The following is a 144,179-nucleotide window of genomic DNA, read 5'->3' as shown; positions in this document are numbered from 1 at the left end:
TATGCCCTTTACGAATGGAAAATAGGCTGAATTTTTCGTTCGCCTTACTTTAGTTTGCCTCAACCAAATGTTATGAAACTTTAACATTTGCTTACGACCTGACACTTCAGATATATTTTGATTTTGATAGAGTAACTTTTTCCGTTCTAAAGTAATAAATGGAAATTTCTGATTTTTTTTTTCACTTTTAGTTTGCCTAAACACAAATTTTAAGACACTTATGCACAATGCTTATTACCACAAAAAAAATCAAGTGTGATTTTAGTGGCGTCACTTTTACCAAATGGATAAATTGCAGAATTTTCGTTTCCGATCCTAACTTTAGGGAGCTACCATTTGATTTTTAGGGGGTGGGGGTTGGGGTGGGGCTAGGATGAAATTTGAAAAAAAAGCAGGACAGGAGATTTGGGCAAAAGAAAAAGGCAGGATGAGACACTTGCAAAAAAAAAGTCAGGACGACAATTTAGGTAAAAAATAGTCAGGATAAACTAAAAAAAAAAAAAAAAAAGGCAGGACAGAGATTAAAGCTAAAAAAAAAAAGGCAGGACAAAATTGTTCATCCTAGCCACCCCCCCCCCCCCCCCCCCCCATAAAAATCAAATGGTAGCTCCCTTAGTTCTTAGTTTTCCCCAACCAAATATTATAAAACTTATATGCGATGCTAATTACCACAAAACACATATCAAATTTGAATTTTAATGGAATCACTTTTGCCGTTCTGGAGTTATGCCCCTTTACAAATAAAAACAATGCTAATTTCAATATAGTCACTAATTTAAGTTTTCTGAACCAAATATTCTGAAACTGATACACAATGCTAATTACCACAACACTTAGATTTAGCACACTGTACGCCAAATGTGATGCTCTCTAAAATCTCTGTAGAGAATTCTGACACATTCCCAATTTATCTGAAAATTGAATCTTTTGTACTTATTCTTACAGCAATGCTTTAGGCATATTGAGCTAAAATTTCCGACTTGGAAATTTCATACAGAAAAATGCAGTCACACACAAAACATCCGTTAATTTCCGATGACGTTATAACTTATAGTCAGTATAAACACAAAACAATTCGAAACGAGTAAAGCGACTGCCTCATTTGTGTATGTTCCGGACCATATGAGTATTTGGACCATACGCGTATGGTCGACTCATGACCATATGCGTATACTCATATGGTCCGACCGTACGCGTATGGTCGGACCATATGCGTATATACTCGTATGGTTATTAACGGCCCGGACCATATGAGTATTTTTACCATATAGGTATTTTTTTTAAATACGCATTAACGTCACGCACGCTGTTCCTACAACCCCTATGTTTTAAAACAAAATCTTCGAAATTGCATCCGCAAAACAAAATAAACTGTTAACAAACACTAACCACTATACAAACTAATTCAGTATATGTTATCCTTTATGTTTTTATGGCTCTTGGTCATATGCTTAGTAATATCTAGTATATTTGAGGATTAAAACAACAAAGCTATGTGAAAAAAACGAATGTCCAACGTTACATTTTTGAATAACTGTCTTATCTCTTATGTATAGTGATCCTATTTCTTATACTCTGATCTTCCCGAAACTTGGCAGAAGCAAGGAAGTGGGTCAGATCTTGGTTAAATTAAAGCCGTTCTTTTGTCGAATTTCGTTTGACTCGGTGGCTGCATATTAACTTCGGCTGGAACAAGAAATATGTTCAATGACGTTTTTCGTTGACTTAACGGCTGAAAGGTAGTTTTAGAAGTAGACATAGCTAAAAATTTCTTAAAATTGTGAGATAATTATACCATCTACCGAAAGAACAAACATTTGCCTCTTTGTTCGTGAGTTCAAAAATTGTAGATTCTTTAAAACCATCACTACACAGTCGTTTTTCAAGCGGTAGCCATTTTGTCCAAGTTGATATTTCATTTGTCCAAGCAATTAATGTGGGTTTTTTACCTGATATTTCAATAAGTAATTTATAATTTACCAAAACAAAAGTTAGATACACGAAAAGAACATAAAGTCTAGATTATTTTTTTATTAACTGCATGTTTGGGTCTTACAGGAATAAAATACTGCGAAACATTACAAAACGGTAGCCATTTTGTCCAAACGTCGAAAAACGTTGAAATCCAAACAAACGGGTTTTTTTTTCGACGTTACATGTGCAAAATTTGTTCAATTGTATATTGAGAGAGGATAGGACCTCGGGAATTCGGGGTTTTTAAGCCCGAGATTTCGGGATCAGGACCCCTCCTACCCTCCCTCTATATTCCTAATACTTAAAACGAATCGCGTGGTGAAATTTAAAAAAAAAAAGCTGGTTGTCGAAACAAAAACCTCACGGTGCATGTTGTGCATAAAACGGAGGTAACCGAAAGACTTATCGGAAACAACGACAAAAACAGTTTCATAATAAATTTATTGAATTCATGCAACCCCGTATTATACGGACGATTCAGGAGAAGATTAGTACATTTTAAAAGCAAGCAACTTCAAATGACTTGGAAAATAATTTTCAAGATCGGGTTATAATAATTTTATTCAATGGTTGTATTTCGACAAGTTACGTGTCAAGCAAATTTTTAATACAATTCAATTCAAATTAATCAAGGGTAAATATGGTTTTATTTACTCGCAGAGTGTCGGATATATTTGTATTAGGGTTGAATCAAGATATGAAAAAGTTTACAAGGATAGATGATATGCACCATGCAATTTTAGCAGCCTGTGATTAAAGTTTTAATATAATTTATTTATTGAAAACCGTATACTTTTGTCCAATTTTTCCTTCCTTCAAGTTCATTTCTTACGACAATATAACATTTTAAGGTGAATTAAGGGTAACGTTTATTTAATCGATTTCCACAACTTGAGGTAAATAAATTCATGGTAAATAGACATCACAAAATTAATAGAGACAGATTTGGAATCAACCAACTACATAAAAAAAAAAAATGAAACTTGCAAATTGAATAAATGAACGTCAAAATTTCAGAAAACTCTATTTGACGTCGTGGTGTTGTATAGGAACATCGTGCACAACGTTATTACACCGTTTCAATAATACAATCATTGAAACTTTATCTAAAAAAACAATGATGGTAACATGACAATGTATTAATTCAAAGGCTACGTTAAAAATAAATATTGATGCCGAAGTTAATTGTCATCGCTAATTACATTCGTGCACGTAGGCTTATTGTGACATTTATTTCCACACGCGGTAACTTTTTTCGAATTTGAACGTCATGGCTGTGCATGATCCTTATCAGTTACACCTTTTGTTTAGTGTAAACAATATTTTTATTATGGTAAATACAAGTATAAATTATAAACACATTCACAATAAGGATCCAGAAACAAGCAACAATCTGTTTCCTTGATAAATAAGATACATTTTACACAAATAAATCAAAACTACATGCTCTGTTACATAATAAAAGTATTGATATTGTCAGTTGAGTTACATAATGAACTGAAAAGTAAAGAAAACTGCAACTGATAAGACGAAATGCTTGTACAGGTTTATTGTGTGAGTCATTAGTTTGTAAACCTTTTAGTTTTGATAATAATTGCATTTGATGTATGTTTCATTATAATACTTTATTTTGATTGGCTAACTGCACATCACGTGTTATTCCGTAAGCAATTGCATCACTCAATAAAACTTTTCATTCATGATAACACGTGGTCCCACACTAAAGTGCACTGGTGAATAAAATACAAAAAATATAAAATTCGTATTTTCACGATCATAGCAAAAAAATGTAATTATAAGTATTGCATGCTTCTTTTTGTAACTTTATAGGGTTGTAAAAGCGTTGACCGTGCGCACATTTTTAGTATTGCGCGCTTCATACAAAATGTACTTCGGTCAACGCTTTTACACCCCAATAAATTTACAAAAAAGCATTCAATTCTTAAATGAACCTTTGTATCATGAGACATAAACTAATGTTTTCTTCATTCGAAATTGTATCTGAGCCATTTAATAGAAGTTCGGTGTCCATTAGTGCCGTTAGTTTTAGGCTTACAAATGATATTATCAGTTCTTGTCTTATGTCCGAGTATAATGGGCAAAATAATAAAAAAAATGTGAGCTAGTTTCTAAGTCACCAAAGCGACATTCAGGGGAAGAAACTAAGTTTCTTGGAAACAAGTGACAGTTTAAAGAACTACTATTCATTCTAAGTCGCGCGTGAAGAATTTGGCCTTTCCGACATCCAGCATTAAAGTATAAAGAGACGCGATCGTTCTGATTACAAATTTGTTTCTTAAATAGAGAAATGGATTCACAATTTCTAATACTTAACGGTAAATGATTCCATAATTTGATGGATGACGGAAGATAATAATCAGAATAAAGTTTTGTACGTGATTTAACCTGTAATAGATTATTACTTTGTCTTGTACCGTGGTCGACACGACCACAGACCTATCCAGGCAATAGCTCTTGCAAATTATTTGGGGTTTTATTATTTACAATTTTATGAAGCAATATTAATTTGTGGTTACTTCTTCGATCTGAAAGTTTCTCCCATTGGGTTTCTTTATATAACATCGACGTACTTGTGAGCTCAGTTCCCCCTGTAACTATACGAGCGGCGTACAACTGGATGTTTTCAAGTTTATTCATTAAAAATTGATTTCCTGAATCCCAGATAACATCAGCATATTCAATGATAGGTCTTATAAACGATATATATATATATATTTTTCCAGGGTCATTCTATCTAAAGTGTGTTTTATTTTCCTTAATATATTAAGTCTTTTGTATGATTTCTATACAATATAATCAATATGGACATTCCATGAACCATTAATAGAAAAATAGACTCCTAAGTGCTTGTGCTTTTTTTGTTTGCAAGTTAAAATATAGCCTTCTTTGCAGCTGCATGCAGTGATGCCGAGGTTTTGGGTCATACCGATGTGTCTTGTTTATGAAGCTCTAGAATTCAAATATCGCAATATGACTACAGTACACCATATTCACAAAACAACTTAAATAAAATATGTTTTTAAAAGTGACTTCTTGTGTAACAGTTTATTGAGCAATTTTTGGAAGTTATCTTTTCAAGTCGACATATTGCTATTCACTCGTAATAACAAATCTGTAATGGACATCGGTATAAAATGTTTTATTATAGTTTTGACTAGGTATGTGAAACTTCTTATTTTTATTCAGTTAATCTCTTTATTATGATATGATAATACAATTACCTATATAATTATGATAGCGTATTTTTAAGGAACGATCATACCATATGAAAAGTTTAGAAGTATTCAAAGTAGCCTGATACAGAGTGTTAATTACCCGACCATACGCGTACGGTCGGACCATACGCGTATGGTCGGACCATATATTGTCATGACCATACGCGTATGGTCGGACCATATATTGTCATGACCATACGCGTATGGTCCAAATACTCATATGGTCCGGAACATATGAGTATTTGGACCATATGAAAAGTTTAGAAGTATTCAAAGTAGCCTGATACAGAGTGTTAATTACCATATGAGTATATATACCTATATGGTCATGACCATACGCGTATGGTCCAAATACTCATATGGTCCAGAACATGTACACAAATAAAAGACAAACAAATTTAATAGAAAGCGACCAAACATAACAACGGAACATCAAACATCTGACTTGGTACATGATCACATACAGATTGTGATGGTGAAATTCCTGGTTGTAACTTGGCCATATAGTGAATTGATTTTGCATGTCATATTGGGGCGCAGTTGGTCTCACTCTTTTGCACAAATGTCTTGGTTTACATTAAGTAGTAAATAAGGTGTTTACACCAAACAGTGAGCTGCAGTGTTAGTAAATTGTCCCTCTTTGTGAAGAAGTATTTAAAGTCTATGACTGAAGATGGAACTTGTACTAGTACTTGGTAGACATTTGCAAACATTTCACATATTTACAAACTTTTTTTTTATTAATGAAGAAAAATATGTTTATTTTTTATAACCGTTTTAACTAGAATAAAAAAACACACTTAAAACAATTAAACATATTGTTAAAGATGCACTTCCTACGAGATATATAAAAGAAATATATAATGTGAAGTTTTTTTTCATTCAATTATTTATAAAAGTGAAATAGTGAAATGATTTTTCGCTTTTTAAAAGCAGTCACTACGGTTCAATTTTGTCAAAATAAGCGAAGAAACATTGATAGACATGGCAAGTTGACTTCAAAGCATACATCAGTTTAAATGCCATATTGATATCTAAATGTTTCGAAGTGTATTTTTTTCATCTTCTTTTATTTTCATATTATTTGTCATCTAAATGTCTTAAAGCATCATATTGACAGACTTTGACCGGGCTTTTTATATTTTGGCGAATTTTAACTAAAAGTTGAAAATTTCGCTTCAATATTTGTGTACTACAAGGGGGCCTTCCGGTAATTTTTTTGCCCTTTTATAGTAATATATTTATTTTTGTCTTTATTTCATATTATTTGTCATTTAAATGTCTTTAAGAGTCAATTGACAGACTTTGACCGGGCTTTTTATATTTTTGTAAATATTAATTCAAAGTTGAAAATTTCATTTCAATATTTGTGTACAAGGGGGCCTTCCGGTCAACTTTTTGCCCTTTTATAGTAATATATCTATTTTCTTCATATCATATTATTTGTCATTCAAATATCTTTAAGAGTCAATTTACAGACTTTGACCGGGCGGGTTATATGCTTTTTTGTGAATTTAAGTTTTAATGTTCAAAAATGTGTTGCCAGAGTCACACTAAGAAAGTCTTCCGGTCAACTTTTAAATAAAAAAAAATATTCAAATATATATATTTTTTATTTTATCTTATAGACTATTATATTAGCTTTCAAAATCAGTTTTAGTTTTTTAACTTAGCTTTAGTGGTTCTAAAGATATCACTTATAATACACTAATTTTTCTCTTCCGCGTTTTCCATTTCCGCGTTTTAGACCTTCCCGAAAACGTTTTCCCGTCAATCGGAACAACTCGGCCTTTCTGGTCAAACTCCCCGGCAGTTCCAGTTCCGATCCGCATACGGGCCCGAATACTACTCTCTTGATGGAGTAAGGGAAAAAAGTTCCGGAACGGAAACGATCACTGTCCGGAGTTTGCTTTCTGGTTGCACGAAGAAATAACGCTATTGTACTGCGTAGCGAGAATGGCCGAGTAGTTACGATTGGTTTTCCCGTATGTTATTACGTCCCTTAAATCTTACTTCCGCTAAAAATAAAAACACGTGAAATTCGATAACAAAAATGAGTTTCAAGGAGTATAAAACAAACATTGATGAAAATGACACTGCCATATTGTATCTTGGGTTTGACAACATGCATGCAATTAAAGTTGTAAAAGGACAGACGTTTCAAACGAAATTTGGAGCTTTAAGATTGTCAAACTTGATAGGGAAACCTTATGGAAGTAGAATACAATGTCCAAAAGGATATTTGTATGTTCTATACCCTAACCCAGAATTGTGGACCCAAAATTTACCTCATAGAACGCAGATTCTATACTCAACTGATATCAGTTTAGTAACATTACAGTTAGATCTGAAACCAGGATCAGTGGTAGTAGAATCAGGTGATCATACATGTACAATATTTGAATTTTGATGAAAAACTGTACCTTAAGTTGAATTGTAAAATAAAATCCTTAACACTGAAATACATTTAGAATAATCCAAAATCGCCATAGATTAGCAACCAAAACATCAGATAAAAATTAAAAGAATTGGTAACAAAGTCTTTATCGTTTATGTGATTGTTTTTTGTCTTGCTTGCAACATTTGAGACACACCCCTTGTTTGTGATACATTGACAACAGCACTAGTGGTAACATTGTTAATGAAGGCAGTGTATTACGATATTAAGAAGTGGTTAAATCTAAAGAGATCCACGACTCATGGTAATTTGTTATAAATCAATAAAAGGTGTGAAGTTTTAGATATCTATGTGTACATGGTGTAATTAAGCTATAGAGGTATAATTGCATTTACATTTGTTAGATAGAATGTTATGCTGGTTTACCTCATATATTTTATTAAAAAAAAATATTTTAGTTTTTTCAAAACCAAAGGGACCATATATCAGAATCAGCAAAAAGTAACAGGTACATGTATACAGGTATCCTTACAAAAGTTAGAGATAAACTAGTGAACAGATATATGTTCCATAAGTAGGGGTAAGTGCATTTGCAACTCTTTGTTACTGCTCTATATGTCAATGGCAAACAAGGGCAGTAATAAAGTAAAGTGGGCATTTTTCAAAGTGATAATATTATATAACCAATTCTCAAGGCTGCTTTTGAAGTGGACAACCTCTCACAAATAGAGAAAATTCATGGTCTAAATACTAAATTTAAACAATAAGAACATTTAAACTTTAATATTCTTACAAACCTAAGAAAAGAACTCACTAAATTAAGAATAAGTGCACACTCATTAGCAATAGAAACTGGTAGGTATGCAAAACCAAAAATACCCTCTAATGAGAGATTTTGTAAACTTTGCACAGGAAAAATTGAAAATGAGATACATTTCTTGATTGCATGTCCGCAATATAACAAAATTAGATCTAATATTAATTCAAATATTTTGTATGAAAATTTTACCAAAATGTTAAATCCTGTGTCTAAAAAAGAATTACAATCTATTTGTATAATAATAATACAATAATAATTTTTTAGAAACAGTTTAAAAAGAATCATACTAGAACTACATGTAGCAAAGAATACCAACAGGAAGAAACAAAGCTAAAGTAATTGTCCATTAACCGGGAAACCCTTGTTTTCCCACCTTTTTTCCCCCTTGTTCATAAACAGATTGATTCATAACTCCACAACTCCAATCCTAACCATCCTTTTGTGGTGTGAAAACTTGTGATACAATTTCAGGCAATTCTATACCATGTACCACAAGTTATTTTCTGGACACTAGAAAAATGCTTATTTGGGCCCCTTTTAGACCATTTATTCCTAAACCAAAGGGACCATAACTGCCAAATCAATCCAAACCTTCCTTTTTGTGGTTTCAAACTTTGTGTTTTAATTTCTATTTACTTATACTTGAGTTGCAAATTTCCAATTATACATTTTTAGCTCACCTGACTTGAAGGGCCAAGTGAGCTTTTCTCATCACTTGGCTCCGTCGTCTGTCGTTGTTAACTTTTACAAAAATCTTCTCCTCTGAAACTACTGGGCCAAATAAAATCAAACTTGGCCACAATCATCATTGGGGTATCTAGTTTAAAAATTGTGTGCAGTGACCTGGCCAACCAACCAAGATGGCCACTGTGGCTAAAAATAGAACATGGGGGTAAAATGCAGTTTTTGGCTTATAACTCAAAAACAAAAGCGTTTAGAGCAAATCTGACATGGGTAATATTGTCAAACAGGTCAAGATCTGTCTGTCCTGAAATTTTCAGATGAATTGGACAACTAGTTGTTAGGTTGCTGCCCCTGAATTGGTAATTTTAAGGGAATTTTGCTGTTTTTGGGTATTATCTTGAAAATTATCATAGATAGAGATAAACTGTACACTCCAAAAATGTTCAGCAAAGTAAGATTTACAAATAAGTCAACAGGACCAAAATGGTCAGTTGACCCCTTTAGGAGTTATTGTCCTTTATAGTCAATTTTAAACCATTTTTCGTAAATCTTAGTTATCTTTTACAAAAATCTTCTCCTCTGAAACTACAAGGCCAAATAAAATCAAACTTGACCACAATCATTATTGGAGTATCTAGTTAAAAATTGTGTCCGGTGACCCGGCTAATCAACCAAAATGGCTGCCATGGCTAAAAATAGAACATAGGGTAAAATGCAGTTTTTGGCTTATAACTCAAAAACCAAAACATTTAGAGCAAATCTGGTTGGGGTTGATATTGTTTTTCAGGTCAAAATCTATCTGCACTGAACTTTTCAGATGCTCCTGAATTGGTAATTTTAAGGAAATTTTGCTGTTTTTTTGTGATTATCTTGAATATTATTAATTTATTATAGATACAATGTAGAGATAAACTGTAAACAGCAATAATTTACAGCAAAGTAAGACCTAAAAAGAAGTCAACATGACCAAAAATGAGCGACACAGGCTCTTTAGAGCCTCTTGTTTTTGTACTTAAGCTATTGTCAAATTTCCAAAGAAGTTTATTATACTGAAGTTATTTGGCAAATTTCCAATGAAGTTTATTATACTGAAGTTATTTGGCAAATTTCCAATGGAGTTTATTCATACTGAAGTTATATATTGGTAAATTTCAAATACACATATTCAAAATTAGTGTGAAGTAGTTCAAATATTACTTTTGGATTACTTCCCTTACACTGCTTTCAAATTGTCCTTTAACCAAATTAAAACCCCTTGTTTTCCCCCTTTTTTGCCCCTAATTCATAAACGGTTTGATCCCTAGGGTGCAATCAACAGTTTTTTTCTATGACGTCATATTTTGAGGGACCATCTATAAAAGGGACTTCCCTCCAAGTCTATTTTTAGTCGGGGAATAACCCCTAGTTTTTTATACGAAACTGTTTATAGCACCCTTAAGCAAAACCTTGTATGCGATATATAAAAACTTCTCAGCTTTTATGAATCTGTACACAAATACCGATTAAAATGATGTCTTACTTTAAGGATTGTGACCCCGAATGGTGAAACTACAGCTAATTTTATATGTCGCATAGTTGTGGTATTTTGGCCAGTGGCAAATAGTTTAACTGGCATATTCCAAACATTTCCTGTATCCTATTGTCATCAGTTTATTTAAAAAAATTAACCAAAAAATTGGGTTTCTTTTGAATAAATAGAATAAAAACTGTAAAATAAGCATAAATAAAGTTACTTTAAACATATTTTGTCCCTATTATTATATGAACTAAGTTGTAGCTGAGTTGAGAAAAATATCGAAATAGTGTATTTCTTATATATGATACTTGGAGCCTTTTGACTATAAAAAGTACAAAAAATATAATTTAATGAAAAAAAATCCATGTTACACTAATCAGTAGTACAGGCCAAAGAAGAAAAAATCAACTCTTTGCATGTGCAACTTTTGGTTCCATATATAGGAGAGAATTAATAAAAGTATCATGACGTCGCAATAAGCTGAAAAACTTCAAAATTTGAACAGAGTCTGGGTTTCTTATATCTGGTTGCTATGTACAAATCTGTAATATTTGCATTAAATATACCAAACTGATGCTTTAAAATTAATGTACACATGCCATACAATATTTTTCAGAATTGTTTTAGTCCATTCACCAACACATTTCTATGTGAAAACCTCACTATATTATATGTTTGTCCCTTTAAGGGTGCAATCAACAGTTTTTTTCTATGACGTCATATTTTGAGGGACCATCTATAATTGACCCTTAGTGGTGTTAATGTTAATGAAGATACTTGTATAAAACTTGATATCATTAGAATAATAATTTTCTCTAGTTTATAATGAAATAAAAATAAATTGTACTTTTAATAGAACCAAAAAGTTTTATCCAAAGAAAATGGTAAAAACATTGCCTAATCTATGCATAAAAAACATGAAATTAGGCCATGCGCACACCCATGCAGACATGATACATGCACATTTTTCATATTTAAAACTGTATGAATTTCATAGGTTTTTACCTGGTCTTTCTAAAAATTTATGCTTCAGGCTACGTTCGCCTGCTCCGAAAAGAGCTACAGTGGGTGCAAATAAGTTTTGCACTTTTCACTGCAAAAAAAACAGGATGTTTACAGTTTGTCTCCCCTTAAAACATGTGTATTTAATCTAATTTTAAAAAAATATTTTAATCATTCAACCTGTTTTAATTGAAGCTAATTAACTTATTTTTACAATCAAATATAAAAAACATGATACTTTTTTACCAATTATGATGATAAAAAGGGACTTCCCTCCAAGTCTATTTTTAGTCGGGGAATAACCCCTAGTTTTTTATACGAAACTGTTTATAGCACCCCTAACCCCCCTAAGTCAATCGTGTAACCATCCCTTAGTAGTATGGAATCTTGTGGTATAATTTCAGAAAGATTCATACACTTTTACACTTTTACACAAGTTACATGTATTGTCTTGAAACTACAAAAATGCTTGTTTTTGGCCCCTTTTAAACCTTTATTCTTTGACTGTTTGCCCCATAACCCTTAAAATAAATCCCAACCTTCTACTTAGAAATTAAACTCTGTTGTACAATTTCAGAGCAATTGAAATACTTATACACAACTTATTGTCCTGAAACTAGATAAATAGATATAGGAAGATTTGGTGTGAGTGCTTGTTTTGGGCCCCTTTGGACCCCTAATTCCTAAACCTTATGAACCATAACCCCCAGAATCAACCCCAACCTCCCTTTTGTGGTTATATACATTGTGTTAAAATTTTATTTATTTCTAAGGTTATTATCAAGGAAACCATCCGTCTTCAGACAACACTGACGACAACGCTGCCGTCGACAACGTGATACCAATATACAACCTCAAAAATTTTGTGGTCTTATAAAATAAAATGTTGTATGATTGCCAGTGAGACAACTATCCACTAGAGACTAAATTACTGGATGAATGCAATGATTGTTTATAATAATAATTACCATACAGCCTATCTTCATGTACAATGTATCATAAATGTATTAGAGTAATAGATAAAAATCTTTATTTTAGGAACTGGCAGTGGATCTTTGTCGCATGCCATCATCAGAACGGTGGCACCTGAAGGACATTTATATACATTTGAATTTCATGAACAGAGAGCACAGATAGCTAAAGAAGAGTTTGTGGAACATGGTGTTAGTGATTTTGTAACTGTTACCCATAAAGATGTTTGTCAGGATGGATTTGGATTAAATGGTATAGCAGATGCTGTTTTCCTTGACTTACCAAGACCATGGGATGCAATAACTAGTGCTAAGCAAGCTCTCAAAAAAGAAGGTATTTTTTTCATGACAAAAGTCACATTTACCGTTAAATGTAAAGTGAAAAATACTCCAAATTTATAACCTGGCCTGGCTTGATCATGTTGATGGACACATAATTGTATTGCTGATGACAGTGAAATTTATTTTAAAATATTCTTCCCTATATAAAAAAAAAGTCAACTGAACACTTTACTTAATGATACAAACTAAATTTTACTACTTTTTATCAGGAATGTCAACCAGAACTAGAATATTTGAGTATCTCTTAGTAATGAATACACTATAAATGGGTTTCCTGTTCAGACATTTACCCTTCTTTTCCCCTATTGATTTTCCTATGATTGCTATTGCCTTTTATAGAACTACATGTATAAAGAAATCACTATTCATGATTTAAGCTGTTTTGTTAGTTTGTGCTTAATTGTCTATAAAATATCTCTAAAATCTTCCTTTTGGAAATACTAAGAAAGTCCAAGATATAGTTTTAAGTGGTGGGCTACATGTGAGGCCAGCTTTCTTATATACATACATTTAAATACTTTTGAATAAACACTTCTCTTTGTCTCTGCCATTTCTGCCACAGATGTACCATGAATATTATAATCTGCGGAACTTGTATATATATAATTATAATTAATTAAAAAGTAGCAAAAAAAAACTCTGCCCTGAAAATATGAAAAGTTGACAAACATTACATTTAAAGAAAAAAAAAACATATAGCACCCTGTTTTGACCCTAATTTAATGATGAAACTAGCGACTTCTCATCCTGAATTTTTTGTAAATGTTTTTAATGCTTTCAACTGTTGTGTGATCTGGATAAACTTTAGCTTGTTTTATTTATATTGAATTATAGGTATATTTTTCAATTATTGATAAAATTATTGTTTTATTTTCTTAACTATAAACACTGAAGCTATAAATTATGGTATATAATTCTATGACTATTATAATGTAGAGGTTTTAACATTTTACTCACAAGCACTTGTCTTTGAAAAAAACCATCATAAATATGTTTATATAACACAAGGTACCTAACTCATTGAGAAATGACACCCATTTGGAAACATCTGTCTTATTTTGATTCTCTAATTGTTTATCCAACTGAAACTTGTTTTGTTGTTAATCTTAATCAAATTATCTACAAAATGCTTATTTGTGTCTTTTAATGTTAAAACAATGAGCAAATGAATTATAATTCTCAAGTGGTGAGTCACTGGTGACCTATATATATATATATATGTATTTATTTTTATAAGACTGCAAAACATTTTGCGGTTGTATATTAATTTGGTATCACATCGACACTAACACAATGTTAATAACCACAAAAGGAAGCTTGGGATTGATTCTGGGAATTAGAGTCCCAAAGGGACCCAAAAACAAGCATTTATCTTGTGTGAGGACAATGAATTGTGTATAAGCATTTCAATTGTTCTGAAATTGTACCACAATGATTAATACCATAAGTAGAAGGTTCGGATATATTTTAAGGGTTATGGGGCAAACAGTCTAGGAATAAAGGACCAAAAAGGGGCCAAAAACATTCGAGACAATAAATTAGAGTTTTCTTTCTTTGTCCAGAATAGTAGTTTAATCAACTTGAATCAATGCTTTATATATTGTACAATATACAATGCAATATTCACATTACTGCCAACTGATAAATTTAAGCCATCTTTCAGGGTTTAAGAAATTTTGTTATAGCTCACTAGCCGAGGGCTTATTCGTAGCAGGATTTTACTTGCCCTGTTGGAAGAACTACTAGCCCAACAAAACTGACCTGCTAGCCCTTTAGCTAATATGCTTTACTAATTCAGAATTTGCTGCAATAACAACGAAATCTATAAAATTAGTAGATTTTTGCAAATTGGATACCCAAAACATATGTCAGCAAAAAAATATTCCATTAGCAGATATAGTCACTGAAAATTCTGATATAATATTAATGAGTTGACCAAATCCGAGATGATACAAGTCTTGACCACTGCTATACATGGGTATATAAAAGGATTGGAGATACATCATCACGTTTGGGTAAAAGAATTATCAGCTGGTTAATTATGTAATGCTCATATATTTGTTTTCAGTTTTAAAATTTAGTTCTATTTATTAAAATAAATCAAATGACCTCAAATATTTATGTGTATAAATTATAAATCCATAGTTTGGGTCTTTTATAATTGTTTAATAAAAGAAGTACAGTAATGTCAATATTTAGATGTATCACAGATAAGCAAATAATGGGCTATAAATAGATTACAACCTGAGCACAGTCTCTAACCGACCATGTAAGTGCTGTATAGCCAGTCAAGGTCGTCAAAAACTTCCATTTGTACAGTCTCCAAACTGAAACTGTATTTGTTATGAATTTTCTTTTTTTTTTAAATCGAATTCATTTGAATATCAATGAAGATAATCATGATTGGTGAAATATTATTGCATCAAGTTTGAGTTTTTGAAGACTGTTAATGTTTAGGTCTTGGTTCTGGAGGCTTCTTCACAGTATGTAAACAAAAACCAAATGACGTCCATAACATGTGCACATGTTTCAAATTTATATCTGACAAAAGTCAGGTTTCTGCTGTCAAAAGGGATTCACATTTATATTACAATAAATTAATCAGAAGGAGGTACAACATGTACAATCAGGTTGCATAAGCAATGTACAATACCACCCCTTGTACTGACACATCAATATTGAAAGTACGGGATCCAACCAAAGTTATTTGTTCTATTTAAAAACTTGTACAAAATCACTTCAAATTCTGGGAATCCTGGATGACGTAGTCGAATCTGATTGGCTAGGATATAAAGAGATTAGGGGATTTTCCCCTTTCTATTTTAGAAACGCCAAGAATTTTTTGTTACTAGTCTGTCAAGCATATTGGATTACAAGTTTTGGTTGCCCAATGTCGAAATGTTTTAATACCGGGCATCAGACTAGTGGATTTCTTAACCCCTGATCTTTACCATTCAGTGATTACAAGCACTTTGATTGCATCATCTTTGTCCCATTTATTTTTTTAGAAGTAACTATTAATTATTATTAGTTTTAACCATGACTGTATGACTGTATGACATTTTATATTTTAATATTTTTTGATGTATTTAAATGAGCTGTTATTGTTGCAAACTCCATAAGAAATTAGAATTGATATAATTTTTTGAATAAGGGAACAGGGGAGGTGATTAAAAATAGTGGGGGGGGGGGGTGTAAATTTTTCTCATTTCAGAAATTAAAAAGAAAATTTCTTCAATTTTTATAAGACCGCAAAAAAAGGTTGTATATTGGTATGACGTCATCATTCTCCCAAGACACATTGGTTTTCACACTATCACTTTAGTTTAAGTAAATAGAAATCTATGAAATTTAAACACAAGGTTTATGACCACAAAAGGAAGGTTGGAATTTGAAACATCTAAGACTAGCTTCTTTAGATAGTAATTTTATAATGGCTGTCTCAAAACAATATACAAAATAATGCTGTAGCAACGTAACGTAATAATAAGAATTGCGGATGTGTATGATGTGAGTTCCCGGATTAATCTGGATACTACATTCCTCCTTAACTTATAAAAAAAATAGAAGTTTGAAATTAAATAAATAAAAAGTATTTCACTTTGTTTGTGTTGTCTTTGATTAGCAGTCTGTATACATTCACTTGTATTTTCATATCATTGTCAGTTTATCTCCGTGACATAATGTAGTCATTAAAATGTTCTGGTACCCTACGTTCGCGTTGGGGTCTCTGATTTGACAATTGATCTAAACTTTGTTCATTGTTAATATTATTCTTTTGTTCTGTATTCCTTAGCAGTTCCTCTCTCCAATCTGCCCCCTCCCGCGCCTGTCTTGCGGGGGGCCCATATTCTGTATCCTCTGCCCCCTCCCGCGCCTGTCTTGCGGGGGGCCCATATTCTTCTTCTTTTACCAGTTTGTTTGCTATTTTAAATTTACTAGCATCCCTACGAATCTCTCTTCCATCTGATACTCTTCTTGCACCTATGGTTGAGCCATTTACTACAAAAACTACATAGAATGCTGGCTCATATGCTGTTGTCCATTTGTCTCTCTTGTTTTGTTCCAATAACACATAATCGCCTATCTTTAAATATGTGTTTTCTGGTATTTCTGTTCTCAGCTTGATGTTTTATTTTGTCTTTGTAAGATTTGTCTTTTTCATTAATTTTTTTATCATTTGCAATTTCTTCATCTTTGTTTGTTCTTGGAATATATCCTAATTTAGTTCTGACTCGTCTTCTCATGAGTGCTTCATATGGTGGTGCATCTGTTGCTGGATGAGGTGTGGAACGATATCCTACAAGCATTTCCTGTACAGCTATTGCACTATCCCTGTTTTGTAAATTTGCTATTTTTTGGTCTTGTTTAATACTTTCATGAAGGCTTCGGCTTCTCCATTAGCTCTCGGGTGTAAGGGTGTAATTTTATGGTGTTCAAATCCTTGTTCTGCGGCAAAGTTGGCGAATTCAACAGAATTAAATGGTGGTCCATTATCACTTTCTAGCCTTCTAGGAATTCCATGTGTCGCAAAGATCCTCATAAGTTTATCTTTTGTTTGTTTGCAAGCTGTTGTATTTACTTTTTCTACTTCAGGATATCTTGTTCTTTTATCAATTACCACTAAATTATAGTGTCCATCTGGATATGGTCCTCCAAAATCTACAGATACAACTTCCCATGGATTTTCTGGTATTTCTGTCATCTTCAATGGTTCTTTTCCTTGTTGTTTTGTTGTTACTTGACATTCAAAACAGTGTTTAATGTTTTCTTCAACCATAGCATTCATTGTTGGAAACCAATATCTCTCTCTCAACATTTGTTTTGTTTTCGTCATTCCAAAATGTCCCATCTTGTGTGCAGCATTGATCACTTTTTCTTGCAGTGTCTTTGGAACTATAATTTGATTCAATCTGAACACGAGTCCTTCTGCTACGTATAATTCATTTCTCATATGGTAATATGGTATAATATCGATATGTGTTTCTTGTTTCTTTCCCAGGTAGTTTTCAATATACAGTCCTTTAATTTAAGTAAGTGTTCATCCTTGTTAGTTTCTTCTTGTAATCGTTCTAGTATTACAGCATGTTCATTGTGAATGACTGCTTTTATCACCCTCTCTGTTCCATCGTTATCCTTTTCAGGCAAAGGATGTCTTGATAAAAAGTCTAGCGGGTCAGCTTCATCTTTTCCTGGTTCATACATTAACTCAAAGTCTACATCCTGCATATCCATGACCCACTTTTCAATACGTGGTGGTAGCTTGATCGTCGTCTTATTAAACATTGGTATCAATGGTTTATGTGCTGTGATTATCTTGAATTTGGGTGCTCCCAGAAGATATATACTGAATCTATTCTTTGCCCATCGAATAGATAATGCATCTTTTTCAGTCTGGCTATACCTCTTTTCTGTATCTGACATAGATCGACTAATGAAATGTACTGGTTGTAATCCTTTCTCTGTTCGTTGAAATAATCCTGCTGATAGTCCTTCATTGAAACTTGCTTCACAACGTAACACTATCGGTCTCATTGGATTGAAAAATGCCATTGTACTTTCATTTGTAATACTGTCCTTTAGCTTCTCAAATGCTGAATTCTCTTCGTGTCCCCATCTGAACTGTGTATCTTTATGCGTTAGTATTCTAAGTGGTGCTGTTAGTAGTGTGTATCTCGGTATAAACTTTGATAAATATCCAATCATTCCTAAGAAACTTCTTACTGCTTCTTTTGACTCTGGTGCTTTTGCTTCTTTTACAGCTCTAACTTTCTCATGTGTTGGCTTCAATCCATCCTTTGTAAATTTATATCCATAAAATTCTAACTCATTAACTCCAAATTCACATTTTTCTCTATTTAGTGTTATTCCAAAATCTTTTGCTCTTTTTAATACTTCTCTCAGTGTTTTGTGATGTTCCTCTGTGTTGACACCCCCTATAAGTATATCATCTCTTTGATTCAAACAATTTGGTATGTCTCCAAATATTCTGTACATTTGTTCGTCAAATAAATCTTGTGAGCACTTTGCTCCAAATATTAGTCTTTTTGGTCTCATGTTTCCCCAAGGTGTACTGAAAGTTGCAATTTCTCTGGATTCTGGATCCAACATAAGTTGATGATATCCTTGTCTTAAATCCATCTTCGAAAATACTTTACATTTATGGAATTTGTATATGAAATCTTCTACAACTGGGCTCTGGATTATCCTGTTCCTTTCCATGAATTTGTTTGGTATCCTCATGTCGACACATGCTCTTATCATATGCGGTTCTAATTTGTCCTTATCAACTTCACTGAACTTGGGTTTTGGTAATACAACTAATGGAGAACACCACTGCACAGGTGTTCCTGATGGCACTTCTTCGAATATATCTGATTTAACTCCCTCTTCCAACCATTGTTTAAGTGGTTCTTGCAAGTAATATGGAACTTGTCTTGGTTTTTGAGCAATTGGTGCTATTCCTGGTTTCATGCTGAACTTAACGTATAATTCACTGTCATTTCTATAGTCTCTTATTTTACCAATCCCTTCAAAAATACTTTCAAATTCGTTCAATATTTGAGTCATTTCTATTTTCCCATTTTCAGTTACAAGCATCACATCAGCACCTTTGTTAGTGTTCTCGTTTGTTACTTTAAGATCATTCGGTTCTGCAAATGACCCATCTGGTCTTATTTCCATCATTCCTAATTCCTTAAGTGTTGCTCTACTAAGCAATGGTGGTGAATTTATTCTTCCTTGAATAACGATAAACTTTGTTTCCATTCCACATGTCTCGTTCCGTACGATAGTTTTAAATTCTCCTTTTACGGGAAGTGAATTTTGAAGTGTACTAAGTACTGTTTTACTTTTCTCCAATTTTAGTTTATTTTTAGATAACTTCCTTAAATTTGAAAAATGATGTTCATCCATAACATTCACATCTGCACCGCTATCTGGTTCAACCTTCATCTCTACATCTCCTAAATGAATCTTCACAGTTTTCTCATTGTGACCTTTTCTACAAATTGACTTCACTTTTCCTATCCTTGCAACATATTTTATAGGTGCAGATTCATCAAAATAATCATCTTCCTCATACTGATCGGAATCCTCACTGGAATTGTCTTCAACAGTTTTTTTCACATTTTTTCTGTTTATATTCTGCATCATTCCTCCTTTACTTTGATTATATTTACTATCCTGTTTGTTCCTAAATCTACACATTGATTCAAAATGGTTCTTTTTTCCACAAGACCTGCAATCTTTTCCATATGCCGGACATCTTCTGCTTTCATGACGAAATCCACAATAGTTACACAAATCTTGTGAACGTTGATTATCTGTTCCCATTGTTCTTCTCTTGGTCTGTTACTGTCTTGTCTCCTTTCGAATCTCCTTTCAAATGTGTTCTGCACTTTATATACAACATTAGGTTCTTCTTTCCTCATTTCTTTCAGATGAAGATTTGTGTCTTCTACATGTGCTGCTTCCTCAATAAATTTATCCAAGTCCCAACCTTTACTAATGGCTTTTCTAATCAATTCTTTATTTTCAATATTTTGTATACAGTGTTCAAGTATTCTTTCTTCTGTTGTGTTTCCAAATTCACAATCATTTGCTTTTTCTCTAAGTCTAGATACATAACAACCTATCATTTCTCCTCTTTCTGGCTTAATTTTTGAAAATATATATCTTGAATGATGTTTATTCTTCTTTGGCAAAAAATATTTATTTATCTTATTTTTCAATACATCATACTCATCTGTCCCAGCTGTTATATCATTCTTTAAACTTTTTTCCAATCTCACTAATTCCTTTCCTCCATAAATCAAAAGTGCATCCTTTTTATCCTCAGGCTGTGTTATCTTGAAGTATCTAAATTCTCTTTCAATTCCTTCTAACCAGTCTTCCCATTGTTTTCCAGTAGATAATGGATCATCACTTTGAATAAATGGAATTGTTCTTTAATTTCTCGTCTCCGTTACAACTATGATCCGTTGCGGTTCTCCGCCGTCCATTTTCGTCTTTTGGTATTTAGGTAAATTCGTTCCTGATTTGATTTCGGCTTTTAACGTATTCTTCTTTATTTCCTTTCATCAAAATCGTCAGTTTTGTTCATCCTCGTCGCCAATGAAACATCTAAGACTAGCTTCTTTAGATAGTAATTTTATAATGGCTGTCTCAAAACAATATACAAAATAATGCTGTAGCAACGTAACGTAATAATAAGTAATCTGGATACTACATAATTGATTGTGGGGGTTATGGTCCCAACAGTTTAGGAGTTAGAGACCAGAAAAGGGTCGAAATAACCATTTTCTTGGTTTGTGCACCATAACTTTAGTATCAGTAAATAGAAATCTATGAATTTAAACACAAGGTTCATACTTGCTCCAACTGTCCAGGGTTCGAACTCTGCGGTCGTATAAAGCTGCGCCCTGTGGAGCATCTGTTTTTTTTTTTAGAGGATTAATATTCAACAGCATAGTGAATTGCTCAAAAGCAAAAACAATTTTTTATAATAAGTTCATTAGACCACATTCATTCTGTGTCAGAAACCTATGCTATGTCAACTATTTAATCACAATCCAAATTCAGAGCTGAATCCAGCTTGCATGTTGTGTTCATACTTGACCAAACCGTTCAGGGTTTGACCTCTGTGGTTGTATTAAGCTGCGCTATGTGGATCATCAGTTTAAAAATATAAAGGTTTTGTTATTCAAGCACACTGAAATAGAATGTCATGCATTGGTACAGGTAATATTTTATGCAATGATTAGAAAAATTATAATTTAAAGATTATTGGTCAATCTTTCTTTTTATTTTAGGCGGTAGACTTTGTTCTTTTTCTCCATGTATTGAACAAGTACAGAAAACATGTGAATTACTACAGCAACTGGGGTTTGAAGATATAACTTCTATGGAATGTTTAGTGAAAAATTATGATGTAAGAACTATTAATCTTCCTATTGCTGATTTGGGTAAAAATAATCCAACTTTATCAAATACAGCATTAGATGAAAAGAAAGCATGCACAGAGATTGAAGAAAAGACAGATTCAGTGAAAATACAGACTGAAACAGAGGACTTAGAGACTAAAGAGAAGTCAGAACCAATGGACACAGACTTGAAAGAAAAGTTAACATCAAAAGACAAAGACAAGTCTAACAAGGCAGTTGATAAAAACAAACTAAGAACTGATTTTGATTTGATAGGAAAGAAAGAACAATATAGCTTCTTTTTTAAGACTGGGGTATTTCCTCAGAATATGCCTGGGCATACAGGATATTTGACTTTCTGTACATTATATCCATCATGATGGGCGAAAATGATTGTTCTACAACATTGTGAAATAGAATCTTTCTTATACATTGTACTTTAAATCATTGTTGAAAGCATGTAATCATATTTGGTAAAGTGATTTTAGAAAAAGTTTTTTTTTGTTAATTCGAATTCCGAGATATTCAAAAAGCACACGTCCAGCACACACAGACAATATTATCAATAGAAAATAACAGATGAAAAGTCTCCAAAACACTTCACAAAAAGCTAAAGAATTTAATTTTGTTGATTAAGATGCTACAGGTGGTCTTTTCATTACATTTGTTAAACTTTGGTTGATACAGGTTACTAATAAGGTAATGTATTGTCGATGCTCACTGTTAAAGTTCCTATGGGTATTCATTTGATCTTGATGAATAATTTTCTCATTGGCAATATGGCTCCTCATTTATGTGTATATTTGGGGTTTTGTGGGAGTGTTGATTCTTGTGATCAGATGGATCTGTATTGTGGAAGATCTTATGTATTTTTAGTGCTTTATTTGCTATCTTGCTGACATGTACCCCATGCCTTTTCATATTTATCTACAAATGTTACATGAATACTTCAGATATGAAGAACAAAGTCAGGTCAGGTAAATGTGAAATAACCTGGATAATAAACAAACAAACCTAATGCTTATTCCAATACTGTAAAATGTGTAATACTAATGACACCTAACATCCACCAAAGTTCAAATGAAGTGGATGTAAGCAATTATAGGCAACTGTATGGCCTTCCACAATGAGTAAAAAACATACTGTAGTGTATGCATTGCATTCTCACTGAGGGACAAAAACTCCTCCAAAATCTAGGTGCACTTAGGTGCTCAAGAAGGGTCAAAAGTTTAACTGCAGGTTTAATCTGTTGATCAAACTTTTAAACTGAAAAGGTGTCACATAATAGGGGACTGGTTAATATCTTGTTTAACCATATGACATGACCTAATCTTAAAAAATCATTAAAACAGTTTATTTCTCTAACCCTACACAGTTTGTTTTTTAAATAAGACCATGAATTTACATTCTTATTACTAATCAAAGTACATCAATTGGTAAAATATATTTTTAAAAGAAAAAACATATAAACTTGACCAAGAAACAATAGAGACAATAAAAATAATATAAAACAAATATAGCACAGAAAAGCAACATACATGTAGCATATTCTAGATTTCAAGGTGATCATAGAGTTTGTTTTTGCCTTTTAGAATCCACATCAGATGCAAAGTTGATATTCAGCAAAATAATCCAAATTATTGACAATATATTAAGATTGAAGTGGTCCTGAGACTTCTTACATAAGCTAACCCCTCCTTATTTCTCAACTCTTGCAATTGTTAATGTTCTTGGAACTACTTTATAAAAACAGTTGTTAGAAACTGAAATTAATACAGTTCAGATTTAAGAAGATATATATTTATTCAGGTGAAAAACTATGCAAATACTTATATGCACAATCAATACACCTGTGGCAGAAGAGATGAACAAAACAATACAAAATCATAAGTAACAAAACAAACAAGTGTAACATAGCAAAGAAAAAAAAATTATGAAAGAAAAGACAATAAATTTTAAAAACACCGGAAACAAAACTTAGATTGAGCAACACAAATCTATGTCTGCCATAAAAGTAGTAGGTGATCTAGAATGCCCTAAAAGGGTAGGCATCTTCTATCCCATGTGTGGCACCTGCTGTATTGCTCATGGGCAAATCCAAATTCAGTTATAATATGAAAAAGAAGATGTGGTATTATTGCCAATGAGACAACTATCCACAAAAGACCAAAATGACACAAACATTAACAACTATAGGTAACGGTACGGCCTTCAACAATGAGCAAAGCCCATACCTCATAGTCAGCTATAAGAGGCCCTGATAAGACAATGTAAAACAATTCAAACGAGAAAACTAACGGCTTTATTTATGTAATAAAAACAAATATGTAACACATAAACAAACGACAACCATTGAATTGCAGACTCCTGACTTGGGATAGGCACATACATAAATAATGTGGCAGGGTTAAACATGTTAGCGGGATCCCAACCTTCCCCTAACCTGGGACAGTGGTATAACAGTACAACATAAGAACAAACTATTAAAATCAGTTGAAAAAGGCTTAACTCATCAGATCGACAAAAAATACAAGTGGACGTGGCTGGGTACTTATACATCCCGACACAAAAAGACGCAATGAATAAGTCTTTTTGGTAAAGTCATGAACTAGGAAAAGAGGGTGGCATTGTGAATACAACCATTGGAACATATACATGGTCATCTTTGACATAGATATACTATAGTAGTCCATGAATCATGACTGTTTAAAAGAGATGACTTCAGCTTTACCATTAGAAATTTTGGTTCATTAGCTTCCTTGTAAGCAGCAATGTTCTTATGGGAAATCATGAAAAGAAAAAGCAAGTTTTGGAATATCTTAACAACTGGTAGATACTGGTTAAAGTATTTTGTACACAGACACTGCTTGGAAGTTGCTACATAGAAATATAAAATTATACAAGTTGCAGTGAAAATAGTTATATGGAAGTATAATAAAAGTGCTTGTGAGCTTTGAAAGGGAAATTGCAATATGAATTGGAGTCATCTTCCTTTGTTCAAGGTTGTATTGTATATTTGTATGTTTTCTATCAAGTTATTTCCATAGTGTTAGGTTGCATTTCATGCATTCATGCAATCTTTATCAAAAAATATTTGAAACAGGCATTCTGACAGTATTGCATGGCAATACATAGTCCCCTACCAGATAAAAATTCATTAAACTCATTACTGGAACAAAATGCTAACTTGTTCTATAACTTATCATGGTGTAAACAAAAAGAAAATATCAATATAAAAAAGAAGATGTGGTATGATTGCCAATGAGACAACTATCCACAAAAAAACAAAATGACACAAACATTAACACCGTACGGCCTTCAATATTCAATATTTTCAAGCATGACTAAATAAAATCAGTGAAGAAAACTGATTATATGAGTGATTTTTTCAAGTCCAAGGACCAAAACGCTGCACAAAATTATCAGACAGAATCAAAATTCGAACTTTAACTGTAACTTGGCAAGATAAAACTATATACCAATTATCAATCAATATCTTAAAGCATGACTCCAACAAGTTTGGAAAACACTTAAAACGTTAGATATGATAAAAAGTTCTCTAAAATTAGAAATGATGTAATATAATGTATATCTTTTTTTCCTATTATAATCAAATATTTTTTGCTTTCATTTGTCAATAATCAGCTGCGCCATGAGCGCATGATATGCCCCTTGTCTTGTGTGTGAGGTTTAATGCAATAATCATAATAGTTTCTGAGATACACCGTGACATGTGAATTTTTTTTTAAAAATAAACAGATCTTTATATTAATATAACTAGGAAGTGTGTAAAGTTTTTAAGCAATAATCATAAACCTTTTTGAGATATGTCGCGACATGTAACCCCCCTTTTCCACATAATCTCAATAACTCTAAAATAAAATGTTAAATCATCACCAAAAAGTATACAGATGGTCCGAGACCACCATTGTCGTCCCTTGATTTTCGTTGTTCACAAATATAGTCCCTAGTGTTGACAGTGGGTTACTTGCCATTAATTTTTATACCCCTTCCAAATTTATTTCTCCATGTTCAATGCCTCAAATTGCAAGAAGGGGGATGAAATTACACTGTAAAAAAATTTGGGTCCAGAATTTTAAAGGAAAGTAGTGATTTGGTCCAGCTGAAAAAGGTTGAAAATGAGCACTTCGGAAGCTGTCAAAAGATTTCAAGACGCCCTAAACATAAAATTGTCCATATTTTGAGTTAGAGGTGATGAAGTTTTCTATAAATTTGATATAATTTGTCCCAAAAGTAGTACAACACACTGTAAAAGTTTCTTTGAGAAAGCCCAGGTGGGATTTTTTTTTATTTTCATTTATGTTCTAAAAGAAATGCACTACGAATTAATTGTGTTCTCGGACCTAAGAGGTGAAATCTGTAAATATAGAATTTGTACTCTGGCAACTTCCCTAAATGATTTGATGGTGTCAACTTGTCAAATAGCATGAAACTAAAGAATTTAAACTTTTATTTTATAGAATTTCTGCAAAAACGACCAATTTTGGCATTTTATGGTCAAAATAGGCATTTTATAACTTTTTCAATAATGATGCATAAATGGCATCCCGACTTTCTATCTGACAGGTTTTTATGTGTCAATATTTGTGTTTCTATGCCTTTATCTGCTTCTTTTACTTATTTATGAACTCTGAATCTACAGAAAAGAAGTTTATCTCAGATAAAATGTGCAAAATGTGTTGTATAAATGACCCTTGTCTAACGCCTTGTTTGGATGAAGTCAATAATGGGGAGCTTGGTATATAAAATTTGATGTCCATATTAGAGACCTCACTAAATTTGTATCAAATGCACTTTACAATGTCTATTGTACCTGTTCCATTTCACATAATATATTTCTTTTCTTCTGTAGGATAGCAAGTGGTTTAAATATAAGCCTGTTGAGAATAAATTGCATGCAAGTTTTTCCCTAAAAAGGCAAAAATCTTTGTTTCAGCCCATACTGCTTGGAAGAAAAGTTAATTGCAAGAGTCTTTTAGTGCTCAGATTTGTTGTATCATGTCACATGAGTATAGAAATGATAAAAAAGACACAAATTTTTATTTCTTATAGCCTCAATATGCATTTTTTAATGTAAATATGTGGCACGGCCTAAATTGACCCTAAATTTTTTCCAGTCTTACTTGGCCTAAGACCCTTTTAAACTAGTATGATATGTTATTTGTAACTTTTCTTTCCATTTAAAGTACTTTAAATACATATATAAGGATTATTTATAACCAAAAAGCTTCACAAATTTAAAATTGCTGGAAAATATTACATCTTCATGTAAGGCCCCCCTTCATTGAAAGACCTAAATTTTTAGTCGCAGGCTCATATAAATTAGACTTTTGAATAATTATGCCAAGTCTGATAATTCAAATGAGTACTCTATTGCTTTGAGTACATGATAAGTTATATATTAAGGCATTTAAAAAGTATTTTTTGGCAATATTTTAATTTTTAAAGCCCCAAATGTTGATAGTTGAAATTTTTCAATTTTAACGTCAAAATTTTACACGCAAAGATGAGTATAGAACTTAACTTAATGTCTATAACATACATCCTATTGTCATGAAACTTTGTAAGCAGTGTTATAATACATTAAGCTTTGTTCATACCAAGTTTTTTTAAGATTTGTCAACTCTTTCTACCCTATTAGGTCTGAGACCACCATTGTCGTCCCTTGATTTTCGTTGTTCACAAATATAGTCCCTAGTGTTGACAGTGGGTTACTTGCCATTAATTTTTATACCCCTTCCAAATTTATTTCTCCATGTTCAATGCCTCAAATTGCAAGAAGGGGGATGAAATTACACTGTAAAAAAAATTGGGTCCAGAATTTTAAAGGAAAGTAGTGATTTGGTCCAGCTGAAAAAGGTTGAAAATGAGCACTTCGGAAGCTGTCAAAAGATTTCAAGACGCCCTAAACATAAAATTGTCCATATTTTGAGTTAGAGGTGATGAAGTTTTCTATAAATTTGATATAATTTGTCCCAAAAGTAGTACAACACACTGTAAAAGTTTCTTTGAGAAAGCGCAGGTGGGATTTTTTTTATTTTCATTTATGTTCTAAAAGAAATGCACTACGAATTAATTGTGTTCTCGGACCTAAGAGGTGAAATCTGTAAATATAGAATTTGTACTCTGGCAACTTCCCTAAATGATTTGATGGTGTCAACTTGTCAAATAGCATGAAACTAAAGAATTTAAACTTTTATTTTATAGAATTTCTGCAAAAACGACCAATTTTGGCATTTTATGGTCAAAATAGGCATTTTATAACTTTTTCAATAATGATGCATAAATGGCATCCCGACTTTCTATCTGACAGGTTTTTATGTGTCAATATTTGTGTTTCTATGCCTTTATCTGCTTCTTTTACTTATTTATGAACTCTGAATCTACAGAAAAGAAGTTTATCTCAGATAAAATGTGCAAAATGTGTTGTATAAATGACCCTTGTCTAACGCCTTGTTTGGATGAAGTCAATAATGGGGAGCTTGGTATATAAAATTTGATGTCCATATTAGAGACCTCACTAAATTTGTATCAAATGCACTTTACAATGTCTATTGTACCTGTTCCATTTCACATAATATATTTCTTTTCTTCTGTAGGATAGCAAGTGGTTTAAATATAAGCCTGTTGAGAATAAATTGCATGCAAGTTTTTCCCTAAAAAGGCAAAAATCTTTGTTTCAGCCCATACTGCTTGGAAGAAAAGTTAATTGCAAGAGTCTTTTAGTGCTCAGATTTGTTGTATCATGTCACATGAGTATAGAAATGATAAAAAAGACACAAATTTTTATTTCTTATAGCCTCAATATGCATTTTTTAATGTAAATATGTGGCACGGCCTAAATTGACCCTAAATTTTTTCCAGTCTTACTTGGCCTAAGACCCTTTTAAACTAGTATGATATGTTATTTGTAACTTTTCTTTCCATTTAAAGTACTTTAAATACATATATAAGGATTATTTATAACCAAAAAGCTTCACAAATTTAAAATTGCTGGAAAATATTACATCTTCATGTAAGGCCCCCCTTCATTGAAAGACCTAAATTTTTAGTCGCAGGCTCATATAAATTAGACTTTTGAATAATTATGCCAAGTCTGATAATTCAAATGAGTACTCTATTGCTTTGAGTACATGATAAGTTATATATTAAGGCATTTAAAAAGTATTTTTTGGCAATATTTTAATTTTTAAAGCCCCAAATGTTGATAGTTGAAATTTTTCAATTTTAACGTCAAAATTTTACACGCAAAGATGAGTATAGAACTTAACTTAATGTCTATAACATACATCCTATTGTCATGAAACTTTGTAAGCAGTGTTATAATACATTAAGCTTTGTTCATACCAAGTTTTTTTAAGATTTGTCAACTCTTTCTACCCTATTAGGTCTGAGACCACCATTGTCGTCCCTTGATTTTCGTTGTTCACAAATATAGTCCCTAGTGTTGACAGTGGGTTACTTGCCATTAATTTTTATACCCCTTCCAAATTTATTTCTCCATGTTCAATGCCTCAAATTGCAAGAAGGGGGATGAAATTACACTGTAAAAAAAATTGGGTCCAGAATTTTAAAGGAAAGTAGTGATTTGGTCCAGCTGAAAAAGGTTGAAAATGAGCACTTCGGAAGCTGTCAAAAGATTTCAAGACGCCCTAAACATAAAATTGTCCATATTTTGAGTTAGAGGTGATGAAGTTTTCTATAAATTTGATATAATTTGTCCCAAAAGTAGTACAACACACTGTAAAAGTTTCTTTGAGAAAGCGCAGGTGGGATTTTTTTTATTTTCATTTATGTTCTAAAAGAAATGCACTACGAATTAATTGTGTTCTCGGACCTAAGAGGTGAAATCTGTAAATATAGAATTTGTACTCTGGCAACTTCCCTAAATGATTTGATGGTGTCAACTTGTCAAATAGCATGAAACTAAAGAATTTAAACTTTTATTTTATAGAATTTCTGCAAAAACGACCAATTTTGGCATTTTATGGTCAAAATAGGCATTTTATAACTTTTTCAATAATGATGCATAAATGGCATCCCGACTTTCTATCTGACAGGTTTTTATGTGTCAATATTTGTGTTTCTATGCCTTTATCTGCTTCTTTTACTTATTTATGAACTCTGAATCTACAGAAAAGAAGTTTATCTCAGATAAAATGTGCAAAATGTGTTGTATAAATGACCCTTGTCTAACGCCTTGTTTGGATGAAGTCAATAATGGGGAGCTTGGTATATAAAATTTGATGTCCATATTAGAGACCTCACTAAATTTGTATCAAATGCACTTTACAATGTCTATTGTACCTGTTCCATTTCACATAATATATTTCTTTTCTTCTGTAGGATAGCAAGTGGTTTAAATATAAGCCTGTTGAGAATAAATTGCATGCAAGTTTTTCCCTAAAAAGGCAAAAATCTTTGTTTCAGCCCATACTGCTTGGAAGAAAAGTTAATTGCAAGAGTCTTTTAGTGCTCAGATTTGTTGTATCATGTCACATGAGTATAGAAATGATAAAAAAGACACAAATTTTTATTTCTTATAGCCTCAATATGCATTTTTTAATGTAAATATGTGGCACGGCCTAAATTGACCCTAAATTTTTTCCAGTCTTACTTGGCCTAAGACCCTTTTAAACTAGTATGATATGTTATTTGTAACTTTTCTTTCCATTTAAAGTACTTTAAATACATATATAAGGATTATTTATAACCAAAAAGCTTCACAAATTTAAAATTGCTGGAAAATATTACATCTTCATGTAAGGCCCCCCTTCATTGAAAGACCTAAATTTTTAGTCGCAGGCTCATATAAATTAGACTTTTGAATAATTATGCCAAGTCTGATAATTCAAATGAGTACTCTATTGCTTTGAGTACATGATAAGTTATATATTAAGGCATTTAAAAAGTATTTTTTGGCAATATTTTAATTTTTAAAGCCCCAAATGTTGATAGTTGAAATTTTTCAATTTTAACGTCAAAATTTTACACGCAAAGATGAGTATAGAACTTAACTTAATGTCTATAACATACATCCTATTGTCATGAAACTTTGTAAGCAGTGTTATAATACATTAAGCTTTGTTCATACCAAGTTTTTTTAAGATTTGTCAACTCTTTCTACCCTATTAGGTCTGAGACCACCATTGTCGTCCCTTGATTTTCGTTGTTCACAAATATAGTCCCTAGTGTTGACAGTGGGTTACTTGCCATTAATTTTTATACCCCTTCCAAATTTATTTCTCCATGTTCAATGCCTCAAATTGCAAGAAGGGGGATGAAATTACACTGTAAAAAAAATTGGGTCCAGAATTTTAAAGGAAAGTAGTGATTTGGTCCAGCTGAAAAAGGTTGAAAATGAGCACTTCGGAAGCTGTCAAAAGATTTCAAGACGCCCTAAACATAAAATTGTCCATATTTTGAGTTAGAGGTGATGAAGTTTTCTATAAATTTGATATAATTTGTCCCAAAAGTAGTACAACACACTGTAAAAGTTTCTTTGAGAAAGCGCAGGTGGGATTTTTTTTATTTTCATTTATGTTCTAAAAGAAATGCACTACGAATTAATTGTGTTCTCGGACCTAAGAGGTGAAATCTGTAAATATAGAATTTGTACTCTGGCAACTTCCCTAAATGATTTGATGGTGTCAACTTGTCAAATAGCATGAAACTAAAGAATTTAAACTTTTATTTTATAGAATTTCTGCAAAAACGACCAATTTTGGCATTTTATGGTCAAAATAGGCATTTTATAACTTTTTCAATAATGATGCATAAATGGCATCCCGACTTTCTATCTGACAGGTTTTTATGTGTCAATATTTGTGTTTCTATGCCTTTATCTGCTTCTTTTACTTATTTATGAACTCTGAATCTACAGAAAAGAAGTTTATCTCAGATAAAATGTGCAAAATGTGTTGTATAAATGACCCTTGTCTAACGCCTTGTTTGGATGAAGTCAATAATGGGGAGCTTGGTATATAAAATTTGATGTCCATATTAGAGACCTCACTAAATTTGTATCAAATGCACTTTACAATGTCTATTGTACCTGTTCCATTTCACATAATATATTTCTTTTCTTCTGTAGGATAGCAAGTGGTTTAAATATAAGCCTGTTGAGAATAAATTGCATGCAAGTTTTTCCCTAAAAAGGCAAAAATCTTTGTTTCAGCCCATACTGCTTGGAAGAAAAGTTAATTGCAAGAGTCTTTTAGTGCTCAGATTTGTTGTATCATGTCACATGAGTATAGAAATGATAAAAAAGACACAAATTTTTATTTCTTATAGCCTCAATATGCATTTTTTAATGTAAATATGTGGCACGGCCTAAATTGACCCTAAATTTTTTCCAGTCTTACTTGGCCTAAGACCCTTTTAAACTAGTATGATATGTTATTTGTAACTTTTCTTTCCATTTAAAGTACTTTAAATACATATATAAGGATTATTTATAACCAAAAAGCTTCACAAATTTAAAATTGCTGGAAAATATTACATCTTCATGTAAGGCCCCCCTTCATTGAAAGACCTAAATTTTTAGTCGCAGGCTCATATAAATTAGACTTTTGAATAATTATGCCAAGTCTGATAATTCAAATGAGTACTCTATTGCTTTGAGTACATGATAAGTTATATATTAAGGCATTTAAAAAGTATTTTTTGGCAATATTTTAATTTTTAAAGCCCCAAATGTTGATAGTTGAAATTTTTCAATTTTAACGTCAAAATTTTACACGCAAAGATGAGTATAGAACTTAACTTAATGTCTATAACATACATCCTATTGTCATGAAACTTTGTAAGCAGTGTTATAATACATTAAGCTTTGTTCATACCAAGTTTTTTTAAGATTTGTCAACTCTTTCTACCCTATTAGGTCTGAGACCACCATTGTCGTCCCTTGATTTTCGTTGTTCACAAATATAGTCCCTAGTGTTGACAGTGGGTTACTTGCCATTAATTTTTATACCCCTTCCAAATTTATTTCTCCATGTTCAATGCCTCAAATTGCAAGAAGGGGGATGAAATTACACTGTAAAAAAAATTGGGTCCAGAATTTTAAAGGAAAGTAGTGATTTGGTCCAGCTGAAAAAGGTTGAAAATGAGCACTTCGGAAGCTGTCAAAAGATTTCAAGACGCCCTAAACATAAAATTGTCCATATTTTGAGTTAGAGGTGATGAAGTTTTCTATAAATTTGATATAATTTGTCCCAAAAGTAGTACAACACACTGTAAAAGTTTCTTTGAGAAAGCGCAGGTGGGATTTTTTTTATTTTCATTTATGTTCTAAAAGAAATGCACTACGAATTAATTGTGTTCTCGGACCTAAGAGGTGAAATCTGTAAATATAGAATTTGTACTCTGGCAACTTCCCTAAATGATTTGATGGTGTCAACTTGTCAAATAGCATGAAACTAAAGAATTTAAACTTTTATTTTATAGAATTTCTGCAAAAACGACCAATTTTGGCATTTTATGGTCAAAATAGGCATTTTATAACTTTTTCAATAATGATGCATAAATGGCATCCCGACTTTCTATCTGACAGGTTTTTATGTGTCAATATTTGTGTTTCTATGCCTTTATCTGCTTCTTTTACTTATTTATGAACTCTGAATCTACAGAAAAGAAGTTTATCTCAGATAAAATGTGCAAAATGTGTTGTATAAATGACCCTTGTCTAACGCCTTGTTTGGATGAAGTCAATAATGGGGAGCTTGGTATATAAAATTTGATGTCCATATTAGAGACCTCACTAAATTTGTATCAAATGCACTTTACAATGTCTATTGTACCTGTTCCATTTCACATAATATATTTCTTTTCTTCTGTAGGATAGCAAGTGGTTTAAATATAAGCCTGTTGAGAATAAATTGCATGCAAGTTTTTCCCTAAAAAGGCAAAAATCTTTGTTTCAGCCCATACTGCTTGGAAGAAAAGTTAATTGCAAGAGTCTTTTAGTGCTCAGATTTGTTGTATCATGTCACATGAGTATAGAAATGATAAAAAAGACACAAATTTTTATTTCTTATAGCCTCAATATGCATTTTTTAATGTAAATATGTGGCACGGCCTAAATTGACCCTAAATTTTTTCCAGTCTTACTTGGCCTAAGACCCTTTTAAACTAGTATGATATGTTATTTGTAACTTTTCTTTCCATTTAAAGTACTTTAAATACATATATAAGGATTATTTATAACCAAAAAGCTTCACAAATTTAAAATTGCTGGAAAATATTACATCTTCATGTAAGGCCCCCCTTCATTGAAAGACCTAAATTTTTAGTCGCAGGCTCATATAAATTAGACTTTTGAATAATTATGCCAAGTCTGATAATTCAAATGAGTACTCTATTGCTTTGAGTACATGATAAGTTATATATTAAGGCATTTAAAAAGTATTTTTTGGCAATATTTTAATTTTTAAAGCCCCAAATGTTGATAGTTGAAATTTTTCAATTTTAACGTCAAAATTTTACACGCAAAGATGAGTATAGAACTTAACTTAATGTCTATAACATACATCCTATTGTCATGAAACTTTGTAAGCAGTGTTATAATACATTAAGCTTTGTTCATACCAAGTTTTTTTAAGATTTGTCAACTCTTTCTACCCTATTAGGTCTGAGACCACCATTGTCGTCCCTTGATTTTCGTTGTTCACAAATATAGTCCCTAGTGTTGACAGTGGGTTACTTGCCATTAATTTTTATACCCCTTCCAAATTTATTTCTCCATGTTCAATGCCTCAAATTGCAAGAAGGGGGATGAAATTACACTGTAAAAAAAATTGGGTCCAGAATTTTAAAGGAAAGTAGTGATTTGGTCCAGCTGAAAAAGGTTGAAAATGAGCACTTCGGAAGCTGTCAAAAGATTTCAAGACGCCCTAAACATAAAATTGTCCATATTTTGAGTTAGAGGTGATGAAGTTTTCTATAAATTTGATATAATTTGTCCCAAAAGTAGTACAACACACTGTAAAAGTTTCTTTGAGAAAGCGCAGGTGGGATTTTTTTTATTTTCATTTATGTTCTAAAAGAAATGCACTACGAATTAATTGTGTTCTCGGACCTAAGAGGTGAAATCTGTAAATATAGAATTTGTACTCTGGCAACTTCCCTAAATGATTTGATGGTGTCAACTTGTCAAATAGCATGAAACTAAAGAATTTAAACTTTTATTTTATAGAATTTCTGCAAAAACGACCAATTTTGGCATTTTATGGTCAAAATAGGCATTTTATAACTTTTTCAATAATGATGCATAAATGGCATCCCGACTTTCTATCTGACAGGTTTTTATGTGTCAATATTTGTGTTTCTATGCCTTTATCTGCTTCTTTTACTTATTTATGAACTCTGAATCTACAGAAAAGAAGTTTATCTCAGATAAAATGTGCAAAATGTGTTGTATAAATGACCCTTGTCTAACGCCTTGTTTGGATGAAGTCAATAATGGGGAGCTTGGTATATAAAATTTGATGTCCATATTAGAGACCTCACTAAATTTGTATCAAATGCACTTTACAATGTCTATTGTACCTGTTCCATTTCACATAATATATTTCTTTTCTTCTGTAGGATAGCAAGTGGTTTAAATATAAGCCTGTTGAGAATAAATTGCATGCAAGTTTTTCCCTAAAAAGGCAAAAATCTTTGTTTCAGCCCATACTGCTTGGAAGAAAAGTTAATTGCAAGAGTCTTTTAGTGCTCAGATTTGTTGTATCATGTCACATGAGTATAGAAATGATAAAAAAGACACAAATTTTTATTTCTTATAGCCTCAATATGCATTTTTTAATGTAAATATGTGGCACGGCCTAAATTGACCCTAAATTTTTTCCAGTCTTACTTGGCCTAAGACCCTTTTAAACTAGTATGATATGTTATTTGTAACTTTTCTTTCCATTTAAAGTACTTTAAATACATATATAAGGATTATTTATAACCAAAAAGCTTCACAAATTTAAAATTGCTGGAAAATATTACATCTTCATGTAAGGCCCCCCTTCATTGAAAGACCTAAATTTTTAGTCGCAGGCTCATATAAATTAGACTTTTGAATAATTATGCCAAGTCTGATAATTCAAATGAGTACTCTATTGCTTTGAGTACATGATAAGTTATATATTAAGGCATTTAAAAAGTATTTTTTGGCAATATTTTAATTTTAAAAGCCCCAAATGTTGATAGTTGAAATTTTTCAATTTTAACGTCAAAATTTTACACGCAAAGATGAGTATAGAACTTAACTTAATGTCTATAACATACATCCTATTGTCATGAAACTTTGTAAGCAGTGTTATAATACATTAAGCTTTGTTCATACCAAGTTTTTTTTAAGATTTGTCAACTCTTTCTACCCTATTAGGTCTGAGACCACCATTGTCGTCCCTTGATTTTCGTTGTTCACAAATATAGTCCCTAGTGTTGACAGTGGGTTACTTGCCATTAATTTTTATACCCCTTCCAAATTTATTTCTCCATGTTCAATGCCTCAAATTGCAAGTAGGGGGATGAAATTACACTGTAAAAAAATTTGGGTCCAGAATTTTAAAGGAAAGTAGTGATTTGGTCCAGCTGAAAAAGGTTGAAAATGAGCACTTCGGAAGCTGTCAAAAGATTTCAAGACGCCCTAAACATAAAATTGTCCATATTTTGAGTTAGAGGCGATGAAGTTTTCTATAAATTTGATATAATTTGTCCCAAAAGTAGTACAACACACTGTAAAAGTTTCTTTGAGAAAGCGCAGGTGGGATTTTTTTTATTTTCATTTATGTTCTAAAAGAAATGCACTACGAATTAATTGTGTTCTCGGACCAGATGTTTGGATTAATATAACTAAGAAATGTTTAGTTTTAAGCAATAACCATAAATCCTTTCTGAGATACAGTGCAACATGTGAAAAAAACACAATCCTGGTTTAGTTATAAAGTCCCGTAACTTAAATACATGTAGTTTAAATCCTATTGTCACCAAAAAGAATACAGATTGTTTGACCATTATAAGAAACAACTATATTAAGTTTCATGAAATTTGGATAAGTAGTTCACAAGTAATGATGGACATGTGGACCCTGGACATTTGTATACCATACCGTATTATATAGCGGGTTATTTTCGGGGTTGAACCATTTCACGATTTCATTGAATAAGGTATAAGAAAAATTTTGGCGGTTATTATTTTGGCGGATTCAACATTTTTAACATTACCCTTGCATGTACACTTTTAAATTGGGGGAATTTATTTTGGCGATTTTGTTCTATCCGCAAAAATAAGCGACAATTTACACCCCGCGAAAATAACCTGCTATACGGTAATACGACCCGTCAAAAGTTTGTGAGGCGTATAAAACCTAATAAAGATTAGAACCTTATCTATAAAATGTCAACAACTTTTATCGACACAATGTAATGTAATGAAATATATACCTTTATAAAAATAGATTAATTAAAGGATTCCACTTAAAAATATATATATGTATATTTAGCATTCAGAAAATTAGTTTATACAAAATAACAAACAAACCTACCACAAAATTCTCCTAAAAAAACAACCTTTTGTACCGAAATATGGTTTAATTCTCAATTTTATATTTAACATACGTAGTACTCTAACATTAGATATGGACCATAACTTTTGGACTAAATCATCCAAGTGAAAAGAAATTCCAACTTGACCTATAACTTGGCATGATAAAACTATATACCAAATATCAAATCAATATCTTCAAGGATGAAGAAAAAAAGTGGAAAACTGATTTGCCCAACTGATGGACGGACAGACAAACAGACAGATGGAGTTGAAACCTAAAGTCCTCTTCCACTCTATCAGAAGGGGTACTTGCCATGGCTTTGTTTGGACTTGTTTGTTTGCCTTTTGACCTTGAATGTTTGTCTCAAGTCAGGAATCTGATGTACAGTAGTTGTCATTTGTTTATGTAATTTAAATGTGTTTCTCGTTTCTCATTTTTTTTCTCTTTATTTATATTAGACCGTTGGTTTTCCCGCTTGAATGGTTTTACACTAGTAATTTTGGGGCCCTTTATAGCTTGTTGTTTGGTGTGAGCCAAGGCTCCGTGTTGAAGGCCATACATTGACCTATTATGGTTTACTTTTTTTAAATTGTTATTTGGATGGAGAGTTGTCTCATTGGCACTCACACCAAATCTTCCTATATCTACTTTAAGCTATACAATTGTATAGCATATGACTTTAAAAGTGGAAATTTCGAGTCTTGTGATTTAATTAAGACCCATTGCCTGAGTTATTCACTGTACTGCACATGAACTGGAACTAAACTCGCAAAATTGTAAACAGTTATTGTTCTCTCTTATCACTGGCTGTAGTACTTAGGAACTGTACATTTTTGGAAATGATTGATTTTCCATAAAACATCTTATGAATTAAAGTGATCACAAGTTATACTGACCTTTATAGGACTTAGGGGACGACCATTTGATATTCTGAGGGGGGGGGGGGGGGGGGGGGCAGGAGGATTTGTTTTTGATCGGTTATTTATTTTTGTAAACTGAGAGGACAGATTATTCATTTTTTGCACTATTGAAGCAAGATTTTTCATTTTCATTAAAGCAAGGGACTGATTATTCATTTTCACAACTATATTTATGATATTGGAAAACATACAATTTTTAAAATATTTGTTAATTATGAATGAATAATACATGTATAGTCAAGTTATTGCCATCTTTGCTAGGCTAGCGAAGATGAGTTATTGTGTACCGTGCATTTAATCAAAATTAATCATTATCCCCTGCAGAAATTTAAAGATTCAAGATTTTAATCATAACCTCAGACACATACTTGTGTACAAAAGGAAAATATATACAAACATTTTAAGATAATACATAGCGAGACAGGACAACCGAAACATAAATGCATAGTATATTATAAAAGACAATTGGTATATAATTAGTAGTATTTTATACTTTTCTTTACGAAATGAATCATTTATATTCCCAATCAACATACATGTATTGCATTCATACATAGTATTTAAGTTTGTTTTTTCCTAGCCTCTTTCCAAAGTATTGTCAAACATATTTTGCCGAGTGGAGCGAGGCAAAATTTTTTTTGAAGGGTTTTGGAACTGCTGAAGGCCTAAGACGCTATAGACCTGCTGAGTTATTTATTTTCAATACATTGCAAGTCAGGTAATTTATTTTCAAACTACTACAGAACAAACCATTTATTTTTGTAATTATCAAGGCAGTTATTTATTTTCAAAATCCTCCTGCCCCCCCCCAGAATATCAAATGGTCATCCCCTTACAAGAATTTGTTCTTGAATTTTTTTGGGAAAAGTGATCCAGATTCAGATGCATATATTTAATAAAGAAGTGTGATAAAAAGAAAGCTATCATTTTGTTATTTGCAAATTTAAAGGTGATGACGTCCAACCTTTGATAGTGTGTGTTTTATTTATTCACTTAAAAGCTACAAAGAATATTTTGTAACCTCTAAATGTCTTGATGTTTTTATTTGTATTCATTGGTTGCTAAAACTTGCTGCCTCATGCATTGGTATATATCCTGCATCTTCAAGACCATAAACAAAAACAGTTCCATGTACAAATGATCACTCACAATATGCAGTACATGTATAATATTTTAGTAATGTGATGCTACAATTCACACTTTGGATATATATATTCAGTAGACGTTGCCTATAGCCAGTACCACCTTACATAGCCATCATAGGGGAGGGGGTGATAAGGAGGGACAAATAACACAAATAACAATGTGTAGATATTGCACCAGTTTATTTTGTGTCATGACAGGAATAACGTGTAAAAAGTTGCTATTTTAAAAATGTTCTGTAATTTGAAAGTTTTTTGTTTTAAATAATTCATAAAAAGACACATTCTAAGAACTTTGCATATAACCTAAGATAAAATGATACAAGACCACTTAACATAGCACATAAGATCAACATAGTTGGGCAGTGATTATAATTTTTACTGCATCTGAATATCAAGAAATGATATATGTAGCATGTTTTCTTCCAGTGAAATAACCAATTAACAGATTCAGCAGATTCATTATGTTTATATACTGGTAGAATTCATCTTTGTTTCACATAAAGATAAAACTTAGCATGAGTACAGTTTCATCCTGTCCAGTACTATAGAAATAGACAGCTGCGCATGAGCCCATGATACCCCCGTCGTCTTATGTGAAAGTTTTATGCAAAAATCATAAAAAGTTTTTGAGAATATTTTAAAATATTTAAATATGACAAATAAAATTTTGAATCAAAACCAAAAAGTATACAGATCTTTAGATTAATATAACAAAGAAGTGTGTAAAGTTTTAAGCATTAATCATAAATTGTTTTTGAGATACAGTATGACATGTAAAAAAAAACTCCCCCTTTTTAACAAAATACTCAATAACTGAAAAATAAAATTTTGAATCATCACCAAAAATTATACAGATCTTTGGATTAATATAACAAAGAAGTGTGTAAAGCTTTTAGCAATAATCATAAATCGTTTTTGAGATATGGCCAGACATGTAAAAAAAAACCTCCCCCTTTTTTCCAAAATACTTAATAACTCAAAAATGAAATTTTGAATCATCACCAAAAAGTATACAGATCTTAAGATTAATATAACTAAGAAGTGTTTAAAGTTTTAAGCACACAAAATAAAAAATCGTTTTTTGATAAAGGGAGCGACATGTGAAAAAAACACCCCCTGTTTTAGTTACAAAGTGCCGTAACTCAAAAAGTTTTAATCTTATTTTCACCAAAAAGTATACAGATCAATTGACCATCATATGAAACAACTATAATAAGTTTCAAGAAATTGGGATAAGTGGTTCTTAAGTTACGGTGCAACATGTTTATGCCGGACAGACAGACGGCCAGATAGATAGAAGGACGGACAGACACCGAAAACATTTGTATAACATAATACGTCCATCAAAATTTTGACAGGCATATAAAAATCTCACATAACCTTCGATTACATATAGAAAAACAACCATCCCTGGAATTTAACCAATCAAAGTTTCCCCCTTATTTAACCTGTGTACCAGCTTAAGTAAACATGTTACCTAAGTTTCAAATATATTCTATACAAACCCAAAATAAAAAAATAATGGTGCTTTGAAATACCAAAGTTAAATGTTTATGACCCAGAAATAATAAAATGTAGGATTATTACCTACATCTGTCAAATTCAAGGGAATATTTTTTCTACCTATTTTCGTATGCAACTGAATGTGACGTACTATGATTTAGTGGTATTACACCATGAGGCAGCACTTAAAACTTTATTTATGAAGACAGCAAAAAGGATGTTGATGAACCCCCAACATAATTTTTAAATCATTTTTGTTCACAGCAATAGCATCAATTTTTTACAAATATTCTGAGAACACTAATTTCTTGAAATCACAATTAAAAGTGACTAAAATCACTAAAATGCATTTTACAGAATTTTGTTTATGCTTTCTATATAAGTATACATCTATCTAAATTAATTAATTGAGTGTAACTCTGGATGTTAAAATGCTACATGTATCCATTTTTATCATTTTGATGCAATTCAACAAGTTCTAAATGCATAGAAAAATACCATGAAAAACTATAATATAATTCCTCAATTTCGTAAAATTAACATAAATCCAATACCACAATGTTAAATAGACAAACATTTTTCATACATCTCGTTCTAGATTACATATTTAGGCTCTTTTGAGTTCAAAACTTTCCAATATCTAATGTTTGCCTCTTTAAATATTGTTTTGGTTGAAGGTTATTTAAAAAATCATTATAGTATGAAATCTAGTAAGATACCTGCTTAATATGTACATCCATAAAACATGGATGCAATCAAATACTAATTTTAATGCAGAAACTGTAGATACTATATATTAGATATTTGTATATCAACTTAATTGACTATGCACTTAAATAAAAGTTGCCTGAGTAGAAACAACATTGAACACTTATTATAAGAAGCCTAGATTAAAAAAGGATGAAATCTTCCAGTCTTGTTGAAAATATCCAATTGCTATTCCAACTTCATTTTATGTAATTATCATATGTTGTCATGGATTAATGAGATGCTTTTTCTTAGAATAAGTGAATGAATACAACAATGTTTTAAAAGTCAATCATGAGGAACTGAATCTGATTATTTGTAAAAAGTTGGTACAATATGTCATTGAAAGGCAATAATTTCAATAAGGAGTTTACTGACCAATTTCAGTCATGTTGACTTATTTGAAAATCTTGTGTCTTGCCAATCATTTTTTATATTAAAAGTTTCTGTCTATTTCCTATAATTTTCATGATGATAGGCAAATATGACATAAAATGATAAGTTTTTCCATTTGGTTAAGCAGATGTCAAGATAATAGACATTGTAACTTTAAAAAAAAAGCTATCCTCTGAATATATCAGACCAATTCTAACCTAACTTAGCCAAAATCAGTGATGGGAATTCTAGTTTGAAAAATGTATCTGACCAACATGGCTGTCATGGCAAAAAAGTTAACATACAGTTTTGTCTGAGTCATCAGATACCTTTTTCAAACTAGAATCTCCATCACTGATTTTTTTAAATTATCTAAATTTTTATATATGAAAAGTGAAATGTTTCAAATGAAACTAGCCTAAATGACATAAATACAAATTGTATAATAAATAAAATGCCCAAATACATTAAGATATAGAAATTTAAAACTAATAACATAAAATAAACACTAAATAACTTGCCAATAGGCATATGTAGTGTTTTCTTGTATAAATAAAAGCAATACACAATATATCACAGATAATTGAAAATACATAAAATTAACAAATCAAACAAATTCAAACAACGTTCATATTATCAAACCTGTTTACATGTATATCCTTAATACATATACATATTTATGATGTACCCTAAAACAAAATATTGTAGATAACAACCAGGTGCTCTGCAGGGCGCAGCTTTATACGACTGCAGAGGTTGAACCCTAAGAAGTTGGGGCTAGTATGGACACAACATTCAAACTTAATACAGCTCTGAATTTTGATTGTGATCAAATTCTTGACATATTATGAGCTTCTGACACAAAACAAATGTCAAGGTCTTACAAATCTATTATGCAATATTTTTAAAAATTTGGAATTTGAGAAATTTGAGGAAAAAAAAAAAACTACTACCACCCCTTTTGTTTTTTGCAATAAGTCCAAAACCGGACATTTCTTTATACATAATTTACAAGTTGTGTATTGGAGGTAATTCCGAAACATACCCAACATCACATGTTTACTGTTTTTGAATTACCTCCCTTACACTGCTTTTAAATTGTCTTAATTGTCCATAGACAAGAAAAAAAATAGTTTTGACCCTTTTTTGTCCCTAGTTTCAAAACATTTTGAGCCAAAAAAAAACAAAGTCCTTACTAACCATCCATTCATGGTATGGAAACTTCTGCATAATTTCAGAGAGATTCATACACTTAAACACAAGTTATTGTTTAAAAACTACAGAAATGCTTAATTTGGACCCCCTTTTTGCCCCCTAATTCCTAAACCATTGGGACCATAACCCCCAAAATCAATCCAAACCTTCCTTTAGTGGTATTGAACCTCCTGGTAAAAATTTATAGAGATCCATTAAATCTAAAGTTATTTTCTGGAAAACCTTTTCCACCTTTTTTGCCCCTAATTGCCCTTTTCTAGCCCTAAATCCAAAACATTTTGATCCATAACCACCCAAAGACATTAATAACCATCCTTTCATGGTATGGATACTTGTTGTATAATTTCAGAGAGATTCATAACACAAGTTATTGTTTGAATACTACAACCAGATGCTCCGCAGGCCGCAGCTTTATACGACTGCAGAGGTTGAACCCTGAACGGTTGGGGCAAGTACGGACACAACATTCAAGCTGGATTCAGCTCTAAATTTGGATTGTGATTAAATAGTTGACACAGCATAGGTTTCTGACACAGAATGAATGTGGTCTTATAAACTTAAAATTTTTGTTTTGCCTTTGAGCAATTCACTATGCTGTTGAATATTAATCCTCTCAAAAAAATGTTTGAAGAAATTTTCTTTTTATTTATGAAATTTCAAATGAGAAAATTTTTTTGTTCACATCCCCTTTTCCTATATTTCAATTTAATTTGGACAAAGAAAGATAACTCCAATTGAAATTGTGCAATTAGATATTTCTTGCTATTGCGCAATACTGTGCAATTGAAAATACTTGCTATTGCACAATACAAATGTACTGTGCAATTGAAGATTTCTTGCTATTGTGCAATACTGTGCAATTGAAAATTTCTTGCTATTGCACAATACTGTGCAATTGAAGATTTCTTGTTATTGCTGAGTACTGTGCAATTGAAAATTTCTTGCTATTGCACAATACTTAATATATTATTTTGGATCCTGATTTGGACCAACTTAAAAACTGGGCCCATAATCAAAAATCTAAGTGCATGTTTGGATTCAGCATATCAAAGAACCCCAAGAATTCAATTTTTGTAAAAATCAAACTAAGTTTAATTTTTGACCCTTTGGACTTTAATGTATACCAATTTGAAAACAGGGCCAAAAATTAAGAATCTACATACACAGTTAGATTTGGCATATCAAAGAACCCCAATTATTCAATTTTTGATGAAATCAAACAAAGTTTAAATTTGGATCCCAATTTGGACCAACTTGAAAACTGGGCCAATAATCAAAAATCTAAGTACATTTTTAGATTCAACATATCAAAGAACACCAACGATTCAATTTTTGTCAAAATCAAACTAAGTTTAATTTTGGACCCTTTGGACCTTAAAGTAGACCAATTTGAAGACGGGACCAAAAATTAGGAAACTACATACACAGATAGATTCAGCATATCTAATTATTATATTTATTGACGAAATCAAACAAAAAAAAAGTTTAATTTTGGACCCTTTGGGCCCCTTATTCCTAAACTGTTGGGACCAAAACTCCCAAAATCAATACCAACCTTCCTTTTATGGTCATAAACCTTGTGTTTAAATTTCATAGATTTCCATTAACTTATACTAAAGTTATGGTGTGAAAACCAAGAAAATGCTTATTTGGGTCCCTTATTGGCCCCTTATTCCTAAACTGTTGGGACCTCAACTCCCAAAATCAATACCAACCTTCCTTTTGTGCTCATAAACCTTGTGTTTAAATTTTATTGATTTCTATTTACTTAAACTAAAGTTATTGTGCGAAAACCAAGAAAATGCTTATTTGGGCCCTTTTTGGCCCCTAATTCCTAAAATGTTGGGATCAAACTCCCAAAATCAATCTCAACCTTACTTTTGTGGTCATCAACCTTGTGTTAAAATTTCATAGATTTCTATTCACTTTTACTTAAGTTAGAGTGTGAAAACTAAAAGTATTCGGACAACGACGACGACCGACACAGACGACGACGCCAACGTGATAGCAATATACGACGAAATTTTTTTCAATTTTTGCGGTCGTATAAAAATGTGCATTTTGGGCCCCTTTATGGCTCCTAAGTCCTAAACTTTTGGGACATTAATCCCCCAAAATCAATCCCAACTCTCCTTTAGTGGTATAAAACCTTCTGGTAAAAATTTATAGAGATCCATTCACTAAATCTTTAAGTTATTGTCTGGAAACTAAATATGTCTTTGGACGATGCAGACGATGACGACATGAGACCATTATACGATGCAAAATTTTTTTTGCTGTTGTATTAAAATAAAGAGGTGTTCTGCCTCTTGATTTTCAAACCTACATTATAAGTAAGAAGTTAATGGAACTTTCTTGTTTCAGTTTTATCACTTACAAAATTTTTGAAGATATGCATACCTCCTTGGATTTAAATAGCTTTGTCACAACCAGACATATGTAAATTTCTATAAACATAAAGATTATATGTATACTGTTTCTAGTCTTATTTGTTATATAGTTTTCCACAATTTTCCCTTTCATGATTATGTTAAAAGCAACTTCTAATCTCAACTGTATAAATGGATGTGGACCATTAAGTTCCTTTGATAAATATTGAAAAACCACAATGAAACCATTTGAACATTATAGTAACAAAATACTGCATACTATATAACTAAAATTTTGAATTTTGTTGAAAATTAAATTCAAGACTGACCCTTTCTCACAAAATAAAGTACAAAATATATAATATTGAATCCAAATACAGGTAAATTAAGTCGAATAGTAGGTGAATTTGTAAGTGACAAATTATACACAACCTGTTAAAAGCTAATAATATATATTGGTAATTTGCAATAGATTTACATTGGAATGTTACGTTTGATTACACATTTGTGTATTATGTGGTGAGCATATCTGTGAGTAAAATGGAATGGTTCCCTGTGTTGTCTGTTGTAATTCTATAGAAGACTTATAATATGTAAAAAATATCTGACCACATCCTGTACATGTCTTTATTTCTGTCAAAATATCTAAAATGAAAATGAACAATAATTTATTAATTAGTTTAAAAGTAAATGAGATAAAATAAGCAAATAAATTTCACAAGTTTTAAACCCCCATGTCCCCAATTTGAATAAATATTGAAAAGTCCATATTTTGATGTGATAATTTCCAAGAAATCCACTCAGTTCTTCAGGATTATACAGAAAAAATATACCTACTACCCCTATTGCAAATATGACAAGATCCATGTTTTGCTCATGCTTATAAAACTGGGAGGCAGGTAAAATTCTTGTGTTTCTTGATTAATTAGAAAAAATGAAAACTAGTTATGAATTCTAGTCTGTCATAATTAATATTATTTAATTACCTTGTAATGTTTGTGGTAGGATATCAATTTTGTAGTTCCCATGGTTACATACGAATCTTAAAGCTTTCTCCAGTAACGATGGGAATAGATTATTTGGAGTATATACTTCAATCAAACTGTCTTCTAACAGGAATTGATTTCCTGAAACTGGAAAATAAGACCTGTCTTCAAAAAAGATCCTTAAAGATCTTTAAATTTTACCATAAGAAATAAAGTTATATATGAAAATTATCGCTTCAAACTAAGGAAGCATGTGCCGTTGTTAATGAAATGAACATGAAACTAACAACGTTGTCATAAGTAAAATAGGGATAAACAGATTATCATTAGTGGTTAGGGTTAGGGTTTGAGTTGATCAACGATAATCTATAAATATATTGCATTCTGAATTAACAGTCTGAGATTTGTTGAGTTACTTCTTATTGAAAAGTTGAGGCTTTAAGAGATCTTAGCCGGGTTTGGCTGTCAAAGTTTGGTCCTTTTGCCTTTTGTGTTAATGATGTTTTATAAACTCATTTATTTTTCCCAATTACTAGCTCAAGTGTTTCTAATGAAGGCTAATTTAGAGCAATGCTTTGCAGAAACAAAAATCCTCATTTATTACCTGAGATACTGTCATATTTATCCACTTTTAATGTAGTTGGTAGGTACTGCAGTTTGTTATTATTGAGTTGTAGGTTCTTTAGACTGGGAAGCCGTCCTATTTCAACAGGTAGCACAGACAATCTAAAACATCAATTTTAATGAAAATACTAATATTTCAACATTTGCATTATACTATCGAAATTGATACTTATTTGAAATATCTTGATATTTAGTACCTGACAGCCATTTATTAAGTAAATTGGTACACAGAGGTTCACAGCTCTATTTCATCTTGTAAACTATGTAAACATACTAAATCATTGAAACATATCTGAAGACATCAAAGGTCAAATTATTACCTCAGTAGAAATAAGAAATGCCATTGTTCAAACAATTGCATACCAAATAGCAGTGGCATCTCATAAGTGGTTCAGTCTCTTTAAACTTGTATAAAAACACAAAATTTCAAGAAAGAGATACATACTCACAACAGGGTGATCCTAATATTAAAAATCTCATCATAGCTTGCAATTAAATTTTGTTTTCCATTTATATTTTAAATGAGAACAAGTTACATATAGAACAAATGTTTAGATATTTTTAACAAGAAACAATGTAGAATTGGAACTATAAAATGTGTTGCATGTTTTAAATATTTGTACAGTTGTAATATAAAACAGCATAACCATTGCTATATTAAACTCACTGATTGTTTGACAAATTAAGTGTCTCCAAATTTGGACAATAACAAATAGCCTTTGGAATGTTGTGTAGATCACACGATGAGACATCTAATTCATGAAGATGAATCATATTTCTGATCTCATCAGGGAGAGTAGAAACAGGGTTATTATTTAATACCAAGATCTGTAATAAAGAGTTCATCTATGTTCAAACATATACAACATTGTGGTATTTAATTACTCTAGTTATGTCGTACAACTTTTTTTTTTAAACTATAAAGGAAAATAGAAGTGCCAGAGAACTGGAATCATTCACTTTAAACAGTGCCAAATTTACCAGAAATGTGCTACCATCGGAGCCAAAAAATTCCGTTACCAGTAAACTACTTTAAAAACCATGTTCAAGAGAAATTTAGGCAGACCTTCCAAAATTTAAGCCTTACCAAGCTAGTTTATGCCTTTTAAAAGACATTAAACCAGTACTTGAAAACAAATATACAATATTGTCTACATATTGTTAATGTATGTTTTTATTTTTCAGTACCTTTACAAATTTTTGATCTGTATATTTCATCATGTTCTTGAATTCACGATAAAACCAAGAAAAATAATTTTGATGTAAACTTCCATACAATGGGACGTAACTCTTATTGTACCTAATAGATAACATCTTGTACTAGATTTTCCCATTTTGTTACTTCATCCAGGTTTTTTGTTAATATGTGTTTTAAGCAAGAGAGCATGTTCCAGCCACATTTTATTACGTATTTGATATTAATTTTTGTTTTTTTTATTGTTCTCATTTTTTTAATTATTACCCAGATCTGTTCTGGTGCCTCATATTGACAATTTGTTCATTGTAGCTTATTGATACCTTGTTTTATATAAATATATATGGTTGTATTATTTTAACAAAGCACAATTCTCCTCCCACTATAAGTTGTAAATTAAAGTCAGGAAGATTTGGAGTATATATCTAGTACATTTTTTGTAACACATATACAGTGTATCACAAGAATACCAACTGAATCCTAAAGATATGAATTTTCATTAAATTCCAGACAAAGAAAGTCATTCAGGCATAAAATTTAGGTAATGCAGATCTACAAATGATATAAATAGAAGATGTGGTATGATTGCCAATGAGACAACTGTCCACAAGAGACCAAAATGACACAGACATTAACAACTATAGGTCAAACTAAATCACTATGATACATATGCATCTGTACCATTCTTTGAAGCATACAACCAATACAAAACATATCATGTATGCTGAATTTAAGAGACAGTTAAACTTTTTTTTTTTTTTTTTATATGATTAAATTAATGATAATAAACTTTACCTCAAGGTGTCCTAGTGAGGAACATATTATGTTGAAGTATTTGAGTTTATTGTATCTGAAAATAAACCATTCAATTGTATTTTAGATATATTGTAAATTCAGAAAGTATGGAGCTGTTTTTATTCATGCAAAAATGTGTCAGTCTCAAACTCACAATCATAAAAACTTGCATTTATAATTTTAGTAGCGATTTGTCATTATTAGCAATTAGAATTTCCCTTTTTGTCAAAGATTACACACTAACTGTTGCGTTTACAGTATTTGTCGTTATACAATATCTAATCATAAGTAAACATTCAATAGCTACTGGTCTTTATTTGCATTGCTGGATTGCTTAACATTGTATTTTGTGAAATGCTAGTCATGGAAATGCTTTTTCATTTTAGATTTCTTTTTAAAAAGAGAAAACAAATATTTATTTTTGGTATTCTATTGATTGGATTTTTTTAGGGTACATATTTTATGGTTTAACAATTTTTTTGAGTTACATGTTAGTGTTGCTCTCCATCTATTGCAACTTATACAAAATTCTGAACCAATAGACCACTTTCGAGTTCATCTGTCACCGCAAAAAACTCGTCAATTATACATGCCTTTATCACCGTCATTTGTGCGTTTAGGGGCGTCGTCACTTCCTTCCAATGTTGAGCGAGTGGTTGGAAAACTATAATTCTATATTGTACGAATTATTCGGCAAATTGAATTCTCAAAATTGACAATCAACACTGCTGTTATTAGGGAATTGTCAGTAAGTACCTACAGAGCAACCATTATTTCTAGTTTATCCTGCACAAAGACGATCACTAAGACGCTTGATGAACATAAATAGTGCAGGGATACAGGCGAGCCCCTCTATCTGGTAAATAACGTCATAAAGGCGTGCATAATTGACGAGTTTTTGCCGGTGACGGATGAACTCGAAAGTGGTCTATTGCAATTAGTTTTATAAAACCAAACTGTTCAACTGGTCAGTAATTTCAAGGATGTATATTAGTTATGCGTCCTTGGTAATTTGAACAAACTGCTGTAGAAAACAAGTCAAGTCGCCGTCGTGAAAATGGAAGGTAATAAAACAAAGCATACATAATTATAAAAAGGTTTTAATTCAATTTCAATGTTATTATGAAACATCAGTTTAATTAGTTATCAAAAGTACCAGGATTATAATTTTATACGCCAGACGCGCATGTACAGAAATTGTATTGTTATTGTCATGCTAAGGTGATATGTAGTTATTTTGAATTGCTATTAAAATGTCCAAACAAAGCTTTCATACAATTTTTCTTTCGAAAAGTCTTCTATAATGATATCTAATGATTTTGGGTGGCAGTTGTTCTCTATATAATTCAGATTTATAAAACATTTAGCCTATTTTTGACATTTTGCTGCCTCTACCATCATTCAATGGCTTTATAATCCATGAGAGTGGTACACTTTCAATCTGTAATGTTTTTGTATTAATCAAGGATTCAACATTGGATTCTGAAAATCAAGATAGTTTATATACAGGTATCTATTTTTTGGGCCAATATGAACCCATATTATACCATCTATTTCATAATAAAAGAAAACCTATATAGTAACTTACTCTAAATACAGTTTAACAAGATGATGTAGCTGACCAATACACATTGGTATATCTTCCATATTGTTATGGTCAGCTTTAAGCACTTTTAAGTTTTGCAAAGAACAGATTGTATCTGAAAAGAAAAAATTTCTGTATATATGCTGAAGGGTATAATACCTGAATGGTACAAGTGACGTCAACATAGTGAAAGTCTAAACTGACCTTTAATTGCTGTACTTTGACCTCTAATGGTTTACTTTTACAAGTTGTGACTTGAATGAAGAGTTGTCTCATTGGCACATACCACATCTTTTTATATCTACTTAGCCGTATCATATTAAATTATTTATAATACTTTTGTTAAACTAAAAGAAAACAAAGTTAGAGTATTGTGAAAGGACTTAACTTGAATAAATTATCTGCAAAAATAAATTGCCCTTGAAGTTCTCTATAAGGGGCTAAACATGAATAAGGTATCTGCAAAAATAAATTGTCCTTGAAGTTATCTAGAAAAGGCGAAAAGTATTAGAAAATAATTTGGTTTGCAGTAAATCAAATCAACGACCTTTTTGAGTATAACTATTACAATCTTGGTCATCTTACCTGGTAATGTATATATTTGATTAAATGATAGGTTGAGTGATTCTAGATTGACTAATGATCCAAGTGAATCCTGAAATATAAAGAGGAATACTGAGACATATTTATATAAAACTTTGTTCTTAACAGACAATGATAAAAATTACTTTCATCATTCAAATTCAAATTTATCAACACCATTATCATTTTCAACCAGATGCTCCGCAGGGCGTAGCTTTATACGACCGCAGAGGTTGAACCCTGAACGGTTGGGGCAAGTATGGACACAACATTCAAGCTGGATTCAGCTCTAAATTTGGATTGTGATTAAATAGTTGACACAGCATAGGTTTCTGACACAGAATGAATGTATTTAAATGAACTTAAATTTTTTGTTTTCTCTTAGAGCAATTCACTATGCTGTTGAATATTAATCCTCTCAAAAAAATGTTTGAAGAAATTTTCTTTTTATTTTTATTATCAAATGAGAAAAATTGAACCCAATTTTTTAATCACATCCCCCTTTCCCTTATTCCAAAACTAATTTCAATTAAAATATTCTAATGGAGTTTGCAACAATTACTACTCATTTAAATACATCATAAAATATTAAGATGTAAAAAAACTGCTTGTTATCACTGAATGGTAAAGATTATTTAAATTTATCAGTTGGTAGTAAAAAGTGAATATACATTGTATATTGTATATAACAAAGATTTAAGTTGATTCTGGACAAAGAAAGATAACTCCAATTAAAAAAAATTATTGCAGATATTTCTTGCTTACTATACTGGACAAAGAAAGATAACTCTTAATTAAAAAAAAATTTGCAATTTCACAATATTGTGAAATTTGATATTTCTTGCCATTGCACAATACTGTGCAATTGAAAAGACTTGCTATTGCACAATACTTAATATAATAATTTTAGATCCTGATTTGGACCAACTTGAAAACTGGGCCCATAATAAAAAAACTAAGTACATGTTTAGATTCAGCATATCAAAGAGGCCCAAGAATTTAATTTTTGTTAAAATCAAACTTAGTTTAATTTTGGACCCTTTGCACTTAATTTATACCAATTTTAAAACTGGACCAAAAATTAAGAATCTACATACACAGTTAGATTTGGCATATCAAAGAACCCCAATTATTCAATTTTTGATGAAATCAAACAATGTTTAATTTTGGACCTCGATTTGGGCCAATTTGAAAACTGGGCCAATATACAAAAATCTAAGTACATTTTTAGATTCAGCATATCAAAGAACCCCAAGGTTTCAATTTTTGTTAAAATCAAACTAAGTTTAATTTTGGACCCTTTGGACCTTAATGTAGACCAATTTGAAAACGGGACCAAAAATTAAGAACCTACATACACAGTTAGATTCGGCATATTAAAGAACCCCAATTATCCAATTTTGATGAAATCAAACAAAGTTTAATTTTGGACCCTTTTGGCCCCTTTTTCCTTAACTGTTGGGACCAAAACTCCCAAAATCAATACCAACCTTCCTTTTGTGGTCATAAACATTGTGTTTAAATTTCATTGATTTCTATTTACTTTAACTAAAGTTATCGTGCGAAAACCAAGAATAATGCTTATTTGGGCCCTTTTTTGGCCCCTAATTCCTAAACTGTTGAAACCAAAACTCCCAAAATCAATCCCAACCTTTCTTTTGTGGTCATAAACCTTGTGTCAAAATTTCATAGATTTCTATTAACTTAAACTAAAGTTATAGTGCGAAAACCAAGAAAATGCTTATTTGGGCCCTTTTTGGCCCCTAATTCCTAAAATGTTGGGACCAAAACTCCCAAAATCAATACCAGCCTTCCTTTTATGGTCATAAACCTTGTGTTAAAATTTCATAGATTTCTATTCACTTTTACTAAAGTTAGAGTGCGAAAACTAAAAGTATTCGGACGACGACGACGACGCCAACGTGATAGCAATATACGACGAAAATTTTTTCAAAATTTGCGGTCGTATAAAAAAAGTTTTTAGATAAAACATAAATATATGTAGATTGAATGAGAATTTGATTGGAAGGTACTTATAACATGATTACAGGGCCGTAATTAGGGTTCTAATTCAGGGGAGGCAGGGGTTTGGGGGTTTTGGGCGATTGAGGCCCCCAAGATAGGGGGATGGGGCACGCAGCCCCCCTCCGCCGATTTTTTGTTCTCTCAGTAAAATGGCTAAAAATGGCCCTTTTTCCTTGGATTTCCTTACTTTAGGAAACATCAGTATTGCTTGAAGCAATTTTTATGCTAAAACAAGCTGAGATTGCTGTTCGGGGTGATCGAATGGTCCCTCCTGAAGGCTGTACTTTGGCCTATAATTATTAACATTAAATACATCGTGACCACAGATTTCTTTTGGTTTTCTCTCAATAAAATCTGTGGCTAAATATGACCCGTTTTCCTTCGATTTACATCAGTATTGCTGGATCCTGGAAGTAATTTTTATGCAAACAATTACTATCTGTATTTAAATATATTTTTGTTAGAAATCAAACTGGTAAGGTAAAAAAACATATACATCAAGATTATAGAACACAAGGTATTCTTTTTATCGAGGACCTTGAATTTCAATATCGTTGAAAGCTGAACAGACAACCAGATAATATTCTGCTACAACGAATAGGAGTGTTAAACTAATAAGGTATTGCCCATTATGACATAATTGTTCTCGTACGATCAGGAAATGTTAAACAAATATTCCAACAGCTGATTAAGCTGGTAACAAATTTCTGATATCAGAAAAGATTCACAGTACAAAGGGAACTTACTTCCTATGCTTAATTGAGCTCCTTAATAAATGTGAACAGTTAAGTTTTATTCAAAATGTCAAAAGCAAAGTTTCATATGTGTTCTCATAAGAATAAAGAATAAAATGACGGACGGCCACACGAAAAAAATAATAATGCTGAAACGTTTCACTATCGATTAAAAATCCGGAAAATGACATATATCACATTTCATGATAACACTGTTGAAACTATGGTAAAAATATATCAATTCGAGTTCTTCGTGTACATATTGTCAATACTTCATTTTATTACTTCAAAAAAAAATGGTGTAGAAAATTCAGGGGAGGCAACTGCCTCCCCTGCCTCAAAGGAAGTTACGGCCTTGGATTAGTTGTGTTAGTTTTCTAACTCAGGCTGTAAAAGACTGAGATATAATACACATTTGTTTAAATTCAATGCATGGTAGAGTATATAGCTAGACACCCAACATTTGCTGCATAAATCCTTGTTTTTTATGTTTATGTTTTTTTCATAGCAGAAAAAGTCTCTTCTTAGTAAAAATGCTGATTTGTATATGCTTATAAAAGAATTAATATTTGCCAAAAATCTAAGAGAGGCTATAATTTGCCATTGATTAAAAAACAGTAAACAAGTTCTAATATTATTTAATAAATTCCAATTGTCTCAAAAGTAAAAGTACCTGAAAGTTCATAATATATTGTTGGTTGGCAGATCAGATCTTAGCAAAAAAAACCTCAGATAAATAAAGTAGAATTCATAGATTTTAAGGTAGTAGGACTTGATGAGAAAGAAACATATATATTTCAAAAATCACTGACAGGGGTGAAGAAAGGACATCTTTCACATATCACAGTGGTATAACCATTTCGCCAGTCATTGGAAGTATTGTAACAAAACACTGATATATTTTTCTTACAAATGTAGGGTTTTTAGCATTAAATTTATCACCACTAGTAAGGTAGCTTTGTCTCACTTATTCAAAACTTTTATTAACATACATAAAACCTTTTTTTCTAATTTTACCAAAACTACTGACTTACAGGTATGATAGTAATATTATTGTGGTCAATAAACAAATCTGTAAGGCCTCTCAAACATCCTATTTCTGAAGGTAAGCTAGTAAGTTTATTCTGAGCAAGATTAAGTAAAGTAAGCTGAGCACCAATAAATCCAAGTCTTTCTGGACACTGCTGTATTTGACACTGACTGAAAAACAAATATAACTGTCATCTAAATTTTATACTGTACAACACAAATTATTGTGATTATCTATTACAGTGATATGATCAACTCAAATTTTAGATTAATTATTGAAAATTCAGGAAGAGCTTGATAAAGATATTATACTCAACATATTAATTAACACTGTACCTTAGATCAATCTCTTGTAGCTGTTGTTGACCATCTGACCTATACTGACGACCTTTAATATCTTTATTGAGGTGATGGAAGTTACAAGCAGTAACAGAAAAACAGCACTGTTTACAGGTTACAAATCTACAATTGGCATCAGCATAGTACTTGCCACATCTAGAATAACATTAATAATATCATCATGAATTATAGAAATTGATACAAAACCATTATTCTATGAAATAAAAAATATATGTCCTCTCCCTTTTTATAGCCTTTCCCAGCAGAGATGGTGTAAAGTAATAAAAATACAGGTTGATTTTTTTTAAATGATTCACTGTTTAGTCGACTATTCATTATATATAGAATAAAGGACTTTTTGTTTTTGATACTGACTTTATCACAGTAAAATATCAGGTGAGCCCGAATCCTTTATTCTGTTTATCGGTAATTTAAAAACTAGAGGCTCTAAAAAGCCTGTGTCGCTCACCTTGGTCTATGACTATGTGAATTTTAAACAAAGGACGCAGATGGATTCATGACAACTTTGTGTTTTGGTGATGGTAATGTGTTTGTACATCTTACTTTACTGTACATTCTTGCTGCTAACAATTATCTTTATCTATAATGAACTTGGCCCAGTAGTTTTAGTGGAAAATGTTAGTAAAAATTTACAAATTTTATGAAAATTGTTAAAAGTTGACTGTAAAGGACCATTACTCCTTAGGGGGTCAATTGACCATTTTAGTCATGTTGACTTATTTGTAAATCTTACTTTGCTGAACATTATTGCTGTTTACAGTTTATCTCTATCTATTATAATATTCAAGATAATAACCAAAAACAGCAAAATTTCCTTAAAATTACAAAATCAGGGGCAGCAACCCAACAATGGGTTGTCTGATTCATCTGAAAATTTCAGGGCAGATAGATCTTAACCTAATAAATAATCTTACCCCACATCAGTTTAGCTGTAAATGCTTTGGTTTTTGAGTTATAAGCCAAAAACTGCATTTCACCACTATGTTCTATTTTTAGCCATGGCGGCCATCTTGGATAGTTGGCCGGGTCATGGGACACATTTTTAAAACTAGATATCCCAATGATGATTGTGGCCAAGTTTGGTTTAAATTGGCCCAGTAGTTTCAGAGGAGAAGATTTTTGTAATACTTATAACAAAGATTTACGAAAAATGGTTAAAAATCGACTATAAAGGGCAATAACTCCTAAAGGGGTCAACTAACCATTTAGGTCATGTTGACTTATTTGTAAATCTTACTTTGCTGAACATTATTGCTGTTTACAGTCTATCTCTATCTATAATAATATTCAAGATAATAACCAAAAACAGCAAAATTTCCTTAAAATTACCAAATCAGGGGCAGCAACCTAACAATGGGTTGTCCGACACATCTGAAAATTTCAGGGCAGATAGATCTTGACCTGATAAACATTTTTACCCCATGTAAGCCAAAAACTGCATTTTACCCCTATGTTCTATTTTTAGCCATGGCGGCCATCTTGGATAGTTGGCCAGGTCACTGGACACATTTTTTAAACTAGATACCCAAATGATGATTGTGGCCAAGTTTGGTTAAATTTGGCCCAGTAGTTTCAGAGAAGAAGATTTTTGTAAAAGCTAACGACGGACGACGCCGACGGACGACGCTGGACGCCGGACGCCAAGTGATGAGAAAAGCTCACTTGGCCCTTTGGGCCAGGTGAGCTAAAAAATTAAAATCACTACAATAATAAAGAAAATAACAAACGAACTTCTCTTTTCGCGTCGAATCATGCAAATCACACTTGTCGTCACAGGCTGCATTACGTCATTTGAAATTTTGTCACAGTGCAGTAAACATGGCGTTCTCTTGCACAAGGTATTGAAAAGGAATTATTGCATGCGTTTCATTAATATTCTGCTTTGGACATGACATTAACAATGGCAAATATAATGGTAGCAAACCGGTAAGTCAAGTTTCTTTATTTTTACAAAGCATCATCATAGTCATAGTCAGAAATAAGAATAATACGATATGAATCAGCAGATTTTTCATCGATCATCATTTTGAGTTCAACGAAAAGTTTTAATTATATTTTACTTATTTTAGAGAATAAAATTACATGATTTTGTCATTATTCGCTCATTGTTCATCATGAAAACGATCACGTTGATATCAAATAATTTTAAGAACGCACTGTGAGGAGACATTTATACAGGAGCCCCCCCCTTTTCCCTGAGGCAATGTAAGCTCATTTCCTGTAGAGTTCATAATTATTTCAAACAATTTAATAGACGTCACTTAACTTGAAGCTTATAGTTCTTGCTTTTTCAAAGTCATGTTTATTTATCACCACAGACCAGAAATATGAAACTTAAGAGTTTAAAGGCCCTGTGGTTAATACCTTTAATTTCAGAAGTTAATTTAGGGGAAGGTGACCCGGGTCACAGTCACCCCTTATAAAGTCTACAATTCTGGTCAAAGCAGAATTTTATAGTTTGGCGCCCCTGGTTATACTCCCCTTTTAAAAATTTATCCTAGATCTGCATACATGAAGATTACTGTTCACTTTTTTGTTCTTTGTTCTATGAATATATATCTGTTATATTGACAATAAAACGACATTTTTTAAATTGTGTATGATAGTCCCACAAAAATGTCAAAAATGCGTAAATTTCAGGTTTGGTCACTATGTATGTGTGGCGTTTAAATATGAATTGTAACACTTTATAGTGACTGAACAGGTAAAACAAATACTTCTCAAGAAAAAGAAAACTACTTGGAACAGCACCAGGCTATGAATACTGGTATTGTATGGACAAAAACTCGGATTGGAATCAAGGACGGTATGTTAGTTGTACTAACTTCATATATCAAGTATTCTTTTTTTCATGCATTTTCTGTTCACATTTTCACAAATGCATTTCTGGAACAAGTTTCAGGTGACTTTAAAACAATATGTAGTCAGGACTTTTAGAAATACAACCAGGTGCTCTGCAGGGCACAGCTATATACGACCCAGTGGTTGAATCCTGAACAGCTGGGGCAAATATGGTCACAATATTCAAGCTTGATACTGTCTGAATTTGGATTGTGATTAATTTTTCTTTTTACATAATATGAGTTTTTGTCACAAAATAATGAGGTCAAAGATCTTACAAATCTATTGCACAATACTGTGCAATTGAATATTTCTTCTTGAAACTTTTCAAAATTTGAAATTTGAAAAATTTTGAAAAAAAGGAATCCCTTAAAAAATGGTAAACAAAAAATCCCACCCACTTTTTGAAACCCCCATTGGAGCAATAACCCTTAAACTCAATCCCATGCTTTCTTTTGTGGTATTGAACCTTTTAGTACAATTGTAGAGAGATCCATACACTTAAACACAAGCTATCTTCATGATTGTTTAGAAACTAAAAACAAGCTTCTTTTTGGCCCTTTTTAGGCCCCTAAATCCTACATATTTCGGGCAATTAACCCAAAACTTAATCCCAGCCTCCCCTTTGTTATATGGTACGTTGTGGTACAATTTCAGAGAGATCCATACAATTACACACAAGTTATTGTCTGGAAACTAGAAAAATGCTTGTTTTGGCCCCTTCTACTTGTGGTTTTAAACATTGCAATATAATTTCAGAGCAATTAAAATACTTGTACACAAGTTATTATCCTGAAACTAGTAAAATGCTTGTTTTGGGCCCTTAATTTCTAAACAGTTGGAACCATCATCCCCAAAATTAATCCCAACCTTCATTTTGCGGTATTGAACCTTCTGAAAAAATTTCATAAAGATCTATTCACTTAAACTAAAGTTATTATCCTGAAACCAATGTGTCTTCGGACGACAACAATGCAGACGACGACATTATACCATTATACGATCCCAAATTTTTTTTGGGGTCATATAAAAATGAAGCACACAATTCTTGATATTACATAATTTTATGCTATAATCTTGTAATTCTGTGTTAAATCAAGTCTTTCATTTGTTTTCCTACACATTGTTGCAAAGTTGACAGAGAGAGCCCATGCAGTCATTCAAGTTTGGAAATAAAACAAATCTTGAATGACTCTTTTTTGCTGTCTGTCAATCAAAATATGTGGTAATGGAATCAATCAAACTATGTTATGTAATAAATGAGCTATGTTGTTTAAATAGAATAAAAACTTTATGCATGACACAAACCTTACACATGGCACCTCAACTTCATCCTGCTGTAGTAAGAATGAACCGTCTAGACATACCTACACAAAAATATAATGTGTACACATACAATGTGATATCCATAGACAAGACACAATTTATACAGCAGAAAATATATATATTATGATTGAATTACACCAAATATTCTAAGGGGGGGGTCCAAGATTTTCAGCATATGAAGCAATTTTTCTAAATGTTTAAGCTTATCAAGATCAATGAGGACAGAAACTCAAAATCTTTCAAACCTTTGATTTTAACTACTGGTATTCAAAGCAGTTAATCCTGAATTTTCTTATCATGTGTATGCTAAAATTTAAAAACAAGAATGTGTCCCCAGTACATGGATGCCCCACTCGCACTATCATTTTCTATGTTCAGTGGACCGTGAAATTGGGGACAGAACTCTAATTTGACATTAAAATTAGAAAGATCATATTATAAGGAACATATATACTAAGTTTCAGGTTGATTGGACTTCAACTTCATCAAAAACTACCTTGACCAAAAACTTTAACCTGAAACTGGAGAGACGAACTAACGAATGGACCCACAGACCAGAAAACGTAATGCCCCTCTTCTATAGTAGGTGGGGCATAAAAAAGTAAGACTGGATTTTTTACACTTCAACATATGACTTTGAGACAAGAATTTTATCAATTGTTTCATTTATGAGTATGCAAAACAACAGCCATGTTATATAAAAAAGAAGATGTGGTATGATTGCCAATGAGACAACTATCCACAAAAGACCAAAATGACACAAACATTAACAATTATAGGTCACCGTACGGCCTTATGCCTGTTAACCTTAATAACTGCTTGAAATAGTCGGCAGTCTTTTGTCATGATCAAGCAATGAATGTAATGAAAAGACCATTGGGTACAAAATCACTTATAAACATTTTCTATGTTATGAATAGGTGTTATGCAAATACATTTACCTTTTTTATTTATGCATATATTAAAATTTATGACTTTCTGAAATTGTTACATCAAATGGAACAAAAACATTTTATATTAATTCATGACCAGTTGTGGAACATTTTGTCAAAATGGAGAAAATATCTTTAATATTCAATAAACTTTGATAAAAGATTAAAACCCAGAAAAAGTGAAACTGTTAACCTCTTTCCAACCTTTAGTTTTATCAAATAAAGATTAAGCAATTGTGGTGTGGTTAAGTTTTTCAAGCATGGCATCATACAAATAAGTTAATTAAACCATTTGACTAAAAAAACTAAAAAACTCACTGGTTGACAAGATTTCCTTGAAGCATGAATTTTACCAGTATAAATAGATAGAGTTGCTGATTTGGCTTTAACTGTTCCTTTAGTAGGCTGTACAACATTTATGATATGAAACACTGCCCACACTATAGAACAACATAAAGAACTAGCTATGGCTACAGCTATCGTTGTAGTTTGAACATCATCACTGAAGAAAATCACATCATTGGCCACAAATGATAGATAGTCATAAACCACACCAGCCATTACCTACAAAGAATAAAATAAATAGTAATTAACTGATAGTCCTTACTATAAAGCTTTACTACAACTATCACATAAAATTAACATGATTCAAGAAAATGAGATCAAGGTCATATAATCTTAACACAAAATTAATGTACACCTTACAATCATTCAATACACTAAATATAGTTGATATGTTGCTTATAGTTTCTTAGAAACAGACATAACCAAGAAAACTTAACATTGACCAATGAACCATGAAAATGAGGTCGAGTTCAGATGAAACATGCCAAGCAGACATGCACAGCTTACAATCCTTCCATACAACAAATATAGATGACCTATTGCTTATAGCTAAAAATAAACAGACCAAAACACAAAAATTTCACACTGAGCAATTAACCGTGAAAATGACATTAAGGTCAAATAATACTTGCTAGGCTGACAGCTGAAGGACGCCTCCGGGTGCAGGAATTTCTTGCTACATTGAAGACCTGTTGGTGACCTTCTGCTGATGTTTTTTCTATGGTCGGGTTGTTATCTCTTTGACACATTCCCCATTTCCATTCTCAATTTTACATCATAAAATATATCCATACACCAAATATAGTTGACCTATTGCATTTAGTAATAGAAAAAAAGACAAAAAACCCAAAAACTTGACTTTGACCACTGAAGCATGAAAAAGACTTCAAGATCAGATGACACCTGCCAGTAGAACATATGCACCCTGACAATCATTCCATACACCAAATATAGATGACCTTTTGCATACAGTATAAAAAGGCAGACCAAAACACAATAAACTGTTATCACAGAGATATGTCTTGCTTTTTAGCTCACCTGTCCCGAAGGGCCAAGTGAACTTATGCCATCACTTGGCGTCCGTCATCGTCCGTCGTCGTCGTCTGTCGTCGTAAACTATTTCAAGAATCTTCTCCTCTGAAACTACTGGGCCAAATACTTCCAAACTTTAACTGAATGTTCCTTAGGGTATCTAGTTTATAAATTGTATCCGAGGTTTTGATCTGTCAACAAACATGGTCGCCATTGCTAAAAATAGAAGATAGGGTTCAAAGGCAGTTTTTGGTGACCTTCTGCTGATGTTTTTTCTATGGTCGGGTTGTTATCTCTTTGACACATTCCCCATTTCCATTCTCAATTTTACATCATAAAATATATCCATACACCAAATATAGTTGACCTATTGCATTTAGTAATAGAAAAAAAGACAAAAAACCCAAAAACTTGACTTTGACCACTGAAGCATGAAAAAGACTTCAAGATCAGATGACACCTGCCAGTAGGACATATGCACCCTACAATCATTCCATACACCAAATATAGATGACCTTTTGCATACAGTATAAAAAGGCAGACCAAAACACAATAAACTGTTATCACAGAGATATGTCTTGCTTTTTAGTTCACCTGGCCCGAAGGGCCAAGTGAGCTTATGCCATCACTTGGCGTCCGTCATCGTCCGTCGTCGTCGTCTGTCGTCGTAAACTATTTCAAGAATCTTCTCCTCTGAAACTACTGGGCCAAATACTTCCAAACTTTAACTGAATGTTCCTTAGGGTATCTAGTTTATAAATTGTATCCGAGGTTTTGATCTGTCAACAAACATGGTCGCCATTGCTAAAAATAGAAGATAGGGTTCAAAGGCAGTTTTTGGCTAATAACTCAAAAACCAAAGCATTTAGAGCAAAACTGACATGGGAAACATTGTTTATCAGGTGAAGATCTATCTGCCCTGAAATTTTCAGATGAATCAGACAACCCGTTGTTGGGTTGCTGCCCCTGAATTGATAATTTTAAGGAAATTTTGAGTTTTTGGTTATTATCTTGAATATTATTATAGATAGAGATAAACTGTAAACAGCAATAATGTTCAGCAAAGTAAGATTTACAAATAATTCAACATGACCGAAAATGGTTAGTTGACCCCTTTAGGAGTTATTGCCCTTTAAAGTCAATTTTTAACCATTTTTTGTAAATCTTAGTTATTTTTTACAAAAATCTTCTCCTCTGAAACTACTGGGCCAAATACTTCCAAACTTTAACTGAATGTTCCTTAGGTATCTAGTTTATAAATTGTATCCGAGGTTTTGATCTGTCAACAAACATGGTCGCCATTGCTAAAAATAGAACATAGGGGTCAAATTCAGTTTTTGGCTAATAACTCAAAAACCAAAGCATTTAGAGCAAAACTGACATGGGAAACATTGTTTATCAGGTGAAGATCTATCTGCCCTGAAATTTTCAGATGAATCAGACAACCCGTTGTTGGGTTGCTGCCCCTGAATTGATAATTTTAAGGAAATTTTGAGTTTTTGGTTATTATCTTGAATATTATTATAGATAGAGATAAACTTTAAAGTGAGCAATAATGTTCAGCAAAGTAAGTTCTACAAATAAGTCTATCTGACCAAAATTGTCAATTGACCCCTTAAGGAGTTATTGCCCTTTAAAGATTTTTTTCACAATTTGTTCATCATGTTGACATACTTCAAAAATTCTTCTCCTTCGAAACTGCTGTATCAATTTCAGCCAAACTTAGGCTAAATGAGTTTCATAGTATCTAGTATAAATTTTATATTTTATTTCCTTGTATGTCAAGAAACATAGCTTCTATGGCTAAAATAGAACATTGGAGAAAATGATTTTTTTTTTTGCTTTTGAAGAAAATAGGACGATCCAAAAAAACATTTAAATAAATTGAAAAGCCAAAATAATCATTGATGAGAGATTTAACCAAAAGAATTAAGGTGAGCGATTCAGGCTCTTGAGAGCCTCTTGTTTGTTCGATAATGCTAATGTTGAAATAAAAAATAGCAACACTTTAACATTTAAGTTAAGCAAATATTCAAAGTCAATCAACTATTACTGGAGGTAAATAGCTAAACAATCTCCATGGATATGAGATGTGCCAATACTTATAAAACTGCATACCAAATACCATTGACTTATCACAAGTAGTTCTCTTTAAACAAACCTAAACACAAACTAATACATTTAAACTAAGCAAAATTTCAAATCAAAGTCAATAAACCATAACTGAGGGGGAGGGTAAAAAATGTTCCATGGTAATGAGGTGTGCCAATGTTAATACAACTGCATACCAAGTATCATTGACCTACCACTACTGGTTCCCCATAAACTGACCTAATCACAAACTAATACATGAAAACTAGGCAAAAGTTTCAACGTCAAAAGACTATGACTGAGGGGGCGGGGCCAAATAATCTCCATGGAAATTAGGTTTTACAATCTTTATACAACTGCTGCATACCAATTATCATTAACCTACAACTAGTGGTTCCCTATAAACTGACTTAATCTCAAACTAATACATTAAAACTAAGCAAAAATTTCAGAGTCAATAGACCACCAATGCGGGGGCGGTACCAAATAATCTCCGTGATAATGAGATGTGCTGATGCTTATATAACTGCATACCAATGCAATTACTATTACTTTACAACTAGTGTTTCCCCATAAACTGACCTAAATCACAAACTTATACATGAAAACTAAGCTGAAGTTTCAAAATCAATAGACCAATCTCAATCAACTAAGAGGGCAGTGTCAAATAATCTCCATGGTAATGAGATGTGCCAAAACTTATACAATTGCATACCAAATATCTTTGACTTACCATTAGCAGTTCACCATAAACTAGACCTAATTACAAACTAATACATTGTTGATGCTGCCGCTGTCACCGCCACGGACGCCAGAAACAGCATACCTATGTCTCTCTTTATGACTCCATCAAGCGAGACAAAAACTTTAACTATACCACTGAACCATGAAAATGAGGTACAGGTTGGATGACACCTGCCAGTTGGGCATGTTCACATTTCAGTCCTTCTATACACCAAATATACTAGACGTATTGCTTATAGTATCTGATATATATGGATTCTTCCTATATCTATTGACCACCAAATTTTAACTTTGACACTGATCCATGAAATGAAGTCGAGGTTAAGTGAAAACAGTCTGACAAGTAGTCAAGAACAATAAGCATGTGACAGACGATCATTTCTTAACATAAGGCATCTATATACAAAGTATGAAGCATCTAGGTCTTCTAAGGCCCCCCCCTCCTCTTTTCTGGGAAAAATTTGGTTGATCATATCGGGAATCGTGACCAGAGCAGGCCCACTCTTTAAGTAGTCAGTGGGTCCATTCTTCTTAATTATAAAGCTTTCAAGAAGTCAGCTGGATAACTATCCCTGAGACAAGCTTTATGCGACAAAAGTCATAGGCTTTTCAAAAATAAGAGTGCACATGCTGAATTGAAACACTTGCTTTGCTGACCATCTATTTTATGTTGAAAGTATCAAAGGTAAAAGTTTTACTTCAAGCATCACATAGACTTTAAATTTTTAAATGATTATGACATCAATGTCAGATAAATCCTGTCTGTCAAACATGTACACCTTACAACTATTCCACAAACCAAATATAGCTGATCTATTGCTATTTGTATTATAAGACCAGACCCATACAAGAAACTTAACATTGACCAATAAACCATGAAAATGAGATAATGGTCATATAATACCCACCTGACTGACATGTACATCCTACAATCATTCCATACACCAAATATAGATGACTTTTTGCTTTTACTACTTGAAAAACAGACCACAACTCAAAACAGTAGAAGAGACCATACTCAAATTTGTACTTGATCTTTTTTTTATGGTTATAAGTTTAAGCATTGAGCATAAGTTTCATAGCATTTGGTTGAGGCAAACAGAGCATTTTTTTTAATTTGTAAGGGGACATGACTCTAGAACAGTAAAAGTGACACCCCAAAAGTTCAAACTTGATCTGTATTTTGAGGTAATAAGTAATGTGAATAATAAGTTTCATATAATTTGGTTAAGGCTTCCTTAAATTAAAGAACGGAAACATAAAATTATTGACCCCTCCACTACTGTTAGGGCATAAAAAAACACCCAGATAAACATAGACAACAATGATGAACAACACTGAACATGCATAGTATACATGTAGTATTGTGTATAAAGGAATAGGTCCAGTAAGGGCTGAATTTGGCCTCAAATTTCAGGTTCATCTAACGAAATATTTTGACCCCTTTTTAAGTGTCTATTTCAATTAATTCAATGAGTTTATGTGAAAGTTCTCAACTGATTAAGTCATTAAACACCCTCCAAGTTAAGCTTTAATATGTAAAATCTATCAAATATGCAAAAAATCAACATTTTTCAGATGTTTTTTGTCAAAAATGAAAGTGGCTGCAGTTTACTGAACCTACTCCTTTTAAACATGAACTTAGCTTGTAACATGATGTTAACTTACCAACAAGCTGTTCCTTTTTAAACAACTACCATTTTACATCTTGCTACAAGTAAAATGTGAAATGTTAAATGTGAAAACTTACATAAAAGATACATCAAATCTGTTAATTTAAAACAAACATATATTGATGAGGATAAAGGAGATTGCCATTTCATATAGGTCATAACTTGTCACTCATAGAAATGATAAACATGTTTATGAAAAAGGTTATCTATTAATTTACAACTTATTAAAGTAATCAATACAGATAATAAAAACAAAACTGTAAACTATTTAGTCCCTGAGTTAGAGGATCTTCAAGGTATTATAATGTCCATCCTACACAATCTCTGTATTATTAATTAATCTGTATTATTCCAAAAGAAATGTCACTGATCTCAATTATTTACTTCAAGAAAGCAATAAATTGACACATTTTCAAAGTTCATAGCAGAGTAAAATTTGTAAAAGGATCAATATAAAATATCAACATATTAATCCAAGTTACAGCTGTGAATCATAAGCAACAATACAACTGTTCAATAATAAGAAAAACATAAAAGTATCATAAGAAGCTTACATCCAGATTTATTATTGATTTACAATATATTGTCTGTAGTAAAACAAATAAATGTTGATCAATTATTCATAACTATTCATAATCATGATCATAGATACATAACAAGACAAATCATTATAAATCTCATCAATACATCAACTTTTCTACCAAACATTTTTATATAACGTGACGGTACCTAAATTGCACCTATTTTGACAGTTTTTTCATCTACGTTTTTTTATGATAACGACAAAAATGTCCATTCTGTGTTTATTTTGTAGCCGTATCCTTCTTTATTATAAAGATACACCAATTTGTTTTTTATTCCATATGGAATCATAGAAAAATTGGTCTAAACTGACCTCCAAACCATCAATGATTCTGAAATGAGGGGTACCCAAATTGCATCCATGCTTAAATTCATATCGTCAAAAGTCTAATAACAGAGCTTTTGTTTAATTTCTTCAATTATTTTAAACAATTGGATATAAGTCCATGTTTACTCTTCATTTTTTTTTTAAATGAATACTTTTAACATATTGTATTTGCTCATTTTAAAAAGATGACGTTTTGATGATGTCGCATGGCGACGTTTCAGTCCATTTTGCTTTTTCAGTAAACACTTCATCTGTTGATAAATACTGTGAATGTTTTGTGCATATCTAAATAGTTTTACCTATGTTGAAAGATGTGCTTAGTATCAAATCATAAAAATACAAATGGTTTAGTCTCTAGGAAATCTTGTAAGGTTTTCGTTGCTCGTTTTGCTAAATAGGTGCAATTTGGATACTCGGTGCAATTTGGGTACCGTTACGTTAGGTATTTTAAAAATAGTCCATAAAGAAAGAAAAAAAATATTTTCTTTAAAATAAATTGATAAACATGATAAAGCAGTGAAGCAGCTTTGATACTGATTTTTTATGAAATGCTAGTAATGTGATATCAAGTTTGTACATGTATTCAGAGACAAAGAAAGATTTAAAAAAATGTATTTTAGTTATTAAGCTTAAAGAGTAAAATTTCAGGGTCGGATCCAGCCACCAACAAAAGGGGAAAGGGGGGATCCCCAACCCAGGAGAAAAAAAGGGGGTTACCAACCAACTATATGTCTATATTCGAATGCATTGATAAAATAGGGGGGTTCCAACACCTGGAACCCTCCCACTGGATCAACTGTTGAAATTCTACTGTACTTAACTTTTAAACTTTTTTACAGAATTTACTTCTTGATAATATCTTATGATTAGAATCATGCTTCTGTCCAAGTTTGGTACAAGTCCAGGATAGTTTAAGAAAGTTATTAAAATTTTAAAAACTTTAACCAGAGTGAAAGTAATGTTTCCTGGCAGAAAAACTATGTCCATTTATAAGTAAAATACAGAAAAAATGGAATTTTGTTTGTACAAAATTTACGCCATGAACATAAACAAGCTTCTGTCCAAGTTTGGCAGAAATCCAGGATAGTTCAAAAAAGTTATTAAAATTTCAAAAACTTTAACCACAGAGTGAATAATTGTGGCTGCCGTCGACGACAATGACACCAACGGAATGAAAGATAGCTATGTCTCGCTTTTTCGACTAAAGTCAGACAATTTTGAATGGTACATGCACAAGTATGTCTTATTATATTTTTCAGCAAAAATATTCAGCTTTTCTTTGAAAATGATTTGCAAACCTTTTTTCATTGATAAAAAATATTATAATCTATTACTGGAATAAAAGGTTATCTAAAAAAATTTATAGATACCTGGTACATTTCACCTTTACTTTTAAATCTTGAGTTTTACAAGATTTCTTAAACAACCAAATTTTTCCCTTTTGACAAGGGTTTTCAGTGTTTTTGGATATAATCTTGACCTGTTTTATGAGTGTGCACCGCCATCATCAACTTATTATTCCCCCATTATCAAATAATTAAGACAATATTCTCTCGCTGATCATGTTGCTGTCAGCAGTTACTGTCTATCGCTGTCTATTACACTTTTCAGGACATACATGTACTATGACCTATAAATTGTAGGTGCTTTCATTTATGTTATTTCAGACTTTTTTAGATAGTTGCTGCTTAGCTATTATACAAATACTCCTTACTTTATTATTCAATAAGAGTGTTAAAAATGGTAAATTTTATATAAATATCTTATTTAAGGCCTGTGCATTTATTTTCATGAGTACCAAGTTTTGTGGATTAAAGAAAACTTGCATTTTCATAAATATTTGATTTTGTGGTTTTGCCAAAGTCTAAATACATTCAATACAGAAAATATGCAATTTGTAGTACATTGAAATTTGTGATTACTGAGTACACAAAATTCACAAAACTTTATATCCAATGAATAATAATGGATTCACAGTACTTCTTTTTTGCCTTCATCTGATAAATTTTGATGAGATGAGCAACTTAATATGTATGGAGATCTGAGCATCTTTTCTCTTCAAATACATGTAGTGCTTTCTATTGAAAATTATTAACATTCAACCCATATTTTGATTCTTTGTTTCATTTTTAGCCATAGTAGCCATGGGGTTGGTTGCTGGGATCAAATAATTTTATACCAGATAGCCTGAGGATCACCCTTGGCAAGCATGGTCATTATTGGTCCTCTGGTTTTAGTGCAGATGATTTAGAAAAGCATTGTACCAATAATTTGTTAAAAAATTATGAAACTTCTTTAGAGGAACATGTTTTTTTCAGAATCTGTATCACAATGTATCACTTATATAACAAGCATTCTCCCCTACTGGTTAAAAAATCATTGTACAGAAACAAAACGCTTACTTGATCAATAACTTGTCATGATGTAAACTTTATAACGAATATCAATTCCATAATATTTTCAAGCATGACGAAAAAAGAAATGGTGAAAATTGATTACTAGAGTGAATTTACTAAGTTCAAGGATAACTCTGCACAAAATCGCCAGACATATCAAAATTTTATCTTGATCTGTAACTTGTAATAATAAAACTATACACCAATAAAATGTTTTGCTGAGCGCAGCCTGATACGACAGCAGAGGTTGAACCCTGAAGATTTGGACACACTATTTAAGCTTAATACTTTCTGAATTTGGATTGTTATAAAATTTTTGACATAATATAGGTTTCTGACACAAAACAAATATCAATATCTTACAAATCTATTGGTCAATACTGTGCAATTAAAGATTTCTTCTTGAAACTTTATAAAAAATTTAGAAAAAAGATGGAACCTCCAAAACTTTATGAATCCCCCCATGGAGCAATTACCCCCACACCCGCTCCCTGCCTTTCCTTTGTAGTATGGAACCTTGTAGTACAATTTCAGATAGATCCATACTCTTACATACATGTACAAGCTATTGTCCAGAAACTACAAAAATGCTTGTTTTTTGGCCCTTTTTGGCCCCTTATTCCTTCACAGTTGGGACCATCATCCATAAAAATCAACCAACCTTTCTTTTGTGGTATTGAACCTTCTTATTAAATTTCAAAGAGATCCATTTACGTTAACTAAAGTTATTGTCTGGAAACCAATGTGTCTTCGAATGACGCAGAGATGACAACATCATACCATTATACTTATAAAATTCCAATCAATAAACATTGTATCTTTTACAATGAAAAAAATAATATGTGTAAAGCAGTTTTGACTGACTCAATAATTTTAACCTTCAGTCCCCTTTAACTTCGTCAGTATGGGAATAATAAGGAGTTTTGAATGGGATCATGATGGTATGACTTTGGGATTTTTGTCAGATTTTAGGAAGCCTCTGGTTTTATCCTTTAAATGCCTTTAAAAAATTTGCCCATTGACCCCCATTTTTCTTAAATCAGGGCCGTAACTGGGGTTCAAATTCAGGGGAGGCAGGGGTATTGGGGCCACCGATTGAGGCCCCTAAGATAGGGGTTTGGGGGGCACATTATGACAGCTGATTTTTAAAATGGCTAAAAATAACTTGTTTTCCTTCGATTTCCTAACTTTAAGAAACATCAGCATTGAGGGATCCTGGGAGAAATTTTTATGCAAACAATTATTATCTGTATTTAAAGTTATTTTTGTTAGAAATTAAACTGGTTAGTTAAAAAAAAACATATATAAAGCAAGATTAAAACGTAAGATTTTTTTTGTATCGTGGACCTTGAATTTCAATCATGATTGTTGAAAGCTGAACAGACATGTATATAACATCAACCAAGGACTTTCTATACTAGTATATACTTAGTATAGAAAGTCCCTGCTACAACAAATGGGAGTGTTTAACTACTAAGGCATTGACCATAATGTTCTCGTAGTACGATCGGGAGATGTTAAAAAACGATCCAACACTGAGCTGATTCAGCCAGTAATGAATTTCTGATATCTTAATAGATTCACAATACAAAGGGAACTTCCTCTGCTTAATTGAGCGCCTAAATAAATGTGAATAGTTATGTTTTATTAAAAATTGTTGAAAGCAAAGTTTCATATGTGTTCTCGTATGAAGACTGAATAACAGAGTGAGATGGACGGCCACACAAAAAAAAGAATAAAACAAATACTGAAACGGTTCACTTTCGATTAAAAATCAGGAAAATGACAGCATGATAACACTGTTAAAACTGCAAACTTATGTTGTCTATATTAGATTGAATCTTTTACATGTATAATGATAAGCCATCTGTAGGAATCTTATTAAATTTTATTTTTTAATAGTTTTTAAGAACTTAAACTTGTCAATGATACATAACTGCTTTGAAAAGTCAAAACAGTATATTTTCTTTCTAAAATTTCAATGGCTAATATCTCGAAAACAAGCACCTATATATTTTAGCCTTTCAAGAGGTAATGCTCTTTAACGTCATTTTCAGCTACCGTTAGCATCAAATCTGTTAAATATACCACAGTCGCCTGATGATTTCATAATTGTAGCGCAAAAATGGGGAAAATAAAATATTTCATAATTATAGCAAAAAAATGGGGGAAATAAAATATACACATGATAAAAGAGATCTTATTTTTTTTAAATGTAAAATATGTTTAAATTTCTAATGTAAAGAAATAATCCGGTTCTCTCCTTTCCTTTCAAAAATGTCCAGTGGGGGGAGTGCCCAAGTGGGTGGGGTGGGGAGGGGTGTCAGAACCCCCTTTTTTTTTTTTATTGCAGATCAAATAATTTGAATGGGAACTTATAGTTAGAACCATCCCCACCCTCTTTTTAAATGGCTGGATCCGCACCTGAATGTCTGTACTTTAGGTATTTTCAAATATGTGTAAACACCCATTTCTGTCCATGTTTATAAAAATCTGACGAACTCTGAGATTCAGGATTTGCAGCCGTTTCACATTAACTGTAACATTTAATTTGTAATAGATTCATTTTACAAAATTCAATTGTCAAAAAATTATATTTTGAAAATTAAGATTTACCGTAATATTTGTTTTTTATACTGATTCTGGGAAGACATCACAATATTTTTTGGTTTGTTTACAATACATTTTTCGGTACGTGGGTTTATCTCTTACCGATAGTACTAAAACCCATCTTACCAACATACGACAACAACGTCCTAGGTCCAACTCGGTGGTTAAATGAATTAAAAAATAAATGCGAATAAAATGCACTGGCGTCGATCACCCGCAAAAAGTAGAACTTGAAAATAATTCTTGTCGTTTTCATTATTTGATTGATTCATAATTATAATCACACATAGAATGTTTTGATTACCAAAACTCAGTTGCAGCCAAAACGTTCAATCGATATACTTAACATTTGATTTCATCAAACAACTATACAAATCCTTGTTATAGTAGTCTCAGTTTCCATCAACCAACTGAGCGTGTTTTTTTTAATTTTTGGAATGTCTGACAGTCTCCCGAATGATAAAAATATTAGAAAACCGTACAGTTCCGTTCACGCACTGTGCAACTTCCCTTAAATAAAATAAATTATATTTATAAATACCGGCTGCAAGGAAACATATTGATAAACATATTGTTGTTTTCATTTGGGTTAAATTAAAAAAAAAAATCTGCGATAGAGAGCACAGTGTGTGTGCGAGACAAACAGCTCATATATGTGAGAAAAGCGGAGAGAGACATGCACGAGACAGAAAGAGCGAGCAGGTTGTGTGGGAGAAAAATAGACCGAGCAGAGTACAGGAGAGAAATACGGCAGCGCGCAGAGCGAGAGAGAGTGAATTAACTCAGTCATAATATAAAGAGCTAGACCATATATCTTTCTATAGAATTTTAATTGATCTTTAAACACTTTAATTTTGCCTAAAATATTCCGTCACCGTGCCACTGAATATCTTCTAAAATTACTGCTGTCAAAAACATACAATATATATATAACAGCCTTTCTTGTTACTGATTATGTGCTGCCTTTATACTGGGACTATTATACTAGTTCATAATAGTCCCAATTTTATATAAACATTGGACATATATATAGCACTTCTCTGTAACTAGATAGCCGTTGCAGCTTTTCGTCAATTTTAACAGCATCCTCTAACACTTCAGTATTGCACGTTTCTTTCATTTTGAGAAATTTTGCTTCCAAGTCTTTCGAATGTGTCACTGTGCTCCACATCTTTTAACTCTTTTGGTCAATTCTTCTTCTCCGTCTTTTCTTTATATGATGAAGACAATCTTTCAATAAGTTTAAATTAAGGGAGACGGATTTATTTAAGTTATTCCAAACTGGCTTGTTTCCTATCCCATATTTAAACTTTATGTAACATTGTAATAATGTATCTTGTATTTTTTATTAATAAATACTGTTTAAACTAATAGCTAGTATGTCATTAGCTGCTTGTAGTTCTCTGTTTTATGTATGTTGATCATTGTCATTTTTTGCTTAGTTTCTGCTGTTACATATTCTAACATCGTACTCGGACTTCTTTTAAACTGAGTTAAATCCGCGCATTGATGTGCGTTTGTTTATTCTACATTGGGCAGAGGTACACGGGAGGGTTGAGATCTCCTATAACATGTTTACTGACCACGCCGAAATTTTGAGCCTGTCCCAAGTGAGGAACCTCTGGTCTTTAGAGTTATCTAATATTGCATGTATGGTCAACTTGCAATAGTAAAATTATAAGTTTATACAAAAATGTCTGACCAATTACAAGGAGAATACAAAATGGGTCAATAATTCGACGTTTTTAATAGCCTGAATGGACTTAACATTCCTTGAGATTGCAAACGTTCTTGAGATATAAGTTCCGCATGCGTGTGTATAGATATTAATGATTTTTACTTATATGTATATGCATATAACAAAACATTTTAATATTATTAATTTATCTTCTTTAAAAAGTATTTGATGAGTATTCATTGAAGAAATAAATTTATACCCAGTGATAAGGAACGTTAGTTTGCACTTGACTCTGTGATGTCTACGTACTCATCATGTTCATAGATCGGTTAAAAACCCAAAACGAAAGTTACGCCAGTAATGCCGGGAAATCTAGGCGATAGCAATACAATTGAATGCCTTCACTATGTCCACTATCATCCGCTGTCGCACATGTTCCTTGAATTTTGAAACTGAAACTTATTATTTGACAGTCCAACCTTTAGAAGGTAGTAAATAAGCAGGCCTGGGGAATCTCATGTAAAGTTTGTACGATCACAGAAAATAATTACAGACTCTCGGTCTTAATGATATTAATATCATGGTAATGGAACATGGTTATAAGGTGACCAATATCCTTATTTCAGCAATCGCGACAAGATCTACTAAAAAGGTAACAAAGCGTAAATTGTTAGTCTACCTCTTTGACTTCGAGAACAACGATTTTAGTTTAGGTTTTGGGCACAATCTTTATTAGATAAACTGAATAAAGAAAATATTATAACCCATACAAGATCAACAAAAAGTGTTAATATTAGAAACATTAATTACTAGTCTACATTGCTAAAATCTTGCAATTAATGAAGTGACATGTACATTTATTCAGATGAGTTCTTTACACCTCAAGTTAATTCTGTTGAAATAACTGACTGACAGGATTGCTGTCAAATAAAGAAGTTTATGTTTGTTTTAATGTAAATTGCATGCTTACTAGATAAAAATATTCGTTAATGGAGTCTTTTAGAAGTTGATGCATTTTATGTATAAAAACTTTCTGCCCTGAACTTTCGGGTATTCTTCAGATTAAGACATGTTGATGGGAAGCTGTCGTTGCTCGAGCATAGTGCAAGAACCGGAAATGTTTTAATCTGTCAGTGTAAACTGTCTAGTTGTTTCAGTTATTCCATCAATAATGGCATTGTAGATATAACTGATAGAAGTTTTTACTTTTAAGAATGGATTGGGAGCTTCATTAATGTCAAATAAATCTAACAAAACTCACCACTTCACTTGCTCTCAGATCCGAAGAGGTCAAATTAATTGACAGTACAGTGTAATCAAGTTTTTTGCAATTGTTTACTGTTAGGACTGCGAAAGATACAATAAAATTAGATAATTTTACCATAATTTCCTCGTCTTTAAATAGGCAAAATGTACTTAACCCAAGTGTTATTTCTATCACTTTGTATTCTATAATGATAGGTATTTGAATAGATAAAAGTTAATAATGATGGAACAGATTTATTTGAAGTGTACTTATCGCTGTAATTATCTACCATGGCCATTTGGTTACCATCATTAACACGAACAACGGCCAGAGAACAAAATGACCACAAAGGATTATTATGAGAAGAATAATTATGAGGAAAGTATCTACTAATCGAGTGCCTTTGAAATAAGCATTGAGAGAACTAATGGATTAAAGTTCTTGTATTATCTGGCACCTGTTGATCGCCTGTACATTTAACAGTAACATTTAGTGTTAAATAAAAATGCACTGGTTTTGAAAAATACTACGAAGATAGATTAAAACACGTGGGTGAAAAAAAATATCCGGTCACTAATTAGCAGTTAATCTGTTCTTATGAGTAGTGACGTGTGTATGCCACCTACAACGCAAGAACGTCCAGATGTACACGATAATCGGAAAACACCGAAACAAATCTGTTTATGTGTTATAGAGAAGTTGAATATGATGTTTCTAGTTTTCTTTATATGCTATTTATCTTGGAGTATTCCCGCTAATTATGGACTGTTTACCTCAGGGTCATCTTATTCTAACGTCTCTTTGGACTATGACAACACACAGGTAAGACTTGAGTTTTTCACGGTAGATACGTAAACGACACGGAGTCACGAAGTACAAGATATTTGAGGGGAACATGTACTGTAATATGTCCGCATTGTTTATCATGTAGTTTGTAAATACTAAAATTCAAGTTTATAACATATTTCAAACCGATAATGATTTGGTTTCTTTGCATGGTACTGCTTTTGATATTAAAATTGAGAATGGAAATTCCCGCACCCGGAGGCGTCCTTCAGCTGGCCCCTAAACAAATATATACTAGTTCAGTGATAATGAACGCCATACTAATTTCCAAATTGTACACAAGAAACTAAAATTAAAATAATACAAGACTAACAAAGGCCAGAGGCTCCTGACTTGGGACAGACGCAAAAATGCGGCGGGGTTAAACATGTTTGTGATATCTCAACCCTACCCCTTGTGATATCTCAACCCTACCCCTATACCTCTAACCAATGTAGAAAAGTAAACGCATATAACAATACGCACATTAAAATTCAGTTCAAGAGAAGTCCGAGTCTGATGCCAGAAGATGTAACCAAAGAAAATAAACAAAATGACAATAATACATAAATAACAACAGACTACTAGCAGTTAACTGACATGCATACTTTATATACTGACAAATTCCATAACAAAAAGTTTTAAAGAATTTCCGATGTGAAAATTATCATTTGTCGTTAAATGTTTGTGGTCCGCTATATTAGTTGATAACTTATGTTTTTGTTTATCTATTACCTAGGATTGAGTTTAAAGACAATACCAAGCATTTTACCGTTCTAACATTTAGACTCAAAATACGCTTGTCAAGATTTCTCTTTTACAAATACAAATGTTGTAAAGAGAATTTCGCACAAGCTACAACATGTACAAGGTAACAATATAGGTTGATCACATATTAATGAACCAAACAATTGTCTCAGCGTCTAATAATGGGTTGGGTTTAATAAGATAATGCCATATCAATGTATTTTAATTAATCGTCTTATTGTAAATTTATAGTTAATCAAATATGTAAATACAGAACGATTTTGAAATAAATATTCTTAACAAAAAATTGAACAACTCCCGGCATAACCAATTGGTAACATTTGACCCCATATTTTTATTTGAAATTTCGGAATAATTTATAAAAAGCAATTCTTTCGTAGAATTTAAACCAGTCAATTGTTTGGTGTTTTCTCCAGAAAGAAAACTTAAGTTTCCCCAATATGAACAATTAAAAAAATCTTTAATTCCGTTTCAAAGCATTTTAGCGTTAAAAAGACAAGGTCCGTTACCTCTAGTTTTTATATTGAAAATTAAAAGTACATTAACCGAGAAATCTTCTACAGAAATTCTATAACATCTATCGGTGAACATTTAGACACCCCAGCTACTATAATGCCATTTTTGGTTTTGATGCACTTCAGTGTTTAACTTATTTGACATTGCAAACGTTTGTTTCGAGCGTACATCATGTACATGATAAAAGTTCTTCCAGAAATGCGTGTCGTGTCGCATGAATCGGTATCACACGTTTATTATGTATGTATTACAAGAGACCCAACACGATGAGTTGGATTTGAATATGACGTGCAGCAGTTTATAGAAATACATTCCACCGTACTATGAAACACGATTCCAACTAAATTGCGCTTACTCCTGTTATGTCTGATTAACCACAAAATATGGAAAACAAAACTTTAGTTTGAAGCTTATTTAGTTTGCAAAGCCTGTGGATTTGAACCTAGTTTTCCTGAAGTTATTGGCGAGGTGGAGCAGGCTTCGATGATACCACTAATGCGTTTCATCGTGCATTTTAAAGGATGCGTCATAGTTTTTGCCGATGGTATGTTATTTTTTTCTATCCCAAAGAACAAATCAAATTGTCGAAATAAAATATATTCAACTGCTATATCACCAATAGCGTATGCGAGTACGGACAAACACTCTAAATATATTCATTTTTAACCATTCGAAAGAAAATTGCCTTTGACAAACAATTTTAGTACCAAAGTCTCCGAAGAGAGATTTAAATGCTTTACAAAACATGTCAATCCTGCAATATAACAATGAATAAATATATTAATTGCAGAAATTCATAAACGTTTAAATTAAGACTTCAGATTTGCTTTTCAAGTATTACTATAGTACACTATATATAGTTGTACTTGGTTCGACTAAGCTTATAAAATATCCTCATAATTTTGTAAGTTTTTAAAACTTGAGATTGATAAATATGGAATATTATCTTTATTTAGCAGATATTTTTCTTGAATTTATGATTTTTGAATGGACATAACATTTGCAACACACTAATGAAAGGACTGCCAGTTATCTTATTTATAGATGAGCTAGAATTGATTTTTTTTTTTATCTTTTTCATTCTTAAAATAATAATAACAGATTGGTTAAAACACTAAAATCGAAGTCGGTGACCTTATGATTATTTTATATAAAAAATTAAAAGAATTGTTACTTTAAACCTCCGCCCTAGTCAAGTAAAAACTATCATAATTGTGACTCAATCATCCATTCCAAGTCAGTTAAGTTCAATGCGAATTAAACATTTTGTAGATAAACAAGTATGGACACAGACGCAAATTGTCAGTGGGGTTAAAGGTCGTTACAAATGTATTGAAAGCTAGACTGGAAATGTGTATTAACAAATTGAGTTGATGTGTACATGTATTCATTCAAATGCATTGACTGATAAAAAGGTGGCTTTAACTTCCACCCCTCTCTATGAATTAGTTGTTTGAGTGTTTGAATATGGAGTTTGTTAATAAATAGCTGCACTCTAAGCGCATGATATGTCTTGATTCCTTTAAAGCTTGCTTAAAGGTTGAACCATTTTGTTTTGTACAATTATTAGTCTATTTGTTTTCTCATTTCATTTGTTTTTAAATGTCATTTTAAGGTCTTTTATAGCTGACTGTGCTGTATGAGCTTTTGTCATTGTTGAAGGCTATTTGGGGACCTGTAGTTGTTAATCGTGTTTTAAATTTTGGAATGTAGCTGAAGTCAACAGACATAGACAATTCACCCAAGTTTTATAAAATGATGTGGAAGTGTTTATGTGAATAATTAAGATGGGAAAAAAGTAAAGTGTCAAAGTGACAACAACCCAACCATAGAGTAGACAACAGCTGAAGACCTCCAATGGGTTTTCAATGTAGCCAGAAACTCCTGCACTTATAGGTGTCCAAAAACTATAAAATCCCTTATTTTTTTTAGCATATATAAAAATTCATAACACCAGAAATGTATAATCTGAAATTTATTACAATCAAAAGGGACCTTAGGTCAATAGTGTAAACAATTCCCCAAAGTTTAATTAAAGGTGATGAACGCATTTTTGTGTTATTGTTCAAAATTGGAAAATTCTCTCTTTTTTAAGGATAAAATCTCTCTTCATAACATGGAAATGGAAATTCTAAAATTTATAAAATCGATGTGGAGCTAATGTCAATAGATATAAACATTTCAACAAAGTTTCTTGAGAGTAGGGGGAAGTGTTTTCTAGTTATTGTCTGAAGTGTCGATGATGGACTGATAGACAACAGTATACTATAATATGTTGTGTGTGAGGCATTGGTATAATAAAATGGTTTTGAATGAATAATGATTAGAAACTGTTTAATGCAGTTATTGAGGGAACGACAGTGAAGAAATTGCTGAAATCAATGCGTTTGAATCCTAAGAATTCAATTTTTGTAGATAAACAACTTTTATACTTAAATAGATGTAAGCTTGTGAGAAGGTGTCGTTTTTTCCCAGTTTCGTCCTTCTTATTTTAGGTCAATCTAAGTGCATAAGATCATCTTGTGTGGTTATTACATATCTTACTACATTCGTTTGAAGATTTGTTTGTAAAGTAGATATCGGATAAAAACATATCATTCCACTGCTGTTTATTGATAGGTTCTTAATCACAAATAACACAAACCTCTTTTTATCAAAATAAATGATAAAAAAGGAATTAGAAAGTTCAATCTAGTAATTACAAGGAACAAGAAATGCATTTTTGCATCTATATCATGATCTGATAGTTATATATCATCCATCACAATTTAACAACAATGAAAACAGAAGATGCTTAATGATAATTAATTACAATGCACCGCTGTATACCATATGATGATTCGGATCAGTGCGCCTTTTTGGATACAAACATCTTACTAACATTCTGTAGTTTTAAATATAGAAATATTCAGAAAATCTGGCCTTTGAATAACATTTTTTTTCTGGAGCGTTAATGATGAACTTCAGTGTTTAGTTTTGAAATTATCACGGAATTTACTTCGTCCTCTGTTTCTGGACAGAATACAGAATATGAGGAAATATATTGTATGAGAATCAGTTTAAAACCTTGACATATTTTAATGTAAAATTATTTTGGTGCGGATGGATAAGAAGTTATAAAACGACGTGGGTTTTAAGCAAATATAAATTTTAGAAGTAAAAAACATACAAAATAATCTTTTTATTATTAAATATGTTACATTTTAAAGAGATAAACATATACCGTTTGGAAATTTAAAAAAAATCATACAATTATATATATAGTATACCATTTTTTAGTCAGTATTGTAGGTTTATTTACTAGTAAAACAGTTATTTTAAGTAAGTCAGCGATTACTGAATTAGTCAAAAGACCAATAAATAATTTCTTAAAATCTGATTTGTTTTGTCATACTTAGAAATATAAGTGTATTTACGATATCATCAAACATTTTACTGCATGTATGGACTAGCTTCGTGTTGAAAAAGTGCTTAAAAAAGCGTAATGTAATTCTTTAAGGCACTCGATTATTTTTGTCAACATTTTCCACAAAAAGCTGTTAGCAGCATAAATATATGCTATTTTTTTTTAAACTAAACCAATACCGGTTCTGGACCTGCAATGATGCATACATTTGCATGTATTCTATAGCATGCTTGTCCAATCCCTTTCATTTGAAACAAAGTAAAAATTTCTTTGTAAAATATAACATTACCAGCAAACAGGAAGTTAAAATTGTTAAACGCTACAACTCTTTATTATCAAACTGGAGACACACTATACAATCAGTAACTACCACAGAAGACAAGAACACATTAACGAACATTTTCTTCTGAACAACGAGTGTTGTAAAATACCAAATTATCTGCAAATAGGAAGTGTTTGAACAGGAGATGCAAATATTTGTTACTCGCTACAACTCATAATTATTAAGCCGCATGCAGATCAAAAATGGGAAGACATTTCCTTTCATTGAAGAGAAGAAATTTTGACAAAGGTCTTTCGGAAGGAAAGAGTCGAGCAATCAACGACCTGTTTCCGCCATTGGCGACACCGGTAAAAACAAATTTGTTGATGACATAGAGATGAATATCTATCTAGCAACAACATACGAATGTCTTCATAAAAATATACGCATTTGTTTTGAAGAAATGATAATCTTATGATAATTGCAAAAACGTTTTTACTAGTTTATTATCTATAAAAACCTATTTTAAGACTTTTCCTTCATATCAGCATCTAAGAAAAAAAAGGGAGGAATGATCTGATATTCGCTTTAAAAAATGTGTTAATTTCACGTTCAGTATTACGCGTTTTATCCAGTTTCCCCTCAATAGCATAGATTAGTCAAATCAAAAGGCTATAGTAATCCTAACTGACAATTTTGAAAACTTGCATGTTCATCACCTATTTCAATTACTAAAGGTAAATGCTTTAAAGAAGCAGTCAGTGTAGTGTCCGGTATTGTGTATCTGATGAAAGGGTGGCTACGTGTTATATACTCATATAGCTCATTGGTGTACATACAAATTCAGACCATTCCTTTGGCGGGATTAGTACACAAGAAAGCATTGCATCTGTCTGTGATCAGAGACATAGACCGCTCTGTCAGAGCAGTACTGTCATTTCGGGTATTCATGGAAGCCCAACAATGTTAAAACTGCAATCAACTTATTTTGGGAAATTTATTTTAATCCTTTAGCAGGGATTGAAGTCAATCTTGATTATTATGTGTGTGTATATATATATAGTTGTAAATGTTGTCGTATTTCTGTTTCATTGAAGTTCAATCCCTCAGTTCGACTCATTTTATTCATATTGTTACTATTTTGCTATTTTGCCATCTAACTGATTTCTCGTATTGTTTTTAAGCTTTAACTTTAACAACTATCTTGGTAAGAATAATTTTATCTTCCTTTATGTCACTCATCAGTAAATGCTCTTTTAGCCTGTCTTTGACTTATCATAAGATCTCACACAGAAACTCTTTGATAAAACATTTCAAACAGTGAATTCTGATCTCTATCATCGTGTTCACGTGGAGGCGCGTGTCATCCTTAACGCCTTTTCTCTTTGAAGTATATCAGTGATGTACCTATTCTTTGATGCCAAAATCACTCTTATTTGTTTTAGAAAAAAAGGTAGCTTCTGAAACTATTTGATAAGAAATCAATGTTATGATTCATATTAATCATGTTTATTTTCGGGGTAATTATAAATAATGATGCTGTTTTATTGTCACCATCTGTAAAGAAATAAAGGAACATAATGCAGGCCATTAACAACGTAAGCCATCGCGACATGATCAGAATTATTTGATATCTATCATCTTTTTTTTAATGCACCCTCCGCTACGACGGGGGCATTAAACAAATCGCTCTTATTATAGTGTATATCCTTGTTCTTCTGTACGTACGTCCGTGTGTACTTCCGTTCTCTAACTTTAGTTTGCCCCAACCAAATGTGATGAAACTTATACACAATGTTAAATACCCCAAAACACTGATGAAGTTTAAATTTTGCAAGTGTCGCACAAGTTGTTCTCGAGTTATGCTCAGTTACAAATGGAAAATGTAGATTTTTTTCTTTCGTTTTTTTTACTTCAGTTTGCACAGTTTTATTACCTTAGTACACTTCAAGTTAGAATTTTGGTGGCGTCACTTTATCCGTTCTAAAGTTATGCGACTTTACAAATTGAAAAATTGCCAAATTTCTTTTTCTTTTTCCTTTTGTTTTTTTTTTTGTCCTCCGTTTTCTAAATTTAATTTGCCTCAAACGAATGTTATGAAACTTATTACCACAAAATACAGATCAAGTTCATATTTTGGTGGCGTCGCTGATACTGTTATAGAGTAATATGCCCTTTTAAAAATGAAAAAAGATGCTGATTTTTGGTTTCCGTTCTATAACTTATTAAAGTTTGCCCATACTTAATGTTATAAAACTGTCAAGCAATGTTTATTACCAAAACAATCAGATCAAGTACAAATTTAGGTAGCGTCACTTTCTATACAGTTAAGTTGAGTTATGTTTCCCATAGACACATTCCCTATTCATTCTGTTTTCTGATGCTTTCTTTGATATTTTGATTTGTTAACTTGTTTATATTTTATAAATGCATAGGTCGCTGTAACTTTATTTTTTTTTCAGACAGAAGATGTGAATTCTACTGAAAGAAAGAATAGCGGGAACTTGTTATTTAATTTGACTGGTTTTTCATCAAAATATAATAATGACGATGACAATTTTATGTTAGAGCAAATTCGATTAACTAAACAAAGAAAACGACACAAAGGAAAAAGGAAGAAAAATAAAAAACGTAAGAAAAAGAAGACTAAAAATAATTCTATAGAAAACATAAATAATGGCGGTCGTAGACGCAGAAAAAATAAGAAATGTAAAAAGTGTGGAAAAGGGAAGAAACTTCAAAGGACAAAATTTCGCCAGCATATGTTTAAACTGGAGCCAAATACTATAAGACATATCATAGAAAGAGTTGCGGAAGAAGCCCTACAAAAAGGCGCTGGTTCCATGGATTTTGGTTTAAACTATAATCCATTTGAGTCATCAAAAAGTAAGTAGACATTGTGATTCAGTTTATTTGTTGATTTCTTGATACAGCTTCAAAATAAAGAAGAACATATGAAATTAAGCAGATGTAGTGTAATTGTCAAAGATCAACTCATGATTACCACACAGCCCACTAAACAATGAGGAAAACAACAGTGAATTACCAGTAGTAGGCTTTATAAAAGGCACAAACATGACACAATGTGAAACAATTCAAACGAGAAAACAAATATATCTGTTTAAGTTCACATCAATTTATTTTTTTCTACCATGTCAGTGTTTGTCGAGCCTGCAACATTTATGTCCCGAAAGCGAGACATGATCCTAGATTCCGTCGAAGGCGGAGGCTTCAGCATCGTCAATATCTTGGTCCAGTCTGTAGTATTTAGCATTTTTTCACATTGAAAACTTTGTCAAAACTACATCGAATATTTTGAAATTTGGATAGATAGTATTGGAATCTGGTATTAGGGAAAAACTAATCGATCACAAAGCCCGCAGCCTGCATTATATTACTGTCTCAAGTTCCGTGGTTCTCGTTTGTTGCTGTCTGACATAATTTCTTTTATTTGATTCTCAATGATTAGCTTGTCTTTTTTCATTGTATCATTTTTAGTTCATTCTGGGTCTATTACAGCTGGCATTAAACGAGGGGTTTTCTTCATTGATGAAGGATATGCGGGAATTGCAGTTGTTTACATTCTTGTCCTTTGGTCTTTGCTCGAAGATTGCCTTATCGGTAATCTTGCCGTATTTTCCTTTTTTAGTAAAATGTTACATAAAATATTTTTTTTTATAAAGTATCTTTTAATTTGGTATCTAGTTATAAAAAGAGGCACACCATACCAAGGGGACATTTAAGACACCTAAGTCAAAGATAAGCTGACACGCCTTCGCATAAACAAACAACAAGGAACACAAATAAAAACTACAAAATACAGAATTATTGAGCAACACTAACTCTACCAATAACTGATCTTTGGTGTCATATAAATACACAGTAGATAAGTAAACTTTAAACATTGCAAATAAATAAATATTTGATTATTTTGTTATTAATAATAAGAAACCAACTGGTTTTCTGAACAAGATGATCAGAACAGAGAAGCCATGCATTCAGATAATTTCAAAAAAAGACAAATAAACAATTGTTCAAGGAAATAAACCGTTATAAGGATATGTATGATGTGATGGTTTTGAGTGTATTTTACAGATTAGACAATTTGTCATATAAGATTATTATAGTTTACATGTAAATCTTAACTGTTTAAAGATTCAGTTGACCAGTGGTCCACTTGGGGAGAGTGTAGTGTGACTTGTAACAGCGGACAGAAAAGTCGGTCAAGAGGATGTGGAATGTCATGTAGAGAGACGGAGACGATGGTCTGCTTTATGCCATCCTGTAAGAGAGGTAACTTACGAAGTTCAATATAAACGTTAAAGTAATAATAAAAAGTTTGAAAAGAACATGATAGATATAATTGTTATTGGTCTTCTTGGGTCACGCCTCATGTAAAGACAATAACTGTTTAGTGTCTTTGAATATCAGCTGTATTTGTAGGAGGCTAAGAAACTGGTGTAAAGCGAGTTTCGAGTACAAACACAGCTGATATTAAGAGACACTAAGCAGTTACTGTCTTTATTCTGCAATTAATTGTGTACGTATTTGCCCATCCGAATCGTTGAATTTGTTTTTAAAAGAAATTGCCATGATTTAAACTTGGACCGCAAATTGATCTGGGGCGTATACAGTAATTTGTCATAACTGTTCGATCGTATAGTAGAAAGTTCGATTGGATGATGCAATTAAATATCTAGAAGAACACATATTAATGAATAGTGGCAACATTTTTGGGTTGATTAGTTTATAACTTGTCTGTTCGACAACATAAAAATCAGAGGAAATCAAAGATGTATGCAGTTTAAAAGATTCAATTAAACATATATACCTGTAAATTAAATTTACAATGAAAAACTGTATTTACAATGAAAAACTTTATAAGGCAACGATTCACTTTATGTGAGTTTTATAAATATATTCTTGAAAACCATTAGGCGAAATCTATATGCAAAAAGATAGACAGAATAAAAGGCTTTATTTCTTAAATTTGGAGTTTGACTTCTGCTAGGCTCGATGAATTTTCGGTTTATCAAAGTTTGGTATTTTTTTCGGCTAACGATCAACCTTGAATATATTGATACACATTTAGGATTCGAAAAATATTTATCTTAGTATTTCAAAGAAATCTTATCCATATACCGAGATTAAATTTCCTCGGAAAAAAATCTTCTGTAAATATCATAAACTAACAACACACATTTAATTAGATACAGCTATTATATATTTTTTCAATTAGATCTGTTATAAAGTTTCACTTTCAATTAGTGAATTTGCATATATTTAAACTGAGTTCGCTTTTATACCGTTATCCGCGGCGTAAACTTTAATCCACCATATTCTACCTAAGAAAACGCCTCTACCAGGCCAAGAACATAACAGTTGTTATCCATTCATTTTATGTGGTTGAGCTTTTGATTTTGCCATTTAATTATGGACTTTCCGTTTTGAATTTTATTCGGTGTTCAGTAATTTTGTGATTTTACTTTATAACGCACAGAATATTGTTTGACGTCTGAATCAAAATCATACGAGTAACTTAATAAAAATATATTTATTGTAGAAAAGAAGCCCAAAGGTGACGTTGCTTCCAAGGAATTTAATAGATACTTTCCATCGTCAGGATCAATAGAGTATATTAATGAAGGTATGAACAGTTACAGGAAGTCTAAGTAGTTTATGTACAGGGTATATCAGTAGAGTATATTAATGAAGGTATGAGTAGCAACAGGAAGTATAAGATTTTTTTACAAGATATATTAGTAGAGTGTATCAATGAAGATATAAGTAGTAGCAGGAAGTCTAAGTAGTTTATGTACAATGTATATTAGTAGAGTATATTAATGAAGATATGAGTAGTAGCAGGAAGTATAAGTAGTTTTTTTACAAGATATATTAGTAGAGTGTATCAATGAAGATATAAGAAGTAGCAGGAAGTCTAAGTAGTTTATGTACAGGGTATATGATCAGTAGAGTATATTAATGAAGGTATGAGCAGTAACAGGAAGTCTAAGTAGTTTATGTACAAGGTATGTCAGTAGAGTATATTAATGAAGGTATGAGCAGTAACAGGAAGTCTAAGTAGTTTATGTCCAGGGTATATCAGTAGAGTATATTAATGAAGGTATGAGCAGTAGCAGGAAGTCTAAGTAGTTTATGTACAGGGTATATCAGTAGAGTATATTAATGAAGGTATGAGCAGTAACAGGAAGTCTAAGTAGTTTATGTCCAGGGTATATCAGTAGAGTATATTAATGAAGGTATGAGCAGTAGCAGGAAGTCTAAGTAGTTTATGTACAAGGTATATCAGTAGAGTATATTAATGAAGATATAAGTAGTAGCAGGAAGTCTAAGTAGTTTATGTACAATGTATATTAGCAGAGTATATTAATGAAGATATGAGTAGTAGCAGGAAGTATAAGTAGTTTCTTTACAAGATATAATAGTAGAGTGTATCAATGAAGATATAAGTAGTAGCAGGAAGTCTAAGTAGTTTATGTACAGGGTATATCAGTAGAGTATATCAATGAAGGTATGAGCAGTAACAGGAAGTCTAAGTAGTTTATGTACAGGGTATATAAGTAGAGTATATTAATGAAGGTATGGGCAGTAACAGGAATTCTAAGTAGTTTATGTACAGGGTATATCAGTAGAGTATATTAATGAAGGTATGAGCAGTAGCAGGAAGTCTAAGTAGTTTATGTACAGGGTATATCAGTAGAGTATATTAATGAAGGTATGGGCAGTAACAGGAATTCTAAGTAGTTTATTTACAGGGTATATCAGTAGAGTATATTAATGAAGGTAAGGGCAGTAACAGGAATTCTAAGTAGTTTATTTACAGGGTATATCAGTAGAGTATATTAATGAAGGTAAGGGCAGTAACAGGAAGTCTAAGTAGTTTATGTACAGGGTATATCAGTAGAGTATATCAATGAAGGTATGGGCAGTAGCAGGAAGTCTAAATAGTTTATGTACAGGGTATACCAGTAGAGTATATTAATGAAGGTATGAGAAGTTACAGGAAGTATAAGTAGTTTATTTACAAGATTTATTTGTAGAGTGTATCAATGAAGATATATGTAGTAGCAGGAAGTCTAAGTAGTTTATGTACAAGGTATATTAGTAGAGTATATTAATGAAGGTATGGGCAGTAGCAGGAATTCGAAGTAGTTTATGTGCAGGGTATATTAGTAGAGAATATTAACGAAGGTATGAGCAGTAACAGCAATTCTTAGTAGTTTAATTACAGGGTATATCAGTAGAGTATATTAATGAAGGTAAGGGCAGTAACAGGAAGTCTAAGTAGTTTATGTACAGGGTATATCAGTAGAGTATATTAATGAAGGTATGAGCAGTAGCAGGAAGTCTAAGTAGTTTATAAAAAGGGTATATCAGTAGAGTATATTAATGAAGATATAAGTAGTAGCAGGAAGTCTAAGTAGTTTATGTACAGGGTATATCAGTATAGTATATTAATGAATGTATGAGCAGTAACAGGAAGTCTAAGTAGTTTATGTACAGGGTATATCAGTAGAGTATATTAATGAAGGTATGGGCAGTAGCAGGAATTCTAAGTAGTTTATGTACAGGGTATATCAGTAGAGTATATTAATGAAGGTATGAGCAGTATCAGGAAGTCCAAGTAGTTTATGTCCAGGGTATATCAGCAGAGTATATTAATGAAGGCATGGGCAGTAGCAGGAAGTCTAAGTAGTTTATAAAAAGGGTATATCAGTAGAGTATATCAATGAAGATATAAGTAGTAGCAGGAAGTCTAAGTAGTTTATGTCCAGGGTATATCAGTAGAGTATATTAATGAAGGTATGGGCAGTAGCAGGAAGTCTAAGTAGTTTATGTACAGGATATATCAGTAGAGTATATTAATGAAGGTATGAGCAGTAGCAGGAAGTCTAAGTAGTTTATGTACAGGGTATATCAGTAGAGTATATTAATGAAGGTATGGGCAGTAGCAGGAATTCTAAGTAGTTTATGTACAGGGTATATCAGTAGAGTATATTAATGAAGGTATGAGCAGTAGCAGGAAGTCTAAGTAGTTTATGTACAGGGTATATCAGTAGAGTATATTAATGAAGGTATGAGCAGTAACAGGAAGTCTAAGTAGTTTATGTACAGGGTATATCAGTAGAGTATATTAATGAAGGTATGGGCAGTAGCAGGAAGTCTAAGTAGTTTAAGTACAGGGTATATCAGAAGAGTATATTAATGAAGGTATGAGCAGTAACAGGAAGTCTAAGTAGTTTATGTACAGGGTCTTTCAGTAGAGTATATTAATGAAGGTATGAGCAGTAGCAGGAATTCTAAGTAGTTTATGTACAGGGTATATCAGTAGAGTATATTAATGAAGGTATGAGCAGTAACAGGAAGTCTAAGTAGTTTATGTCCAGGGTATATCAGTAGAGTATATTAATGAAGGTATGCTCAATAACAGGAAGTCTAAGTAGTTTATGTCCAGGTATATCAGTAGAGTATATTAATGAAGGTATGAGTAGTAACAGGAAGTCTTAGTAGTTTATGTCCAGGTACATCAGTAGAGTATATTAATGAAGGTATGAGCAGTAAAGGGAATTCTAAGTTGTTTATTTACAGGTTATGTTAAGATTTCTTTGTTCCTGAATATAATTATCTGGCAATTATTTAACCGTATAAGTTATATATTAAATTTAGTCCTGGTATCTATGATGAGTTTATTTACAGAAAGAAAACATTAAAAAAAGCCGTTCTATCAAACTTCGAATGAACTAAAACATATTAGTATGCCATTCATCGATAATATTGTTTCTCTTTCTTTGTCTGAAAATTATTTAGTTATGTGCATTTCAGATGTGGATACTTGTAAAGAATGGATAGATTGTAATAATCAAACAATAAAAACATACCTCAATAAGTCATATCTACCTTCCTGTCCGTGTTATTATCCTTTACATCTAGACTATAACAATAAAGTATGGGATAGACAAAAACAAAAACATTTCAAGTGGCTCAATATCATTATATCAGAGGAAGGTTTGAATGCTTATAAACCAAATGCTCAATACTGTATCCGGTCTAAGTTATATCGGGGCACTGAGACATTAGCAGCTCAATTCTGTTGTTATGATGATACCATGAGATTGATTACACGAGGTAAAAGTGCCGGAACTCCAAATCTGATATCACCGGAGATATCACAGGAACTTCATCACAAGCTGGATATCAGTCCATGGATTATCTGCAAGGGAGACTGGACTCGGTAAGATAGCTAATTAAAAGGACTTGAACCTATATGTATATTATAGACTTTATTAATTGCCTAAGTTGGTACGTTCGTTTAGGTATCAATTAATAATTTGATATAAGATCGTAATTTTCTAGAATTGACATTGAAGGCGACAATAGTTTACCGATGTTAAAATCTCGTAAATCGATTAAAAAACGAAAAACAAGGCAACAAATATTAGTTGAGGTTATCATATAAACTCAGGAGGGATGGAGAGCGAAATTCGTCGATAGTGTAAGATATCGACACATCGTATTCGTCAACCAATGCATGATGGTGATTGTTAAACAGATGTGGGGTCGACTTTAGTTGTTCTTCCTCATAACTGTGTCATCTGATGTTACAAAGTTGTTTAGTATTTCTTTCAACTTGGATGTCAACATTATTCCTTAAATGCCTGAAGCTGGGTTTATGTATCACTGATCGGGATTGGTTCAAACAACTGCCTTATTATCTGTTTTAGTTCTAACATTCACGACTAACGCAAACACAATGCGTCAGACGCTAGAGATGTATAAAAAAGTATGACAAAAATACTGAACTCATGAAGATAAATTAAAAACGGGAAGTCCATAAAAAGTGACAAAATTGAACCTTAGATTTATCAAACCAACGGAACATATAGAAAACAAATATCATATTTCTGACTTGGAACATACATTTTCGAAGAAAATTGGTAAATAAACCTGGTTCATATCGAGTATAACCTCTAACTTGTATGACAGGTTTTTCCGACGTAGTCGGTATAGTTTCGGTTTGTGTCCTTTGAACTTAAGGACGCTTAACTATGGCAACAGAACACGCATGCTCGAAAATCCTTTCTGTGATTGGACAAAATACTGTCATGGTGGGTGATTTGATTGTGTTTGAAAAAACGTCTCGTTAATTATATCGTGATGGAAAGCAAGTGAAAAATTATAAATATTTGAACTAGATCTTACAAAGATTTATATTTTTATTAAAATAATTGTTTCTCCAATAGCCCTTTGCATCCATGACAGCTGTTTATTCGGGACAATTATATAATTTTTAATGTAAAATTTGTTGTACGAACGTACATGACTTTTAGAACGTACCTACGCATGTGAGATTTTCGCGGGGTTTTAGTGAATGTAAACAGAGAGTTGCGAGGACCTTAAGTCATTGTGCTTCTGAAGGTTATCGAAATGATAGTTTTAAACATATACTCAAATTTAAATACGTCGGATATCTTTTTAAAGATAGTTCTTGTTTTTTTTATAGTTCATTATATTGGCAACATTGGGTACGTAATTACCTATGTCTGCGAGGAGCTATAGGAAGCAATTCGTTTAATAAACACAATGTAATTTACCATAAGAACTCCCTTAGCGTCCAAAACAGGGTCACTTTTACTATGATGGTTCGTAAAAAATTCTTCCCCGGAACGGGAAGTTGATATGCACTACTATTTTATTCAAATTTCAAAATATAGGACTGCCCGGCATATTTTCAACATTCTTCTAAGAATACAGTTTTATTGGATCTCTAAACGCCTAAGAATCGAATTTTAGGCGCTACCATGTTTATCTATACTGGTAACATGTCTTTCACACAGATATCATATCTGGGAACCAGTGCGTTAACAAATTAACGTATCTATGAATATTATATACACCCCCCTAACAAGATGCGTTGCTTGAGAAACCTATAAGACCGAAAAATACAACAACTATTACTGAATTAAGTGTTTATCAACTTAAATGTTCCCTTTTACACAGGTATAATGAGGTTATTCAGCCAAATAATGGTTTACACTGCAGAGACAATCCAAATGAGGAAGACTTAAAAATTCAAATTTTCCAGGCACAGAACTTTTAGCTCCTTAAAAGATTTTGGAAGGATAACTTGGTGGACCCTTTTCTGTAGGCTTGGAAGTACTGTGAATGACAATTAAAAGAAACGTCAAAATACATACAACATATTATGATTTGTCAACATCATGCTTGTTTAATATGTGAAAGTACACGTCAGTCCGCATTATGAACTGGTATATGTCCTGTTATCATGATATATACGGGTAGACCATATATTGGTCGGTTTTGTTATGATCCAGGAATAAAAACAGTGAGATAAATTGTTTTAGTTGTCATGGCTGAAGAGTAAAACAATGAAATAACATTGAAGATGTATATATAAAAAAAGATGGTGACCGCATTTAACACTTCCCCTTGCTAATAAATATAAATGTACACTACAGATGTCGTTTTACACAAATGTTTATCTTGGATATCATTAATCACAGTTCATTTGACATGAAAAGTTTGAAAGCCTTGAATACCCCAAAAACGAAAGTTATGACGCATCAACTAAAAATGACCTCTACATAACAGCAATCAAAATTAACTCATTATAGATACCAGGATCAAAGTTTTATATCAACGACAGACGCGCGTTTCGTCTAAAAAAGACTAATCATTGACGCTCGAATCAAACAATGTGTAAAAGGCCAAGTAGAGTGCTTTATAGAGCACTGAAAACCAAAATTTCCTAAAAGTTTTGCCAAACACAGCTAAGGTGATCTATTCCTGAGGTAGAAAAGCCTTAGTTTTGAAATTTGGCTGGTGGTACGCTCGGGGAAATAAATCTCCACCAGCAGTGGCATCGACCCAGTGGTTGCAATTAAACCAAGATCAAAATTTTATATTTACGCCAGACTTGCGTTTCGTCTAAAATGACTCATCAGTGACGCTCGAATCAAAAAATGTTTAAAAGGTCAAATAGAGTAGAAAGCTTAGAACGATTAACATTATTTAAAAGAATGGTACTCTCAGTTTGATATTACAAATACAAGAAAGTAAGAAGCACCAATGCTGTTAAGAAGGCCGCTTTAACTAGACATTTATAAAAAGTAAAATCACAAAAATACCGAACTGCGAGGAAAATTCAAAACTGAAAGTCCCCAATTAAATGGCAAACTCAAAAGCTTAAACACATCAAACCAATGGAAAACAACTCTCGCAATTTCTGACTTGGTACATCCATTTTCTTGTTTAGAAATGGTGGATTAATACTATTATAGCTAGCTTTACCTCTTGCTTGTATTACAGTCGCATAAAATTCCATTACAGTGACAACGATGTGTGAATAAAACAAATAGACATAATAAGGTAAAAATATAAAAATACAGTAGTCAATGTTGTGTTATAATCTTAATCACTAAAAAACCAAACAAATATGTAACAGAAACCCATAAAAAGCGTATAGACAAAGCACATAAGCAAAAATGCAAGACAAGAATACCAAAATGACAAAAATAGCACATTATCAGGCCTATTACAGGAGTCTGTAGTTCAATGGTTGTCGTTGGTTCGTGTCTGTCATATTTGATGTTTGTAAATTGTTTTGTTATAAATTAAGTCGGTAGTTTTCGCAATTAAATTATTTCAAATTTTGTAATAGCCACTATACGGTATAGGTTTTTCTCATTGTTGCAGAACGGACGGTTGCATACATCCATTTAATTTGAAATTTGGTGACTAGTTTTTTCATAGGCCATCTTGCCACATCATCCTTTTTTCAAAATTTAGATAACAGAATAATAATATAAGCACCCGCCTTGATTGTTATTGTTAGTTATTATTGGTTACACGAAAAGAAATTTTGGCACAGTACACAATGAAGTTGATGGTTAAAGATTTTGGTCAAGGTACTTAGTAGTTTATGATAAAGTTGAAGTCCAATCAATTTGAAACTTAGTACAACTGCCTAATTAAAGTTTAGACCCCAATTTCACGGTCCATTGAGCATGGAATATGATAGTGTACTATGGGCACATTTTTGTTTTTGTTTACATCACATTGATAAAGGAATTAGATATTGGTTTCTCATATTGATACTCAATATATTCCCCCACAACACTTATCATTGAGGAAATAATAATCTATGTTACTTTCAACCAAAGTAGAATTTGAAAAAAATCATGTTCCTTCACTGTATTGGATAACTTAATTACATAAATGGCCTCACTAAGTTAACAACGTTATATTGCTGGGTCTGGCAATTGCTACACGAAATCTCTTTCTTAATTATTAACATAAATTCTGTCAGCAATAAAAGCTTGCTTCAACGTTATTGTTAAACAACCTTTTGCAATCGAACACACAATAAGGAAACAACCGATACAGTTAGTTCTGTCTCATTACTTAAATTAAATCTACGTTTCGATATAGCAACATTCCAGCAGCGCCTGCATTTGGAGTATATTATAAATTACAGTCGATGCAATATTTCTGAGCTTGCATTTCCTGTCTCAATTTCCCAAAAATAGAGATAATACTTAAAATGAAGCTATTCAACAAAGAGTTTCTCGTAATGAAGTTGAAATCAACCATTTGAAAATTTAAGGACGCGATTATGAGTTGGATCGCCGTTATTGAATATAGAGCAGCGGGCGGATATGTTCCAATTGTAACTGTCATATTTTCCATGATGAATGTGATCTATCGAGTTATAGACGGTTTTGTACTCAAACTGCCTGTAGGCAACACGACACGTACCTTATTTAGAGATTGATCTGTCCAGGTCACCTGCTATTAGTTTTGTTTTAAAGTGGTCCGAATTGAGAATTGAAAATGGGTACCAGGCTGATAATTTGATAAATCAGACGTGCGTTTCATCTACATATGACTCATTAGTGACACTCAAATCAAAATAGTTACAAAGCCAAACACAGACAAAGTTGAAAATTATTGAGGACCCAAAATTCCAGAAAGTTGTGCCAAATACAGCTTAGGTAATCTATGCCTGGAATTAGGACATCTTTAGTATTGTGGTTAAAAAGGGCTTAACGCGGAATAAGTAATCGCGTCAATAAGTAGGTTTACAGTTTTTCCATGATAACGAATAGCTTATTTCAACATTGAGATGTCAATTAGTAGTTGTAATATTTGTATGTGTTTTGTTTCATGTAGTCAAATCTAATGTTGAAATGGCATGCTTTCTATTCCTACAGATAAAACACCTCTTAAAAGAGGGACGAAAGATACCATAGGGACAGTCAAACTCATAAATTTAAAACAAACTGACAACGCCATGGCTAAAAACGAAAAAGACAAACAGAAAAACAATAGTACACATGACACAACATAGGAAACTAAAGAATAAACAATACGAACACCACCAAAAACTAGGGGTGATCTCAGGTGCTCCGGGTAAGCAGATCCTGCTCCACATGTGGTACCCGTCGTGTTGCTTATGTGATTACAAATCCGGTAAATAGTCTTAATTCGGTAGGTCACATTCATGAAAGGGAAGGGGATTGTAGTTACGACGTAAGGAACATATCCGATATCATTTGTGAAACGGTTATTCCATAACAGTCAACCAACTCGTGATGGCGTCCGTAAAATTTACGAAGGGATGATTTCAACTTCACCATTTGGAACTCTTGGTTTAATATTTTTTTTTCTTTATTTTTAAATTTGAACAAAACTTGAAATTCAAAATGTATTCAATATCGTATTGAAATTTAAAATTTCACAATAACCTACCATAATATAACTTCAACACAATATTCATCAAAACTTACATAATTATATTTATCAAATTTTAAATATAAAACAAGCTGATCAAATACTTTCAAAAATGAATTGTGACTATTATTTTCAATCGTATTCAAATGTTTTTGAATGTTTTAGAAGTATCCTATGGTAACTGGCCTATTTTCACCATTAACTTATGCCTATTATAGATTTATGGTGTCAGTTGAGTTAAGTTAATACTGCAGTGAATATGCTTTTTTTTTATTAATACATATATATAAAAAAGTATATACAGCAACTTAATAAATTTAAAACATGTTACCTCTGTTTTGTTTTGTTAAAACCAAGAATTTAATATACTAGTAATCACGATAATAGAATTTCCATAGCATTCCTTGATAGACTTTAAAATGTGTTCCAAAGTAACAGTAAGAAATTATTTCAATTACAATTGAGTAATTTTGTCAAATTAAAGACATGGCATAAACAAAACACTAATCACCTCAGTACATGTGTGTTTTACCGGTAAAAAGAAAACTATATTTTCTTAAACTCGCGTGTTACTTATCTAGTATATTCGTATATTCGAAAGGCCTTGTTATTTAAGTTAAGGATGTTTGCTCCTCTATTTTTTGATTTTTTGATTTTGGTAATCCTCTGGTTTTATCCATGTATTGCCATTACACAAATTTGCCCACTAACCCCTACTTTTCTTTTCATAATTTTATTACATTAAGTTTAACAAGCCATAGTTCATAATCTTAGAAAATTCTTGTTATTTTTTCATAGTTTTTGACACAAAAATGGTGCCAATGTTAAATGTAAGAATAATCTAGAGAGAATTATTTCCCGCCAATTTTATATGGCTTATATCTCGAAAACAAGCACACGGACCCTTAATTTTTTTCTGCTTTTATTGTTTCTTTGATTATACACTATCAATTCATAACAGTCTATCAAAAAGCTTGTTATTTTAAAACAGAGTAGCGAATATCCTTAAACAGGATGTTGCCATTTTGAATAAATGATATTTAGAATTTGATACCTCTGACCAGGTGTGATCTGATTTATGAAATTTGCTCCAAGCAGAAGTAATACCTGCACTGGGGTAAAGCTGATGACCGTAACTGCATTCACGGTCATCCCAAGATGTCGGACGAAAAATTAGGTCAGTATTTGTATTGTCTGTTAAGGTGTTTCTACATCATTTTCTTTACAAAGCATACATTGATACGATGTAAATTTATAAAAGATTCACACGGAAGTCACAAATCTCTACCGAGGAACGTGTATAGAACGGGAAATTGGATTTGAAAAATTCGTTAAGATGACCGTAAATCATCTTTAAAATATTTTAAAGATGACCGTAACATATAATAAGGATGACCGTGATTGGTAAAATGATGACCGTAATTTCGAAAGGATGACCGTAATTTATAAAGGATGACCGTAACTTTCATAGTATAACCGTCATTTCTAAGAAATATCCGTATTTGTATTACCTTTTTTGTATTAAATAATTAATCGTGTTGGTGTAAGAAGTATTTATAAGACAACATTATCATAAAGGTAGACATAAAAAAGACGTGCTTCAAATACATGGTTCGTCATATGTAGCATCCAACTACACTGAAGCCAGGATGAAATTTGAAAAAAAGGCAGGACAGGATTTTGAGTTAAAAAAAAAAGCAGGATGAGTAACTTGGCAAAAAAAAGGCAGGATGACAATTGTTGTAAAAAAGTCAGGATAAGCTAAGAAACTAGAGGCTCTAAAGAGCCTGTGTCGCTCACCTTGGTCTATGTGAATGTTCAACAAAGGACACAGATGGATTCATGACAAAATTGTGTTTTGGTGATGGTGATGTGTTTGTAGATCTTACTTTACTGAACATTCTTGCTGCGTACAATTATCCCTATCTACAATGATTGGTCCTGTAGTTTCAGTGGAAAATGTTAGTAAAAATTAACAAAATTAATGAAAATTGTTAAAAATTGACTATAAAGGGCAATAACTCCTTAGGGGTTCAATCGACCATTTTGGTCATGTTGACTTATTTTTAGGTCTTACTTTGCTGTAAATTATTGCTGTTTACAGTTTATCTCTATCTATAATAATATAATAACCAAAAACAGCAAAATTTCCTTAAAATTACCAATTCAGGGGCAGCAACCCAACAACCAGTTGTCCAATTCATCTGAAAATTTCAGGGCAGATAGATCTTGACCTGATTAACTATTCTACCCTTGTCAGATTTGCTCTAAATGCTTTGGTTTTTGATTTATAAGCCAAACACTGCATTTTACTCCTATGTTCTATTTTTAGCCATGGCGGCCATCTTGGATGGTTAGCTGGGTCACCAGACACAATTTTAAACTAAATACCCCAATGATGATTGTGGCCAAGTTTGATTTTATTTGGCCTAGTAGTTTCAGAGGAGAAGATTGTTGTAAAATATAACTAAGATTTACGAAAAATGGTTAAGAATGGACTATAAAGCGCAATAACTCCTAAAGGGGTCAACTGACCATTTTGGTCCTGTTGACTTATTTGTTAATCTTACTTTGCTGAACACTTTTGCAGTTTACAGTTTATCTCTATCTATAATAATGTTCAAGATAATAACCAAAAACAGCAAAATTTCCTTAAAATTACCAATTCAGGGGCAACAACCCAACAACCAGTTGTCCAATTCATCTGAAAATTTCAGGGCAGATAGATCTTGACCTGATTAACAATGTTACCCCTTGTCAGATTTGCTGTAAATGGTTTGGTTTTTGAGTTATAAGCCAAAAACTGCATTTTACCCCTTTGTTCTATTTTTAGCCATGGCGGCCATCTTGGTTAGTTGGCCGGGTCACCGGACACAATTTTTAAACTAGATACCCTAAGAATGATTGTGGCCAAGTTTGATTTTATTTGGCTCAGTAGTTTCAGAGGAGAAGATTTTTGTAAAAGTTAACGACGCCGGACGACGGACGACGGACACATAGTCATCAGAAAAGCTCACCTGGCCCTTTGGGCCAGGTGAGCTAAAAAAAAGGCAGGACCGAATAGACTGAAAAATAAAAAGGCAAGACAGAGATTACAAATAAAAAAAAGGCAGTACACAATTTTTCATCCTAGCCCCCCCCCCCCCCCCCCCCCTCCCCCCCTACAAATCAAATGGTAGCTCCCTAATGTAGACAGCATTTTAATACACACTATAGACAATCATATAGGTCCACAAAAATTTAGTTTTAGGAAGGTGAGCTCCAGCAAAATAGATCATAAAATAGTCTTGTATAAATAGCGAATTTCAAATAGTACGGTGACCAGAGTGAACATTTTAAAAATTTAATCGTCAAAAATGGTATATGGCTGTATCCTATATCATTCGAATCGAAAATATATGTACTTTAAAATTAATTTGGTCGTCAAAACTAAAAATGGTGCAGTTTTTCAGAAATCAAGATCAAAGGTCAACCATCATGTTCCATACATAATTGCAATGGATATTAGATAACAACTAAAATACCTTATCGCATATTTTTTTTTGCAAAACAGCATGGGTTCTGTTTTTTCATTCCTTTTTTCACCAAAAAATCAAAAATTATCCTAAAATAAACTGTTTCGATAAAGTAAAACACTTTTAAAAAAAAGGGGGGTGATTTTTTACTTAAAAAGAAGTATTTTTTTCGAAACAATCATTATTACAAGCATCAAAACTATAATAAATGAATGTAAATACGAAAAAACATGCCTGCTTGAAGATAAATATCTTTTATTACCCAATATAGGTTTAACAATTAAGTTTTATACACTTAGGATACGGTTAGTACACGCTAAATTTACAACAAACTCTATAAACACAGACTGATATGTGGCTTTAAAAAAACTTTTTTTATGTTATACCATGCATTACAAGGAACACAAGTCAGCGCAGAACATATACACAATTGTAAAAAGAATTTTGGATTACTAGAACTACATTTAACTGTCTAAAAACTTTAGATTTTTAATAAATGATACAATATCAGAAATGCACATTCAATTTGCAAATCGCACCAAAAGCCTTATTATATACTGGCAAATAAAATGTAGTTCTCAAACTTCTTCTGTTAGGGCATGTGTATAAACGTTCTTGCATGATTCTGATCCTTGGCAGGAACATAAGTCGGTACATGCAAGGTTTTGGGCGACACAAACACACGACTTTTTACATTGTGATTTTCCCTTACACGAACACACGAGGTCATGAAGAAAATCTGCTGACATGTTTCCGTCAAAGTAGACAGGGTGCAAGGAATCTTTGAATGATTTCCATCCGTATTCCAATGGTGAAGGCAGGGGTGGTTTTGCAAGACAAGAAGCATGCCAAATTTTGGTCTGAAATGAGACACGAAGGATATGCTGTCGAAGCGCCGCTTCAGAGGGTGGCAATCTGACCAGACTTGAATCCTTGCTTGTAGCAAGCTTAACTCGAAGTTTGTTAATGTCCTGATGGCAGGATGCGTATTTCTGCATTTGGTCGTAAAGTCTTACCACAAACCAAGGCTCCATGTTGAAGGCCGTACTTTAACCTATAATGGTTTATTTTTAAATTGTTATTTGGATGGAGAGTTGTCTCATTGGCACTCACACCACATCTTCCTATATCTATTGAGCATGATATGGCAGTCTCTGTGTCGGAATCTCCTAAATTGTACAGATCACTGAAATCAAATACTGCATCTTTCAATACTTTATACACTGACTTTTTACCCAATTCCAAATAAGGAAGATGTAGTGTCACACCCAGAGAGAGCATGTACGGCAGGAAGAACTCTACAAATGATTTCAGGGAGTGAAGAACACAGTTGGTGAATTGGCAAAAACCTTCTGTTATCTTTTAAAGTACCAATATTTCCCATTTGGATCCAAAATTCACTCGTATTGGTCATTTGCTTGAAAAAATGAATACAGAGAACAATGACTGTATCAGATGTTTTGATAATAATCCTGCCTTTCTTTCCCATCTCTTTCAATCTTTTGTCTGCATGTAAAGCCTAAAGGATCATGCGGGTGTTTGCCTCTTCCTGAGTACTGAACAATTCAGGACATTCAACGACTTCCTGGTAAGAAATAACTTGAGCAAATTCAGGATCTTTAAAGGAACTTGCCATATAATAAGTATGCCCAGGGAGCACTAATAGAGGACTGCTTTTAATGAACTTGACCAAGAAGTCACCAAAAAAAATTAATGAGAGCCTGCTTGTTTTCTTTAACAGAAAATATTTTTTTTCCAGTCGGGGACATTTCTTCCTTCAATATTCTGAAACACCTTTGCATGATCAGTTACTTTGGTACGACGCTCTCTTTCAGCTGACTTAATGGAGTGTTTTACATCATACCGATCAAAAACATCGGCCACTGTGTGAGCTTTTTTAAAACAACTTGCTAAATAATTGCAATAGGCAAGAGCAAGATCTCCAAAGGTTTTATGTTTCTTTGCATCCATGCACTGAACTATAGTCATACCGTCTCTTATATAAGTTGTCAACGAAGGATCAAAATCTGGCAACGAAAGAACCGACGAGACTTCATTTTCAAAATGTTTTACCAGATCCGATTTACACGATTTTCTCATTGTTCCATCTTCATGGAACAAAGAAACCGGGATAGGCCCAAGTGGAAGTGAGAGAATAGTTTCAATAGTAACATCATCTCTGCTGTTAGCCAAAACCAGAGCCCGTCTAAAAAAAAATTCTGGATTTATATGGCCGGTTATTATTTCGCCAGATTTACACTTAAGGGTTGTCTTAGCGTTCATATGTTCAAATGTTTTCAATTTGGACTTGGTAATAGGACTATAGAAGCTACCGGATTGGTCTAAAGAAAGCGCACTCTTAACATATTTTCTGCACATATTTTCTCCTTCATTTACTGCAGAAAGCAAAGAATCCTGAACTTCTTTAGTAGCATGCATGCCTGTAGAGATATTAATGAGACAAGGAGGGTGGGCATCTATATCAAAGGGATCAGTCATGGTTTGGTTCAAATGAGTTACTATTGCTTGTACTTGTTCTTCGTCTCGCTTCAAATCTGTTTGTTTGGTTACCTCATGCGAATTGTCACTTTTGCATGTAACACCTGCTCTTTCATTCATTTCATTACTAAAGGACGCCAATACATGACGAGTCAGAGACCACCTTATAAGAGCAGATTTCTGATTTGTAATTCAAACGATACCACCTGAACCCTTTGAATCTTTTATGATGTTTTTTTCAGTGCCCATATCACTCCAAATACCATTGAACGTGCCTTGCTTTTGTCTGATAGAAAACTCCCCTAGTTTAAAAGCTGATTCGATCTCTGCTGGTAGTTCGAGCATATCAAGAATATATACAGGCATCCATCTAGAGTAATTTGTACGGTTGGTAATGTAAAAATAGGGCAGCATTTTGGATGAAGACATTAAATGTGCCGACCAATTACCTTCTCGTTCTGCTCGTACATTTGACAGCATAATGTGAACGGCAACGAGGAACATATCACAATATTTGAAAGTAGGTCATGCATCGTGGCCCCATTCTTTGAACAGACCAATAAGAGGCTGTACATGGTCTTCAAACATCTTTTCCAGTCTAGTTTTAATGTCTGAGGCTTGGTCCGTTTGATCACATATACTTGTATGGAACTCTAACAACACATTCCAGATCGCAGATGGTATCTGATCGAAGTAATCAAAGGTCCTACACCAGTGTATAAATGCTGATATAAAAAGAACTTGAAGGACTTCAAACACAAGCGTGAACCCTCTGACAGCCCGTTTGAACACTTTACCATTCAACATAAGTTCGGCTGTATTTCCAGCGTACACACCAGAATCTACCAACAAATCGCGAAGACCGCCATCGGCCCAAAGTTTCCCGATAGAGGCTAAGAAACACGACAAACTGTGGAAACCACCAAGCCTGAGAATATGGCGATTAAAAATGTCAGGCTTCGACCATTTGACTTGTTATGCGATTGCATAGAGTTGCTGGTCAAATGTTTGAATAGCGTAATCCTGTCCAGCATCATTAGACATGTCAAAACATTTCTTCATGGCAGTATACACTGTGGTCATATCATTTGGTTTAGAATCTATAATTGGAGGATATACTACAACTGTACATCGGCGCCCTTTTTAGACAAACGACAAGTGTACCCTGTCCAAAATGGAATCTTTTGTTCATTCACATTTATTTCCATTGGGAACTCTATAACATCCCTTGACAAAAGTCTGGAGAAAACCCATATCTGATCGACATCATTACTCTTAATATAATCACATAATTGAAGTTTATCGAAAGCATCCGATCGTCGTGGAGGTTCTGACCTACATTTTGGCTTAAGGTAAGGAATGGCATCGGTCAATGATGCTGTTGTATCATCTATAGCCAAAGATCTCTCTATTCCGTGCTTAATTCGTTCTGAACCATAGCTATGAACGCCAGTTGATTTAATTTGAAATACAGCCCTAGCTAGAGAAGGGAAGGTGTTTTTTCCATCTATTGTCTCGGCGTTTATGTCAATATTATCATAACCCTCTTGAATCAATCGCCCTCCTTCTGAAATGGGACGCATACCTTCTGGGATGTATCGATCGCCACTAATACGACTTATCTCATGGTTTGCAACACTGGTAAGGTATCTCCGCAATTCGGTATAGGTAACGCAAAACCCATGCACGTTCAGAATTTCAATAAGGCGCTTCGACCCAAACTCGTGGTAAACTTGAATTACAAGACCAAGATGAAAAGGTGTAAGGATATTGCGGCTAGTGGCCGTTAAAGCCAAACAACATTTCCTCACACTTTCTGTTTTGATATTAGAAGGAACAGTGCAAGTGCTAAAGGCTTTTTCGTCTGTAATCCAAATTAGTAGTTTGACCAAAGAAACTGGCATTGACTGTAAAGAACTTTCGAATGATACCTCTGTTGAGGTTGGGTAGTTTTCCTTAAAAAATCTTACTTTTTCAATGTCTCTCCGAATTAAACTTGCTACTGAATAAAGGAGTTGGTCATCCGTTTGTTCGCTATACATACGTCTCGTTTGTTTTTCATTTGACCATTTTAACTCAGTTTTCAAATTACTGGCTGCCTTGATCGCATCCCCTAGTGTTATATTGCTACTCATTATCATGTTGGACTTACCCTGACCTTGTTGTGATTGAATAACAACAAAATCACCGTAATGGTTTTCCAAATATCGCTGCAGTTTCCTTGTTGTAAAGCTTGTAGGCATATTTTCTGGTAGGTATGAACCAAACTTCTCAATTAAAGAGGATAATAGAAATGCCTTTTTATTCCTTAATAAATCATCATTTATGCAAGAGATTAATTTGGAAAAAGCAGCTGCATTTATGGATTCACATTCTGAAGTTGAGTTACCAACGACCTCAACATCTTTTTTTAAATACGTTAGATATTTTGTTATGCACTGGTTATGGTAAAAAGCTACCTCTTTAAAATTGGCTTGACTAATTTTATGCAGCAAGTTTAAATCACCGTTATGGTTTGCAGCGTTTGTTAAACGACTAACCCTTTCATCCGATTCAATTTTCAAAAGTTTTTTGTCTTGCTTGTAGCTTTTCTTATTACAAAATATACAAGCACTCCAATTGGTAGGAGAAGACAAAGATCGAGTTGAGATACTCGTGACTGGACTGGACTGGACTGAACATTCCGCTACTTCATCATCTTGTCTCTTAATAAACACCGCAATGTTGTGTTCACTTGTATAAGACTTGTAGCAACTTTTCTATATCATCGAATGAATCATATTCACTAATCAATTTCAAGTAAATCTCATCTTTACGCTTACCAGCTGCAGCAAAAAACCGAGATTTACTGTTATGTGTAAATAAAACCACGGTTTCATTACTGCTTTTCTGGCAAATTACAAATTTTTCTAATATTAAACTTGGTTTGAGTCGCTTTGCAGTACTTGGGCCAAGTTTCAACGGAATTCCCTGTTGTGCCATCTTTTGGGGTTGGACCAGACCTCAATTTCTAAAAATAACTTCCAACTAAATAATTTATATTCCTCTTCAAAGAATTAAACCTAATCAACACAACCTCAAAATTTAACAAACAACAAACAAAAATATCTAAGAAACCAAAAACTAAAGTTTTTGACCAAATACAAGTAATATCAATTGATAATTGCTATATGAGACAATATCTGAAAAAGTCGATTTTTTGGCTATAAGAAAAAACAAAACAAAATGTCTTTAAACCCGGTATTTTAATAGCACAAATCGAAGAACACACATTTAGGATCTAGGAACTGTTGTCTGTAATTCAAACAATTATTTAATAAGGAAACAATGGCAATTTTAAAAATGGTACAACAAAAATCCAGTTCTTTCCTGTTACCAAAGGGAATCAATTTTAAAAAGTTTCTAATGGGAATCAGGAATAAGTTTAAGACGTTATTTGTGGTTTACTAGTATATCCTGCAATAGTTTATCAAATGCCAATTATTGATTTTAACATTTGCAATACAAAAGGTTTAGAAATATACTTAAATATAGTTCGGTATGTCGGTAACATGAAAGAATCTTGAGTAACAGGACAACGGTAACATGACAGAGTTGGTAACAGAAAGGATTTTTCTGCTTTATTTTAAAGTTTAAGAAAAATACATCATTTTAGATTGGTCACAATTGGAAGATAACAGAAAACAATGTCATTTATACTTCGAAACTGTATTTGCAAGATTAAAAATCTGCCTAGGTAATGAAAAATTCTAAAATTAATTCCTTTCTGTTACTATCTACTATACTTAAATTGCACAATGTTCTCTGCTGTTATCAAAAGCAAAAAAACCTATTTTGTTATTCAATATACTGTATATTATTTTGAAATTTATTTGATATGGTGGTGATAACTTATATTAAATGAAATGGTTGACATATAGTAGATTAACTCTTCGATTCTTCAGTGAAAATGTCTTGAACATCCTTCCTGTTACTAATGATGGTTATGCTGTTACTTTTTATCAGGTAACATGACAGAACGTAACAGAAAGGAATTACGCGATAGTTTTTGTCCTTTTTATCACATTAAATGTAAGTGTATTTCCTGTGTCCTATAACTTTTAAAATGATGATATAAAAACACACTTAATATTGTGGTGCACACTTAAAAATATTCTCAGAAAGTGGAAGAAAAGGCTATAACAGGATAGAACACCAATAAGTATTTTTCTATAAATTCTTACTTTGGATGGGCTTGATTTTCAAACCTGGCTGCCTTTCCAACTATTTCTTTGTACTAATGCATTCCGGAATTGATGCTCTTCACAATACATAATTGGAAAATAACTCAAAGTCTTATAAACGTTTCCACAGGTAAAAAAAACCGTGTGGTAACAGGAGGGAAATCACCTCTGGGGACAAATTTTTTTTGTCTTAAAAATTGCAAAATTTTATTACATGCTATAGTTATAATATAAAAAGACAAATTAAGGGCAAGTTTATTATATAATTTATCATATATGTGAGAATCGGACGCCTGTTTAATTAATTTGGATATTATTTGAATGATTTAGTTTTCAAAAAAACACAGGGGACAACATGATTTTAGGGGGGGTTGAACATTTAAATTACAATATTTTATTAGAAGAAATATAAGAATGAGTGTTTAATTGGCAAGAGTTGGTGCATTATATAATTTAGTTCATACTGAAACTTGAAATTTTCAAAAAAGATGGTTGAATAAAAAAATAATTGCTGGTGAAGTGGGGGACATGGTAAATCGACTTTTTCAGATATTGTCTCATATAGTAATCGAGCATATGGTGCGCTCGAAGTTCAAAATCAATAAGGTTTATAATATCTGATCACCCGTACCTGACACGACTTTCCGGAAAATTAAGTAAGATTGTATTTTGATAGTGAATATTTTGAACGCTATTTTACATCTTTTTGTGAAATTTGTTATGATAAAAAATTATGTCACTAAAAAGAGTATTTGCTGAATTTTCAAGTTGTATAAATAAGTTCATAATTTAACGATACGTGCGTTCTTGCAAAGTATTGAAATACGGTGAAGCGACAAAATGTCCAAAGTTTTAGAACTTTGTAACTTCATATTTATTTAACAAAAGACTTATAATGTTACTTTTATTGCTTAATGAATAACATATTATATGTGCTATTCAAATCCTATACGGAATACATATATTTGACAACGATTTTAAAAAAATTGCCGAAATTACATGCTTCGTAGAGTCCACATTTTATGACATGTTTGCTAACAAAACGGCAAATTAAAAAAAAACTGCACCATACGACTTTTTGACGACCAGTCTAAAATTAAAGTAAAATCATTTCTCTAAATGTATATCAATTTTTAGCCGTATACCCTAAAGTGAAATTAAACTCTGTTAATAATCGCCTTTTTACTATTCCGTCACCGTACTCAAAGGGGAGCCTTGTAAATTGTATTAACAGAAAACAGAATTGTTTTTTTTATATATCAAGATAAATCCAAGATTTTATTCTGCTCCTCTGGAACCATACACATGGGCTCAATTACCGGATATTCATAATGTTAAAGGTTCATCTGAGGGAATTGAAAAATATTGCCGTTTTTACACAGACACATATCTATTAAGAGAACAGACAAACTGATGCATCTAGGAAAGTATTAAGGATTATGTACCCTTGTGTTGCTTAAATGCTAAACATATGGGATCATATGGAAATTTTATAGAAAATCCACAGCCTTTATCCTTGTTCTATCATATTTGGCAATTTTTTGTAAAAAAAAATCGTACAAAAATGGCTACAGAAGGGTACCAATAGATAGATATAGGATTATTGCATGCAGTGCTAGCATTGATTTCCTAAAAACAATATTAAGAAGTATTAATGTTCATTAATGTAGTTATTGGTTAGAACAGATAAAAATATGGACCAAATCAAGTACACCTTTTAGATAGTTACTCTGCAGAAGGTATTTTGAAATTTACAGGTTGGTTAGAACTTTGGGTAAAAAATAAACACTAGCACATCATAGAAAAGCAAGTGAGTAATCGATGTTTCAAATTTTATAACAAAAATCTCTTTATTAAAGCTGTGTATTCTCTATAAAAATCTTGGTTTATTTGCCACAAAGTACTCTTTTTCTATTAAATGCAATGCAATAGTAAATAATAATGCTTTACATCAAGTTTCCCCCTAGTATATGTTTAAAATGGACTGTATTTATTATTCATTATATCTGTAGTTTTGATACAATTGATGTTTTAAAAAAAAAATCGTACAAAAATGGCTACAGAAGGGTACATAAACCTTAAGCAAGGCAGGACCTTTAGATATGTAAATGTTATATAAGTCTATTTTTGAGAAAAAAAATAACTTACCTGGTTTTTGAGTTGCATTTTTTTTTAAATATGCAGTGGATAGCAAAATAAACAGACATACGAGTTCATTTGATACGGTCCACTCAGTTACACAGTTAAAATCACCTATTGGTTGCAGGTGTCTATTGTCTATAGTGTCCATTTAAATCAAAACTACTCACAACATCGATTACTATCATTTTCAAATAAACTCAAAATACGCCAAATAGTTAAAAAGAACTAACCGAGCCCCTATTGCGACAAACTCAACAAAAAACAATGCATACAAATATGGATATTTCTTTCAATTGACGGTCATTCTTTATGAATTACGGTCATCCTTAACAATTTACGGTCATCTTTTAACCAATTACAGTCAGCCTTGTTATGAATCGCTAATCTTGTTACGGTCATCTCGATTACGATTTACGGTCATCCTAGCGAATTTTTCAAATCCAAATTCCCGTTTAATACACGTTCCTCGGTAGAGATTTGTGACTTCCGTGTGAATCTTATATAAATTTACATCATATGAAAGTATGCTTTGTAAAGAAAATGATGTAGAAACACCTTAACAGACAATTCAAATACTGACCTAATTTTTCAGCTGACATCTTGGGATGACCGTGAATGCAGTTACGGTCATCAGCTTTACCCCAGTGACCTTACACTTCACCACTAATCAGAAGAACAATTTTATTAATTTCGGACGTAAGAAATGATTAAAAGTGTTGTATTCATATTTTTAAGTCAAACCCAACAATTCCTTCGGACGAAGAACTGAAATTAGATATGGAAAGGTACACATGGTTTGTTGTATTGACAATACGTGAAACACATAATAATGCAAAAGACATACTGTAAACAGGAGAAATGCGAAGAAAATCTTTCATTGCCAGTCCGCAAAAAATTGTCAGATAAGTTACATTATCGATTGCCGGTATTACGTTTACATTTAAGTTTGTCAGAATATTTTAACCTGTGTTCTTTTTGCAGATTTAAAAAAAAGCTTTAGAAACAACAAACGTTATTTTGTTGAACTTTTTTCATCCATTTAAAGTCCCCACCTACTACATGGACCCATAGTTTGGTACATCTTCCTATCAATCCCCGAGGCAAATCAAAAACATTATCATAACAATTATATTACTCAAAGGTTCTGTATTGAATGAACACAATATTTCATAAGTTGACATTGTCTAAAGAATTCTGAATTCTCACTTTTTGTAAATATTATAAAAAGTTAGCCGCCAAGTTTTTTTTTAATTATCATTAAAAATGCCAGATAACGTTACTTAATGTCATATATAACTCAGAATCACAAGATGACGTACATCACTGAAAATGGATCACTTAAAATCTCCTTTATGATAAAAATTCCTTTAAAGTATAAGCTGACGACAGTTAAATCAGACTAATAGCTCTTAAGTTTGTATTTTCATGCTATTGGCACAAAAAATAGGCCTGACATTGAATCGTCCCATACAAAAGGCCTTCTTGTCATCATTTCTTTTTAATTTTCCGTGATTTATTGCAATAAAATGCTAAGCAGAGTTGTATTTATGAACTTTTATAATTTATACACAAATTGAAAGCAGAACTATAGTACTGTTTATCCATATGGGTCATTCAGAAATATTGATGAAACCAGAGAATTAGTGTTGATATAATCTATTGAAAGTGAAAGCGTCACTCTGTATATTATATAATATAAGGGCGTTTAAAGTTTTCGTGTTTGTTTTGGGGACATATTCTGGTTTCAGTTCGATACCGTTTGGGACAACATAACTGTTTATCTATTTAAATGTCATTACTAATATTTGTGTATAAGGGCTAACTTTTCAGCTTTGAGGGTAAAACTTTGTTTGAGAAATTCAATGCATAAACTTGTATTTCATATAAAAAAAAATAAAGTTCAGTAATGAATATCGTAGTAAAGAATTAGTTAGAAGAATGCCTACTTTATTTCGCATATTAGAATTTATTGCAAAGGAAAACATCTTCTTCATCAAAGTGGTCTTACATCGTCATGATATATATATTTTGACATTTTTACTTTTTTGTTAATAATTACCTGTCTATTATGTCATTTAATGTATTTGATTTGTAATTTGTCCTCATGTAACACATATTTTGTGTCTGAGTGTAAATAAAGAATTGAATTGAATTGACAGCCCTCTGGGATCTCATTTCATACGTTCATATACGAATACCATGAAAAAGGCAACAGTAGTATCCGCTATTCAAAAGTCATGAAAAAAATGCGGGTTACAAACTAAAACCGAGGGAAACACATCAACTATTAGAGTAAAATACCAGGAACACTGAATTACAACAAAAACAAACGCCAACATACATAGAACTGAACAAAAAAGCATACATAAAAACGAACAAATATGTTCAATTTAAAAAAAAAATGTACCGTTGTCGGGACACGAAATTAAAAAAAAACCCACATTCATATGAAACTGAACTAGATGCATTAAAATCCGACAAGTATGTGTTTGTTTCTGCAGATAAATCCATAAAAAAAAGTATTTTGTGTTTGTATTATCTCACAATAGAACCTGGATTTCGCTGCAGTTCGTACAATCCAACAAATACACATTCATCATTTTCGAACAAGATGATTTTTTAAAACATAAAAGGTGTCCTCTTCATTTCAAGTGGGAAATATGGCAGTTGTTTTCCCTTGTTCAATTGATTGATAGCGTTTGATTATGCCAGGTTTAAGTGACTTATCCTCTTTCAGATCACTGTGGAGTAATGTTACAACACTGTTACTGTGAGTGTTTGGTTTGGTTGTTGTCTCTTTCACATTTTCAATATTTCCATTTCCAATTGATAGTAGGCACGTCTCGATGTTGAACTTATCATCTTCTTTAATTTTTTACTGTCATTCTTTTTGTGGTAAAAATGGCCGTCAAAAATATTGCGACTAATTATTTCTTTTTTTCTCACTTTGTTGGTCATATACTTTATTTTCAACATTGTGCAAATAATTTTGGCTTCTTAACGTTTCAGAGACCAAATATAAAGTAATGTCGAGGAAAATATTAAATTTAACCTGAAATATAAAATTGAAAATAGAAATGGGGAATATGTCAAAGAGACAACAACCCGATCAAAGAGCGAAAAACTGCCGAAGTCCACCATCGGGATTTCAACCGAAAATCCCGCACAAAAAGGCGTGCTTCAGCTGACCTCTAAACAAAAATAAATACTAGTTCAGTGGTAATAGACGCCATACTAAACTTCAAAACATAAAAATGAACTAAAATTTAAAAAACCTAGTCAAGACTAACAAAGGGTAGAGGACACGCAAAAATACATTGCTACTTGAACTTCCTCTCACTCTGTTCGTCATTCAAAAGCATACTTGCCTCCTTTCTGGTCTTGTATTCAATCTCACTTAAAGTTTTGATTTTTTCTAGGTGTTTGGTATTTTAGTTATTTTACTTGTTTCTCAAATATGAGTACATATAGAGAAGAACTCACTAGCATAACGAAACAAACAAGTAACTTTTTTTTTATTTCAGGTTTTGATTGGAGTTCATTTATTTCAAGGCTTTATATTTTTTTTCTTACTGCTCTGTTGTTTTATACATCTGTCGCTTTGTTTTTAAATTGATTCAAAATATGTGGTCCTCTAAATCTCGAACTTTATTTTCTTCTAACGTTACTTGAGTATTTTTGTTAATATCATTATCAGAATATCAGTGTTTAGTATCAACGATAATTTGGGCGAAAAAAAATCCAAGATACATGTATATATAAATACACTAACAATATATGAAGCTAATGTTTAAATTATCAGTCGTTTAAAAAAAAAATGAAAGCCATAGCTTTGACATGGATCACGAAAAGCACACAAAATGAATCGCAATGGTACATTTTAATTTTGATATAACTGCATTAGCTCAAAATAGATGCAGATTACCAGGAGACGATATTTTATACTGGTATACACAAATTATCTTCTATCTGTACAAGAATAAGGTGATTGAAAGAATATTGGTACATTTTTATAGACATTATGACTAGCCTTAGAACAGGCAATTGATTTGAAAAAAGACAACCCAAAACAAAAACAAAATGGTCTTGCTTGTAAAGATATATTTGTACATCATTTTAATCTTATAGTAAATAAGTTCGACACAATTAGAATAATCCTCTTGAACATTGAAGATATAAATTCCTTGTAAGTAACTATACAAACAAAAAAATGTTTGATTAGTTCTGATTTTTAGATAAAACACAAAAATCCATTTTAGAACAATAATATATTAAACTCTGTCACTTTAAAATAAACAGTTTGTCAAAACGTACGGTACTCGCTTGTAGTAAAGACGAATATTGGTCTGATATTCTACTTGAAAACAAATCTGCCAGAAAAATATTGATAAATCTGTAATTTTCAAATCAAAGAAGAACCCACTCGTTCTTTGATTAATTGTATTGTAATCAGACCATTTCCCTGAAAAGATTAATAACGCACTTAAAGAAAGATTATAACACAGCTTGAAACAGTTCCACGTGTGTACAAGTGTTTATGAAATATCCTTTTCAGTGTCCGTGTCGTTTGTTTATGTGTTACATATTTGTTTTTCGTTCAGTTTTTTATACATAAATTATACTGTTAGTTTTCTCGTTTGAATTGTTTAACATTGTCATTTCGGGACCTTTCATAGCTGACTATGCGGTATCGGCTTTGCTCATTGTTGAAGGATGTACGGTGACCTGTAGTTGTTAATTTCCGTGTTATTTATCTCTTGTGGAGAGTTGGCAATCATACCACGTCTCCTTTTTTCTATATTAATCCAAAATGTCTGGAGAGTCAAAAGATACAATATTTGCGATCTAAATGCCAAAAGTGATTTAACAAAACCCTATCCCGTCACTGTCAATTGAGTTATTTTCCATTCAACAATTTTTGGTCTCTTGTAGAGAGTGGCAATCATACCACGTCTTTTTTTTTTTTTTTTTTTTTATTAAACCAAAAATGTCTTGAATGTCAAAGGATACAATATTTGCGATCTAAATGCCAAAAGGGATTAAACAAAACCCTATCACTTCACTATCAACCGAGTTATTTTCCATTCGACAAGGCAACTCCTACACAAGTATGCGTTCATTTTTTACAATTTTTTCCCTTGCAAGGGATCATAAAGGCAACAGAAAAGCTTCGAAGGCTTTTAATATTCGTTAAGTTTTTACACAAGGATGAATGACCCTTTTCAGTTTGTATAAAGAAAGGCAATAGTAGTATACCGAAAGTCATTAATCGATTGAGAGAAAACAAAAACTAAAACTGAGGGAAACATATCAACTATAAGAGGAAAACAACGAAACAACAGAAACACTAAAGTGCAACAAAAAACAAACGACAATGTAACACACACAGAAACGTATATGTGTTTTTCTCCTTTATAATAATTAAATTCAAGTTCAAAGTAGTGCATTTAGCTAACACTGAAAATGTATTTTGTGTAACCCTGTTACAATAGAAGTGTTATCGTTGTCCGTCCGTCTCAAAATTTGTTTCCGTTCTCGGATTTGTCTCAACTTAACTTTATGAAACTTACACAGACTGCCTATCACCACAAAACACAAAACACCCACCAATTCGGATTTTGGTGTTGCTTGACGTAATATCACTTTTCAAATGGAAAATTGCTGATTTTTTCATTCCCGTTCTCTCACTAAAGTTTGCCTCTGTCAAATATCATGTAGAATATAAATATACACAATACTTATTACCACAAAAACATATCAAGTTCGAATTTGTGTGGCGTCAATATACATGTACTTGAGTAAATTCTCTTTATAACTTTGTATGCAAGCGGGTGTATGGATAAATGTTCCATTTATTTAAATATCGGATGATATTAAGAGTCATATCCATCGCTTCCTGTTGGGTATAAACGTATATCGATAAAACCGAAATGTTATTTTGGGCAATATACATTGATGAAGGTAAATCCAGAAAAGCGCTTTGAAATTATTCAAAGTTTTGTTTTCATTTTTTTTTTACAATCACTGGGTCGATAACTCTGCTGGTGGACTATAAGTCCCCGAGTGTATCATCAGCTTAGTAGTCAGTACTTCGGTATTGACATGATTTTACAAACTTTTCAAAAATTGTCCGTTTATAAATTTTGAAATTATCAAGAAACCAAGGTTTCAACTCCCTCAGACAAAGTTGACTTTAGATGAATTTGGCTCTCAATTTTAGGTATTTTTGTCATATAGCTTTCAACGGTTTCGCTACTTATACATCCTTGGATTTCAAATGTTTGTCTTTGAGCGTTCCTGATGAAGGTAAATCCAGAAAAGCGGTTCGGATGCATTAAAATTATTTAACGTGTTGTTTTCAATTTTTTACTATCACAGTTAGTGCAATTTTGAAACATAGATACATTCTAAAGATACTTCCATCTTTGGTTTCAAAGAGTTTGGACTTGACTTTTCGAATCTGTGTTGATGGAATAAAAGCTCTCAACATAAAAACCATTGTAAGTGCAATTTTTTAAAAATAGTAATAGTTCTATAGATAGTTCCATAATTGGCTTAAGAAAAATTGGACTTGGCTTCTCGAATCTGTGTTGGTGCGATAAAAGCCAGCTATATCTAATGTAGACTTCAATTAGTTAAATAGTTTTCGAGTATGTTAAAAACAATGATTAAAACCGATTTTTTCATGAATCAGGGAAATTTCGATATATGAATATTGTAATAGGCCGTAGTTTGAAGATCCGTCGTTTCCTTAGTGCGAATATACATAAATAATGTTTGGTATTCAAATCAATTTGTGTTAGTTGATCAAGTTTCTTTAAAACTATAGAAGACGAAAGGAAAATTAAATTACAGATGTTTAGGTCTGAAAGTTAAGAAAGCTGTGTTTGACCCATACTGTATTAATAACTGTGGAATATCAATTAACGTTTTAACTTCACAAATTTAATTAGTTTCGTTTTTGTTTTCATTGTTCCATGTTTGAACCTTTAAATAATTAAATGTTATTGTTACTTCTAATATTTCCGATCATTACACGTCAGTGGGTAATTGTGCAGACATGTAAACTAAGCTTTATACTGACAAAGTTCACATAATTGGAAGGACGTCAAACTTCGAAATGCAAATCACCGAATGTTCAAAAGGTTAGGAAGAAATGTATATGTTTTATCGGAAACATTTACAAAAGTGTTGTTAGTTTAAAGATTTTCTGACATGTTGGATGACCATTTAAAGTGATTTAAAAGAAATTGTGATAGCTTATAAAAATCTATGGTGAATTGTATCTTAGGCTCTTGTCGCACCACAAAAAGTACTTTAAACATATCAGTAATGGATTTTTCACTATGTTGAACGACCTTTTCAGACGACAGGTAATTATTTTAACATAAACACCGCCCGTCATGTGTATTGGGTATAGCTAATCCGATCACAAATACACCTAAATAGATCCATGAATATTTAAACATCAACAATGCACTGATTTCATATGTTAGTGATTAATTTGAACAGTAGGTTGAGGCGTGTCGGTCTATAGATATTGGTTTGCTCCTTCATCTTCCATCAGTTGGAAAGGTATTTTACGAGCAGACGGTTGAAAATGGAAGGTAAGCACCTAATTAATAATTATAAAGATTTTCGGTCCATTTGAAAGAACGGTGTGATTTTTTTGGCTATTTAAAATTTAATTGGATGTGTATTGAACAACATTTTTCAATTTAAAATGTGTATAGAAATGAGTTCGTTTCGATTTTGGGAAAATATTTTCGTAGATTTTGTAGATGTTTTCCATAATATACAGAGTTCAATGAAAAAAGAATTTAAATTGATGTAGCTTGTAAAAAGAAAAATTTGAACCATACATGATTATCTAAATCGATTGTTCATGTTATATTTATTCCATATCAGGTCTTTATTGGAACGATATGTGTCCATATTCAAAAGCATTCTATGTCCTTAAAGAACACAGTTAAACTGTCGCTTTTATCAGTTTTAAATGTAAAATTCACAACAGCTTGAAAAACAAAATATCTCCATGAATTGATTAAAAAAAATACTCTTTCAGATTTAAGACAACTATTCATTGGTCTGTTTTAATGCAGAGAGGAAAAAAGAAGAATTGTGATTCCAATGTAGAAAGGAGCCATGAGAAGAGATAATGTGATAGAGAGTGTTAAAACCATTCGATTAATGGATACACTACCGAAAACTACGAAACAGCATTCCAGTAAGCATATAACAGGGACAACATCAAAACCTAAACAGAAAGACAATGGAGCTGTGAGTCGTCCTAGACGATATAGTGTTGATATCGTGAGCTCAAAGCCGATTGTAAGTCACAACAATAAAAATGGTCATGAAAGTGAAAGCGACAGACGATTCAAGCAGAGACGATTTTCTCTGTGTACTACTAAACTTGAAAGTGACAAGTCAAAGGAAAATAATATTTCAGATAAACAATCCGAAGTGAGATCAATATTGAAATCTGGAGTGAGTTCAGTGTGTAGTTCTTCTGTTCATTCATCAGAAACGGAATCATCAATATCGGAAGAGAAACAATCATCTGATGTAAAGTGTTCATATAGATTACCGAAAAGTACAGGCACAGGAAAATTAAGGAAGTGTGTATCATTTAGGGAGGATGAGTTAAATGGTGAAAGTATAACACGACGCTTTTCCTCACCTGCTATGGACTTGTCTGCAAATTTCTTGTTATCCCCATCACCAGTTTAAGAGATATTGCTTAAATGCTTAAACTCCTTTTTATAACATTGTTTACAAATACCGTTGAAAGTTCCTTACACGATTAAAATTTAACACCTGTCATTATATGTTTTCGACTGTTTGTTGTAAGTTATCTATCTAGTTCTATTTGATGTGGTTCATAACAGATTTAGACTTTCCTTCAGTACGATTAACCACGGACTTTCTAGAAGTCCCTGGATAAACAAAATTTCAAAAGTTCATTCGGGACATTTACAAGGGTGTGTTACCAAGTAATAATTTTGCCAAACGTCACTGACGGTAGTTTGTTTCGAAATTTTCAATGCAAAATTGACAAAGAAAGGGCGTTGAGAGTCGTAGTAACTATTATCCATAGGAATCAAATATACCAGTATCATGTTTACTAAGCTGGGACAAGATACGTATGAAAAGGAGAGAAATGAAATGGGACATATTTACTTTTAAGAATCAGCATCAGTATCAAACCATTAAATTAGGTATACAGTTGATTTCAATTTTCACCATTTTGATTTAAAAAAAGAAGACAAAACACCGAACATTGCCGATTATTTTCTTCGGTAGTTCTACGAATGGATTAACCCATTTTGATCCTGTGACATATTTTCCGTGTATTAAAGTTGAAAACATGCATTTTAAATATTAATGATAAGTTTATGTTCATTGCAAATCATTTTCTGAAAAATGCTACTGTGTTTTGTGTAATCGAGTTGGAGCCTTTATGCTTTTAATGACTGTATCAATGATGTTTACCCAATTCTCGTTAAGTTTATTTATACTATTAGAGAAATGAAAGAAATGTTGTAAATGTGAACATGAAGCAAGCGTGTGAGCTGTGTGGTGTATGATTTAATGAAAATATGTGTGAAAAGTCTGCATGTTCAACGGGATTTTCTGAGCTGGTGCATTATTTTGTCCGACATGCCAATTTTGTTTATTTTGTATATTATATTAAAGTGCTAACAATGTTAGATGTGTAACTATTTATCAGTCGTTAAATTGAGGGGGGAATCAAGAACCGAGTATCAATTTGTGCGCAAATATAAAGTATCTATTTTTCGCCGAAGCCAGTATACATTTTCGTTTAGGGGCCGGCTATTGCCTGCCTCGGAATGCTAGATTTTCTTGCTGTGCTGAAGACTCATTCCCCGTTTCCATCTCAAAACTTATTTGGGTTCCTTTTGACTATCTGTATGCTGTTTTATACACCATTGTACAGAGACACAAATTATTTCTTTTATTTAGATTACAAACTAAATGAATGAAAATTTACAACATTAAAAAACAAGATATCTTGAAAAAAGAGGAAAAAATACAATGTAGTCATTTACATGATCATGTCTTCATGCATAATTTATGAAATTGAAAACTACATCTACATCCGATGATACTAAATTTTGAAATGAATGTTATTACCGGTGACCTCAACATTGTCAATACCACCCTGCGAAATGTGTTATCCAAAGGTCCGAAATATCGTGGGCATCAAATGTAAACACAACTTCAACATACTGGTCGATTCAGTCGAGGATTATTGGGTCTATCAATACCCATTCTACGTCACTCTTTAGAGACCAAAAATGTTGCAAAACATTTGTCCCTACTCCATGAGTGTGTGTGTAAATCTCATTACATAAACTGCCTGATAAATGAATTAGGTATTGACAATTCACTTGGAAACTCAACATATACCTTAACGACATTTACCAAAGATGAAATCCGGAATAATCATAGGTCTGTTCTATGTTCCTTTGGAGTTTCAACAAAAAAATCATCAATGTATTAGATACCTGAACTACATACGTGGCCTTACAACCAACGGTAAATCGCTGGGTCTTTCAAGTGTTCCTTGAAACCTCTCTCTAAATTATACACATCAATGTTATCAACATCAAAGCCGGGATTCATCGATATTGTGAAACATTAAAAAAAATCCATAGATCTTTTAGAGTACATACAATCAAAGAATCTTTAATCTTGCAATTGTATTAAAACATTTGACTTTATACACTTTACACAAATACTCCCTATTCCAAACAAAAAGACAATTTGTTTGAATTGGTATCGATCTGTTTCATAATCATAAAAAAGAATGACCAACGTAGAAACAGGTATCTTATCTTAGGGAGGGATAAATCCTACTTTGTAAATACTCACTCTGATTCAAACAAAACATTCTCTGAAACTGACATTATCAAGATGCTTGATTTCTTAATCGGCCACATATTTGTTACGTTTGGAGGACATGCTTTTCAACAAAATATCGGCATTCCCATTCCAAATTGTGCCTGTCTTCTTGTCGACTTGTTCCTTAATTCTTATGAGGCTGTGTTCATACAGCAACTTCCTAGGAAGAAAGAAAAGTAGTTATCAATATCTTTTAACTATACTTTCCGCTAGAAAGCTGATGTTCTTTCACTAAATAATTCAAAACTTGGTGAGTATGTTGAACGCATCTATCCAATCGAACTAGAGATAAAAGACAAAACAAATACAATTAAGTCTGTCTCATATTTTGACTTACAACTAGAAATGAGGGTGGGTTTAAAAAAAAATTATATCTTCCAATAGATACGACATTCCCTGGCTTGTTTTTCCTATCATGATTTCCTTTATAGAGAGTTGCTACTCACATGGAAGCTATCTCAATAAGAGTTGGAAATAGTGAAGTTGTAATCATCCCTTCGTAAATTGTATGGACGCCATTACGAGATGGTTGACAATAATTTAATATCTGTTTCACAGATAATGTCGTAACTACAATCCCGTTTCCTTTTTATGAATGTGACCTACTGAATTATACTATTTACCGGAGTAATAACATGAGCAACACGAAGGGTTCCACATGTGGTACAGATTCTGCTTACCCTCCAGGAGCACCTAAGATCACCCACCAGGTCCAGTTTTTGGTGGGTTCATGTTGCTTATTTTTTAGTTTTCTATGTTGTTTCTTGTGTACTTTTTTTTTTTCTGTTTGTCTTTTTCTTTTTTAGTAAATGGCGTTGTCAGTGTATTTTCCATATATGAGTTTGGGTTTCCCTCTGGTATCTTTCGCCCCTCTTTTATATGCTCTAGTTGACTATATTTATACTATAATAATTCGAAAAAAAGGCTTGAAGACTAAAGGTGTGCCTTTATTTTACAATTAACAAAAAGATTATGTTCTTTATATGCAAACATCCTCTGCTTAAATGCTTATCAAAACAATATGTAATATTGTGTTCTCGTTTTAGTTATTTACCAATACGACCTACGTTCTTATTAACGGGGAATTACATTGACGTTTTTTAGTCTTAGTTATAATCCAATTATGGGTATTTATTATAATACACTTTAACAATAAGCAAGAGAGATTTAGATTCGAATCCTATTATTCCAGATTATTATCTCTTTATATTTAGTGTAAAACTTTCCACCTTAGTCTAAAAGGACACACAATTAGTGCAGTAGAATTAAAGGTTGAGACTGTCGAGTGACACATAATCTGTAGGTGGTAAATGCGAAGTTTTACTTAAAATCGAAACGGAAATTCTAATATAAGTGTATAGTTATTGTAAGAGGAGGTTAACAGTAACGCAAAACTTTCACGAAATATATTTTTCCGACGTAGTCGGTATAGTTTCGGTTTGTGCACTTTGAACTTAAGGCCACAGACCACAATTAATTCCTCTATCAGTTCTTTAGAACGTTTTGTATCATTAAAAAAATTGCACCGAATCTTTTTGTCTAGTTTTTTGTGTGTGTAATGTATAGTTCAAGTCCAAAAATATTTCCAAAATTCAGAAAGATTGCTTTCACACATCTTACAAATTTAGCCAATACACATCCATACCCCTATTGACAAGTCAAGAGATGTTCCGAAAACTTTAAATATTACCTTTTTGCACTTGGCCTAATCACTCATTCCATATCAAAATCAGTTTGAATACAACATGCAAACAATTATTTCACCTCTCTTCTTCCATTTCCACCCCAAAAAATCTAAGAAATGAGTGAGGAAGGGAAAGAAAAAAAATTAAGGCAAAATACACTGTAATTAAAAGGAACTATATTCGTGGACAACGAAAAGCGGGGTCATTAATTGTGGTCTTGGGCCTTAAGGACGCTTCAATATGACAACAGACTACGCATGCTCGAAAATCCTTTCTGTGATTGGACAAAATGCTGTACTGGTGGGTGATTTGGTTGTGTTTGAAGAAACGTCTCGAAAATTATATCGTGATGGAAAGCAAGTTAAAAACTATAAATATTTGAACTAGATCTTACACAGATTTATATTTTTATTAAAATAATTGTTTCTCTAATAGCTCTTTGCATCCATGACAGCTGTTTATTCGGGACAATTATATAATTATATAATTTTTAATGTAAACTTTGTTGTACGAACGTACATGACTTTTTGAACGCACCTACGCATGTGAGATTTCCGCGGTGTTTTGGTGAATGTAAACAGAAAGAAACTACTTATACTACCAATAGTTTCTAGCTTTGTTAACCATGAATTAAGTTTAATGTAAACAGTAGTAAATGAATATTTGTTTCTTTTTATTTGCACTAGATTTTTTGACAAATAAAACTTTTAGGTGTCATCACAATATTCTTATATATTATTGCCTTAATATAACTAGACTTAGTAAAGAATTTCTTGTAGTTACATTCAGATGGAGATTTTATTAAAGAGGTCCTGCATCATTAAGTCATTGTGCTTCTGAAGGTTATCGAAATGATAGTTTTAAAAATATACTCAAATTTAAATACGTCGGAAATCTTTTTTAAAGATAATTCTTGTTTATTAATTTCGTCGATTGTAAATAGTTATTTTGTATCTAGTTCACAAGATCATAGAATAATATAATATATATAAATCAGACTTTCCATATATTATGAATACTATGTAGTTCAAGATTATAGAGTTATATAACTTATACGTAGAAAGTGCTACAAAAAAGTTATGAGGAGGAAAGATTAAAATGATACTCCGTAAATTGTATGGACACATCACGAATTGATTGATTGATACGATTTGTCTGTTTCTAAAATAATTTAGACATTTTACCTTGTCTCAGATTATTGTTTACCATTTACGTCGTCTAGTCTTTTAAGTACCGAACATGACTTATTCTCGAATATGACTGTTTTGCTGAGTGTGTATTCGAACTGCTATAAGACGTGTCACGGTGCTTGTTTATCAAACATTCATGTATTTAATTATGATAGTGTATTTTTTAATTCAGAGAGGATATTGTTAAAATGTTAATCGTTTGTAGTTGTAATTCATTTTGTTTTTAAATTTTCTATTCCTATATAAAAGAAAAGATAAGTAATCACCCGGTTCATTTTAATGTAAAGCCGTGTTCACACCAAATGCCGTGTAGAGTAAACATGACTTTTTTACAATTAGTTTAGTGTAGTGTACACTGGTTTCACATTACATTTGTTCACATCTATACACCTTGTTTAGCTACCTGTACATAAGATTTGTTCCCACTTGTAAACTATATGTCATTTAAATGTTCATTACGTAGAACTGAATTCAAAATTTTTGGAAAATTTTTCTAGCGGAAAGGGAACAACCATTTGACTTCAAAAGGTGGGTGGGGGATGGCAATGGAAATATTTCGATCCCCAATTTGATAAAAAAAAAAATATGGTCATACAGATGATAAAAAATTATTCTGAATCAAGAGTTTCCCCATACATTATAGTGTTAAATATTGAAGAAAAAAAATTTGATCACCAGCATCGAAAAAAAAAGGAATAAAAACGTACGCGCGAAAAATTCCGACTCATATAAAAAAAATAACCCTCCCCCTTTTTTTAAAGTTAAGTGGTTGCTACTTTATGAAAGCCATTTTTATAATTTGCAGTAGTTTGAATATACTAGAGATGTCTCGATCCAGCATTAGAAAACGTTAACTGCAACAGCGTGCTTACAGCCGAAAATAAAAGGATTGAGATATTAGGGATCACTACATTTTTATCTTTTCTGTTCGTTTCAAATGGTATTTCTTCTCCAAGGAGTATTTAGTAAAGGAATAGGGTAACGTTTTTTTTTAATTTATTTTACGTGTTATTTAACGTATCTGAGATACTAGACAAACATATCATTTACCTCACACTTTTTTTAGTCATGCATTTATGCGTGAATCGTTTTTTGAGTAAAGACCAGTGGCGAATATTTCTGTGCACGTCAAGTAGATTCGGGAAGACCTTTTCAAATGAATTAGGCAGCAACTATTTACTTAATTTTTTTTGTGGAGGGGGGGGGGCGTGAGCTATTGATTTTTTTTCAGAAACATTTTGTTTTCAAAACAAAATTCATAGCTCACCCTCCCCCCCCCCTTTTGCCTTTATGTTTTATACTCAACTATAAAAGCCCCCCCCCCGAAAATCAATTGGTTGCTGCCTTATGGGTTTGGCAATGATGCTGCTTTGAGTTTTGATTAGGGGTTAATAAAGTTCGTTAATTTTTTTTAACAAAAAAATCTGTAAAATTTAGACAACTAATAATTATCAAGGATTTGTATAGTCTAACTATACAAATCCTTGTAATTATCAAAAAATCAATTTTACTCAAAAAAGTTTCCTCCTTAAAAATATACACGATAAAACTAATGTCCTAAATGACTAGTTTTGTGTACACTTAACCTACACAAGGCCTACATTGACTATCGACTGTGTGTAGGTAAAACATGATTTAAACTACATGTAAACATTGAGTTTTATCGATGGGAACGCAATTGTGTTTAGTTTACGTGTGAGTTACACTAACACAACACCGAATTTAGGTCAATGTGAACACGGCCTAAAACAACTATATGTACACGATTTATTTGTTTTACAGTTGATTTAGAAGAAATACCGACATAGCTAGATAATACAATTAATTATCTAATTACAAATACAATTCTATATTAATATTCTTGCAATTGTTATAAAATACATCATATAACGTAATTACAACCCTGATCTTAAATTATATCCAATTTTTTTAAATTAACTTTTTGTGGGTTTGATCCAGTCGTGTGACGGACAGTTCGTGGTTCTGTTGTGCTGTCCTAAGTTGTTTTACGTGTTCTTTTTTATTCTGTAGTTAGAATGTCGAAATGTACAATTGTATTATTTATGTGTGTATTTATCTGTCTTGATTATTCTTGCATTTATTTGAAATGTATTCCTCTCATGTAATGTTGTCATTTTAGTGAATATTTAACATTGCCCTAAAAGCGCGAGGTTTGGCTAGCCACAAAACCAGGTTTAATCCACCATTTTTTTCATAAAATGTCCTGTACTAAGTCATGAAAATGACAGTTGTTATCTTATAGTTCGTTTCTGTGTGCGTTGCATTGTCTTTTTTTGTTGTTTTTGCACTTCAATATTTCTGTTGTTTCATCGTTTCCCTCTTATAGTTGATGTTTTTTCATCGGTTTTAGTTAATATCTCGGATTTGTTTTCTCTCAATCTTTTATCGACTTTCGAACAGCGGTATACTACTGTTGCTTTTATTTATATTCAGAAAAACTATCTTTTCTTATTGAATGTTTACGAAAGGGCTGACAAGTATATTCGAAATAAATATATTTTTGGAAATTGCAACATGCTAAGGAGTGTGTAGAACACTCCGAAAAATCATGACCCGACAGATCCTTGGTTTTTGTATGTACATGATTTTTTTCCAATTTTTTTTATCAATATGCATCAAAGATTAACATTTTTTACATTTCAGTTTTACAAGCTTTTCATGCAGATATCTCGATAACTTCTAAACATAATATATCGTGTGTTTGCATGTATATTTCTAATAACAAAGTTTGAAAAAATGTACAATTGTGGTTTAGGAATTACTTTAGAACTGTGTCGTCACCGGCATTGTTTTGTTAATGATTTTAACGACGGGTGAATTTTCTATTGTTCTCGTTCACTAGATTTCCAAAAGTTTCGAAATGAAAGTACCTAGATATATAAACTATGACTTTTCGGGAAAAGATTCAGTTTTCGACTGATCTTTATCATTCACCCCTCTGTTTTTAAAATGCCATTTGGTTTCATTACGTAAGAATGTATGTGTGCCAATCTTTATGAAAACGTTAATAGTGCATTTTTTTTTAAATTTGATAAATATACAGCAAAAAATTACGTTTTATTTCTACATGTGTGAACATTTGATAAATATGAGTTATTTGAAAAAACAAATTGCACAAATTGAAAGGACATGTATATAAAACAGAATTTACAAATGATTTAACAAAAAACAGCTTGTGTTTATCTTTTAAAACAAAAAAGCTATGTATTTCTGTGGCAAGAAAAAACACGTCCACAAATTCGAATTTTCAGCAGATATATAAAACTTGGACCTCATTTTACTCAAAAAGTAGCACATGAAGGTATATTTTTTTATTACATATTTGATTTAATCCGGCACAAATGGCCAATATGCAAATTGTCAGCAAAATTTACATATGGGATCAAAACTGTATCGTATGCCCTTAGAGTGATATATACTAAACATCCTTAAAAGCTTATTAGGTGAATCTTTATCAATCAGTACGTTCACACTGATTTATTATATGGTAGTATGTACATAGGGACGTATATAGGCTGTTTAGTTATATATCATTTAAATGTAACAAATGTATTAAAAGACATGTTCAGGCTTACCATTTGAAAAAAATCACATTAAAGTCACATAGACTTGGCTGCATCAACAAACCTTAATGTCGCAGTGTTATTTGAACTTTCGGTGGATTTGTACTGAATAATACTTTAATCTGGGACAGCATGATTTAGTTACTAGAATTTTTGGCTTTGGATGAGGTTTTTTTCAGAACTGCTAATTCTCTTAAAATGATCGGTACTTTGTATATTTGCCGGGTCTGGCTTGAGGGCGGGCGGAGGGGTGAACGGTGGGAAAGTGAGGACCGAATTCGTGTAATCATGCCCTTGTGTAGTTTCCAACCTTGATCCCTGAAACATAACTAGAAGAGTGCACACATGGTAAAGTTGTACACTTGCTATTCTGAGTGTTTTTGTTCCCCCGCCTTCCTATTTCCAAATTTGGGAATTTGATCATTTATTCACATATTTAAATGTTTAATTTAACGTATTCTCCATTGTTTGAGAAATATTCTGCGCAACCCAAACATTTGCAAATAATACATGCAATTTGAAAACGAGAACAAATTAAAAAAAAAAAGTATAGATTATGTTAAGTTGGAAGATCGGGATGAAAGTAACATGTTTTGGATTGCAAATGAAGGTATTTGGTAGAATAAGTTTTATCTAACAACTGGTTATCCAATGACCCTTCAAAGAGTTGTTGCAATATGGTTCGTTACCGAGGTTCTCTGCTCCAAAAGGCATATTAACAGACTTGGCTGATTTAAACATCTCTTAAAATAAAATAAAATGAGAGGGAGTCGTATCCCTCAGACGGAGACTGGTATCTTTTGTTATACCCGGGTTACCAGCGAAGCAAGATAAGAATGTTCAGCATCTTTTCAATCTATTGAAGATGAATTGTAATGTACTAGCACTTTTTAATTTTGGTAACTAGTAACTTTTGATAGTGTGTTGCGGTGTCATTGTCGTTTCCGTCTTGTTACTTATTTTATTCACATTTTTAACAAACGTTGATAAAGACATTTAATGTATGACACATATGCATTTATTTAATGCCTTTATCAATTTATGATCAATAAACAGAAGCCAAACTAATCATATTCTATTCCTTATTACAGAATATTAAAGTCATAGAAAGGTTATCACACATAAAACCTTTAAAGGGTAACAAAACATTGCTTATCAAATCATGGAAGGAATATCGAGTCAATATAATACATTCAGGATCAAATTAACCTAGAGTATACACATTTTAGTTCTTCGTTAATCTGTCCGTTTTTGTGTTGGTTCAATATTATTTCATATCTACGATCACTATTATTTATTTAAGATTTGTATTACATAATACCGAAATACTGAAACATAATCACACAAGACAAAACACGGATATGAATGGTGTTGTTTATTAATAACCTTGTGGTACCCTTTGAGTACATAACGTTGATGTCTTTATATTTTTTTGTTATACTTGACTTATATTTCATTATTAAAGGCGAAAAAAGGGGAAAAAAGAGTGTAAACAGACACAAATACGCATATCCAAACACATCCGTACGTACATGCATACACATATACACAACTTCAAAACAAATAATTTAAGGTAGATCATAAGTAAATATTTTTTGAGACAGAATTTTCTTATTCTTTGCCAAAATGAAGATTTTAGTATACTCTTTTCAGAAATGTAATAAAAAGTATGACTTTGGTAATTTATTTCATTTGTTGAGGAAAACTAGGATTAAGTTTTTCGGATGCATCATTTTAACAGAATATATAATTTTATTATTCGACACTACCTTACAGAAATTATCCCGTGTATGTAAAGATGTGGTGTTTAAGATAGTGAAACATTACTAATATATATGCACTTTAAAAGTAAATATTAACAACACTTTTCTTTGATGTAATATATGATTTCAATTTCAATATATAAACCTCTTATTCTAAAAATATTTGAACAAAACAGTAACCGTGTTCACTTGAGTTTATCTTCTTTTATGTTTTAATTTGAAAAAAAAAGAACCAAAAATAATAGATACTTCGAGACAACACATAATAGTTTTCATCAAATATAAATTGATAAATAAATAATCATAAATTGAAAATCATATCATAAAGCTTGCCTCAAATCATTTACCCTAAGAAAGGGGTTGAAATTGACATTGAATTATTAATAAGAATCATTATCTCCTTGTTGCATTGATAGAGAATTTATGTTTTTTTTTTGGTTGGGTTCGTGTTGTTCAATTTTAAGTTTTTCTGTGTCAGATGAACGTTGAATTGTTCTTTTGAAATCAAATGTCCACCCATTTTATCTAGCAACACTGGTGTACAACTGACTGATGTACTGTGTTTTATATACAAATAATTTTACTTTTAATAGAAAATGCCAGTTATACGTTATTGAAGACTAAATGCTTTTACAAACATTAAGTTCCTTTTCTTTAAATTTTATATGGACGAAGAAAACTGGTCAAATCATATCATTCATTTTTGTCACTCGATAAGATCAGGTTGTTTGCAGTTTTTAAACACACATTTACTTGAGTAAAATACAGGGTAGTTCCAAAAATTAATCAAATGATTCCACTGGAACCAAGCTGCCCACTAGGACCAAGCTGTCCGCTGGGACCAAGCTGTCCACTGGGACCAAGCTGTACTTTGGTCAATGTTGGTATTAGTCCGTTGATTGAGATCTGCTTAAGTGTGGCTAGGATACCTCATATGTCGGCTGAGAAATATCTATATTAATCTGCTTATTCCATTTATGATACTACATTTTTTTCAAAGAAAACATGATTATAACACAACTTTATTTTATTTTGGTTAACTGTTTCATTTCCGAGCTCTATCGCGTTCTTGATGATGAAGTTAAACCAACAAAAGCTCATACTCGCATGCAATTCGTGAAGTGCTATATTAATGTTTTTTTTGTTTTGAATAAATACAGATATTAAAAGAAATGTGAAAATTCGAAAATTACACATATATGAATTTTTTTTTACCATTAATTACAGTTGACTTCAATCTGATAACAATTCAGATTTACTCGTCTCATATGAGCATAACAAAATCGTGGATTTAGATTTCAATAAGATTTGATTGACACATATATACCAAATCCCTATGTTTGTCTCTCTGGCAATCTTCCATTTTTCTGTGATCTTATTTGATGCATCATAAAAACCTTGATCTTTAAATAGATATCGTTTTTGAAATAACACTTTTTAAAGAACCTTTCTAACTTTTGTTCGGTTTTCGTTTGAACAAAAAGATGTTTTATAAAAAGCACATTAGAGTTCTATTTTTATGTAAACAAATCAAATAAACCAATGTTATCTGTTCATCTAAACGAAACACCAGTCGAACATCAAATTTATCAAGGATGTTAGAAATATAATGGTATATGTCGTGAGAATTAAATAGCAAAACATTGATTTTGGAATAATTAATCTTTGGTACATTCATTCATTACATCTAAGTTTAAATTTTAAAGTTTGAAGTTTACATATACAAAAAATAAACATACAGACTCATCTCCCCAACAACCAATCAATAGAATCCAGATGGTTATGATGTTCTTACTACGTCCTTGGTCTTATTGATATAATAGCCCAGGGCTTTCAATTGTTTTGTACCCTGTATTTTAAAACATCGACTTGTCTGTCGAAATTTCGAGTTAACGGTCAAACACTTCGGTACCACGCTGTTATTGCATCATTTCTGAGGTAGGTTATACAAGTTAAACTATAATAACCGTTGTAATTCAAAACCGGACTTTTTTTATGTTTGGATAAAGGTTTAACTTAAAACGTTTCAAATTCCAAAAATAAAAAGTAAAATCACAAAAATACTAAGCTCAGAGGAAAATCAAATCGGAAAGTCCATAATCACATGGCAAAATCTAGAAAAATAGGAGAAGAACGGTTATATATATTAAAACTGCAGGATGAAGTTTTCACTAAAATACAATCATTCAAATACGAGAACCATACTAAAGCTCATTTAAAGTGAAATGCCAATACTTAATATCAAATTGATGTAAATCATTACAATATTGACAAGTTTTCCTATCAAAAGTTTTATAAAGATGCATTAGCCATTAATAGTGCGTACAACGGATAGTTATCGATTCTACTTGTTGTAATTCAGATGACTATACCGGATTAATTGGATTTTAATGAATATTTCATTGCGTCCTTGTTATTCCCTTCAAACATCATGATCAAAATGCAAAGATGAATATATATGAATAAATCCGGTAAGGTTTAATATTAAAATAACGATTGTAGAACATGGAAAACATTTTGTATTTAGCAATTTTACAGATGAAATGAAGACTGAATATGGTGAATTAGTTATAAGACAGAATACTTTGGTAGAAATTATGTACGATATAAGGATATTCAACAACTTCAGTAGTTTAAATAGCAGCCTTAAAAAGAAGAAATTTAATAAGTACAGTTATGGTATAATTATATAACCCCTTCTTTTCCCTCAAAACAATCACGACTTTATCAAAGGATATTTTTTTTCGATGAAAAACCACCGACTTTCTGATTTTCCTTCTAACATTGACAAAAGGAAGGACACGGTTTACCAAATAGAACACTATAATATCTTTAGTGTCATAGGTCGGTTGAATAGGTGAAACATTTATGAACCGGAAATCTAAGTTATCATTACATCTAAAAACTTTGTTTTTGACGGACAGATTGTGAGACAAAGCGAAATATAATTATAACTACATATATTAGGGGGAAAATATCTTTTATTTATGTTCTTTATGTTAACAGCTGCTGACGATCTCATTCATTTCAACGAACAAGGGAAATAACTCCGATCTAACCATTGAGCTTGTAAATTTAGAAGTATTATGTTGATGGTTTGACAACATAGAGCCGTACAAATTATTATTGCTGACTGTACAAAACTATTGCATTAACTGGTTTTGATAAAGTTGTTTTTTATCAATTTAAATGTCTTATATTGTAATGTTTAGGGTCATTAAAACAACGATTTATAGATAATAATATTATCTGTTATGAAAGATTTTATGGATTATTTTAACTGCACACCTTTGTTATGCATATTGATAAGTCAATGTAAAATAATACAACATAAAGTCTTTGCTCTTTCTGTGCAAATAAGATTTTTCTAAAATTTCGAACGAGAGTTTAAGACAGAAGTTTTAATTTGATTGTTCATTTAGCAGTAGTAGTTTCAAATAATACAAATGTGTTCTATAAAGAAATACTATTTGACAAATTGATGAAATAAGGGAAAACATAGTTTACATGAATGGTTCAGTTCGGATGGGTGCAAAATACAATGATATCTCATTGTTTTTAATATTTAGCAAACCTGTTATCCATGCGTTTTTACCCAAATTCTATCTAATTTGCTGCTTGAGTGGTTTATTTGATCTGAAGATGCACATTTTAATGAGATCTCCACAATTAAAAATCAAACGGAGGAAAACATTGATATGATTTAGACTGAAAAGATTTAAAAGAAAAAAACAACTTTATATTAAATTGAAAATTTAAAAATTTGAATAAATTTATAATGATTTAATTTCTAAATATACACTTCTATAACCTTTAAATATTTCACTTGCATAAGGCCTTATTAATATTAGTTAACCATGATTGTACAAAAAGTCTTATTTATCAAAAAATCCCTTTGAACTTTAATGTAATGATGCAAATACAATACTATTGCATTCCAACAACCAAAATAATTATTTCTTAGCGTCATTCGTCTATTTATTCATATTGAAAAGTCAGAGAAATATTTTTATAAAGAGGAATGTCGTATTACTTCCCTCCTGGGAAGTATCGCATTTTCTAATATTTATCAAACAATGTCTTTTTATACGAAAATATGTCACAACAAAATAAAACTATACTGTAATACGATTAAGGTATGTTTTAAGATGAAGTTTTTAGCATCTGCATTAATAATACATTAAGATGAAGTATACTACCATAGGTTTGTTCCATTCTTTTGTAGTTGTATAATAAAAAAAACACCTGTTTTTTTTTTTTTAAATCAAATTAATCAATCTGCAAAGAAATGGCACGGAATGATAAAAATCTTCTTCGCGTGATCATTTAAGTATTTGATATTATGTAAATAAGTGTTAAATATAGCTGTAAGAGATGGATTAACTTCTTTATATAGAGTCCACTCAAAAACTTAATCGCATAAGAATCAAATAATATTATATAAATATTTAAAATATATTGTGCTTAACCTGCACATGAAAAATGGTAATCATTCATCAAGCAACGATAATGATATTTACATCCCAGCTCCTTTGTTCTAACAGGGGTGATCTGAGCCGGATCACCCCTACCAGATCACCCCACTTTGAGTTTCTTTGTTATGCATGCTTTCCTTAGTTCTGTAACATGTTGGCGGAAATGTCATATCCAATATAAAACTTAAAATTAATTATACGGAAAAGACTATCTATCAAAATTCGCGTAGAAAAAATCCAGTGTATATGCTGGAATTCGAACTCAAGACCTTTAGCATATCAAGCCACGACACATACCACTACACCAGAACAACTAAGTAATATAACATTGTTAAAGGAAGCAAGATACTTTTATAAGTGGGGCGAGTTGGCAGACCTTTATTCAGTGGGGTTTAAACCCTTTTCGTTAATAGGTGAGTTGTCAGACTGATTGTTCAATTTAATTTTACACTTTTGTCAAAAGTGGGGCGAGTAGGTAAACAATAGTGGGCGATTTTTTTTATAAAGTGGCGATAAAGTGTAGGCCGATTGGCCATTGGGGTGAGTTGACATTGTTTGATAGCTACTCGTCGTGTTCGGGGATCATAGTAATAAATAAAGTATATTTTAATGGTTGTGTGGCGTTCTGAACTTGATTTTAAGAATTTTAAATGTTTTTTCGTCTAATCTAAAACAGTTGGGATGTAAAATAGTTATCCCATTCGGATTTGGCGTGTCAGTGTTAGATCACCCTCTGGCCTCCGACCATCGGGGTGATCTTACACTGACACCGCGTCCTCGTGGGATAACTATTACTTATAATAACTAGAGGCTCACCTGACTCTACTTGGGTTTTTGAAATCGTATAAAAAGATAAAATTTTGCTACAAGTAACAACACTTGGCCAGCACCTCATTAGAAAGGAACATTTATGCTATGTTTGGTTTCATTCAATTCAGTGGTTAACTAGAAGAAGACTTTTGTATGCATTTCCAAAAGAGTCCTATGTTAAACTAAGCCCCCTACTGGCGGCCATCTTGGATGATGGATCTGCTACAAATTAACAACACTTGGTCAGCATCTCATCAGGAACATTCATGCTATGTTTGGTTTCATTCCATTCAGTGGCTCTCTAAAATAAAAAAAAATGTGTATGTACTTCCCATAGGGTCCTATGTAAATCTAAGTCCCCAGCCGGCGGCCATCTTGGATAATGGATCAGCTACAAAGTTACAACACTTGGTCAGCACCTTATAAGGAACATTCATGCCATGTTTGGATTCATTCCATTCAGTTGTTCTCTAAAAGAAGTCATTTGTATGCATTTTCCATTGGGTCCTATCTTAAACTAAGTCCCCGCCGGCGGCCATCTTGGATGATGAATCGGCTGCATAGTAAAAACAATTGTTCACCTCGTAAGAAACATTCATGCCATGTTTGGTTTCATTCCATTCAGTGGTTCTCTAAAAGAAGTCATATATAAAAAAGAAGATGTGGTATGATTGCCAATGAGACAACTATCCACAAAAGACCAAAATGACACAGACATTAACAACTATAGGTAACCGTACGGCCTTCAACAATGAGCAAAGCCCATACCACATAGTCAGCTATAATAGGCCCCGATAAGACAATGTAAAACAATTCAAACGAGAAAACTAACAACCTCATATATGTACAAAAATGAACGAAAAAAATGTGTAGCACATAAACAAACGACAACCGCTGAATTACAGGCTCCTGACTTGGGACAGACACATACATAAATGCATTCCCATAGGGTCCTATGTTAAACTAATTCCCCGGCTGGCGGCCATCTTGGATGATGGATCGGCTACAAAGTAACATCCATGCCATGTTTGGTTTCATTCCATTCAGTGGTTCTCTAAAAGAAGTCATTTGTATGCATTTCCCATAGGGTCATATGTTAAACTTAGTCCCTGCTGGCGGCCATCTTGGATGATGGATCGGCTACAAAGTAACAAAACGTGGTCAGCACCTCATAAGGAATATTCATGCCATGTTTCGTTTTATTCCATTCAGTGGTTCTCTAGAAGAAGTTCAAAATGTAACAAATAATGGACTTCAGCAATGGATGAGCCCATGTTATATAATATCTCCCAATATAATATAAGATTTGGCATAATTGCAAATGAGACAGCAATCCAACAGAACCATGATGACGTAGATTTAAGCATGTATAGGTCACCTTACAACATTCAACAATGAGAAATTTCGTTTAAATAGTCAGCTATAAATGATACCACAACTACAAAAATGTAAAACAATACAAACGAAATAACCAAACGGCCTGATTTAAGACAAAAAAGTGGAAGAAAACCAAATATAACAGAGAACAACCAACAATAACACTGAATCATAGGTTCCTGACTTATATTTATGATATTTTTTCTGTACACAGTTTCTTTCTCACTTCTTTAGTTTTTGTCACGAAATTGTAAAAATCCTCATTGAAGAGCAAAAACTACAATATAGAATCTTACTCGGCAAAAATTTACTGATTTGTAGATCTTGTCTTATTGATTTTTTTTGCTAATAAATGTTCATCTAATATATCATAGTTTTCAAGTTGATAGGTACACACATTAAACGTGGGTTAAAAATAGTCATTTAAGAATAATAACTACAATTAAAAATCAATTATTCAGAGAACAATTGAAGGTCTTTCCACCTCGATAATAAGAATGAAATTTAAAAAAAAAGATGTAAGAAAAGGTCACTCCTGGTTGATGTAATGTGGTACCTAAAACTGATATAAAAAATAAGATTAATAGGTATATGCAGAAGACTTAATTGTTTTATAATGAACAAAAACAAATTTAAGGCAAAGGTCAAAATCTAGAACGTCAAGTTGACCTTTGACCTTGACCTCAATTTCAGTGATCTCGAATCAAAAGACCCCCGATCAATCACTTGTATGATTGTAGAGAAATATCGATTTCAAATACAAAAGGGGAGAAAACTCCTAAAAGGATTGACAAAAACACTTCGACTTAAATGGGTTGAAGTTGCCCCTTGTTGTAAACAGTAATTTGGAAAATACATCGTATCATTAACTGTTACAGTTTCCTTTGAATATAGATAACAAGCAAATTCCAAAATTTAGAATATGACCTTGACCTTTAACCTTGACCTGAAATTCAAGGTCATAGGTCAGTGACCTCAGACAGGAAGGCCCCAGGTCAATCACTTGTATGGTTGTGGAGAAATAGTGATTTTGTATACAAAAGGGGAGAAAACTTATTGTAAACAGTAATTTGGCAAACACATCATATCATTAACTGTAACAGTTTCTTTTGAATAACGATAACAAACAAAATTCAAAATTTATAAAATGACCTTGACCTTTGACCTTGGCCTCAATTTCAAGGTCATGGGTCAGTGAACTCAAATTAGAAGGTCCGAGGTCAATCACTTGTATGGTTGTGGAGAAATAATGATTTCAAATACATAAGGGGAGAAAACTCCTATAAGGGTTAACCAAAACACTTCGACTGAATAAGTTGAAGTTGCGCCTTATTGTAAACAGTGATTTTGCAAACATATCATATCATTAACTGTTACAGTTTCTTTTGAATAACGATAACAAGCAAAATTCAAAAATTTATAACATGACCTTGACCTTAGACCTTGACCTCAATTTACTTTATATGGACCAAGGACTTCATATCAAAAGACTGTAGGCCTCTACAACTTATACCGTATGAATTAACCCAACATATCGTTTATTTTAAATTTTCAAAGGGAAATAACTCCCATAAGATGTCTTCTGATCACCTCAGTCAAAATAAAACAAATCATTCTTAAGAGTAGACGAACAATTTGGTGAAAACAGTTTGTAGAAATCGTTTACGGTTTTAGAGATATATCGATAACAAGAAAAAGGGGAAGTGGGGAGATTACTCCTATAAGAATAAGTGTTCGGTCACACAGGGTGAGTTTTGAAACCTCCATTACTGAACAACATCATTGGCCAAACATCCATTTGATATGTTGTAAAACAAAAAAGCAACTCAGACGGCAGAAGAAAAAAAAAATAATCAGAAGAAAAACAATAGGTCTTTCCACGAAAAGTGGAAAGACCTATAATAAGTAGTAAAATGACGATTTCGGTGAGCTCAACAATCTGACCACAGTGTATTTCAAAGGTTGAATATTTCTTAGGAATATGGTTTTCTATGTTGGCATTTTTTTCCCATAAATATTTTAAAATTGATTCATACCAAGAGTGCTATTTTGTTTCAAATAGCTTTTTAGAACCATAATATGCAGCTTTTAACAAGGGAAATGATGAGCCAATATTTTCTAAACAATGCATGGATTGCTTTTGTAAAGGCGAATAGTTGCTGTTCTAAAATCATATTATAAGATAATTTTAATCCGAACGCATTACCGTGCGTAACGCATGCCAATATCCTAAAGCATGTTTGACAAGAGTTATCATAATGCAGTGGAAAACGGTCTAATGAATAATTTAATTATATAGACACATAATCTCACGTATGAGGTCTTGTTTACTATTTTAGGAATAAAAATAATAGTTCATTCTCAATGAGAGGATCGTCTGTTAATATTATTTTCGACTTATCATTTTGCCGGAATGTCCCTGTGGTATCTTTCGCCTCTCATTAATTAATGTTAATTGTTTTCATGAGATCAGTATAACAACATTATTTGCGTTTGTTAGTTTAAATAGTTTCGTGGCAATTCATCAACAAAATAAAATCAAAACTGGCAAAAATAAAACAATAAAAAAAACAGCCCGGTTTTGATTTTTTGAAATAGTATGGAACTTCTACTGTTATACATAACTCGACATTAAATGAATAATTTAATCGAATTATTATCTATTTTCGTCAGTAATATTATAAAAGACCTGTTTTGAAAATAATTTGACAACTCGGAGCATTTATCCAACATTTAAACATGTAAGACATTAATCAAAATTTTTGAACAAGTAAGAAAACAAATACGTCAACATAGATCGTTTTCCTCCAATTGTAGCTGAATAGCTGGATCAAGTCGTAAATACCGACATCGTTTTAATTTTTCAACTTCTTCTGGTGTTAAAAGTTTCACAGTTTTTGCCGTTCTTTTAAATCCAAGTTTAATCTCCTCTGTTGTTTCTAATATCCTGTTTTTTCGTTCCTTTTCCTTCTCTGCAACAGTTTGTGCTTTCTTAGATTTCACTCTGAATGGGTCAGGTTTATTCATATTTGCAAAGTATGACGTTTTCTTTGTTGGGTCCGTACGTTTTCTGTAAAGTCGCTTTTCTATGCTGTCAACAGAATCACATATAACCATATTCTGTTTATGTGCTGTTTTCACTAAATCTCCAAAAATTTTGCCTTTGTTTAATTCCATGTTTGTTTTTGAATAACAAACTTGAAGCTTTCGAAGTCCCGGTTTTGCCGGTGTTAAATACTGACTGGCTTTGGCAAATACTTTGCTCTGTCCATGTAGAAATGACTTTGACCGTTCTAGTCGTGAGTCATAATAAGAGTTAAGGTTACTTATAATTTTAATTTTTTTCTGATAAGAATCGCTGCATGAAGTCTGCGCCTCATCAGGAAATTTAATATTAACTGTTCTTTTTATTGGAGAAGACTGACATCTTTGTAATTTCCCAGACACATATCTGGATTGAGGACTTCCGCTTTTGACATCATTGTTTTCCATCTCAACACATATATTAGTATTTCCATTCGAATTGATATGATTTTTTTCCGTCCAGTTTTTTCTTTTGTATGACGAGGCACTTTTTAGAATTGACTTCCGTTCTTCTGATTGTGCATCCGATGCTGATGACACAAGAGAACCAGTGGTAGAACAAGACAAGAAGCGAATGTCATTATCACATTGCTGTAAATCCGTATTCCTCATTAAACTCGCTAAATCATCTACGGTACAAATTTTCTTAATTTCTGGCGAATTAACAGAGTGGTCTTCCAAATTATTGTCTTCCTCAAGAAAACCTGAATCTGACCGAATATCTAGAGAATTATGTGACAACATACCTCCACTGTTAACTAGCACATAAGAAGTAACTGTGTTTCAAGTAAAGTATATGACTTTAAAATGCGGGTCCAATACAGTTATAAATCTGATTATCAGTACATTAAGATACAATAATTGCACAGAGGAAGCAAAAACACTTAAACATTACATAGATATTCGGACCGTTCCTTTAGGATCAGTGTTGGATCATAAATTATTACTACTTCACAAACTAATTTCTCCCTTTAAAGTTGTAAATCTTTCAACAGTCCATAAAACTCCTGATATTTATACTATATCTGCAATATATTGCATACTTGAGGGTTATATGTCCCTCAATAAACAAAGCCTGATAAACTCTTAGATTTACTTCTTGTAAACTTTACTGGTTAAACTTTAGCATTTATTAACGGTTTTCAAATTTTCAAAGCATATTTTTATCGAGAGTGAAGGTAGAAATTATTTATCATGTGATGTGGAAAATTTATATAAACTTAATTACTTTTTACAGACTAAAGTTAATTATTAAATTATTGACTATCAGTAATTCGAAAGCTTTGCCATTGTGCTCGTTTCATGAACAAATAATATCAATGCAATGATTTGAGTTCATTGCAAAGTAATATTGCTACATTGAAAAGAGCAATAAATCGACTTGAAATTCTTTTGAAAGCTGTTTATATTAACTCTGCATGTTTTCTCGTTTTAACCAAAAGAACACGTTCATATTCATGAAAAGACAACGTTTCAGTAGATTGTATATAAAAAGCCTATTTAGTAGGATAGTTTGACGACATTCACATTTCATGTTAACATTTATAGCATTGCGTTGTAAGTACTATTTAACCTCCACTTATATATAAAAAAAAACTTTTATCGATAACAAAATCGCGTATTCTAACACACATTCTTCAGCGCGACTCGCGTTGCTTCTTCAAGTTTGAAATTCCATTCAGTGTATGGTTATATCTATTATATGATGATTTGTGAGGGACTCGTTCGCCTGTTTTCGTTTCGCTTTTAAAGATATGTTTTACTGACTTTTCCTTTATGGTTCCATCTCGATTAAAAACTATACGCAATTTTGTCCAAATCAAGTTACTTAATTGATGACCTGATTATTTACATCTAATATGTATTGGGTATCTAACTGTGTTCAGTAGACATTATGCTAAATATGTTACCAGATAAAACACGAAGTGGTTAGGTTGCTTGTTTGATGCTTGATAGACACATGCACCAGAAAGAATTTCACAGGTCATGAATCCATCGAATTTTAATTATATTTTTTTAAGGATAATGATCATTGGGATACGTTCATAAATACCTTTGGTAACACGGAACAAAAACAGATATATTAAAATCTGAATCATAATTAGGCCAGTTTGGCGCAATTTTGTAAACTTTGGTAAACTGATTAAAAATATGTTTTGGCTAGTTTATATGACGTGATCGTGATCCTATGTACCTGAAAGTAATATATGTACAATTTCTTTTGTGTATTTAGGATGAATGTGAAGTTAGCAGCCGGTTCGTTATTTGTTATTCGATATTCAATATCCAATCGGCTGCTAGCAGCCGGTTTGATATTCAAAATTTAGTGAAAAAATTATAAGAAAATTATATACTTGATAACATAAAAAGCATGATTTTCATATCTAAAAAGACTGATAAGATGCGTAGGAAATCGTTAAATGACCTTTTCAAGCTGTCGTAATTTCTCGTCGTAATTTCTCGTTGTCCTCGAATATAAACCCTTTTCCATGTTACATATTTGTCTTTATGTAATATAGAGTTTTGTCAATAACACGACTTCAAAGATGTACTTTTGTGTATTATATGTCTTAAGACAAAAAGAAAACCCCATAACTCTAGAAATATTTATAACTATAAATAGAAATATATATGGAGAGCCAAAAAAACAAAAACAAATCATTCGAAAAATGTCAAAATTTTAGGACAAAGGGCACAGGGTAATGGTGAGAGCCTCCTGATCTCTCAATCTTTCTAATATTTGACAGACATTTAGTCAATAGGTAGATACAAACGTGACTAAAAGGAATTTGGGTACACTTCCTGTCTTCTATGTTTACGGAGCGCCCAAAGTGCCAGTTGGATATTCAAAATATATAGCGAAAACCTACCCGAGACCGCTTGAATGAGGTTGAGACCCCCCGGGTATTTCAATGTCCATAAAATTCAACCAAATCATTGACTCTGTATATATGAAGGTTGTATTAGATGTATTTACCAGAATAACGTCATCTTCCATATCTACGGAGGGCTAAGATTGTCACTTTTCAGTCGAAAAATGTCAAAATTTTAGGACAAAGGGCACAGGGTAATGGTGAGAGCCTCCTGATCTCTCAATCTTTCTAATATTTGACAGACATTTAGTCAATAGGTAGATACAAACGTGACTAAAAGGAATTTGGGTACACTTCCTGTCTTCTATGTTTACGGAGCGCCCAAAGTGCCAGTTGGATATTCAAAATATATAGCGAAAACCTACCCGAGACCGCTTGAATGAGGTTGAGACCCCCCGGGTATTTCAATGTCCATAAAATTCAACCAAATCATTGACTCTGTATATATGAAGGTTGTATTAGATGTATTTACCAGAATAACGTCATCTTCCATATCTACGGAGGGCTAAGATTGTCACTTTTCAGTCGAAAAATGTCAAAATTTTAGGACAAAGGGCACAGGGTAATGGTGAGAGCCTCCTGATCTCTCAATCTTTCTAATATTTGACAGACATTTAGTCAATAGGTAGATACAAACGTGACTAAAAGGAATTTGGGTACACTTCCTGTCTTCTATGTTTACGGAGCGCCCAAAGTGCCAGTTGGATATTCAAAATATATAGCGAAAACCTACCCGAGACCGCTTGAATGAGGTTGAGACCCCCCGGGTATTTCAATGTCCATAAAATTCAACCAAATCATTGACTCTGTATATATGAAGGTTGTATTAGATGTATTTACCAGAATAACGTCATCTTCCATATCTACGGAGGGCTAAGATTGTCACTTTTCAGTCGAAAAATGTCAAAATTTTAGGACAAAGGGCACAGGGTAATGGTGAGAGCCTCCTGATCTCTCAATCTTTCTAATATTTGACAGACATTTAGTCAATAGGTAGATACAAACGTGACTAAAAGGAATTTGGGTACACTTCCTGTCTTCTATGTTTACGGAGCGCCCAAAGTGCCAGTTGGATATTCAAAATATATAGCGAAAACCTACCCGAGACCGCTTGAATGAGGTTGAGACCCCCCGGGTATTTCAATGTCCATAAAATTCAACCAAATCATTGACTCTGTATATATGAAGGTTGTATTAGATGTATTTACCAGAATAACGTCATCTTCCATATCTACGGAGGGCTAAGATTGTCACTTTTCAGTCGAAAAATGTCAAAATTTTAGGACAAAGGGCACAGGGTAATGGTGAGAGCCTCCTGATCTCTCAATCTTTCTAATATTTGACAGACATTTAGTCAATAGGTAGATACAAACGTGACTAAAAGGAATTTGGGTACACTTCCTGTCTTCTATGTTTACGGAGCGCCCAAAGTGCCAGTTGGATATTCAAAATATATAGCGAAAACCTACCCGAGACCGCTTGAATGAGGTTGAGACCCCCCGGGTATTTCAATGTCCATAAAATTCAACCAAATCATTGACTCTGTATATATGAAGGTTGTATTAGATGTATTTACCAGAATAACGTCATCTTCCATATCTACGGAGGGCTAAGATTGTCACTTTTCAGTCGAAAAATGTCAAAATTTTAGGACAAAGGGCACAGGGTAATGGTGAGAGCCTCCTGATCTCTCAATCTTTCTAATATTTGACAGACATTTAGTCAATAGGTAGATACAAACGTGACTAAAAGGAATTTGGGTACACTTCCTGTCTTCTATGTTTACGGAGCGCCCAAAGTGCCAGTTGGATATTCAAAATATATAGCGAAAACCTACCCGAGACCGCTTGAATGAGGTTGAGACCCCCCGGGTATTTCAATGTCCATAAAATTCAACCAAATCATTGACTCTGTATATATGAAGGTTGTATTAGATGTATTTACCAGAATAACGTCATCTTCCATATCTACGGAGGGCTAAGATTGTCACTTTTCAGTCGAAAAATGTCAAAATTTTAGGACAAAGGGCACAGGGTAATGGTGAGAGCCTCCTGATCTCTCAATCTTTCTAATATTTGACAGACATTTAGTCAATAGGTAGATACAAACGTGACTAAAAGGAATTTGGGTACACTTCCTGTCTTCTATGTTTACGGAGCGCCCAAAGTGCCAGTTGGATATTCAAAATATATAGCGAAAACCTACCCGAGACCGCTTGAATGAGGTTGAGACCCCCCGGGTATTTCAATGTCCATAAAATTCAACCAAATCATTGACTCTGTATATATGAAGGTTGTATTAGATGTATTTACCAGAATAACGTCATCTTCCATATCTACGGAGGGCTAAGATTGTCACTTTTCAGTCGAAAAATGTCAAAATTTTAGGACAAAGGGCACAGGGTAATGGTGAGAGCCTCCTGATCTCTCAATCTTTCTAATATTTGACAGACATTTAGTCAATAGGTAGATACAAACGTGACTAAAAGGAATTTGGGTACACTTCCTGTCTTCTATGTTTACGGAGCGCCCAAAGTGCCAGTTGGATATTCAAAATATATAGCGAAAACCTACCCGAGACCGCTTGAATGAGGTTGAGACCCCCCGGGTATTTCAATGTCCATAAAATTCAACCAAATCATTGACTCTGTATATATGAAGGTTGTATTAGATGTATTTACCAGAATAACGTCATCTTCCATATCTACGGAGGGCTAAGATTGTCACTTTTCAGTCGAAAAATGTCAAAATTTTAGGACAAAGGGCACAGGGTAATGGTGAGAGCCTCCTGATCTCTCAATCTTTCTAATATTTGACAGACATTTAGTCAATAGGTAGATACAAACGTGACTAAAAGGAATTTGGGTACACTTCCTGTCTTCTATGTTTACGGAGCGCCCAAAGTGCCAGTTGGATATTCAAAATATATAGCGAAAACCTACCCGAGACCGCTTGAATGAGGTTGAGACCCCCCGGGTATTTCAATGTCCATAAAATTCAACCAAATCATTGACTCTGTATATATGAAGGTTGTATTAGATGTATTTACCAGAATAACGTCATCTTCCATATCTACGGAGGGCTAAGATTGTCACTTTTCAGTCGAAAAATGTCAAAATTTTAGGACAAAGGGCACAGGGTAATGGTGAGAGCCTCCTGATCTCTCAATCTTTCTAATATTTGACAGACATTTAGTCAATAGGTAGATACAAACGTGACTAAAAGGAATTTGGGTACACTTCCTGTCTTCTATGTTTACGGAGCGCCCAAAGTGCCAGTTGGATATTCAAAATATATAGCGAAAACCTACCCGAGACCGCTTGAATGAGGTTGAGACCCCCCGGGTATTTCAATGTCCATAAAATTCAACCAAATCATTGACTCTGTATATATGAAGGTTGTATTAGATGTATTTACCAGAATAACGTCATCTTCCATATCTACGGAGGGCTAAGATTGTCACTTTTCAGTCGAAAAATGTCAAAATTTTAGGACAAAGGGCACAGGGTAATGGTGAGAGCCTCCTGATCTCTCAATCTTTCTAATATTTGACAGACATTTAGTCAATAGGTAGATACAAACGTGACTAAAAGGAATTTGGGTACACTTCCTGTCTTCTATGTTTACGGAGCGCCCAAAGTGCCAGTTGGATATTCAAAATATATAGCGAAAACCTACCCGAGACCGCTTGAATGAGGTTGAGACCCCCCGGGTATTTCAATGTCCATAAAATTCAACCAAATCATTGACTCTGTATATATGAAGGTTGTATTAGATGTATTTACCAGAATAACGTCATCTTCCATATCTACGGAGGGCTAAGATTGTCACTTTTCAGTCGAAAAATGTCAAAATTTTAGGACAAAGGGCACAGGGTAATGGTGAGAGCCTCCTGATCTCTCAATCTTTCTAATATTTGACAGACATTTAGTCAATAGGTAGATACAAACGTGACTAAAAGGAATTTGGGTACACTTCCTGTCTTCTATGTTTACGGAGCGCCCAAAGTGCCAGTTGGATATTCAAAATATATAGCGAAA

General features: G+C 32.3%; 5 protein-coding genes across 6 annotated transcripts; 3 read left to right on the top strand and 2 right to left on the bottom strand.

Moving 5' to 3' along the window:
• Positions 1–7,200: 7,200 nt before the first annotated feature.
• Positions 7,201–22,360, top strand: LOC134710348 (tRNA (adenine(58)-N(1))-methyltransferase catalytic subunit TRMT61A-like). Its single transcript, XM_063570692.1, has 3 exons — positions 7,201–7,588; positions 12,669–12,935; positions 21,757–22,360. Exons 1-3 carry the CDS (start codon positions 7,264–7,266, stop codon positions 22,245–22,247), a joined length of 1,083 nt encoding a protein of 360 aa, XP_063426762.1. The 5' UTR covers positions 7,201–7,263; the 3' UTR covers positions 22,248–22,360.
• Positions 22,361–45,778: 23,418 nt separating this feature from the next.
• LOC134710356 (leucine-rich repeat protein soc-2-like) lies at positions 45,779–72,622 on the bottom strand. The gene is made up of 13 exons (XM_063570701.1): positions 72,525–72,622; positions 66,598–66,640; positions 61,036–61,281; positions 59,768–59,826; positions 55,595–55,753; positions 55,264–55,429; positions 51,474–51,543; positions 50,892–51,003; positions 49,304–49,358; positions 47,981–48,141; positions 47,294–47,415; positions 46,690–46,836; positions 45,779–46,348 (listed from the first exon to the last, which is right to left on the bottom strand). Exons 3-13 carry the CDS (start codon positions 61,276–61,278, stop codon positions 46,191–46,193), a joined length of 1,452 nt encoding a protein of 483 aa, XP_063426771.1. The 5' UTR covers positions 61,279–61,281; positions 66,598–66,640; positions 72,525–72,622; the 3' UTR covers positions 45,779–46,190.
• A 3,141-nt stretch (positions 72,623–75,763) lies between these two features.
• On the top strand, positions 75,764–92,703 carry LOC134710346 (isthmin-like). The gene is made up of 6 exons (XM_063570691.1): positions 75,764–76,264; positions 83,682–84,105; positions 85,375–85,512; positions 86,783–86,866; positions 90,064–90,472; positions 92,239–92,703. The coding sequence occupies exons 1-6, from the start codon at positions 76,040–76,042 to the stop codon at positions 92,336–92,338; spliced, it is 1,380 nt and encodes a 459-aa protein (XP_063426761.1). The 5' UTR covers positions 75,764–76,039; the 3' UTR covers positions 92,339–92,703.
• A 22,752-nt stretch (positions 92,704–115,455) lies between these two features.
• Positions 115,456–118,083, top strand: LOC134710345 (uncharacterized). 2 transcript variants are annotated; one of them, XM_063570690.1, is made up of 2 exons: positions 115,456–115,743; positions 116,436–118,083. In XM_063570690.1, the coding sequence occupies exon 2, from the start codon at positions 116,516–116,518 to the stop codon at positions 117,101–117,103; it is 588 nt and encodes a 195-aa protein (XP_063426760.1). In that variant the 5' UTR covers positions 115,456–115,743; positions 116,436–116,515; the 3' UTR covers positions 117,104–118,083. The 2 variants fall into 2 exon arrangements, with proteins under 2 accessions (XP_063426760.1, XP_063426759.1); XM_063570689.1 differs by lacking the exon at positions 115,456–115,743 and adding an exon at positions 115,800–115,977.
• An 18,472-nt stretch (positions 118,084–136,555) lies between these two features.
• LOC134709274 (uncharacterized) lies at positions 136,556–138,054 on the bottom strand. Its single transcript, XM_063569441.1, has one exon. It carries the CDS (start codon positions 138,009–138,011, stop codon positions 136,971–136,973), a length of 1,041 nt encoding a protein of 346 aa, XP_063425511.1. The 5' UTR covers positions 138,012–138,054; the 3' UTR covers positions 136,556–136,970.
• Positions 138,055–144,179: the final 6,125 nt, after the last annotated feature.

Source organism: Mytilus trossulus, chromosome 3 (assembly GCF_036588685.1).
Source record: "Mytilus trossulus isolate FHL-02 chromosome 3, PNRI_Mtr1.1.1.hap1, whole genome shotgun sequence".
Lineage (NCBI taxonomy): Eukaryota > Metazoa > Mollusca > Bivalvia > Mytilida > Mytilidae > Mytilus > Mytilus trossulus.
This window is presented reverse-complemented; position numbering and strand designations above follow the sequence as displayed.

What these genes read in the sequence shown, in the direction of transcription:
- LOC134710348 (XM_063570692.1), top strand. Translation starts at nt 7,264, where the DNA reads ATGAGTTTCAAGGAGTATAAAACAAACATTGATGAAAATGACACTGCC. An exon ending in ATCAGTGGTAGTAGAATCAG is followed by an intron (nt 7,589 to 12,668) that starts GTGATCATACAT and finishes TCTTTATTTTAG; the next exon opens with GAACTGGCAGTGGATCTTTG. An exon ending in GCAAGCTCTCAAAAAAGAAG is followed by an intron (nt 12,936 to 21,756) that starts GTATTTTTTTCA and finishes TTTTTATTTTAG; the next exon opens with GCGGTAGACTTTGTTCTTTT.
- LOC134710356 (XM_063570701.1), bottom strand. Translation starts at nt 61,278, where the DNA reads ATGGCTGGTGTGGTTTATGACTATCTATCATTTGTGGCCAATGATGTG. An exon ending in GTTGAGGTGCCATGTGTAAG is followed by an intron (nt 55,754 to 59,767) that starts GTTTGTGTCATG and finishes ATGTTATTCTAG; the next exon opens with ATGTGGCAAGTACTATGCTG. An exon ending in ATAATATTACTATCATACCT is followed by an intron (nt 51,544 to 55,263) that starts GTAAGTCAGTAG and finishes TTTATATTTCAG; the next exon opens with GATTCACTTGGATCATTAGT.
- LOC134710346 (XM_063570691.1), top strand. Translation starts at nt 76,040, where the DNA reads ATGAGTAGTGACGTGTGTATGCCACCTACAACGCAAGAACGTCCAGAT. An exon ending in TCCATTTGAGTCATCAAAAA is followed by an intron (nt 84,106 to 85,374) that starts GTAAGTAGACAT and finishes AACTGTTTAAAG; the next exon opens with ATTCAGTTGACCAGTGGTCC. An exon ending in AATAGAGTATATTAATGAAG is followed by an intron (nt 86,867 to 90,063) that starts GTATGAACAGTT and finishes TGTGCATTTCAG; the next exon opens with ATGTGGATACTTGTAAAGAA.
- LOC134710345 (XM_063570690.1), top strand. Translation starts at nt 116,516, where the DNA reads ATGAGAAGAGATAATGTGATAGAGAGTGTTAAAACCATTCGATTAATG.
- LOC134709274 (XM_063569441.1), bottom strand. Translation starts at nt 138,011, where the DNA reads ATGTTGTCACATAATTCTCTAGATATTCGGTCAGATTCAGGTTTTCTT.